This window comes from Brienomyrus brachyistius, chromosome 8, assembly GCF_023856365.1.
Source record: "Brienomyrus brachyistius isolate T26 chromosome 8, BBRACH_0.4, whole genome shotgun sequence".
NCBI classification, from domain to species: domain Eukaryota; kingdom Metazoa; phylum Chordata; class Actinopteri; order Osteoglossiformes; family Mormyridae; genus Brienomyrus; species Brienomyrus brachyistius.
In genome coordinates, this window is record NC_064540.1 from 11231400 (window position 1) to 11375578 (window position 144179).

General features: G+C 40.4%; 1 long non-coding RNA gene across 1 annotated transcript; it reads right to left on the reverse strand.

Annotated features, from left to right (window-relative positions):
• Positions 1-21765: 21765 nt before the first annotated feature.
• LOC125747076 (uncharacterized) lies at positions 21766-71104 on the reverse strand. Its single transcript, XR_007399168.1, has 3 exons — positions 70728-71104; positions 27901-27988; positions 21766-24550 (listed from the first exon to the last, which is right to left on the reverse strand). It is a non-coding gene; the product is annotated as an uncharacterized LOC125747076 (long non-coding RNA).
• Positions 71105-144179: the final 73075 nt, after the last annotated feature.

Sequence of the window (144179 nt, forward strand, 5' to 3'; positions counted from 1 at the left end):
AAGGCCTTGTAAACACAAATCCTATAAATGACAGAGGCCAGCTGGAACTGGCACTGATTGAAAAAAAAATGTGCAAAACAGGTCATTCAAACCCTGAAATGTGTGAGGCTGGATTGCATTACTTCACTCGAGCCAGAGTTCTGATTCTCAGTGCTGTTTCTCATTTTTCTTAATTGCCTAGCCTCCTTAAGAGGGCTAACGCTGAGCAATTACTGTCTAAAATAAATGCACAGTTACTGAGCACTCTCTTTTTCCCCTGCGTTTCCCTTAGTGCCTGCTTCTCATCTCGTCTGGTTCTGTGTATGTTCTTTCCCCGGTTCCTTGCCCAGTGAGTCTGTGTCTCGATCCCTATCTCAGTGCAATTGTGTGTCTCAGTGCTCCCCGTCTCTATGAGTGCCTGCATCGCCCTGCAGCTTTCACACCTCGGCTCGTTCTTTTGCCTTTGCCTTATTGCCTCATCTCTGATACCTGCTTCCACCATCACAGAATGAGTCCCTTCATATTTATTTATTTGTTCACGATTGGAATATGCAATGTGTGCAGAATTAGTAGGAAAATACTATTCCTGGAGATAATCTTAAGCAAAAGCTGGGCAGACTCATGAAAGTGAATTCAAATGTTTTCTTGTACCCCAAGTAAATTTACTTAGAGAGAAAATGTTATATTAGACTTTAAAAAACGAAGGAAAAACACTTGATTATCAGTGGGAAGAATTATTAGGCAATCAGAAACTAAGTGAATTTTATTTCTTCACCATAAACAGAAATAATAACAAGAAATATTTTTTGTTATTCAGTATATATAAGGAATAACAAACTATCAGCAGTTCTATACAGCCCACTTCACCCAGTTTAATCCCCAGTATAGCCAACTTTCTTTTCAATGACCATCATGAGCCTGTTGCCCACTGAACCAATCAGCTTTTTGATTCTATTTCAGCTAAGTTAGCTAGGTCCACCCCCCCTAGATGCTGCTCTGTGAAGTGTACTGTTTGCCACATTGGTAAATGTCATACCTTAGTCATACCTTAGTAAGACCCCGTAGCTCTTAATGGGGTTAAGGCAGGCGATGAAGATGGGGCTGGTCATAATTCAGTCATCTTTCAAGCATTTCTTGGCCAATCTATGGAATGGATGGAGTGGGGCATTATCCTGCATGAATATCATAACCTTTTTGAAACCTGCTGACTTCTTCTTGTGCCAATGTTTGAAGAAGGCATCTTCTAGAAATTGGCAGTAGACCTTGTGGTTAATTCATATACTATCTGCAGGTCAGAAAGGTCCAACACTAATCATTGCAGCCCATATAATCTCTCCTCCACCACCTTGTTGGTGCTTGAAGAGGATCTCCATTCACTGGACCATCCATCTGCTCCATCAAGAGTCACTTTCATCTCATCTGTACACAAAACCTTTGCACCATCAGTCTTGAGACATTCTTGATGCTTTACCTTGCATGCCTTATGGAGTGGAGGTCATGTTTCAGCCTTTGTGACCATAGCAATGTCAGGCAGCACACTGCGCCAAGAACTTAGGAATTTTATTTGTGTCATCTTGTGTCTCTACATGCTTCTTCAGTCCTCTTTGACTGTTGGCCACAAAACACTGGATTGTATAGTGGTCACATTTCAAAAGTCTGGCAGTTTAGATCGCTTTGCATCCCTCTCACTGGCACTTTTTTCTTCTCTCTGTAAGGTCCTCTTTCAGCCCATTTTAAAAGTAATAATAACTGGCTTAATAATTATGCCCGGGAAAGTATCTATGTTTTCCTTACTGTTTGTTGCAGTAGTTTTTTTCCCTATTTTTTGTATAGGGCCTATAGCAGTTGCTGGTTTCAGGTCCCAATATCCATCTACTTTCCAGCCTCTTACAGTACCTTCGTTGCAGAGGTACAACCCATACAGCATACATCTCAGTCTATAGCAAACACCACAGCCTATAGCATACATCCCAGTCTGTAGCAAACTCCACAACCTATAGTATACATCTCAGTCTGTAGCAAACACCACAGCCTATAGCATACATCTCAGTCTGTAGCAAACACCACAGCCTATAGCATACATCCCAGTCTATAGCATACATCCCAGTCTGTAGAATACATTCCAGTCTATAGCATACATCCCAGTCTATAGCATACATTCCAGTCTATAGCATACATGCCAGTCCATAGCAGACAATAGACCTTAGTCTATTGCATAAATCCCAGTCTAAAGTATACATCTCAGTCTATAGCATACATCCGAGTCTATACCATACACCCCAGCATTTCCTCCTTTGTACAGTGTGCATATGCATAGAATTGCAGCTCCTCTCCTTGGTTTCAGTTGGCAGCCACGGGGCACCCCTGAACACTGTGGACTTTCACCTGTAGGGTTGTTGGATCTATTCCCCAATTCCCTCTCCTAGGTGCATTCTTTCCATACTTTTCCTCCCATGGTCCAAAAACATGCAATTTATATGAACCAAAGTCTCTAAGTTGCCCATAGCATTTGGATGAATATAATGTACTAGTTCCCCTGCCCTATGCCTCCAGAGACAGGCTCTGCACTCACTACAGTTGGATTTGCAAGTAAATAAAAATAGTGGATAAATCAATATTTTGCTGGATTTTTCTATGTTATTTAACATTTAAATATTTGAAAAAATATTTAAATAGAGTTATTGATTGTGATAACTTCAGTATACTGTAACAGGAATCTAGATATATTTAAGCTTGAAGAAGATATTCATAGAAAATTGCTGCTGGCAGAAGTTGCATTGTATCTAAAATTTTAGAAACAAAATTTTCAGCTTAATGTGTCACATTGCTGCAATCATCAGCAGGTGTTGTAGCTTTCTAATGGAATCTGTTAAAAATGTATGCAGTGGAAATATTAATTTGAGCTTTGGTCATGTATGTACATAGATTCATTTTCGTCAAATGAACCTTGACTACGTTTAATTTCCTGGTTTTAATTTCCATAATAGTCTGGGATTACTCTATAGGGCTCACAAAAAGCTGTGACTCTTGCTTATTCTCCTCAAAGAGGATTTGGAAACGCCACCCAAATAATATTGAAAATTCCTCCCCCTTCTTTCCATATTCCCTAACACTGATAGAGCAAATCATTTCAAAATTAAATGAGTTTTTTGACGAGCGCCTGCATTAGCATTATAATTAAAGTGTAATTAGTCACACCTTTGATGAAAGACTGAGTTTAGCTATATTGTAATGTCTCATTTACGCCACTTCTGACTGAAGGAATTGTCATGTAGCTCTCAGTGCAGCTATGAATCAGTCGGTTCTGTTTTTCTGGAATTAAATAATGTAAGCCTGCTATCGGGCATGTGAACGCATAGGCATTATGGCTTCTTGAAGATGTTTAATTACATTTCATTGTGTCTTTCACTTTCATTTCAGATATATGTTTTGTATGTTTTATAAGCTTTTGTCCCTTGGGGGAAAAAAACACTTGTATGGTCCTCTCTTTGTACTGGGCTAGTCTTGCAAATGTCCAAATTCTTTTGATTTGAAATAAAGTACAAAATGGTATGGGAACTGTAAAATTAACTAGATGAAAGGGACTTTAAATTACATTAAAAAGGAATAAATGTTGGTCTGAGCATTTATTTTTTATATCAGATCATGGTATTTTTGCTATTGCTTGTATTTAGTGCAATCCTCTCTATCTCTTATTCTCCTGTTCTTTTATCCCCTGTAGGAGAGAACTTAAGGTTTTGTAAAAAATGAGTCTGCTTTTTAAAAATACGGAGCAGCTCAGCACTGACCTTTGGACCCGTACCGGACCATATCAGTTAGCAGAGCCATGTGCTAGGAACTCCCAGGCAGATTTTGTCAAGCAAAAGGCAGAGGTGGATGTTTTTTTTCTTCACAAGGGTCCTTTTCAGCTTTGGTCGACCCATTGCTCTTTTCCCGTAGCCTTGTGGATTTTATTAGGAAGTCACCACATTTCCTGCGGGGGCAGTAACAACACAGAGCATGTGCTACCCCAATATGCTAGTACCGACAGATGACGCATTATGGTTTTGGGAGTCTTCAGGGTTCCGCTAACTTTATACAGTGCAGAATAATATGCATAATCATCTGTCAAACTGAATTAAATCTAAAAGTAAATTCTGTCAAACCATATTTCTGCCATGACCAGGGTAGAATTTACTTTCTGTTGGATAGGAATGATAATACTTTTTTTTGCTGCAAGATTTACACCGGACTATGTATTCATAAACTATTTACAGGCATTGCTTATGGTTGCTACTGTCATAAATGTGAAGAGAATATTCTCAGCCATATATCTTTTGCACTTCAGGATAATAACATCTATAGGGTATTCCAAGGACCTGGTCCTTATTGGGGGCCTTTTTAGAGGCTCAGCTGAAGTGAACTGGGCTCCCATTTTATGCATAGAATGCATTTCTGATTTGTTCTGTTGGTAGTACTTTGGAAACAATTTACTTAAGGCCATTTTTTACTAATTTATAAACACTTTCATAATAAATAACAATGCATTCATAGAGCATTATAAACATGTCCCTAAAGATTTATCAAAAAGTATGACACATTATAGCCATGTGTGTTATCCATTATGAATGCTTTACGAAACTCTCATCTATAAACTTGGATGTCTTTGCATTGCAGTCATGCTGTGGTGATATAAGATATAAATTCTGCTTTGCAATAGTTACAGACGGCTGCATTTTCATTCAACTTTTCTTAAGTGCTTCCATAACACCGAGGGTTTCGCTCTTTCATCTGCTATGCGCTGTCTTCCATCCGTCATACTGCTGAGTCATCGAGAAGGAAAATTTTAAATGGATGCTTTTTTAACAAAGTAATTGAGTTTAATTGAGTAATAATGACAGCTCTATAAGTCACCAAACAAAATACAAGACTTGAAGCATTTTTAGTTTTTTTGATTGCGTTCACAGATTTTTATGAAATTGACTTTTCCCTTGTGGGGAGTGGAAAAACGTCCCCACGAGGTCAAAATAACAGGTCTCCACAATATAATAAACACACAACCACACACACACACACCCATTCAAATTCTAAGAGGAATTTACAGATATCGGTTTGCCCTTTCTGCAGGAGGAAATCAAAATCCCTAGGAGAAATACACACAACACACACTGCATCCACACACAAGGCAGAAGTTGGATCTGGAGCCCCAACCTTTTTATCTACCTGTCAGATAACTACACTTTGCAATTTATCCTGAAGCATTTGGTTCTAGTTCACCTGTAAGGGGCACCTCTCAGACACAGTAACCCAGCCCAAGGTGACCAAAGTGAATTCAGGCTTGAAGAATTGCATTACAGCCAGTCGGGCTACAAGACTGTCCAAATATCCATCCATTTTCAGTAACTGCTTGTCAGTGTTTTAATAGCCTGGAGACAATCATGGGAAAGACATGGTATAAGGTGGGGTACACCCTGGATGCTGGTCCACCAGGAAACAATCATATATTCATGCAATAAAAATGGATTCAAATCACACTGAGGCTGGAGATGACAACTCAACCCATTGAGCCACAGTGCTATGGAAATTGAATTATGTCTTTTTTCAGTAAAGATTACGCAAATACAGCAGTTTGGCATAAATACAAAATTGCCAACATAAAATTCTCTGCTTCAATTCCTAAGTAAAGCTAAATGACTCTATTTCACAGAATTACCTCATAAATACATCAGCTTTATGCACTAATTTTATTTTGGCTCCTAAATCTAATGCGTATTAAATAAGATGCTCATTATATACACAGTCCCAGTATATATTTGCTTCTTGCACAGGAAGTTAACAGACCTTAGCACAGGGGAAAAAAGCAATGGTAAAAGTTAACTCACAGTAAATTTGGAGTATTCACGCGTCATTAATTTTTATTAAAGTCTGATGTAAATGAGAAGGGAATTATTTTGTTTTGGCCAACAAAAATGGTGAAAAAAAAACATTTGAGCTGGGGGGGGGGGGGGGGAACCAGTCCATCAAAGGGCACTCACACACTTTGGGCAACTGAGAGATAGCAATTAGTCTAACTGCATGTCTTTGGACTGTCGGAGGAAACACACAACACAAGAAGAACATAGAAGCTTCACACCAACAGAGCAGCGGTGAGAGTCAAACCCTTAACCCTGGAGGTGTGAAGCAGCCATGCTACCCTCCTCTGAACCTTCAAAGTAAAAAAAGAAGTTCTTCCATTTATTTGGCTTGACTGAAGCATTATTATAGAAGCCTGTTCTTACAGACAGAGACTCCTGTAGTTTCTGCTCAATACCTGAAGCACGCAGACAAGGTCAAAGGGTTCAGTTACTGTTCAACAAAGCTTTCGAAAGGGCCCAACGCGTGATCTAAGAGATTCTGAATGTGTTATGATTGCTGCTGCCAGACATGATGGTCTCAGCATCACAGGAACAGCCACCATCCTGGGATTTTCACACAGTAGTCTCTAGATTTATAGATGATAGCACAATAAACAAACAAACAAAAAAAGGACCAAGCAGTGGCAGTTCTGAAGGCCAGTAGCAGGTCCTGGTAAGGACCAGATGGATTATTGACAAGGGGGAGTCGACTTGGCAAACCACCCACAACAATACCCCCCCACCATAACAAATTTTACCATAGCCTTGTATTTGTTCACTCACCCACTAGAACACTATGTTACCCAATGTATAAGGCATTGAATTATCTAACTAATTAAGCTAATTAAATGAACTGCTAGTGAAAGTCAATGAATACATGGAATGGTTGGGGTGTTCCTTAGAAGAAGTTTGGGAACCAAAATAGCGGGAAGCTACTGTTGAAAGTAATATATACCATACAGAATGCAATTTTGTGCATTTTCAATCATTGCCATGAAAACCTTAACCATAGTTTACACTGGCAAATACTTATAGAGTGCACAGTGACAACATGGCTAAGCATTTTGGCCATCTTGTTCATGAACAGTGACAAAGGGCTTGACAAGGGCATTGACATTTTGAGAGATAAACTAAGGATTTTGAGAAAATTTCAAGCTTTTGCAGGTGATCCATTATGTGGAGCTGTTTGTATGAATTGTTTTGAGAAATGCACTTACTGTTTTGCAAATTTTAACTCTCTTGGGACGAGCGCATTGTCGGCGATGCAGCGTATTTTTCACACCTATTTCAGTTTATATCTTGCTGAAATCATTATGTAGAATCATGAAAAAAATGCTGCCTTAATCCGTAGTCTGTCTTCTTTTCAAAACGCTCATTGTTGGAAGTATTAAAGCATACACATGAGAGCTGCTACATATTCAATGGAAGGAGCCCAGAAATAGTACCATGAGTTAAGTTTTTCTTATTCATTTATTCATCTTCATGTACCCAAGACTTTGGTGATCAGATATCTGGGATCAAAACAATCTTCCATCATTGCTTACTATGCACTCTTATAATGTTTCTGCAAGTGTTCCAACCTGCATTTTGCAATGTTTATACTTTGATGTCATATTACAAACTTAACATAAATCTGACATATTTACAATATACGTAAAAATTAAGATGAGTGTAATGCCAAAACAAATATATAAGAAATTATTTATTTGCCATGAATTAAGTTTATGATATTGAATGAAATGTGTGAGCATGCCCCAGTCAGTGAAAGTGTGTTCCCTACCCCTAGACCCCAGAGGGTTACGAATGATTCGATAAATGTACCAAAGCGACTGAGAAAACTAAACAATGCTCAGTTGGTGCTAAGGGGCCCAAAGTGAGCCAAGAAGATATCCAAATATCCCCCAAAACATTAAACCACTACTAATGCCTGAATTGTTGATATAAGGCAGGATGAAATCATGCTTTCATGTTCTTTATGCCAAATTCTGATCCTACCATCTGAATGCCAGATCAGAAACTGAGACGCATCTGACCAGGCAACATATTTCCCGTGTTAAATTGTCCAATTTTGATGAGCTCGTGTCTGTTGACTGCAATGGAACCCCGTGTGGTCTTCTGCTGCTATAGCCCATCTGCTTCAAGGTTCGACATGTTGTGTGTTCAGAGATGCTCTTCCGTGTACCTTGGTTGTAACGAGTGGTTGTTTGAGTTACTGTTGCCTTTGTATCGGCTTGAACCAGTTTGGCCATTCTTCTCTGACCTTTGCCATCAAAGGCATTTTTGCCCAAAGACCTTCCACTCACTGGATTATTTTTTTCTTTTTAGGTCCGTTCACTGTAAACTGTCGGAAAGCTAATAGGGTCAACCCTGTTGGGGATCGGAGCTGGTGTGGTGCTGAGGTGTCCCCCGCTGCATGGCAACACTTGGGTCCCAGTTTGAGGCAACCCATCTGGATAGGCACATGGAACGTCTTGTCTCTCCAGCAAGATGATCTTCCTCTGCTGTCGGGAGAACTTTGTAAACTCCGCATTTCAGTGGCGGCACTCTCAGTGGACAGATCCCTGTAGGTGTGTACACCTATTATATTGGTCTGGTCACTCTGGTGACGGCCGTACTCAGGGAGCAGCTGTTGCTGTGGCAAATCAGCTCCTCTCAATGGTGTCTGATGTCCCTCCTTTCAACGAGCACATTCTGAGGCTCAGGCTAAGGCTCTCTTTGGGTATCTTCTCTGTTGTTATTCTCTGACCGTGGTGAGTGATGAGGCAGACATTTTACTTGCAACTTTGCTCGGTGGTTTATGGATGCCCAAGTGGTGACACTCCTTTGGTCATGGGTGACTTCAATGCGACCACTGGCACTGACAGGCCTGGCTATGAGGATTGTACCGGTCCCCATGGGTCTGGTGACCGGGGTGAGAGTGGCTCCATATTCCTTGACTTTGTGGGTCACTGGACCCTCGTTCCAACACCCTGAGCTACATCGATAGACTTGGTACACCAATACTGGTGGTGCAGCAAAGGAAATGGATCACATCCTCGTGGGCAGACACTAGAGGCTCCTGCAGAATTTGTTTGTGAATTCTGACCACAGAATTTTTGTTGTTCCTCTGAAGATTCAGCTTAGATCCAGTAGGCTACCACTTACTAGGAGAATGAGGTTGGATGTAGCCAGACTCCAAGGTCAGATTGTTTCTGATGAGTTTGCATGCAGTTTGTTTGAAGAACTTGCAGATTTGGGTGAGACTTCTGACTCTAATGTGATGTGGGAGACCTTCCTTGATAAGGCCCTGAAGGTTGCTGAGGATTGTGTTGGTGTTGCTAATCTTCCCAGAAGGAGGTGTTTCATCTCAAAGGGCACTCTGGATATTATTGAGAGGAGTCGCAACGCACAACTTGATGGCACTTCTGGTCTGTACTGGGACCTGAGGAGGATGCCTGTAAGGGCTTTGAGGGTAGATAAGGCATTTGTTAGAGGAATCTGTGAGCAGGTGACACACTATCTGTGGTCTAGTGACCTATGTCCTGCTTACAGAGAAATTACAGAGGAAGCATTACGTACATCTGAATCTGTTCCTCGGACACTTGCAGTCAGGACAGATGATAGAACGGTCCTTACAGATGACACTGCAGTTGTGACCCACTCATCCAGCTATTCAGAGCAGCTGTTTAAAGCTGATCCTCCAGCTAGGATGTTGGACATCTCTGGGTCCAAGGGCCTTGAGGCTGATCTTCCGATCAGCTGTGAACCACCCACTCTCACTGAGATTGCTGGGGTCTGTGCTGTCTGTCTGTGGTGAACTTCTCCAGGCTGGTGGTAAGGCTGTCCTCTTGGCATTGCAGGCAATCTTTGCTTCCATTTGGGAGAGAGGTGTCATCCCAGCTGACTGGAAAATGGGACTTGTTGTCACTATCTGGAAAGAGAAGGACAATCGCCTAGATTGCGGAAATTACAGTGCAGGTGGATAACGCTGCTCTCAGTGCCGGGCATAGTCCTTGCTATAGTCAGCTTTAACAGGATCCGTGACCACTTGCTCGCCTACCAGCAACCGGAGCAGTCTGGTTTTATGCCTAAGAAGTCTACCATCGACCACATCCTGAGATTCTCATTGAACGCAAAGACAAATATCAGCAGGGGTTCTTTGCAGCTTTTGTAAATTTTCGCAAAGCATTCAACTTAGTTGACCAAGCTGCCCTGTGGGACATCTTGAGGTTTCACGAGATCTTTGCCTTATCATTTCGTAGATGCTCTGACCCACTCATTTGGCCATAATGATCTGACCCTATGGGATGATCTGATCAACTATGGGAACCAAATGCTAGTGTGGCATTGGCCCATATGAAGTTTGACTATGCCACCTTGGTAATATTACCCAAGGAAATATTTACCAAACCAAAAGGGCATTCAGACTCATACTACGAAGCAGAAAATGTGGTTCCATCCACTAATTATTTAATTAACGATGACCAAACAGAAAAACAAAATTACTAAAAATGCGAATCAAAACCATCAAATGCAATCCATACACCATCCTGAAGGATAACATTCAGAGCTGTGGCCAGAGAATCAGACTAGCTGGGATAAGGGAGGTCTCCCATGCAAAATCGCATGCATACACATCCACGCAATGACAACGAGCCAGAACCAGTGATGTAATGATGAAACCACCAAACAGAAAAGAATGCACGCACAATTAGTGGCGCAACACAGGCTAATGAACAGAACATCCTACTGCATCCTCATAAATACATAAACAGCTATGGAAACAGGACTGTTAGCAGTGGTGTAAAAGAAAAAAAAGTAAAACAGATGAAGCACCTATAGAATACACAAAATGATTATGTGAGGTGTCACACACATAAAAATAAAACTCATGTATACATACATCAATGTAAATCACACTCACAAAGCAAAAAGACTAACCAATGGAAAAAAAACTAATACAGCTAGCTCGGCACTATTCACTTGCTAGCAGGGATAGTAGGCAAACAGTCACGGTCTGGTATATAGGAAAAGCAGCAGCAGTACAGCAGGCAAGGCAGCATGACTAGAGTAGCAGCTGTAGCTGGAGGTCCTTCAGTAAAACACCAACCCAAGCTTGCAGTCCTGATTCACGCCCAACAAAGAATTCATGCTACAAGGACCTGCAGTGAACCAGAACCATGGGGCATGCACTCAGCATCAGGCATAACCTTCAACAACTGCAACAGGGCCTAATATAGGACGCCCACATATAATTAGCTGGTAATTATTCCCAACTGAAAAAATAAGCATGATAATCACGTAAATAGGTGGTCATGTTTTTTTGACCATTGATACCAATTGGTCAAATGTTCACAAACCGGTGGGGGAAGGGCTCCTTAGGTAGATTTTTGCCAACAAAAATCATGTGATTTTTTCTTCTGGGTAATACAATTGTCAATGTACAAAATACATTATTGAGTCAACTTTTAAACTGTTAATGGGTATTGTTTTCTACTTACTTTCATGTTGAGATCACAAGAAACTCGCAATAATGCAATAATACTTGCAATAATGGTATAACAACTTTGGTAATGATGTTGTGGGTCCTCTCTGGACTTCTGTACTTGCTCCACTATCTTGAAAAAAAAAAATCCTGAGTAAGTGATGTTCTTTGTCGCATCAGTGGCCTTGTGAAATATAGCATCCCTCAGCTGCACATTTCAAAATGTCACAGAATGTAGTATGTCATCCGGGTACTGTGTCATCCATACGCACGAGTAGAACATACTGCTCACTTCACATATTATATTTCAAGTACTACATAGCAAACAAGTATGCAATTTCAGATGCATCCAAGGCTTCATTCTGAGGTTAGCATGCAAATTGGAATATGGCACCTTTTGAGTCAGCATGCAAATCAAAATTGTTGATTAAAATGCATTTCTTTTATTTATTTAAATTTTAATATTGAGATCAGGACCATGTGACATCTTGTGTTCACCAGAATTGTGCAGATACAAGAAATGTGCTTAACTGGAGCGTGTTGGCATAGAAAACAACTAATTTGAAACGGCATCAGCTGCACACTGTGCAATAAAGCGTAGGGTGCTATTATGTGCAGTTATGCAGAATTGACCGTATATGTGCAGGCACCCCCAAGTTCAGAACTTGTACTTAAGAATGGACTACCGTAAAGCCTATTATATTAAAGATGCAGGTTAAATGCAATGGTACATAATAGTAAATGCACACACCGCTTCATGACATTGCGTTGCTTCAGTCATCGGCTCAAGGTGTAGTCTGTAGTTACTTTTATTATTACTGTATTATTATCATTATGTTCTGTATTATCGTTACGTACAACAACAACAACAACAAATTTATTTTTGTATAGCGCAGTTTCACGACATTACATCGTCTCAAAGCGCTTTACAGCATCCCCACCCAAAGCCCCCAGTGAGTAAGCCATGGGCGACAGTGGCAAGGAAAAACTCCCTAGGAGGAAGAAACCTTGGGAGGGACCAGACTCAAAGGGGGAGCTCAACCTCCAGGGGCCAGCAGGGAGAGTCAAATAGGAGAGATGGTTAAGTGCCAAGTCACACTGTCCAAATCATATTATATAGAAGATGACACAGGCAGTACGGTGAGCTAGATGCAGGGACGTCATTGGTAGTGGCGATGTCACATGTAGTATTTGTACGACACACGTACTGTATTTTATTATCGTTATGTTCTGTATTATTATTTTTTCTGATTTACCTACAAATTTGACTTAATCACCGACTTACAGAACAGATCACGTTTATAACCTGGGGACTGGCTTTACTTATATTCTACCATGTTTTTTCGTAAGTGAAAGTGGCCCTCACATAGTTCCCTTTGTGGGTTTGTGCTCTTGAGTCAGAGTTAACTGCAAAGTCTTATCAGGATTTACTTTGTTTATTCCCCTCAAGTTTTTCTATACTTGAATTATACATCCTGCTGTTGCCTTTGCTTGAGACTAAAGCGATTTAGTGCTGCTACCCTGTTTGTGGTAACCTTTTAAGTTGAGGAATCATTCCCATTGCTCTCTTTTTAAATTGCTCTAGAATGGCAGTATTCTTTTTCAAGCAGCATGAACAATGATGTACGTCGTATTTAAGACTAGGTTTTACTCCTGCACTGCACAGCCTCATCAAACTTCCTTGAACTTAAATTCACCTACTGATACATACACATCTTTTGCCTGTTTGACTGTGTCTTTGCAGTGATGAAAGACAGAAACAGAGGCATCTGTTTGTGTGTAAACGCTTAAATCTTTATAGTGACTGTTATTACTGTACCATCCATACAGTACTTGTAGTGAATTAATTTGCATTTATCCTTATTGAATGTAATTTGCCAGGTGTCTGCAAGCTTCATAATTGTGTCCCACTTGTTTTGCAATCCTGCATATTATTCATCAACTTCGTAATTTTATCCATCTATTCACCTTCCAGTTGATTATCCTGGTCAGAGTTGCAGGATATACAGTTTATATATTTTGAATATTTGACTAATACTACTCCTGAATATCAGGTTTTTTGTTCGTTTATTACTCAGCTATATTAGGGTAACCAGGGGGTGTTCCACAAGGAAATCCTGCTTTGTGGAACACCCCACAGATAATCAATGTCGCGGAGGACTCTTCATGATAGACAGGATTTGTAAACTAACTGGACCTTGATTTCATATAAGTACTGAGTTTTTGTTGCGTGCTGATTGGTCAGTCTCCTATAATCATGCATGTGTCACTAATGTTCATGTGAAACAGCTGGGTGAGTCTTTTAGTCAAGAAAATGAACCAGTCAAATCACAAGAAGAACTGAGCTATTCAGCCAAGCACAAGAGCCTTTCAGTTTTAAAGTTTCTAAAACTTGAAGTAACTTAATGTGTCCTAGATGACATGGATTATCTGGTCATCCTAAAGTGTATTTAATTCAGTGAATCTTTGAATTACATAAGGAAGATGCAGAGAAACAACATGTATGTTATTGTGGGGACGTACATAAGGAAGAGTCATCCATGATGAGGGGCAAGAGTGCTGAGGGAGTCACACGAGCAGGACATCAGAATTAGGAGGCTGAAGCTGGTAGTCAGTGAGGCTTCAGAGGTGGATGTCTGCTCTGCTTTGCACTCCTGCTTCCCTTTTCATACAGTTATGTGAGCTAAAATATAATGACGTTAATGGTAACCTTATTATACATAATTTATCTCTTTACACAGGGTGATTTTGTATGTGATGCCCACCCTCTGGGGGGAGAAAGAAAGCAGACATTTGCCATCAATACCCAACAACCAATGATGTTTTGCCATGTTGTTATATTGACCCACTGAGGAACTCTCTGAACCGTCTTGTAAAGTGTGTTTTGTTATTGCATTTTGCTTTTACAATGTTTTCTAAATTTTCTTGACTGGCAATTAATGCAGGGTGTGTGGCCTAATGTGGGCTTATACTTTAAAACAGTACTGGTGTGTATGTGTGTGTGTCTGTGTGTGTAACAGGGTAGCCTGCTCAGCGATTCTGTACAGGGGTGGGTCTGCCCCACCATTTGGCTTGCTGACTCCACTAACGCCTTTGCTGGTGGCAGACTGTAGTGGTACGAACACATAAGTGTGTCATGGTTGAGGGAGGGCACGTGTATGGAGCGAACTCCCACTCCTCTTTCTGTCTCCAACAGCTGGCTGCTTGAGGAGGTATGCAGGTGCAGACCTGATCTTTCGTTACTCTGAGGAGAGCTAACCTGCTATTCAGTCGTCCAACATTTTATACATTCTGTATTGTAATGAAAGTCATGCCTGCTTGTCATTATTCCTGCCTCATTTTCTGATTGTTCTTGCTTAGGGGAGACAAAGGTGGCCACTTTGGTTAAGGGGGTCCTTGGGGTTTCTCCCACCCCAGAGCAGGAGGTGGTGTACTCAGTGTCTGGGGAAGAGCTGGCTTTTCTAAAACTGCTGGTACTACATTATCAATTCAGGGATTGGGCTTTTAGGTTGCTTAGTATACAGTACTTCAAACAACGATTATACCCAGGAAAAGCAAACACGTTGATGAGGACAATCGGTTGCATACTTAAAATGAGAACAGACAAGGTGGTGGCACATGTCAGGCCACAACCCTAAAGAGCACAAAATGTTTTTGATGCAGCAGGGTGCGTGAGTCCCTGCCGGCCCCTGGAGGATGGGCTCCCCCTTTGAGTCTGGTCCCTACCAAGGACATGATGGCTCTTTTAAAATGGAATTTTACTCCTTTAAACCAACGACTATTGGTTTAAAACTAGCAGCAGTACAGACAGGAAAACCAAAAATTTAAGCAACACCGATGGATACATGCTAAGGAAACACACATTACACGGTTATGACATTTACCATAAAAATAAATGCAAGAATATATATTATGTAATATCTTACATAAAGATACCTGTGGTGCAAAGCATCCCTGGAAAAGCACAATTAGTCCCGCTGACAAACTCTGTGACATCACATTTATGTCAGCCAATCATGGACAGTGGGAGGAATCAGAACAAATGGAAACGTTTGTCTATGGGACCCAACACAGGCAGTGTGTCAAAGCAGTGATCACTGTGGTGAAAACCGGCCATACAATGTTGTATTGCGAAAATGACATGGATTCCATCGCTTTCATTTTGAAGTATGCGGCCACCTTAAAAAAGCATCACTCCTTGTTAAATTATAGCTGTAGTGTGACTCAGCGCAACAGCTTTAAAGTGAGAATTATTGCCTTTATGTGGAAATAAATAGCGGTCCAGCTTTAAATTTCCACGTCTGCATACCTTTAGAGGAACACTCTTCTTTGAGATTTCTACATGCTTTGAAGAACTGACTGCTATGCTGACCTTGTCATGATAAGACACTCATAGGCCCTTCAGTTGATGGCAAACTTCACAAAGGCACAGTTTGTAAAAAAAATAAATATATTGTATCGTGCACCAAGTAACAACAACACTGTTTTTTCCAGGGAAATATGTGCTCTAACAAATTTAGTGCAGAACGATCATCTCCTCCGCAAATCGCATCTCTACAGATGTAAGCATCTTTCATAGTGAACCTTCAGCAAGCGCAGCACAGATTATAGATGCACCAACACGGTGGAGAACCACAATCCCACAGGAAAAATTGGGCCTATTTTTCCGCCAGCTTATCAGACTACACCAGCTATTCCAGCAAAGATTTACAAGGAAGCGGATAAACTTCTCGAGGACCAGCACCATCATTTCCATTGGTTACCTAAATCACCATGAATCCGCAGATGCAGACTTCACTGAGTAAAATCAGGCATTTCTTGCAGAATGTTATACCTTAAAACATGCAGTTGGTGTTATTCTCAGAGAAATTAAGCTCAACATAGAAAATGTAATTATGTACATATCCTGACACATGGGCCGGGAATACAAAAACCTTTTAAACGCAATCAAGATGAGAATCTTCATGGTCAAACCCACTTTTTGACCTAAAAATGTTACTGATTGATCATCACTCAATCGGATCAATCAAACTTCAAGCCAGACAGTAGAACCACAATTTTGAAGTGAGATGTTTATTCTTTTCCTTATCACAACTTATCTAATAAAACTGGTATAATGTCCCATTAGAAATACTATGCCAAAGACTGAAATTCTTTATTCATTTGGGGGCAGAAATAATGTAGCAGTACACTCTTACTTAATGTACTATTCACCCAGAAAAATGTTACTTAGATACTGATCTCATTGTTCATCATTAATCAGTCATAACGGTTCATGTATTTCATGCACTAACTATATTTAGTCATAATTTGTACTTGAGTAGTACTGTAACTGAGTTACTCACTTACTTGTGTCCCCTCAAGTGTTACCATATATTTTAATACTACAGTATTATACAGGATTTCTCACAAGCTGTTGTGGTTTACCTGATAGACTTATTTGAAATATGTTGAGTGACTGTGAAGTGTATATATGAAAAGAAACAAAATGCCAGGCATGTTCATATGAGGTCCTATATTCGGTTTCTGATGATGGATCCTGAGAAGCGGGCAGGATGGCTGCACAGTGGTTAACACTGTTGCCTCACACCTCTGTGTGTATATAATTGGCATGGTATTCCCTTCAATTTTCTCGCCACGGTCCAAAAACCTGCTGAGGTTGTTAATAATTATTAGTTTTATCTATACGGTGCCTTTCATACACTCAAAGACACTTTACAATTCAAATATGAGGATAATATGAGTTGCCACATTGCCCAGAGGTGTGATTGTATGTTTGCCCTGTGACAGCCTGGCACCCCACACTGGGTTACTCTCTGCCGTGCGATAGTCTTCAGACCCCCATGTCCCTGCATTGGACAGACGCATATGAAAGATGGTTGGATGGTTTATATGAAGCTGGTGTTATATGTTAATGATTCACAGTGTTTTAATTACATGGCATTGCTGTAATTACCCATAACTGTAAGCAGGTGATAGATGGATGGATTTCCATAATAGGGGGGGGATGACTTTATACAAATTTTCAGCTGTGAAATTGTATCAAAAAATAAAAATGCTTTGTCTGAAAATTAGCAAATGTAATGAGATGAGAATCATCAACTGTGCTTCTTTTATTCTTTGTTTTTATATAATGATTTTTCAAAAGCCTCTAAATATGTATACACAATTATTATATAACACAAATAAATATAAAAGCGTCCTTAACATGTCAGATGACAACTAATACTATCGGTGAATCTTTTTCTCATTGCTAGTTGTTTACATGTAAGCATAATGCTACTCTGCTATATTTTATGTATGATGGTACAATAAATAAATGTAATGAGATCCCTGTCTTACAGAGGTGTTACATTTTTTTTCATTACAAGATTTATTGAGGGATAAAAATAGACCTAATTTATAAGAAGAGTACTCAGCCCAAATCTCTGAACAGAAACAATTAAGGAGATCATTCCTAAAATGGTTCCTTTGGCAGGAGCTAGTGTAACATTTCATCACAAACACAGTTGTTATGGTGGTCCAGACATTTTAGTTTAACTAGTTAGATTAATCCATGAACAAGCTTGCAGTAATGGGAACATGATTTAGGCTCCATAGCTAAATGCTCTATTTCTTGTTATACTGATATGGAGTTAGATCTGTTGAGTGTTTTAAGAGCTCAAGCCCTCTCATAAATACTACAACTTATGATTATTATTATTATTGATATTATTATTAATAATAATAATAATAATAATAATAATAATAACATGGCCACGACACTACATTTTCAAAATACTTTAAAAGGTTTTCCCAGTATTTTTGCTTCCTGCTTCCTAAAGGCATCCTGAGACTCTTTCAAATCTGATTTTCTATTTCTGTTTATCAGTAGGTGCCACCTGCACATCTTTTCGTAGCAGGTTTCATTTTACACTTGACCAAACATTCAAAATGAGCCCCGCGAACACAAACTTGGGGATATTTATGCTCCTGATTTCGTCTTTCATAAATGTAAGGGATGATACGAAGGCTGGAACCTGCTATTACTTTTGCTCGTCTTGTCTTCTTTGAGAGGTTCTGCGTCTCTCATTAGCTCTTGGAAGGATTAGGCTGTTTGCGGTGGCCGTTTCTTCCCACATGTGGCTACATTGCAATGGGCCCAGCTAGGCATGGCTAACCAGCTCCATCTTCCTTTAATCACGGCCGGGCTAAAGGCGAGCCAGCATCTCAGCGGATGAGAGCAAAACAAGAATTTGCAAGTTTTATGTTCTATGATGACATTTAATCTCTAGGCATGCAAGTAGTCCTCCTCCAAATGTTGATTGACATGCCCAGATTGCACAACAAAAGGAAAAAAGTGACAGTGTTTATGATGGTGTACGCATCATCTTCTCCTCTCAGTCTGCGGGCCCAAAATATGTGCATATTTGTGACAAAGAAGGTTGTCTGGCACACAGTTGTGTGATATGGAGTTCACATACCTACCAAATAAGTAGATCAGTGAATGCAGATTTACTCATTTGTTTAATCTTTTACCATCCAGATATTAAATTGTGGCCTAACCGTTACTTGAAAGTAATCATACATACAACAATGCAATTCTCATTTAACGGCAAAGTGAAAAGTTAAAAACTACGCATTTTGCATATATACTGTATGCGTGCGTGTGTGTGTGTGCGTGGTCCAGGTGCGTACTGTAGTTCAGGCTGTTCCATTTGCAAAATCAACTGTGCAGACCACTCCATGAACAGCTCTTTAAAAAAGATATAAGGTATAATACTAAAAGGAGAAGTTATATTCAAACATGCAGTAAATATGAGTGAATATGATTTATTGCCATTATAGTAAATGCCGCACGGCTCCTGTTTTTTCAGTATTTTACCAAAGCTGTTATTCTTGGGGAACTATAGCCTTGCAAATACTTCAGATTATGAACTGAAGTAATCATGCATCAATTATGTAGTGTTAAAGTACAAGATAAAATGATATACAGTAGTACATAATACTATCATAATAACACAACAAAAGCCATCTAAAAAGTAGGTTTGCTTACGAGGTTATTTTCTGAGGACAGGGACCACCACATGGGAAGCCAGTCAGGCATCACACTACTGTAAGTCACTAGGGGCTATATGGAGATGGCATTCCACTGAAGACACACCCGTTGGGGCCAGGAACACACAACCTGCTGAGGCCACCAAAGTATGTGAACACCTGCTTATCCAACATCTCCTTCCAGAACCAAGGGTATTGATATAAAGCTGGTCCACCTGTTGATATAATAACTTCTATTCTTCTGGGAAGACTTTCCACCAGTTCTTGGAACATTCCTGGTGGGATTTGTTGCCATTCAGTTTGGGTACTGATGCTGGGTGATCAGCTCCCTTTCTGTCAATTTGTGTGCCCTACCACTTCGCAGCTGAACTCACTGAACCCAAAAGTGCTGAGGATGTTAAGATTTGGGAAAGTAATACACAAAACTGACTTCAAATGCAAAATACCAAATGGCAAGATAATGAGACATACAGCAATATGCAACAGAATCTTATTCTTCTTCTTATCTTGTCAGCCTGTAGAAGCATAGCCCTTGCTCGATTTTGCGGGAGCCTGACTTTCACGCTGTATTTCATTGTGCTGATACATTTTCAGTGATGTGATATGATGTGATGTGATGTAATGGCCCCATAACTCCTCCTTCGGTGAGAAAATGTTTGAGGGGAATAATTCACCACACCATAAATATAACAGGTGGGAGAAATACAGCTGTTTTATTAGAATGCTAAATGATAAAGTGTAGTTAAAAATGCATTGCTTCACCTTGGTTTGACAGCCTTAAACTTGAAGCATGCAGGTTACTTGTTGCTGTTTTAGATTTGGATCAAATGCAGTTAGCGGTGCAGTGCTAATTAATGTGCTATGAGAATGAACACTGCCAGGCAGAGGATACAGTCATACGCTGCCATTAAACACCTTGTGCTCCATTGTCCGTTGCAGCACATGCTGTAGGCTAGAGCACATTCACATACATTTACTTAGTGGTCATTTTGCTAATCGCTGAAAAACAAAATAGGGTGGATAAGCAATATTACTCTTCAACTACTGTATATCAGTTCAAAACAAGAAGTAACACCTTTATTATTTCCGCTTTTATCATTTAATGGTCAACAAGAACGTTAGCCCCCCCCCCCCCCACACACACACACACACACTTCTTAACATATGCATGCATACAGAAATCTTTAGCTAGAAACTAGTATCAGGGTTACTATGCCTTGCTTAAAGTCTATAATTATAAGGGAAAATAATGAGCAAACACTTCAAATACAGGAATTTAATTTATTTATCCGTTACTTCATGCTGCTTATCCGGTACAGAGTATCAAACGGACTGGGACACAAAGGAGGGGAACATCTTGGACAAGATGCAATCCATTACACTAGAATGTTTAGAGAAGTCAGTCTGTTGTTGAGCTGCAGGGGGAAAAATCCACACTAACACAGGGAGAAGACAAAAACTCCAGACATCTCCATGGTTCTAGCTACTGTACCTAAGTGCTACAGTTTGTTGACACTATAGGGCATCCTCATAAATTTGTATTATAGTGCTTGATAATCATGATCCGCACAAGGATGTGAAAAATGGATGGGAACATTGATGGATAAATATTTCAGCTGCTACAGCTTCAGTGCATTTTACCTGTTTGAGCATTTCAGGTTAAGCACTTTGCATTATCTGTTAGGACTGACTACCATCAATTTTTCAGTTGCATTTTCAGTTTCTTAAAAACATGACTGCCTACTAACATAGAATGTCCTTCTTTTAACAATAACAAGAATCAGTCTACAGCAGATATCGCATCGGTGATGGATGTTACCAAATTTGTAACAATCTGGGGGAAAAACAAACAAAAATTTGTCACATAGGTTTTATTTACAAATTACACAATTAAAAGCGTATTAATTAATGGATTAATTAATTAATGGATTGTTGATTGATGAATTGATTGACTACTTAATTACTGATTAACTTTTAAATGGTTAGCTTATTAATTAATCAAACAAATTTTAAGTGGTAAGCTTATTATTTAATTAGTTCATTTTAAATGGTACACTAAATTAAATAAATGGTAGGCTTTATAAATGGCCAATGACCATATACTCCAAATTTGTTTTTATAAATACCTTTCCCTTAATTCCTTGTTAATGCATATTGGGATGCTGGCAAAGCCTCTAACAGCAGTCTAGCATGTATCCATAGCTTCAGGATTGTATATTTCAAGCCTAGTTCTAGTTAGATTATTATAGGTGCTCTGGTTACCTTTATTCATATGCTGTAGGTGTCATGCCCCCTCATTTACCCCGTGTGGATTCCCCATGTTTACCAGCTGTTTCTTGTTGCTATCATTAGACCAATGTATTTAAGTCTGCCTTAGGTATGCTTTCCCCAGTTCAGTCATTAATGTTGCTGTGTTACAACATGGTCCTGAGTTTGTGTGCTTTGATTAAACCCCGTATTCCCTGACTTTCCATCTCCATGCTCCTGCTTGACAGCAGAAGAAGAATTACCTCAGTGTGAGTGAATGAATTGCTGTATGTACTGTAGTAAGTGCCCTGAACTACTGTGGTATCTTGTTCTGGTTATACATTGTTGCACTTGTGTAGATGTAGCCCTGACAGCCTAAGCAGATACTGCATAGAAAAACAATGAGTGTGTCTCCGTCTGCAGTCTGATAATTCACAAGTATTTCCTGCATTTACACATTGATTCATATCACTAATACTATCCACTTTTGCTGGTGGGGAGAAAATGTGTATTATTATTGCCGCTGCTTTTTCAGAGTCCTTATGTAAAGCACCATCTGTTTAGGCAAATGTTTATATTTGCAAGTAATTTTCAAAAGGATTGAAAAATATTAATATTATATAATAGACAAGCAATTCCTGCTTACTTTTCATTAATATAGTTCCAATGTGTATTAATCAAACACATACGTTCTTCATGCATATTTCATACATACATATTTCTGTAAATTATTTTTTTCAGTGTTTCCAAGCCATAGTTTCGTGTGATGTTCCACTTTGTATTTTTTATTTAAAAGGGAAATATATATCATGATTTACACTCCAGTGGGGGGGACAACCAAAGCTGCATGTTGTGTGATTTGGGTTTGTCCCTTTTTATTGCCCAGGAGTGTATAGTAACCTTGTTTAATTTGGTACAAACACATTCCCTAATTTTATCTGTTCATTGATGTATTTTTTTTATATATTCTTGCAGTTTGTGAAATCATTGATATGCATAATCATAAATGAATGAATGTCTGAATTAATTAGTGGTGTATGTGCAATTGAAGTCTGTAGCTCTCTGTTTTAAAAATGGAATACTGTCTTCCATCCGTCCATTTTCCAAACCGCTTATCCTGCTGGATCGCGGGGGGTCCGGAGTCTATCCCGGAAGCTATGGGCATGAGGCAGGGAACAACCCAGGATGGGGGGCCAGCCCATCGCAGGGAATACTTTCTTGGCGTGTTGTTATGCCAGAGGAACAATCAAAGGAACACTAATAAAAGTTTAATATTTGAGATCATGAAAGCATTTTTAAAATGGAAAAAGTGAAGAGTCAAACACAATTAAATATGTCCATAAACGCAAACAAAACTGACTGGCGATTTTCCTGATACAAATTCATTCAGATCCCTTCAGTTGACCTTTACTGATAATTATATTTCACAAAGTCCTCTCTCCATTGAGACATAGTGGACTTAAGAGTGCAGTAAGAATGTGTTGACTTCCTTTTTTTTTGATGACGCTCCTCAGTGCAGCACTTCTCTACCACCGTCAGGTTCATTATACGGAAATCTCATCCTGCCACTTTCTAAGTGTATAAGGGACTCCACCAGCCCACATTTCAATCTGCATTATCTTTTGCAGAAATGTAACACCCCTCCACCTCTATACAGCTCACACTGTATTGTATATTATATTAGCCTGGCTATTAAAATCGTTTTAATACTGTTTTAGTCGGAAGACCTTGAGGCAACACTAATAGGGTATTTAGCAACAAGCAAGAGAAGCCATGTTATAGTTAAAATAAATCATGTTTTTGAATGATCTCCCTTGCTGGAAAGCGGGAATATCTCCTTGCCTAAAGCCACACAGCTCAGAACAACAGTGATTAGTGCATATGTATGTCCCTGCAGCTTTCTACCTTCTGAGCAGAACTGTAGTCATGTAGTGCATCACTATCGATCTGTGCTACTTTACGACTATACTGCATAAAGCCTGCTGTAAAAAAAAAAAAAAAACATCCTCTGTTTTACTACTTAGGATAAACAGAAGAGAAGATGGAGGATGTAACAAATATTCTTTAAGGAAGGGGTTGGGAAAAACAAAATAGCAGGTAGATTTGGTGGTGCACCCAAGTTAACCGTGCACTCTGTGGTGGAATGAGGTGACGGCTGTAGGTCTGCCCCATGGAGGAAATGCGCAGAACTCTTCACAATGTTGCTTTTGTTTCACAATGTTGATATTGCTTCCTTTATGTTGTTAGGTTGGGTGTTGTTCCATACCTCTCAGCATCACACGCTGAGAGTAATTTAGAGTTTTTGGGAACCCTCCATTCCTTTCTGTCCAAAGTGAATTATCAAACCACATTTTATGAACTTGCCCCCAGCTGGGCGTGGGTCTGTGGTAGATTTCTCCTCTTAAATGCCTTTTAAAAAACAGAAACCCAGGGCAGGTGCAATGGTTAGACATGGACTTATCTGAAAGCTTTGGTAATTCTAACAAAGACATCATGAAATTCTGAAATCAGACTCCAAGAGATTCCCAAAAGCAGGTAATTAATATAATGGTTTTGAGTGGCACAAAGACTCCTGCAGCTCAGTGTTGTATTTGACTTCGATGTTTGAGTCAAAACATCTCTTTGAAACTGAGCTGCAGATGGCTTGAAATCCAGAATTTTTCTTAAACCAATCATGGATACAAGTGACAGATAAATTAAGTTTTAACGTTGCTTAATGATTAATTGCTTTTTTCCCCATATGTGCATATTTTCATCAAAAATCAAAGTAAGGTCATAATTAGGATGTGGTACCTGTGTTTTACATGAGATTTGATTTTGTTCTGACAAACTGCTAAGCAGGGAACATATTCGAAGTATTTTAGTGTAGTGTTTTAGCCAACTTGGTTTCAGCACCAGAAATATCCATCCATCTTCCAACCATTTATCCTGGTCAGGGTCACTGGGGCACCTGGGAGAGAGAGAGAGAGATGACTAAACATGACTATTTGTATTGTTCAAGATAAACGGAACAAAATAGGCTATTACAATTCTGGGATTCCAGACATCTCTCTTCTATAGCCTTTAAAGAGTCTCTGCGGTTTCCAGTAAGTTCAGGATGAACTTTACAATTCTTAAAATCACTTAAAAAGGCATTAAAATGGCTGGTCCCTGCTTATCTAACTGAACAGATAAACGAGTGCAGGCTGGACTATGCGCTCCTATAATAGCATGTAATTCCTAGAATAAAATAACTGTTGGCAGTAATCCCTATACTGCAGCAGAGCTCCAGGGCATGAACTACCAGTCTTTCAGATGCTCCAAATTGCTTATGAAAGTTTTGCTCTGATCATAACGCTATCAGTTTGAATTGTATTTGTAATACATGAGTATATACTAACATCTCATATTCTCCAAAATGGACTTATATACATTTTGAACTGTAAAACTACAGAAACGATACAAAAAGCAAATAAATAAAGCAAGTAGCAGCTTAGAAAGCAGCATTAACAACTTTTAAAAAGTTCTGGTAAAAATGTATGTTATATGTATGTTAGAAATTGCTGGAAGACCTGCATTCTGTGACATCAGAGATAGGTAGGGATGCAAAGGGTGCGGCGTTGCGATAGAAAGAATGAGAGGATTATAAAGTCCATCCTAAATTAAATGGAAAGCCAGAACAGATGTGGGAGCAGGTCTTTTATAGCTGTGGGTATAAATCAGTTAGTCTTTACATTTTATCTTAGGCAGAGTTTTTTTTATTCCCTAAGATTAAGGAATTATAGTAACATAACTTTAATTTTTTTTGTGCCTTTCTTCATTTGTTTTTTAATTTTTTGTGCGTGTGTGTCAATTTTTTTAACAGAAAGACATTGCCTTATGTTGTCAAGAATATGGATTCAATTTCTCAGTGTTTGGTGTCTTTTTTTAATGGAGATTGAGATCCAGCAGTCACTATCTATTACAGAATGATTAGATATCTGCTAATCTGCAGTCTAATGTGTCCGATTCTAAATTTTTCACAATTTAAATGAGTCTGCAGTCAATAGTGCTTGTCTCTCGACTAACGCATCAATAAGGTTACTTATGGTTCTGCAAATGGAACTGGGATTGTTTTTCGTGTACTTGGAGTAAAGGGCACAACCTGTGGTAAACTCATACGTCTGACTTTACTGTATGATATGCTCAGGTTGTATGCTGCATGATTCTACATATGAGAATATATTAGAAACTGTAATGTAGCACTGAGGTCATTTTGTGATTGATGTTGTATGGAACAACCTTAATATAATGGACAGAAAAAGAAAAATGATCATGGTTTTATCTCTCTGTGCAACAATGGGTAGGCATGTAATATCTAGTACATACTGAAAATGTTGACTCTTTTCACCATTAAAACATTTTGGTGCATAATATTTTTGAAGGAGATGAATGAATGTCCTGTTTAAAAGAGATGTTTTCCCCTATTCAATGATGTTTTTATGAAGGTGCAGTAACCATACCCAGTTCTCTCAGTACTGTTTAAATAGAACTAAAAACAAATTAACAGTGCTGATGGATCGGTGTTTTTAAAATATGATTTAATCTAATAATAAAAATGAACCATCAAAATGTCGATCTTATGGTCAGATTATGTGGCACGAAGAGTAAAGCCAAATTTCACATACAGTACATATGTTTTTTGTTTTTTTACCATAAGGCGATTTAATGCCCTGGGCTACGTTTCTCGATAACGACTCTTAGCGTCTTACGAAGAGTCTAAAGAGAATTGATTATTCCATCCATCTGCTTGACTGCCACATGCGAGAAAGTGGAATATGGAACAGGAAGGGAACTGGAAGGGACTGTAACAAACGAAATCTTCTGTGCATGTATGAAGCAGGCTAAAACAAAACTGCCGATGTCCAGGAGCATGGTAGGTTCCAGCAGGGCTTTGGGTACAATGGACACCAGGGTGTACAGGCAGAAGAGGAATAATGTCCCTACTAGATAGCCTGAGTGTGTAAAAAATCTGCTACAAAGAGTTACTTAGAAGAGCACCGTTTTGATGGTGTGACAAAACACTACACTGCCTGGACTGCTTCTTCAATTCCATAAACCTGGGTAGGCAGGACTGGACCTGGGTCGTCTTTATCCTCGTTGTTCTGAAACTGTTGGGAATATGCTTTTAGCTTTTGAGTCATGGGTTTTGTGGTCTGTATAGATGAGCAATGGCTCCTTGGTGCCCTCTAATTAGTGTTGACACTCCTCTAAGCATTACTCAACAGCTTAGAACTTAGTTCATAATTCCCCATAGCATAGATCCTTTCAGCTAAGGTCAGCTTTCATACAGGAAGGCACAGGTGTGTCATTTTCCATCAAGTGGGGAGCACTGCAATAATACAGTCCTGGAGACATCTACCTGAATGACAAACAGTCTTGAAGGATAAGGTGATTGCAAGATGATGGACAACAAAAAGCAATGTCGCAGTTCAAAGAAGGTTCTCTGAACTGCTACAGTACATAGAAAACCTTTGGGGAGGTGAGTGCAGTGAGTGGTGTGATGCCTGAGCTATACACTCAAATGAATCATTGGTAAAAATTGGCATACTCAAGGAAGCATTGGTCTCTACACGTGTGAGGTTGAGGCCAGTTAGCGACTGCTTTAAGTTTGTCTAGATCCATCTGCATTGACCCCTTAGAGAGCAAGAAACCCCAAAAGGAGATGGAATTGCTTTTTCTGCTGCGAAAAGCAACTTGTTCTGGAGCAGATGCTGTAGCAGTGAATGGACATGTTACTCATGATCTTGCTCATCACAGGAGGGAAAAGTAAACATACGGTACCATAGAATATCCCCCCACCCAAAAGAAAAACTACCACTGAACAGCAAAAACAAAACTAATCAAAACAGCCAAAGAGGAGGAACCCCCACTTATTTTATGACTTAGCTTAGAGCCCGACTGTAAGGAGAGACATGTGGTAGACAATGCAATGATGTACATACTGTGGTTTTAGGGAGTTAGTGGAAAGACGAGTACTTCCAATATTTACAAACAATTTGCAACAGTAATAACAAATTAAACAATTAAACAGTTGCCCAAAAGGTACAAATATGGTTTAACAGCATGACATAAGTAGGCAGCTGGTCACTAAGATGGTTGACCCAATGATTGACAAAACATTCAGAAGTACATCAAGTTTGTGATATCCCACCTGAACTACAAGACAACAGATATGAACTGAACCAGGAAACGGAACTAACTGCACAAAAACCACTCAAAAAAGTGGTGCTACCAGTTGGTCCCCTATGGGCTTCAAATTTCCCAATGAAACAGCATCACCTTTTTGCGGGCACCAATCATCTGCTTTCCTGGCTCTTCCTGGTTCTGCCGGCGAGTCCTTCAGTGATGTCATATTGAGAGGGAGAGCCTGTCCATACAAAAGATATCAATGAAGATGCTACATCCAAGAAGCTTGCTCTGTCATTCCTGCTTTTAAAGACTCCAACTCTGATTGCCAACAGCTCTGATTGCCATTCCAGGACAGTACCTGCTTTCTCAGAGCTTCTATCAGATGCTAGATTCCAATGCAATCCACTGAGTCTATTTTCCAGGCAAGAACATCTGTGAGGATCGCAAATACAATCAAATGCAGTTGTGGATCCAGCAGAGGCACTTTTTACTGAAAGGCTAAACAAAGCCAACAGTCTGAGTCAAACCAGAGAGAGCAAACAGAATCCAAATTATCAGGCAGAAGCAGTGGCCAGTGAACAGTTGAAGGTCAGGCAATATGCAACAGGCGATCAGAAGGTTAGGGTGAAAACTCAGGCTCTGAAGATGGAAATGGGATCAGAAAACCAGACTGGCAGAGAGAGTCATAATCACAAGAATAAATGCTCAAACTCTCAGCAGCCAAATCTCATGTCTGTCTGACACACATTGAGGCATTGAAATAGAGGAGAAATCAGAGAGAACTGACTATAGCTGGGAGAAGGGGTGTGGCCAATAATCTGAGCCACTGGTGATCTATGGCACTGGCTGAACAGGGGATCCCTGACTGGGTGGGTCTTGCAGGTGAGAATCCCGCAGAGGGGCATGGCTGTTGTGAAGGATGATCCCTGAAATGACGTGAACAGGGTTCCACCGGGATGGTCCATGATAGTGTAAGTATCACACCATTACAATCCCGCCAGCACTCCCAATCCCTGCAGTTTCAGCTGGGTTTCCATTCTCTCCCAGTGTGTCTCCCCATTACGTCATCCATAATCCATCCTCATGTTGTATACCTGTGTAGCTCCCTATTTAAGTTGGAGTCTCCTCTTCGCCTTTGCTGCCGTTTGGTGTTCCTTAGCAAACCCCATTTGCTCCTTGCTCTTCTGACCAAAATTTTTAGCTCAGTTAGCTTCACAAATGTACCCTTTGGTTTATCAGAATAAGAATTTCTTTATTAATCCACGCGGGGAAATTCATTTACATTACAAAAACAAACTCCTGATGAAAATAAAGATTTAGGAAAGTTATGTACATTGTTATGTTGACTCTTTTCACTATTAAAACATACATTATACAGGTGATAAGAGATTTAGATAGAACTATAGAACAATAAACTAATTAAAATAAATATAATAAAATAACCAATAAAAATAAAACCTGTAGAAGCAATAATATTAACAGTGGAATGAGTAAAACCCTATCCCTGGGTTATTACATCAAACGTATACACCTTATACATGGTAATTTACAGTGATTTTGCTTATGTTTATGGTTTGAGTGATCAGATATGTGAGTCAAACAGTTTTATTTTGACCGGCAGGAATGATTTCCTGTGTCTGTTGTGCAGCGTAGATGTTTTAGCCTGTTGCAGAACGAGCTTCTGAGGCTGCTCAGCATATAATGGAGCAGGTGTGAAGGAAAGTCCAGTATTGTCCTTATTTTAGACAATGTTCTCCCCTCCCACACCTTATTGAAAGAGTCCAGTTCCACTCCCACAACTTGGCTGGCCTTCTTAATGATCTGGTTGAGTCTGTTAATGTCCATGACCCTCAGGCTGCAACAGCGTACACGATGGCACTGACCATGTGAGCTTGTGTTATGTGCTCTGTTTAGGGCACCTATGTACATACATCACGACAATAATAAAGCCGAATGATACAATGCACAATCCAAACAAGGGTACCAACAATGAAAAAATGATACAATTAAAACCATACGTTTCTCTTATATTATCCTGTTATTTATTTTCCCCCGACTATAATCATAAACTATTCATAGAAAATGTCTTTGAAGATGCAAGTATTTTAATATATCCTGACAGTGTTCTTCCCGTCAAGATATTTTTCTTCCATATAGATAATTAATTATGTTGCTTCAAAAAAAACATCTCATACAAGTTTTTCATTTAGACAAATGAATATTTATCTAAATCAGTTCTAGGTAATTACCTTTCCCAAAGGCACACTAGTCACCATCATAAGGTCCCTTTATGTCTTATAAAGAAAAAGAAGCACTATATTGCAACATATACTCAAATTAAGGTCTGAGTTATGAGGACATCAGGTCATATTCAACCAATTTAATTAAAACTGGATGGGAAAAAAACTACATTAATGGGGCGAAACCTCTCCAATTATCAGGGAGAATAGCCAGCACATGCAATTTATTTCCATAGTGTTGCAGTTGAACTTCTAATGTACATAAATATGATATTGCATATACTTGCTATCTGCAGGGCCTTTTTTCAGAAAAAAAACTGAAAGGTTAATTTCAAAATCAGACAGAACAAAACCAGTTTTACAATACTGCAAGCTAAAAGGTAAAACCTGACAGTCCCCAATAAAGCCATGGTCTTAAAGAAGATTATCCTCAGCTATATGTGATGTTAAAGATTAAGATGCATTCATATAATTAACAAAATAATGCTTTGATTGACACTGGGAATTAAATTATTATAATAGTAACACATTTGCATTTACCCTTTGGAGCATGAAACAGTGATGTAATGTGCTTAAGATTTGTTTTAATATGCACAGTCATGTTTAATATGTCTTCTTAATTTAATAAGCTTTTAATCTTCAGATCAGAGAAAAAAAAGTTGAGCCACAACAGTTTGTGAATATCTAGTATCATTCATGTTTATGCTGACATCTTTGCAATCTGTCTATTCTAATTAACTAAGGTATTTGTATTGTGAGGCCTGTGATAAGCAGTATCATTGCAAGACGAAGTTTATGAGAGTTCTAACTGCCTGTAGCTCAATCATGAGTGGGCTGCATTTTGCACTGGATAAAATGTTAATATGTGCCTCAGGCCATTTTGAATTGGAAAAAAGACCTGGGTTCATATTATTAATCTGATTACTTCTTCTGTTATTTCCCTGTCTCTTTTTCATTTTGTGTATGTTCCTCGGTTTCAAGTCTCTGCCTCAAGGTCATCTCACTTTATTTCCAATACATGATCTAGAGTTTGGCATTGGACCCATGAACTGATGAAATAATTTCAGCAACCACGTCCTGAGTATTTCCACCTGAAACTCTTTATTTAGTCATGTCATTACCAAATATCTGCATTCAAACAATGCACATTGCTCTGAATTCTGCCGGCAATAACTGTCACAAACAGGAAATGTTTCGTTTGTATGGAAAATATGTCCTAATTGGAAAAAGCTAGAAGTTTCCATTATGACTTCAACTACTGCTTTGCAATAGGAACCTAATGCTTAGAGTTTTGCTCTGAGGAAATTAAGTGTTAAATGATACAGTATTATTCTAATTGTCTAGCTAAATGTATAATAAATCTAGATCTGTATCATAAATTTACCTTGGGTAACTTTGCATGTTCTCATTTTTGTCATCTTTTTAATGACTGGCATATGTCCAAAAATCTCAAAACTGTTTATGATGCACTAACCTAGGTTAAATCTTAGTCTTAACTCCAGTCCTGATTCTGGCTGGCATGTTGCAGTGCATGATTAATTAAAAGAATAAAGATTAATATGTTACTTTTTGTATTTAGTTTATACAGCGAGTATAACTAATATGTAGCATTCGCCTCAATGGTATATACAAGGCCTAATTAACACAACACAGTGATAAAGGTCAAATTAACAATATATACTCTGGTTGCTTAAGTTAAAGTAACTTTGTCAAAGAGCTTTCTATTGGTCTGTCAGTATGTAAAGTTGGACACACATTATGGTGGCATAAAATCAGGCCTGTTTGCTCATTTCTGTATGAAACCTATAAGGCTATAAAGCTAATGTATCTAAGCCTTTAGCCGAAATCCACCAAAAGAAGGTGTATGCAATACAAAACATGTGTTTGAGTGCACGTGTGAGTATCTGCATTTAAAGGTTCTTAAAATGAATTGTCTCATTGATTCAGTATTCCGCAAGGTCTCATTGATTCAGTTTTCCTGAAGGATACCTCTGCAAAAAAAGTACTTTAGAAAAGCAGAGATGGTATCTGTATAGAGACAGAGACAATATCAAAAGAGATGAACAGCCTGACTAAAATATTACTTTTCTATTCAAGCAAATCCTTTGAGAAAGATCATTTATCTTGTATAGAAGAATTCCAGTATTAGTTTTATAATCTAGTGATTCCAGATGGAAATATTTAGTTTTTCTATAATATTGTCATTAAAAAGAAAATGTATAGAGTTATATTGATCAATCAACATAAACATTTGCATACATTGATTGTACAAAATATTTCTAATGCCTTGGTTACATTGCTTAATGTATTTTTGCCTGCAGAACTGAATCAGTTCACCAGGATGTGGACTCTACAAAATGTTGACAGTATTCCAAAGGGACACTGGCCCATGCATCTTACAGCTGGGTTGAACTGGCTGATAGTCAATCTCTATTCTGAACAGTTCTTTCCGTTACATCCCACAGATGTCCAGTTGGATTGTGGTTTGCTGAATTAGTCCTGTTCTTGGGTATTCTCAGCCTTGTGCATTATCCCTGCTGAAAAAAACACGAGAGGCATATTCTGCCACAGGAGGGATGTGCATAATTGGCAACAAGGTGCAAATATTGTGTGGTATTGCCCCACTTTCATCAACATTTTAACTGTGACAACAGCTCACACCATCACATAACCACCAACAGCCTGCTGTGCTGACATATTACTGGATGGACACATGGATGTAGGTGGTCTTCTGAGTACCCTAGTCTTCCAATCAGCATGCAGCGGCATGGAATGGGGATCATCAGTCCAGACAATGATTTCCTGTTCTCCAAAATTCAGCATTTTCTTATTTAGCCAATGCAGTCATGGTTTCTTTTATCATCTGAACAAATTAGAATTTGATGAGATCATGAGTTGCCTGGCTAGTGCTGTGCCAAGGTGCTATAATGTGCATTCTTTCATGGTTCATTTGGCCCTACTGTTATTCAACAAATTATTTGGAGACCAACTGTTGATCCACAGCATTTGTATCAGCCAGCTTTCATCTCTTTCATCAATGATCCATTTTGACCCCTGGCTTGCCATTGGCTAGATTTCTTTAGGTTGTCCAACCATTCCAGATGAACACAGCACTGTAGTTACATTCGAAGGCACTTGAATCTTTGTCTCTTTGTTTGTTTGGTACATTCTTATTCACATCTCAAATGTCTCAAATTTTATCAATCCTAAAAGCTGACTGTTCCTCTTCGTGTGTCGGCTTTATCATGACTGAACAGATAATTTAGGGGGGTTTCATCTGGATTAATTTGGTCAGTGTCTTTACAGAAAAAGTAGATATGGTCTCTGAATGTTTTTCCACCGCACCAGGTATTGTACTTTTGGTACTTCAAGGAAACACCAAAAGTATGGTACTTCAAGGTTTTCCATTGGTGTAAAATCCGGTACCAGCGTTGAATGACATCATAACTTGAGGTGGGGTATTTTATACTGAATTCGAAAAATGGCTGTTGTATATTATAAGGCAATGTGCAATATTACTGCCAACATCGCATTCCGATGCATTCCCGATCCTGATTCCCTGCTCCGTCATCTACCTGCTTGCCCTGTTATAACAGAACGACCGGACTTTCACAAGTGACACCTCCCCTGACCGAGAGCCAGCACCTTGGTCTGCTACAGGAGGCGATTTACTGGCTAAATCAGCCCAAGCTCCAGAGTGACCTCAGTACCTGGTGCGGTGGAAAAACACCTTACAACTGAGGTGCGCGAAAATCTCCGGCAGCTGTTGCAGAGAGTGACGGAGGTGAAGACCCAACTGGTCACGCTGCATAGCTTTAGTTTGGGGACTCCCTATTGGCCATAAACAACTAAAGATTAAATAAACAAGTTTCATATGTGTGAGATTCTGAAGTAGCATGTTCTGCTAACCAGCTAGCTAGCTATGAACTTATGACTTTACATACCTCAAGGTTCGACGTGTTGTGCGTTCGGAGATGCTCTTCTGCATACCTTGGTTGTAACGAGTGGTTATTTGAGTTACTGTTGCCTTTCTATCAGCTCAAACCACTCTGGCCATTCTCCTCTGACCTCTGGCATCAACAAGGCATTTTCGCCCACAGTACTGCCACTCACTGGATGTTTTCCCTTTTTCGGACCATTCTCTGTAAACCCTAGAGATGGTTGTGCGTGACAATCCCAGAAGATTAGCAGTTTCTGCAATACTCAGACCAGCCCGTCTGGCACCAACAACCATGCCACGTTCAAAGTCACTTAAATCTCCTTTCTTCCCCATTCTGAAGCTCGGTTTGAACTGCAACGGTTCGTCTTGACCATGTGAACATGCATAAATGCATTGAGTTGCCACCATGTGATTGGCTGATCAGTAATTTGCGTCAACGAGCAGTTGGACAGGTGTGCCTAATAAAGTGGCCGGTGAGTATATATATCCATCCATTTTCTGAAACTGCTTATCTTATTCAGGGTTGCGGGGGGTCCAGTCTTTTGGTGTTTCATTGCACAATACGATTACATGAAAGTACCAGATGTACAAAAAAAGTTAAGTAACCAGAAGTTATGTCTGATTTTGATGTAATTTGGTACATATACAGACCAGTGATGGGCATGTAAATGATTTGATTTGCAAGGAGCTGGCACCTCTTCGTCACAGTAGACATCATTACCAGTGCTTAGCCCTCCGGGGTCTAAGGGTAGGGAACACACTTTCACTGACTGGGGCATGGTCACACATTTCATTCAGTATAATAAACTTCAATTCAAAACTAAAATTCATGGCAAATAAATAATTTATTATATATTTGTTTTGGCATTACACTCATCTTAGTGTACTTTGTAAATATGTCAGATGTATGTGAAGTTTGTAATTTGTTATGAAAGTATAGACATTGCAAAATGCAGTTTGGAACACTTGCAGAAACATTATAAAAGTACATAGTAAGCAATGTTTGTTTTGATCCCAGATATCTGATCACCAAAGTCTTGGCTACATGAAGATGACTAAATGGTATAGTTGCAACATTCAGTTGTATAAATAAATAAAGTGTGTATGCATGAGCCATTCACCCCTAGCCACCCCCCCTTTTATGGTGCTGATGGGGATGTATCTGGATCGTGTTTCACCGTTGCGTCGTTCATCTAATTACCATGCGAATGCGATTTGAATATGTGGAACTGCGGCTATTTAGAATGCAAATAGCGATCTTCAGGTGAGGGCGGCACTACATGCCCCAATGCAGGTAAAACAAACAATGGTGACGTGGTTTACTTTTTACAGATTTAACAGATTATGGATTTCGTTTTTTATGTTTCTACAATAACATTTCAGCAAGTTTTGAACTGAAATACACAAGAAAGATATGCTGGATCGCCGACGATGCCGTTGACTTCAGAGGGTTAATGGAGTTTGATAGGGGTTGCATTGTGGGTTTGCATGAGGCCAAGTGGTCGTATCGTGCAATTTCCCGGCATGTGGGGCATGCAGATGTTAGTTGCTCGATGTCGGAACAAATGGGCACATGAGGGCACCCACACATGTGAAGGTTCTGGTCACCCAAGACAGACCACAACACGGGAGGATAGTCATATTGTGCGGCAAACATTACAGACCCACATGACATCTGCGCCTGCCATCCGGACACAGGTATTGGACTCTCTATAACACCCTATGTCATCCTGCACCGTGTCTCGACAGTTCACTGTCCCATGCGTAGGCTGCCGTTTACACCAGTGCAGAGACGACTGCATTTGGAGTTGTGCTGTAACGGGGAGGCATGGATAGATTACGAGTGGCATCATACCATGTTCAGCGATGAATCTCGTTTCTGCATTACCATGGATGTCTGTTGTGTGTGTGTGTGTGTGTGTGTGTCACGGCACTGAGGGGAGAGGACCGATCCTGTCAATGTAGTGTAGAGACACACCGCCGCTACTCCTGGCACCATGGTGTGGTGAGCCATAGGGTATGACATCATGGTGTGGGGAGCCATAGGGTATGACTTCATGGTGTGGGGGGCCATAGGGTATGACTTCATGGTGTGGGGGGCCATAGGGTATGACATCATGGTGTGGGGAGCCATAGGGTATGACATCATGGTGTGGGGAGCCATAGGGTATGACATCATGGTGTGGGGAGCCATAGGGTATGACTTCAGGTCATCTCTGGTAGTGATTCTGTGGATCCTGATGGCACAGTGGTATGTCAGTGACATCCTGCATCCGCATGTCTTACCCTACCTGAGACAGCACCTTGGTATAGTCTTTCAACAGGACAACACCTGTCCACACACAGCACGTGAGTCTATAGACTGCCTGCGTCATGTTGACATCATCCTGTGGCCAGCCAGGTCCCCCAAACATTTCCCAGTTGAACATCTGTAGCATCAGCTCGGACGTCAACTCAGACCCTGTGCCAATCTGTAGGATCTCGACGCCATTTACAACGACTGTGGACGACTTGCTGCAGGAGGGAATACAACTGGGCTATGTGACTCCTTTCCACACCGTATTCCCAGCATGTATCTAGGCTTGGGATGGTAGCACACCCTACTGACATGGGACGAGCAGTGTGCCCATAATGCCAATTCTGTTGTCGGTTTGATCTGATATTGTAATCATGCAAAAAACTGAACCTGACTCAAGTCAAGTCATGTGGCTCAAGTCACCAAACCGAAAACCGGATATGTTAACTAAGTTTTATTGAACTGTATTCCTGGAGCTATCCCTATAGGCTTGAGAAGCCATTGTAAACAATTGCTGTGTAACATCAAATGGCTATGGGTTTTAATTCTTTTTGGTTGACTTGTGCATGGCTTATTGCTCAATTGGATACAGGTTAATGCATCCCAGGTTTTGGCAACTCAGGTGAACTAGCTTTAGAGCCAGGTAGTGTGAGTACATTTATCTGTGGTTTTCTGATTCTTATCACACAGTCCCAAGTTATTCACCTCTAGAGTTGGCTTCAGGGTTAGGGTTTGAACCCAAAGCTCTCTTTGTGGAGTTTGCTTGTTTTCACCAATTTCCTGTCAGATTCCAAAGACATTTGTTTTAGTGAATTGGCTGTATTTTCAATTGTGATTGTGCACTGCACTGCCCTGGTACCTTGAGGTCTGGGCAGGCATCACCAGTCAGCACAAAACAGATTTGGTTATTGTCCATGGCTCAGGCACTGCACGTTCTTACCTCAGAGACATCATTGAACCCATCATCATCCCCCAATTGCACCAGCACACCCCCAACTTTCTGTTCATGGATGATAATGCTCCGCCACATCGTGGCAGAATTGTCACAGCACGACTTCAGAAAGTTGGAGTGCCTCATATGGTATGGCCATCAATATCCCCTGACCTGAACTCCATAGAGCACGTCTGGGACCAACTGAAGCAGAGACTAGATGATCGTACCCCACCCCCACGTGACCTGGCAGAACTACGTGTAGCACTTGTGGAAGAGTGGAACGCATCGCCTCAGGACAACATCATGAGGCTAGTGAGGAGCATGAGACGTCGCTGTCAAGCTGTCATTGTGGCAAATGGAGGAAACACCCGCTACTGACATTGCCAATTTTTGTTATTTGGGGCTGTCCCTGTTATTGTCTAAATTTTTGGGGTAATAAATATTAAGCTAATGACAATGGTGTTTCTTCTCTACATTATTAGTAATAATATCAAAGGGAACTTTTACATATTTCATTATTATTCAGAGAAAATTGGAGAAGCACTCATGTACATTACAATATCCCTAACTTATTGTGAGTAGTGTGTGTGTGTGTGTGTGTGTGTGTGTGTGTGATATATATATATATATATATATATATATAATGAAAGAACAAACCGCATCATTAAAAAACTCTTTCAAGTTCATTATCAGGTACAAGCACTTACTGTAATTGAAAGGACATTTGGATTGCAGAAAATGTGATTCAGATATTTAGATAAGTAAGGTCGAACACTACAATACAGCCCTCAGAAGGGCACAGCATTCTTAGTGGCATGATGTGTGTTGCATAACATTGCCAAGCGTGATGGATGTCTGCTGGACATAAACAAGGAACCATTAGAGGACTTTAGAAGGCGTGATGCTGAACTGCATGTGCTGATGCCCTCAAAAAAGTGCATGCCGGCAGCAGTGCGGGATCAGCTGGCAGAAGAGCTGAAAGGTCTGTAGTCTGGAAAGGAATCTAAAGATAACACCCCGATTGCCTTTTATCTGAACATTTTAAAGCACCTTAAAAACTGTAAGGATGTGCTTTGTTTGAACAATTAGCACTTTTATTTATATTTTGTGAACTGCAGACCCAAAATTAAAATAAAAAATATACAAACATAATTAAGTTCCCGTTCCCAGCCGCTGTGCTCGTTCAGCTTCTGGTTCCCCCGACTTCTGACATCATTATACCACTTCAGCACTGAGTAGACGATCGGGTTATGCCAGAGAAGGAGGACACACTCACTGCTCCCGTGCCTGCTTCACATTGTTAGGCGTAGGTGCACCAGTGGTGCTCCCGCATTTTCACCTCACGCACGAGCATGTCCATTTCAAAAAGCAGTCTTGTTTGCCGGTCAAATGTGCCATTGTAATAGCAATCTGCTGTAGATCATGCACTCCCGCCTTTTAAAGGTGAGGTGACGTGCCATTCCGATTGGTTCACTGCATGTAACACCTAAAACAAGGCTCTGAATAATTAAAAGAGTTAGGGCAACCTTTTTGCGCTTTGCACTGGTGCAAAGTCTGGGTTTTTCCGTCGTCAAAATAGCAAAATGGATTTGGGCACGCCCCTAAGTGTTAGCGATTTCAACTTTGTGCTGTGCATTAGATCATCAAAATAGAGCCCTTGGTGTTGCAAGTGTTCAACCTCAGAAGAAGTGCATCTACATCAATGGCGTCAGAAGCATACGTGCATGTCTGCATGTGCTGAAGCGTGAACTATTCTTTAGAAGCATAACCTGAGACTTGACTCAAAACTTGAAGGTTAGGATTGGTGCCTTAACTGAGTTCATCTGACTTTATCCCATGTCTGTCTATTACTAATACAACCGAAGGCACTTACTATGGGTGTTCCATAAACGTTAATCCAATATCAGTAACAATACCAGTACTACGATAGAGTTCTGCTGATTCAAAATAAAATACAAAATGGGAGAAAACCATTATTGCATCCAGTAGCCACCACAGCCACTGACAGCATCCACCTAAAAAGACAACAATTCGCCCTTAGGTGGATGGAACCAGAGCCTAATGCTCAAAACCCATGGAATAAAAATGGCAAAGCAAGTTACTCAACAGCATCCAATTTTCTTTGTCGACCTTTAGGTATCAGCTGTATATTAGTACCAGCAATTCTTCAACCAAAGATCTTAACTTTGTAAGAAGACTAATTAGCTTACTGCCATCCCAAATTATAAAACAACCCAAAATGGCCACTGCACACAAATAGCACATGTGATTGTTGAAAACCTTACTGGTAAAGATGGTTATCTGAATTTAACTGAAAGATTTTGACCTGTAACGGAAGGTGTTCTATAAGATTCTTCTTTGAAGAAAAGAAAAAAAAAATCAATATTTTTGATTATTGTCTCAACTCCAAAACCAAGTGACAATAATGATAATAAAGAGTGTGAATGGAATGGAAATGAACATGGCTGTGGAGGAATACAGTAGGACCTGACAGAAACCTCCTGCCACCCCACCCCCCAATATCTCCCATACAGCCAACCGCTATGGTGAAAAAACAATTGACTGGCCATCAGGGCTGACGAGTCTGACTGGATCACTGGGGAAAGCTGTGATGCACTGTCTGTTCACATATCATTTTGTCATAGCTAGCATGAACTTTTCAGCAACTTGTACCACAGTAGCTCTCCTGTGGGATCAGACCTAATGGGCACCCATGACCCCATCGCTGGCTCACTGTTTGTCCTTCTTTGGATCCAGGTCTGACCACTGCATACCAGGAACACCTCGCAAGACAGGTCCTGGCTGAGACCCAGTTGTCTAGTCGTCAAAGTTTGGCCCTTTTCAAAGTCGCTTAGGTCCTTAATCTTGCCTATTTTTCCTGCTTCCAAAACACCATCTTCAAGAACTGACTGTTCACTTGCCTAATAAATAATGGCACCCTTGACAGGTGTCATTGTAATAACATAATCATTATAATTCACTCTACTTGTCAGTGGTTTTAATGTAATGGCTGATCAGTGTGTTTTTAGGCATCGTCTCCGAAACACACACATATCATCAAGGTAAATGACAACATATCTGTTCAGCACATCATTAATGTATGCCTTGACCACAGACAGCTCATTACCAAACCCAGAGAGCAGAACTAAATATTCATAGTGTCCGGTACTGGTATGAAGTTAATCTTCCATTTATCACCCTACAATATCCTAATGAGGTTATATGAACTGTGAAGATCAAGTTTGGTAGATGCAGCACCAATGGACTGTCTCAACAAATGATTGAATTAACAAGTAACGTTTTTTTATTGTGACCTAATTCAAGCCTTTGTCCTTGATTCCTGCAAATTGAATTAACCCAGCTTCAAGGGTATTGGAATGGGTAGTGGATAAACATTACCTCTTTGAGGCATCGCTCATAGTAAGGAAATCTCCTGGGGATCTCAATATAAGATTGGAATGGTCCTTTTCTGTGGATGGTCTGTCTGCCCTGGTGCTCTCTAGTGTGAGCAGCTTCAGGCACCACTACAGGCTATTTTCTTCCTAATAGTTCTCAAGAAACTAGGGTCATGCGTGAAGGCAGGTTCAGTGGGACCAAAGTAGTGGTGCCTATTACCTGCATTTGCTTGACACATGAGATTCCCACTCTTAACTGCAACAGGATTTTTATTTTTGTACCTGTCTAGGAACCATCAGCACACAAATGACATTTTGGAGGACAGTATCCTATCGTTCCATTGCCCACTGTTCAATAATATTACATGAAGAACCAGAATCCTGCCAGACAGGGGTATATCCACCTGTCCTCCCTGGAGATTTGTACTGAAAGGCAGCCTGGAGCAAAGGAAGTAAAGAGGAGAGCAGTCTCTCATGAAAACCTCTGGCTTAGCATGGCAAACTTCACAGCGGAGAGCAGATACACCACAATCAAGCATTGTAGGCCAAAAATGGAAACGGGAGTCCAAGGCAGAGCCAGGCACCAAGTATTATACTCAGGCTAAGACTGGCTGTTCAAATTCAAGGGCTGCATCCGTCTCAGGCTGCATTTGAAAATCAAATGCATCATGGCAGTTTGACAAGTCTGTCCTATTGCAAAGGCTCCTTTAAATGCAGTCTAGATATGCATGCTTCTTTTCCCGCTCTGTGAAGGTGGCACACCTCTGAACACCACTGAGGCAATGAAGAAGGCACAGCAATGCCTTTTCGACCTCAGGAGGCTGCTAAGGTTTGGTCTGAGCCTCCGCATCCTTAGGACATTCTAAAGGACATTCCGTTGCACTGCCCTCAACTGCAAGGAACTGTAGAGGGTGGTGCGTTCTGCCAAACAGGTCAATGGAGATGCACTACCACCCAGAGAAAACCCCAGCCACTCCAGCCACGCTTTGCCCACCCTGCTACCATCAGGCAGACAGTACCACAGCATCAAGAGCTGGACCAGCAGGCTCCGAAGCAGTTTCTTCCACCAATTCACCAGGATCCGGAACTCCAACTGATATCAGCCGGAACAGCACCCCCAACTCCCTGCTCCACTAGTGAATGCTTCTGCTTCACTAACTGTACTATATTACACCAACGGTCTGTCTGCCCTATGACATACTGCATGCATACTGTATGTATGTTGCATTGTACTATGTGTTACACTGTTGCATTCGTAGCAGTACACCATTTCACAGATATTTTATTCGTAAATTCGTGTTCATTTATTTAATGTACTGCACTGTGAATAACCCAACACTTCACTCACTAGTTTACTCATTCTAGTGATGTGACAATAAACACGATTTAATTTGATTTTGATTTGTTCATCCAATTCTCATTATAGTAATACTATCCATCCATCCATCCATCCATCTTCCAAACCGCTTATCCTACTGGGTCGCGGGGGGTCCGGAGCCTGTCCCGGAAGCAATGGGCACGAGGCAGGGAACAACCCAGGATGGGGGGCCAGCCCATCGCAGGGCACACTCACACACCATTCACTCACACATGCATTCCTACGGGCAATTTAGGAACTCCAATTAGCCTCAGCATGTTTTTGGACTGTGGGGGGAACCCGGAGTTCCCAGAGAAAACCCCACGACGACATGGGGAGAACATGCAAACTCCGCACACATGTGACCCAGGTGGAGACTCAAACCGGTCCCAGAGGTGTGAGGCAACAGTGCTAACCACTGCATCACCATGCCGCCCCTGTAGTAATACTAGTCATACAATAATATTTATTGATGGAGTACAGCTTACTTTAAGATCCTTTAGCTGTGTTAGATAGTTAATTGATGTAGGCACCCAGGGACTAGTAGAAGAATGGATACTCTGGAAAGTTCAAGGGGGCATTGAATATGAAAAATTGTTACATTTTGTTGGATGGGGGGGGCCCAAGGTGACATTTTGTCAGGGGGAGTCCAGAATTTCTACCTTTGCCCCTGTCTGCACCTGTAATAATTATTTATGAGTCTCTTGTTTGGATGCTGAATAGATTGTGGCCGACCATAATGAAGACGGAGCAGCTCGCATTTCCAGCTGCATTTCAAGGTGGAAGGCACTCATGATTATCCCCAGATTATCACTGCCTACAGCCAAGCCAGATGAAATGCTGTGCAAACTGCAAAAACAGTCAAGTTACAGTCTCCTGGCAATAAAATAAGAAATGCATGAAAAACCAGGATGATCGGGAAGGATTACAGCGAATACTGAAATACGGACTCACCTCTGTTGTAATTGCATTTGCATAATGCTGTATAAGTGGTAAAAATGTGAGTAATCATACTTAAGGTACAATGTCTGCAATTTATCAGTTAATTGGACCTTTGCGGGATTACAGTAAGTCCACACATTTTCCTATATCCCACTAAGTGAGATCCTAGCAATGTCCAATACATCCATCCATCCATCCATCAGATAGAGGATTATGAGTCTAAGCCCTATACCACAGACATAGACTGTAACTAGATTAACAGTACACTGCCTTATCCAGTTTCAAACTTTAATGCTTGCAGTCCCAGGCTAGGAGTCCATCCAATGCAGCATGGGGCACAGGACGACAGTCTATCAGAGGTCAGACACACAGACATGCACATGACACGCAGAGAATATGCAAACTCCACACAAACAAAACAGGGGCAGGGTTCATACCCCAGCGCTGGAGGAAAAATGCCACCCGCTGTGACACAATTCCACCATTTTTAAAATGCATTTTCTCATTATTACACATGGAAAATCCATTTTCTAGTATATATCATGAGACACATTGCAAAATGCTGAGGTAACCAAAAAGTAAAACACACTACAAAATATACATTTTACCTGAATAAAAATAGAGGCATCATTCACCCTTTCAATGCAACTTGCATCAGTCAAGGTCGATTGGCAATTTCATTTGTCGAGGCCAGTGTTCACCCACAGCTTCCCCATGCTATTTACAGGGAGGATTCCCAGTTTGACTTGTGTGTAATGCAGCTGTAAGGGCTATTTTCAAGCAGAGACCCTTTGTGGGTTCAGCCTGTGATTGTCTGAAATCTGTTCTTCCCATAAGCAGTGGTTGGTACTGTAGTGCATAGCCAGAAACTACGCCTGCTGAAAAGTTTCACTGCAGGTACTTATATTATATCAGGTGCATATGAACTGTCACAATAGGAAACCCCTTTATATCTGTCTTCCTACTAGAGTCCATTTATGTATGCCATGGGAAAATGACACACAAATGTAAATTGAGGCACATTTAAATGGATTTATAAGGCAACACATTCACCGAGAACGTATAACATCTTCCAACCATTGATCCAGTAAAGGGTTGCAAGAGGCTGCAGTTTATTCCAAGTAGCACCAGGCATGAGATAGTGAAACATTCTCGATGAGATATACGTCTATCCTGGGGCACGTGCTGTAGGCAATTTAGCTACACAAATATTACCAAACCACATGCTTTGGGAGCAACAGAAGAAACCAGAGAAGCAGAAAAAAACAACATGGAACTTACAGACTCCACACATGCAGATTGGAGGTAGAATTTAAATCCCACGATGATGTGAGATATACATACTACTAACTCAGTCACTGTCCTGCCCAAGCACACATAACCTTTGAGTATGCAGTACAGTATACGGCATCTTTTTGTAACATATTTCAATCGATCAACTTACCTTCACCTGATACAGATTATTAAAATTTTCATATGATTATCATGAAATTAAATTTGTCTGGCAAGATAGTGAGTTCACAAGAGCAGCGGAATAGTTACACAACCATCTCCCTCACTAGTAAATATTGATATAATAAAATATTATTTTCACTAGCTGAAAATGTTTAAAGTAATTATTCACTGTGCTTTCCCGTTGACTGACTTAATAAAAGGGAATGATATGGCCATTTATAATGGGTTCGATTAAACAAAGAAACATGCATGGTCTTCAGGGAAAGATAGGACACAACACTGGGATCACTCAAGTGCATTGGACTGGCATGAGCTGCTTATATATAACCACTGATTTAAAAAGCTAATGAAAAGAGATTTAGCATTTCTTCAATGTGCTTGAATTGTTCAGAGAAACAAATTCCATATTTAAACAGAATGATTAAGATTAAAGAGGGATTCATTTAATTTATGGTTTTAAGGTCTAAAGCTTAGACCAGGGGTGTCAAACTTCAATCTTCACAGGCCACAGGGTATACTGGAGTCTTCATTTCAGCTCAGCTCTTAATTAACATTGTTACTTTGTTTCAGGTAATGCCTGACAGGATTGCACATATTATCAGTAATATAAATGCAATAATAAATCAATTGCATCATCTGAGGACAATCTATCTTCTTGCATACAAGTAAATTTATTTCTTATTTGAAAAATGTAAAATACTATTATTATACTTTATAAAACTGTGTTAACAAAAGCAAAAAACACTATTGTGGGATCTAAACTAGATTAATCCCTAATATGGCTCTGATGAATCACGCCTGCTTGTTACCCCTCGTTAGTCTTTGTATTTAAGTACCTGCTTGTCACGTCAGCCTCAGTCTGATCACTGATGTCATTCTTCTTGCCTGTGTCCTTCCAGGTTGTCATTCCCTCATATTATGATCCTTTGCGATCCTGTTTGTTTCCAGTCTCTACCCAATTAGATCAATAAGCCCCCTTTTGTTTGCCCACCATGCCTTTCTTTCATTCATCATGTCACCATACCCATTTGTTTGTGAGAATAATTAAGTAATGGTTAATTAGTACCAGTGGTCTCCATTTAATGAATTCCGTACATTTTTATCATTCCAGAATGGTTGGTTATAATGTGAAAATGCTACTTCTCTTGTAATATGTTTGGTGTAATTTGATTTGGAATGTTTGATTCAGTTAATCAAATACCTAAATCAAAGTAGAAAAGGTTAATTAATTAGAAACTCCGCTGGAATAGGAACCAGTGTGCCCTGCAGTAGGAATTGAGTTTGAGAGCTCTGTGCTAGACTCATTTAAATGATAAAAACAGTAACATTTCCCAGAGAACATATAATATTAATAATATTAATCTATTTTTTGTAAAAAACTAAATTAAACAAATTATCAGATGGCACATGGTTACGATTTGCTTAGGACCTGTAACTGTACCTGAATAGGAGTTTCAGAATTTAGAACAAATTCATAAGTATAAAAAACACATACAAATACACATATATATATATATATATATATATATATATATATATATATATATATATATATATATATATATATATATATATATATATATATATATATATGAGAGAGAGAGAGAGAGAGAGAGAGAGAGAGAGAAATACGTATTCATATTTATATAGAAATGTATTGTGATTTCAGTACAACACTAGCAAAAGTGGGCACAGTATTTATTGTTAGTAATACTGTAGCTGAGTGTAAATGAACTGCAGAAGTATATGAAGAAAAAATTATAAAAACTCCATGATAATTTTAGGAGAGAAAACTTGTGAGGGCCCAAGGCCATCTGGCTGTGTAACTCCCTGAGCATGCTAAACTTACAATAAAAATTCAATAATAAAAAAACAAAACATTGTAGCTTTTACAGTGGAGAAAGAGTGCTAATGATGTGTCATGTAACTCACCCTAGCTTAATTTAGCCAAGTGTAGGGGAATATAGTTATAGCAGATTATTGAGGGTAAAAAATACTAAGATATTATTTCCTCTATGAGGAACATTTTCATCTTGTACTGATTGAAAAGCCGTTTCCATATTTGGATGTGTGTAATGTGCTATTTGCCTCATTTTAACATCGCTTTGGACGACAGCATTTACGTACACTGGCACCCTTGGTAAAAAGGCATGTCCACAACTCGACTACTGTACCCGAGCATGCTCAGGAAGTTCAGGCTGGTTCCCAAGCTCCTGAAGGCATTCTGTACCTGCACCATGGAGAGCATCCTGACTGGGAGCATCACCACCTGGTTTGCAGGGACAGAGCAGTGAAAATAATAAAAGATCCTGCCCACCCCAACAATGGCCTCTTCTCACTGCTGCTGTGAGGCCAAAAGGGAGAGACTGAGGAGAAGTTTCTTCCTTCGGTCTGTTCGTATTCTGATCGAAGACAGACCATAATTAACAGGTCAATTTATGCAGTTTTATCAGCCCGCTTTCAGTTGCACATCTTCTTCAATTGTTGATATATTGCTCCATGGTTTTGTCTTTTTTGCAGTCATTTTTTATCTTTATTGGTATTTTTATTGTTATGTTACTGTTATTTTATTCCTGTTTATTCTTATTTTGTTAAACGGTTTCGATTTTTCCAATTCTATTGTGTATTTTGTTAAACACAATCCAGAAGGCAGGGGGGAAAGCCATTTCACTGCACACTGTATGATTGTGTACGTGAAAAATAGTTGAAACCTGAAACTAAATAAAAAAAAGAACTATATCCTCTCAAAGAACAATTAAGCTTATTATGGAAAGTGTATAATCAGAACAAAGTGATATACAGTAACATAGAATTTTATTCATGGCTTATGATGCCCTCATTTTCCACCTTATCCATGGATATGGATTTGTATCTGCCTGTGTGTAAATGAATATGCTGGCCGTGATTTGTCTGTCCTTCTTTGTGGACCATTATTAATGTCCAGGCGGCTGCGTGCTCTTCAAGGCAAAGTCAAGAATCTCTACTCGCCCCTCTCTGTCATCGTCTGCCGGGGCCAAGCCACAGGGAGATTACCCCCATGCCGATTCCTCAAAAAGTCTCTCTCTAGCTCAACTAAACATGCTCTTCTTTTGTTCAGTGCTCTCACAGTCATTATTGTAATTGTAATTTTGTCTTGTTTGTTTGCCTAATTATTTATTTCTTCATTGTTTTCAAAGTTTATAGCATCTCTATTCTTCAGGACAAGAGTATCTGTTCCCTACTGTAGAGAGGGAATATATCTACATTCCCTATACACTTCTTGAAAGACCTCCACTACATTGTTCTTCATGAGTTTCCAAAAGTCTTATTGCATTCTGAATTGGATGCATTTTTCTTATTTAAAGCATCTCCAGCTCAAGTTAGCTCCTTGGTGCCCTAACCTGAAAGTCCACGGTCCATGCAAGAGTACATGAGAACATTATCAGTCTTGGTGGAACATTACTTGGGGCAGAAAGGGAAGCACCTCAGCAGCATACATCTAGCTACATCTGAGCTGTATGTTAATTTGCCATGATCGCAAATGGAAAATGACTCATGCATTTCTAACCTTCTTCAGTGTCCCTAAGTTGATCTCTGATATTATGATAATGGATGTTGTCGTCCAATCGGTTATAGCTAACTTTCTTATCCCAGCTACCTTAATGCCATTATAATACAGCTAAACACAGTTCACCCTTGTGCAGCCTGCCATCCTTAGTGTTGTAATGCATTCCACAAACAGAATGAAATGTTATAATTAACATGAACTTAGATTCTTGAAGATAACTGGATTGAGGTTAAACAAAAAGTACAGATAATTCTATAACAGTAAAAACAATATATTTTATTTATATTATGAATGTTTTTTGAATAACCCCATAATCTTCTCATGTTATTACAGGACTGTCACCCAGTTCTACAGCTACTGTTCTCAGACAGGCATAGAACCAATGCGTGGCTCCACTTAATGGTTTCTTGCATGAGGCGGGCCCCCGGGTTATCCCCTGGCAGCTCCTAGTTTATTTTCCTGGTGAAAATCAGATTTACATGGAAAATATCCTAAGCTATGTCAAACATACAGTGTAATACTCAAAAGCCAGTTATGTCCTGATTTTTAAAGCAGAAAACATAACACAGAATAGAAATCAACATCAAATATACGCTAAAAACTCAAAAAGAATAAAAAACTAAAGTGAAATCTGAATTAGACAAAAAAAAATTAACTAATTATTGTGATAATACACAAGGAAATCCGGATCAATTATCCATCAACAGCTCAATCAGCATCAGTAATTAAGTGCTTCATTGAAATGAATTTAAGACAATAGGTCTTTCAAACCAGACTTGAGCATCGAGACTGAAAAGTAGTATAACTGGATCGTGTTGAGATTCAATAATCTGCTTAGTTATGTTACATTTTCTTGCTTAGATATGTTGTTTTTCTTTTCCTTTTTGTCCTAAGGAATGCACATTCCATGTCTTTTTTCAGGCTTACAGAGGCAGATAATCTCAGAAGGAAAATGTGTTAAGCACATGCTTGGTGTGAATCCCAAAATGGGAAATACATCATTTTCTATTCAAAAATATAAATTATATTAATATGATTACTGGAAGACTAACAAATATGACAATACTTGTCAATTTATTACACAGTATGCACTATTCACAATATTAATTTTCTATGATATTTGCATTCATTTTTCTGCTGGTATAGGTTAAATACTGAACGTAAGCAAATAAATTGCCTTAATCAGAGTATAAATTAGCTAGTGTGCATCTGTTTCTTTTTGGTATTTTAGCCAGTTGACTGAAAAGGATTTAAAACCCTTAGTGGAATCCACAAATTATCCTTTCAAACAGAAGCCACTAACCCTTCCAGTTTTGCTTGCCTCCCACTATTGATTCGATTTACCTCTATTCCCGAAGTCCCCAGCCCCATTGATGCTGCTGTTGTTATTTAATGATGTAAAAATTGTTTGATGGAGGAACTTAATATAGGTACCCAACAGGGCGTTCAGGAGAACATAATTCAATTAAACCGGGAGGGACAAGCTCACGTAAGGCTTGCACGCTTTGAGGAAAAAAATCACTGCAAATAGTTGCCTCAATGTTTAAAAAAAACAGACATTTCGGTGAAAACAAATGTCTGAAAACATATATAGTATGATGAAAAAAACACCTTTGATATGCTTGAGTTCCACAAGTTCTCTAACACCACACAATATTATAGCATGCTACAAGGAGCCATTTGCTACGAGTAATTCATAGTTATGTCATTTTAATGAGTGATATATTATAGTTTTTCATTTTTTTTCTTAGGTCCAACTTACTACAGATTGCCTCATTTAAGGCAATTGCTCTACAGGACTTAATTGCTTTGCATAACTAAGTAGTCATCAATCATTGCACTTACTGCCTGCTTATAAAACTGTACAGACATGGAAGAACGAGCTTGCAGATGTACTGTACTAATGTGGGCTGCTACCTATGAATTATTATTATATTTTTATACTATGTTGTTTTTCTTATTATGTATTGCTTATTTCCTTCAAGCACAATCCAGAAGGCAGACTGAAACACATTTCACAACACAGCAGTACATTGTATGATTGTACATATGACAAATAAAACACATGGTTTGCTGAGCACCCTGAGCTGGACCATGCCAAGCGTACTGCCCAAGTCAGCTGGACAGGAAACTACAGGAAGCAGGTGAGAGCCAGGATTTGGGCCCTCTGATTGGACAGGCGGCTCTGGAAAGAGGCGTGCTGGAAAAGGACTCGTGTATGGACGGTTAGTGGAGCTGAGTGGGGACCAAAACCAGCACACGATATAAAAACATAAATGGACAGATGACAAAATCACAACCTTAGCACTGAAACGAAACAGAACAGATGGACGCCCAAAGTCATTTGCTCTGGGAGCAGTAAGACTGAGCCCCAAGCAAAATTCGCTATGCTGGCACTTCCGGTTTTAATTAATTCCTTAAGGACCAGTCCCAATCATCCCAGGTGACACGGGCATGAAACAGCTAAGGCACTACCCCTGCATTATTATGTCGTAATTCACTGAAACCCTAGATAAACAGCTAATATTTTATTATTTTTATGTACTCTTTTTGTTGAGCATTTTAAAACATACATCATTTAAAGCTGACTAGCTAGAGCCAGTTGAGCTTTTCCTTTTAATAAAATGTTTACATTTAAACAGATTGCATTAAGAACCATGAAAAACCAAGGAGAGTCACTTTATGTAAATGTGGTATCACTGAATATTGAGTGAGAGCTTCTGTGGGGAATATCCTCAACTATGAACATGAGCCCAAATAATGGGGTGATATAAGTGTTGAAAATGAGGGATTCTAGGGCAAAACAGTTTTAATTGCTTGTTTTTATTCCTATCTGGCAAACAAGTAATTTTTTTGCTTCTTAATTAAGACAAATGTATAGTTTAGAAAAGACTGTACACCTCACTGATACATTTTGCAAGGCAGACACAGACAATTTAGCATTGTTGATTGTGCAGGGGCTACACTAGCATAATAACATTAATCCAGGGGAAAGGCATCTGCAAGGCTGCACACTGCAAAACAAAGTATATTCATTTACTGCCGGTTCACCCAAATACATTTTATTGACATGCTAGGGATAACAGAGAATTTCGGAAAGGTAATAAAAAAAGGTTGTACAGCTGAATTGTGTTGTTTGAGCTTAACTGAAGGCCTTTGAGATATATTGTATACAGGTACAGAGATCTAGGTGGCAAGGTCAGTGCGGAAAGCAAAAGCAAAACTGTATGTAATATATATGCGCATCTAAATACGTTTTTAAAAGCCCCCAGATGTAATCACACTATATCAACTGATTGTGCCTATGTACTCCTGCAACTAGCATTTCTCCAACAACTGAAAGTAGGTTGGATTTACTAAAATGTGACTGTGAATAGGTAATTTTTAAATATGGTGTCATTTTTAAAAACTTGTATAAACTATAAAAAATCTTAGATAGTATAAATGCTTTCTAGTTTATGGGAATTAAACGTAAATGTGACACAAGTTTCCATGTGGTAATAAAGGATTACTTGCCAATGAGAGGAGGGGCATTTGCAGAGGCCTGGAGTGACTGGTACAGTCATTTTCAATGTGCCTCCAAATGTATTAATGAAACCAATATATAAATGAAGTTTATCTAATTAAAAATGTAACTCCTTTATCCTTTTACAATCTTGTTTTTGCCGGTTATTGTTTTGTTTTGCTTTTTCTCCCTAAGACTGGACACCCAAGCAGGAATTACGCACGGCCTGACTACCTGTGCACTGTGTGTTTTATTTTCTAGTCTTCAGTAAAACAGTATTTTTCATTCATCTTAGGATATTATTTTGCTTCCTGGTTCTGTCCTCGAGCCAAGCCATCTCTTTCACAGCACCATGGTACATTAACTACAAGGTACAAGGTGTTTTACTCACAGAAGCTCCATATTTCACTACTTCTGCGTGCTCTATAGCCATAACAGACATTACCTGATAGCAAAATAAATATTATATATATATATATATATATATATATATATATATATATAGGTATTTTCAAATTAATTTTAGGTAACCACAACACTTTTTAAAAATTGAAGGCAGCCTTTTTTTTCGAATGACCCTGGAATACTCAGACTGGTATCAAGAATACTCAGGTCAGTATCAAGTAGTTTTAAATATTTTATCTTTCAAATGAGTCATTTTAATAGCTTTGATAAGCTTTGCATTCTTTGACTGATGTGTTGGTATAATAGAGAGTAATTGTGTTAGTATGGCACAGGGGGACCTAGTGCCTAGCACGCAAATCCAGACATGTGAGGGACTTAGTGATGGAATAAAGGCCCACGGCATTGCCTTGCCCTGTAAATGCACCGCGATTCCCTTTTTCTGCGCTTGGTGAGCCTACCCTACAAGGATTAGCCATCCGCGGTCAGAAGGCAGAGCACCGGCAGTGACAAAATGTAAGGGAGGGCAGAGTAGCGGGCAACTTTCCATAATAGCTTCGTAATAGGAAACCAGTAAGCATACAAAATGTCCAAATGTACTGGACAAATGGATGAAAGAGATTTAAGAGTTTTAAGTTTCAGGAAAAATTGAAAGATTTAAATTTGGTTCTGAAGGCATGCATGGGGGGGGGATTCAGATTTATGACCTTATCCAAGGTAAAAATGAATTGTGGGACCAGTGGCAGAGCGACACGAGCTGGCAGAACCCTGCCAGTGTGATACAGGCTTGCCTGACACTCGAAAGGAAAAGGTTGTTTGCAGGCTGCAAAATGAAGGCATAAAGTAGCTGCTCCTCAGAAAGAGAGACCTGCCATTGGCACGCTCCTTGAAAATCACCATATCTATGAAAACAGCCAGAAAAAATGCACTAGAATTGCAAAAGAATGTAACTGCTGAATGCACTGTTAACAAAGTTGTAACAAAACATCTGGATGAAGTGCTATCATACTTTTGATGTGGAAAGAGATCTCATGGTCTGATACGGTGCTGATTTATAAATGCCCAGAGGACCAACATGCATCTCAGAGCCAGGCCTGTTCCTGACATTTCTACACTTTACAATGTCTAGAATAGTGCAATAACTCATCTCTAGAGGGAACCAATGGGAATTAACAGAGGTCTACCCACTCAACAATCTACTGTCAATTCTAAAAGACAAGATCTGTTACATTCATATGCTAATGTTCAGAATACTAATATTCCCTGTCTGCAAATAAATGTTTCACTATAGAAAGTTATAAGGCTTGAATGGGAGACTGGAGATTTTGTCTAGAAGTGGCCCAGTCACGTCTCTGACCATTTCATTCACCTCAGGAAAGCATATTGACCCATGATCTGCCACTATTCATATCCTAATAGTAGCAATGGATCTACTCTCTCATTAGTCCATGCATATTCCATAGAGTGAACAGCAGCATCTTAGCAGAGGGAAGTGGTTACTCCAAACTGGAATCTGTAGTACAAAGAATCTAGCTATGGCATTTTCCTGCGGTATTATGCAGTTGTGTGCATCTATTTTGTGCTGTGTGGAAGAGCTGGAAAGTTCAGGTGCAAAAAGTACCAATCCAGACCAAGGTTTTATTTCGACCAATCAGTTGCGCATACACTAAAGAGTCACAGTCGCAGAGTGCTCAGCTGGTTGGTTGAAACAAATCCCAGGTATGGATACTTTCTGCACTTGAATTTTCCACCTCCATGTACTTGGATAATACAGGTCTCTTAGAATATGACCAGTTGTGATTTATAACATGAATAACAAAATATCATGGCTACAGTATCACATTACTTGCTGAATCCAGATTGATCCAATGGTAGATATTACTTGGTTACAGGAAGATAAACAAATTATTTGTAAGCTGTTTTCTAAAACTTTACATAGAAATTATCATAAATAAGGATGTATTTAACACCTATCTTGTAATTTTCAGAAAGATTCTATAAATTTTGTGGATATGATATTAATGGTTAGTTTATCATTTATAACCGATATGGTCAGTTCACACATTTAATTTACATTTACTGTCACTTGATTTTTTTTTTTAACTTTGTTTTCTTTCAGGTGGGGGGTGGCACTACAGTATTCATCAATTTCAGTTTATGTTGCTTGCTGAGACATTAAAATGGGATCTTTTTTATTCAAGGAGAATCCATTAGAATTTGTGCCTGTAAATCTTCAGACCGCAGAGGCAAACAAAAAAAATGAATCCTCTCTTTTTATTTGTTTTTTTTATTATTATTATTTCACCAGTTATCACTCCCTTGCAGTAAGAAAGTTACCCGACGTTATTTTTGAGTAGTAAAGAAGCATTATGCACGTCAAACAATATAAATGTGTTCATTTGTTCTTGTGATTTCAGCTCCTCAGATACAGGAATAACACACTGTTCCAGCATTATAAAACCTTAACCCCATCATCATAGATAGCTATAGATCACCTTTAAATTTGTTTATGTCGATACTCGATCCAAATGTTCAGTACTGGATACAGTTTTTACTCATTAAGGAGTAATCAGAATACTTGCCAAGGAAATTAATCAGGTTGGCCTCCATTTACAGTCAGCTTCACTCTGAACTTGAAGATATAATTTTGGTTAATATACTACCACATATTGCTGCCTCAACTTAAATTTGAGATGAGATTGTCAAGCATTTAATTAGGATGGTAAAAATTTGCACTGATTCACAGAACTTTATAAGAAGACTCCATGTCATATTCAGAAAATTGTCATTAACTTGAAAGTAAGTATAACATAATTTAATTTTCATTAAAGTGAGCTTATGGCTCTTGTCTGCCTTACTGGGACCCTGCACTTTAGCATATTCCTCCATTTTGTGTTCTGCTCCCTGACGGGTCTTTGTCAGGTGACAGTAGTTGCAAAAAAAAAAAAAATAAAAAAAAAAAAATCAGATATTAATCCATGCAAATTTTAGCAAATTTATATATACTTCAGCTCTCTTCACAAAAACACCAATTTTGTCACAGACAGAATGACTGGGATGCATCACTCTTAATAAAAAATAGAATTATGATAAATGGCAAGGGTAACCTGTTATCTATATGAGGCAACCTGAAAATGGGAATGTGAGTTACAGCACTTTCGCTTTTTGACCTATGAGCGTAATGAATCTGGCTGCAGGACCAAAGAGATACTGTACTGCTAGGTCTTTTTAACGCTGTTGCAGTCCCTATAGAGCTCTCCTCCTGCCAACTGAGACAGAAACACACCCTTGGGCTGTGTCACCATACATCTCCCCAGCCTCTCCTATTAGGTTTACCGCAGCCATTCCTAATCACAAATGACAAACGGCACATTCGATTGGTTGATGGCGATGTTCACACATCAGCTAACAGTCTATAAAACTTATTGATCTCATGCAGGTCCAAACAATAAAATAACAATACACCTGAGACAAAAAAAGTATTAAAGTGTCTTTTTTTTAGAAGGGGTGAGGGGTTGAGTATAAAACTGCCATTTTGTCATGTTGAAAAACATTTAGCATTATTTTTGACTATTGTTAATAAAATAGCATTGTGCAGATAAACCATCTTAAAGACATAGTCTATGGTGAGTGGGCACTGAATGTACAGTACATACCCCATATGCACAATAGCCATTTTGCACTGTATTTACAATGTCGTACATTTTTTAGTCTATAAATTTATTACTTTTATATTTATATATCATATCTGCCTTGGGAAGGGGGGGGGGAGACAAATACATTTTAGCCAATGTGGTTGTTTTTTTAAAGAATCTATGCTGTCTCATGACATATTGTAGAGTAGCTTTCAGTTTACACTGGCTCACCACACACTAGCTAAAGAATTAATGTACTGCTGGTCTCTAAATAAAACATTTCTCCTTTTAGCCGGCTGGCCTTTCACTCACAGTGCATAACGTATATAATGCACAGTAGATACATTTGTTGAATTATTAATAGGGGGCATTCACTATTTGGGAGGTGCTATTATCAATGTATATCTTGTATATGAAAAAGAAATCCAAAGCCTTAGGCCACCAAAGAAAATTATGTTTAATGCTATTTATCTGGGCAGTACTGGTGTATTTGATCCGGAAAAAGAGAGAATGGATGACTAGAAGAAAAGAGCTTTGGTTCCCAAACCTCTCTTCAGGTGCAGCCAAGCCATTTTTTTGAATTTCTAACATTTTTCCATTATCCATCCATTTTCCAAACCGCTTATCCTACTGGGTTGCGGGGGGTCCGGAGCCTATCCCGGAAGCAATGGGCACGAGGCAGGGAACAACCCAGGATGGGGGGCCAGCCCATCGCAGGGCACACTCACACACCATTCACTCACACATGCACACCTATGGGCAATTTAGCAACTCCAATTAGCCTCAGCATGTCTTTGGACTGTGGGGGGAAACCGGAGTACCCGGAGGAAACCCCACGACGACATGGGGAGAACATGCAAACTCTGCACACATGTGACCCAGGCGGAGACTTGAACCCGGGTCCCAGAGGTGTGAGGCGACAGCGCTAACCACTGCACCACCATGCACCCCACATTTTTCCATTAGCTCACTCAATTATTAACTTGATTTGTCAATTAAATTTATAACATATCGATTAGGCAAAGAAAAAGTGCTTTGGTTATATAACTGGATATACATTTAAAATATTCTGATCATTAAAAAAATGGTGAAAGTTAGTAAATTTCCAATCATTTCCAAGATAAAATGCAAGGGCGCCAAAACTATAGATCTAGAATTATAGGTTGTTAAGCATTGGATTGTTTATCTCCAATTCAGTTCTGAATCTGTGTGACGTCCGAGTTTCTTTATGAGGTTTTTTTGAGTAGATAAATTTAAATGGAGCACACCAGTGTTAGGATGTCACAACAGAGAAGTAAACCTCTTAAACATATAGCTCAGAGTGATCAGGAGACATCGATTTGAATTTATTTTTCAAAACGCTGTCAACAGTCATATCAATCAGGTTCTTTTTCAAGCAATGGCTTGTCATCTGAGAATGGTCTCAAACCCAGAACAATTCTTGATAAATTTCTTTACAATGCAGATTTAGGATTGTGTGGTCAGTTATGATGTGCTTGACTGCCAATGCTTTGATGCTGGTGAAGGCATACTGGTAACTTTAAGGTAGATTAAGATAAGATAATATAAGACAAACAGTCAGCCATCTTGTTTTCTGATGGTGCATGCTATTTTTCACCAGTTATTCAGTTTGCAGTGTAGTGTCAATCACAGTAATGTTAGAGATAATCAATCTGCTGTTTATTCAACTTCAATCAAAATAAGGTAATATATGCATTGCAATAAATTATATGTATTGCAATGAATTAAATGCTTTGTTTTCATGTGTTCATATTGCATTATTGCAGCAAGTAAGTAGCCTGTTTTACTACAGGGCTATGGGCTAAGACACAAAAAACCAAGTTAAATAAGCTGGAGAATGGAGAGAGGAACTTCCTAGTCTCCTAGTTTTCATCAGTCTTAACTGTAAATACTAAATTTAAAATGTTAGATTTTCAATATTTCAAATTTTTACATTACATTAATTTTCACTTTCCATGACATACTGACCTGTAATCTGCATGCATTGATAGTCTGTTTATTGTTTAAGTTTTAAGTTCATTCTAGATCAGTTTGTGACCAGCAACTCCATAAATCTGTTTCATTGCCTCAAGTTGCCAACTGACTTCCTGACCACTGATCCAGATACCTGGGCATCACAGGAAGGATACATTTGTGCAAAACGTCGCCTATCGACACTCAAAGTTGTCAATGATACTTCAGAGAGGGGAGTGGCACTGATCCAGGGATACAACAAGACACACACTAAGGATGAAGATGACCTGCAGTTTCTCTTGCAGGTTGTTTCTGATCATCGTCAGCTACATCTACATGCCAAGTTTATTTTCCATTGAAGTACAGAGACTCAAGCTCTGTCCAGCCTCTTATTGACTGCCTTGCTGAAATTAGGTGTTGGATGGCGGAGTTTTAATGAGAAAAATGCAGAGGTTATGTTATTTAAATCCAGTAGCACTATTAGTTCCCCCTCTATTGACTTGTCTTCTCTTGCACATCTTGAGAAATCAGTTATATCAAATCTGGGTGTGAAAAATGGATCCTGCCCTCGAATTAGATGGTTGCCAAAAATCAAGCCCTTTTTATCGAAAAGAAAACTTGAAACTGTGTATAACATCATCCATCTTGTGATATAAACTAAAATGTAGATGGGTGAAACATTACACAATTATGGAATACTTTGGATGGTGAGAGTAATTTATGATTATGAAGTGCCACCCTAATATATATATATATTATGCTTATAAGCTGGCCAAAGGAGGAGATGGAAGCCACTGACATCAAGACAAGGAAGCTCCTCACAATGCATGGCGGGTTTCACCCCAAATCCAGCACACTGAGACTATACACTAAGCGGAAAGAAGGAGGCAGAGGACTAGTGAGCGTCAAAGCCACTATCCAGGATGAAACATCGAAGATCCATGATTACATCAGGAAGATGGCCCCGACTGATGACGTGCTCAGTGAATACCTCAGGCAACAGAAACCCAAGAAGGAAGAGGAGCAAGAACAGGAACCATCATGGAAAGATAAACCCCTGCACGGCATGTACCACCGGCAGATAGAGGAAGTGGCTGACATTGAAAAATCCTACCAGTGGCTGGACAAAGCTGGACTGAAAGACAGCACAGAGGCATTAATCATGGCAGCACAGGAACAAGCTCTAAGTACAAGATCAATAGAGGCTGGGGTCTACCACACCAGGCAGGACCCCAGGTGCAGGCTGTGCAAAGATGCCCCCGAGACGATCCAGCACATAACAGCAGGGTGCAAGATGCTAGCAGGCAAGGCGTACATGGAACGCCATAACCAAGTGGCTGGCATAGTGTACAGGAACATCTGCGGGGAGTATGGGCTGGAAGTCCCAGGGTCAAGATGGGAGACACCTCCAAAGGTGGCTGAGAATGATAAGGCTAAGATCCTGTGGGACTTCCAGATACAGACTGACAAACTGGTAATGGCTAACCAACCGGACATAGTAGTGGTGGACAAGCAGAGGAAGAAGGCCGTAGTGATAGACGTAGCAATCCCAAGCGATGGTAACATCAGGAAGAAGGAACATGAGAAGCTCGAGAAATACCAAGGACTGAGAGAAGAGCTAGAAAAGATGTGGAAGGTGAAGGTAACAGTGGTCCCAGTAGTAATTGGAACACTCGGGGCAGTAACGCCCAAACTGGGAGAGTGGCTCCAACAGATTCCAGGAATGACATCTGAGATCTCTGTCCAGAAGAGCGCAATCCTAGGAACAGCTAAGATACTGCGCAGGACCCTCAAGCTCCCAGGCCTCTGGTAGAGGACCCGAGCTTGAAGGACAAAAGACCGCCCACAGGAGGGCGAGTGGGGAATTATTATATATATATATATAATTATTCCACAAGCAGAAGTCCTCCACTGTGGTCCTCCATTTCTGTGCCCCTCCATTTCATTACATTTTCTCCTGTTTTTGATGGCCTGTTATGTTGAGAAGAAGTTGTACCCAATCTCCCGTCTTCCTCAGAAACCCTGCTAATGATGCTTCCAGCCCCTTCTCTTCTCCTCCTGTTAGCTTTGCTGCTGCTAACAACTAGTTGAAGTCAGTTGAACAAAATAGACATTTAATATATATATATATATATATATATCTCAAATATTTTGTTTTAGAGACAGAAAAAGATGCATAATTTCTCGAGGACAAGATCAGCTTCATTACTACAAGAGGTAAGGCACTAACACTCTGTCAGATAAAATCGGCCTAATTCTGATATAATGAACTGAACAGTAATCCGACTGACAAGTGGCCATTATAGCAAAACCATTGACAGGTATTTCTGCTTTACCAGTGGACTGATATTAAGCATCTCTGCACAAAAAGAGCAAAAGTCTGAAAGGTAAGTAAATTTAGTAACTAAAAACACTGTAAGAGTTAGAGAACCATAAAATTATGTAAATAAACTAACACTACTTAGTAATGCAGCTTTCTGTAATGCAAACCATGGTATTTGTGCAGATGCCTTATTTCAGCTCTCAAAGGTAATCAACAGAATGCATTTAAACAGACAGCTGCCTGACAGACATGATAGTATTTGCCGCAGCAGAAGCATGTGACTAGAATAGTCAAAATGTAATCTTAGCAAAAGCTCTGATTCAACAGAGAAGGGCTATTTAAAAATGACAAGAAATTACCAAGGAACAAAGTATGACTGTAAAGATTTGTCTTGCATATGGAATACTCAAAGTGACCCCTTCAAATGTATTTTTACAGTTTGATTATTAAATATATTCAGTTATTTGAATTCATTAATTGCACCTTCATCTATTTTTTTTCCTTTCTCATTCGACGCCCACATTTCTTTCTTTACCATATTCATCAAAGATTTATGAAAGTAATTGCATGGTGATTTGGCCATTATATTGTCACTTGTTCTTTCTGTATTCTTTCTAAAACAGTTCTCAAGACAAAAAAAAGCCATGGACGTTTCTAATCTGGTGACCTTTGGACCCCTGCTGTACTTATTTGTGCAGAAATAGAGGCTTTGGAAACTTAAAAGCATATGTAGCTACACGAGTCCAATTAAGCAATGGCCACACTCCATAGGGATGTCATTTGAAGGTTTATTTGCATCTCACTCTCCCTCTCTCTTCAGCAGACACCAGGAAAGCTATAACAAAATTAAGACACATATTTATATCAATTACTCAGCCCAATTAAGTCTCTTCCTTAGCACTCCCCATCACAAACACACATATTTGTCCAAAGTACATCATACTCACAATTAGCCAAAAACAAGGTTCCATGGTACATGTAAATGCATACTAATTACATCACATACAACTCAACAAAGGTTAACAATTACCGTTTGCACCTCTTTGAGCACATGCAGAATCAGATTCCTTTCAGTGCGGCATAACTTCTATAACAATGTTGGCCTTTTCCCACAGTGCAAAAGCGTCAACTCTAGTCACAGTGCCTAACTCTAGTCATGTGACCAATTACGCTTCGGTTTGGGCAAATTTACTTAAAGTTATAAATCATTCAATAAACATTATTTCACCACAGTTTTTAAACAGTTTCACATTTTGTTTTACATACTTTGCTAACCCTAATTTGGAGCCTTAGGGTGATACATCAGGTTGTTGGATATGCTACTAAAGTATGTTTATTTCTGGTTTCCTACCCTATGGGGGAGTAGAATTGTCGTCACACACACATTTTTATGTCTGAAAATGCCATAGTTTTTCTAACCCTAACCCTAGCCTCAGTTTGCTAACCCTAATTTAGGGCATTAAGGTGAAGCAACAGGCTGTTGGAAAGTAGGAAATATGCTACTAAAGTATGCTAATCTGTGGTTTCCTATCCTATGGGAGACAAGACCAGTCATAAAAACCCAAGTTCATGCCTGAAAATGGCATATTTTTTCTAACCATAACCCTAGCCTCAGTTAGCTAACCCTAATTTGGAGGCTTAGGTTGATACATCAGGTTTATGGAAAGTAGGAAATATGCTACTATTCATAAAAACCCAAGTTGATGCCTGAAAATAAAAAAATTTTTCTAACCATAACCCTAGCCTCAGTTCGCTAACCCTAATTTGGGGCCTTAGGGTGATACATCAGGTTGTTTGACAGTAGAAAATACAGTATGCTGCTAAAGTATGCTTATTTCTGGTTTCCTATCCTATAGGGGAGTATAATTGTTATAAAAAAACATTTTGATATCTGAAAATGCCATAGTTTTTCTAACCCTAACCCTAGCCTCAGTTCGCTAACCCTAACCCTAATTTGTGGCCTTAGGGTAAAACAACCGGCTGTTGGAAAGTAGGAAATATGCTACTAAAGTATGCTAATCCGTGGTTTCCTATCCTATGGGGGACAAGACCAGTCATAAAAACCCAAGTTCATGCTTGAAAATGACACATTTTTTCTAACCATAACCCTAGCCTTCGCTGTCTAACCCTAATTTGGGGCCTCAGGGTGATACATCAGGTTGTTGGACAGTAGAAAATATGGTACTAAAGTATGCTTATTTTCTGGTTTTCTAACCTATAATGGAGTAGAATTGTCATAAAAACACATTTTGATGTCTGAAAATGCCACAGGTTTTCTCACCCTAAACCTAGCCTCAGTTTGCTAACCCTAACCCTAATGTGGGGCCATAGGGTGATAGAAAAGGCTGATAGAAAGTAGGTAATATGCTACTATAGCATGCTAAACTGTGGCTTCCTATCTTACGGGGGAGCAGAACTGTCATCCATCCATCCATCCATTTTCCAAACCGCTTATCCTACTGGGTTGCGTGAGGTCCAGAGCCTATCCCGGAAGCAATGGGCATGAGGCAGGGAACAACCCAGGATGGGGGGCCAGCTCATCACAGGGCACACTCACACACCAGTCACTCACACATGCACTCCTACGGGCAATTTCAATTACAAATCCAATTAGCCTCAGCATGTTTTTGGACTGTGGGGGGAAATCGGAGAACCCGGAGGAAACCCCATGACGACATGGGGAGAACATGCAAACTCCACACACATGTAACTCCACCGGAGACTCGAACCTGTGTCCCAGAGGTGTGAGGCAACAGTGCTAATGCAAGGCTAACCACTGCACCACCATGCCGCCCTCAGAACTGTCATAAAAACAGATTTTTTGTCTCAGTTTAACTGAGTCCCTTGAGCCATTTTTCGGCCAGTTGTTCAGCCTTTCTCTAAATGCATGCTGAATTACAAAGGGGTGAGGATACCGAGCATTTAAAATCTTCCAAGCTTGTTCATAGGCTTCATCATCATTTCGATAGAAGCATCCTTCCAGTACAGATTGTCCTTAGCCAGTGATGTATCTCTGTAGGTAGAATAACCTGTCAGCTGAATTTGTGAACCGCTGTCCAATCAATGCCTCGAAACTTGTACTCCACTCTAAGAATTTAAGGGGGTGACCTGAGAAGACTGGGGGTCAGGTGAAGGAAGTCTGGTAAGTACCATTGTGTTATGCAGGGCTTGTATTAAAGATCCTACATTGTTAGTATTGTTTGCTCACCTTTACTTTCTTTACATGCTGACGGAGGGAAGTTAACTACCTCAAGTGCTATTCTATGTTCATCACTGGCTTCAGCGGAGTCTGCTTCAGAGTAAGCTTTGAGCTTTGCAGCTATTAGATGAAGATCTCTCTGATCTTCCAGTCTCTTCAGTTTTTGCCTCCGTGTAGCAACAGCTTCCTCCATCTCCATTTCAGCTTGTTATGCAGCCAACTGTGCAGCACACTCTGCTCTGTTTGCTGCAATGCTTTGCTGCTCTGAAAAACAGCTTGAGCGATGTAGATCAGACCTGTAGATCTGTGGACTGGAGTATGCCCAGTCAATATGCCCAAATATTGACTGGGCATACTCTCTGTTGAGAACCATATTAAGTGTTGTGTTTTCTGCCTTAGCATTGAACTCTTCTAGCTTCACTTCACTCATAAATACTTTCATTATAACAACAAGGTTCCATCGTACATGTAAATGCATACTAATTATATCACAAACAACACAACAAAGGTTACCAATTACCGTGTGCGCCTCTTGGACCACATGCAGAATCAGATTCCTTTCAGTGCGGCATAACTTCCACAACAAAGTTAGCCTTTTTCCACAGTGCAACAGCACCAAACCGTGCCTAACTCTAGTCATGTGACCCGTTACACTTCATGTTGGGCAAATTTACTTAAGTTTGTAAATTATTCAATAAACATTTTGTTTTGCATTTTATCAGCATTAACCCTTTTAATATTTTTATTAAGATATTTAAATCAATTTTAAAGATCACAATGAACTTAGGTAAACTCAATTTATAACTAAAATCAGCTTTTAGAATAAACTGTCATTGGGACAGTTACACCATATATTTTTGAATATTGCAAGATTCACTTATTTCCTAAACTTTCAAAATGAAACCTTAATATTAGTATAATATTTGTGCTCCCTATTACTAATTAATTAGTCCCTGTCAAATATATTCCTATTATAATCAATATATTGGTATCAGCCGCTTTATCCAAAGTGTTTTTTTTTTCTTGACTATCTTAAGAATCCTGTTCACTTGGTAAACAATCAGAACTGGATTCAGAATCGCAATGATGTATTCTTGAAGTGTGGAATAGGCTTTTTTGGGGAGCAAATTTCCCTTTTCTGGGTTCACTAAGAATAGGCATCAACACAACTCAGTGATGGAGACACAGCAATGAAAAACACCTCTCTAAAGAGATAGAAAATTTTAATTTGGATGTGTGCATCGGGAAAGAATATAAACTGCACTGGGAATCAGAGAAACATCAGAGTTTGGTTTACTGGAAGTGAAGAAAGACCTGAACATATCACTTTATATATGCAGTTATAAACAAAGGACTGGCTGAGTGATTCAGCATCAGACCCACATTCATTTTTCCCTCCAGACACTGCCATGTCCCTGACTTATCACACTGTCCTATAAAATATAAGTCTAAGAAAACATTTTAATTTCCCAGCCACATTTCAGAGAAGCATGGAGGAGATGTTTTAAACTCCCTTTAAACCAGGTAACTATGAATTAAACCAGACAGTCTGTATTTTCCGTTCAATTTCAAAAGATATGTAGGTTGTTTTGAAAAATTAAAAATGTTATTTGTCATCTGACTGTGGCCTAACCACAGTGTCTAAGGACTGCTGATTTCTCTTCAGAGGAGCCATGTCCATGCAAACATTGTTGATAATGTCATACATCTAAATACACACCTTCCGAATGCTTCCTTAGGGAGAGCCTGGTAGTTCCAGAAATATCTTGGATTAAATTATCTGCTCCAATAGTGCTTGTCTCCGGAAAAGATGACATATTGCAAGTGTATACGGATTTAGGAAACATTATCGCTTCATGGTGCTTATCTGATGTCCTGCATTGATAAATTGCACGAATGGTCAGAAAAACCCAGCGTTATCAGCATTTTCTTTTTGTAAAGTTTATTGGCAGGTTCCTGTTAAAGAAAAAGAGTTTTGCAGCTACTGCACATCTTCCCCTTAAGCATCATTCCCTTTGAATTGTGAAATGTCCTTGTCACATGCTGGCTGGTGACGAAAAACAGCCACATGCATCAAAATAATTGAGCACCACCTTAGCCAAGTATGCACAGCCTAGCTAGAAAACTTGTTAATTTACACTGCTCTTTATAATGTTAATATATATAAACTGAACTACAATAGCGCACTGATTCATCGGCCAGGACTGACATTGAGCCCATTCAGTATACAGGAAACTCGCTGAGGCAAGGAGAGACATGAAATTAGACGGAAGTGGAAAAACAGCTGGGTAATTTATGGATCTTCTAGATCAGACAGCTGGTACACTTTTTCACCCCCTGCATTCATATTGAATGTTATTAAAGCAGATACCATTGTATCTGATCTGTGTAGCATTGTATGCATTCACAGACAAACATAAATAACATTTCTAATTCACAATCTATTCTTGTCTATCTTTGTCTGAAAATATTACAGTTCATTCACTGGAAATGACAGACTAGTGAAGTATGAATGGTTCTTACCTATATGTGCCTAAAAGTTTTTTCCCAGGGAAAGTTTTATACAAACTTAGAAGTAACCTTTGTGGATATTCTGCTCAGACAGGATATTTAATTGATTGTTAAATTAAAAAGGAAATGCCATACCTGTCACACATCAAACTCTTACACAAAACATGGACACTTTTTCTATCTCTCAATACTTATCTTTTTTTCTTAGTTTTAATTATCTGCCAGCTACTTGTCAATCTATCAGCTTATCTCCACAAACATGTTTTGTCATGTCAAGAGTCCTTTTCAGCACCTAATTAAATTCCAAAACAACAGCCTTCAGCACTCTGCTTATATAATTAACTAATATGCAAAAATGTAATTATAAATGTTTATATATTTTGTACCATTGTCACGTTTTGCCTGCCATATCCCTGTGACCCTCTTGTCACCTAGTGTGACCCTAACAAACCATACCCGCTACTTGTTGGTCTTACCATCCATTTCTAACCTGCATGTTAATCATTCCCAGCTGCCTCTCATTAGATCCTTCATTAGTCTTGTATATATGTGCTTCCCAGTGCTGTGCTCACCAGTCCAGTCATTAACATTGCTTCTCCTGTCAGCCTGTGCCTGATCTAACTCTCTTGTTTTGATCTCTTGTGATCTAGTTGATTTCCAATCATTGTTTGTTTACGTTCAATAAAACTCTATTTGTTTCACTGACTATCTGTCCTCAAGTCATTAGCCTTGCATGTTGTGACAACTGCCTTGTTATGAATTATATCCATCCATCCATTTTCCAAACCGCTTATCCTATTGGGTCGCGGGGGGTCCGGAGCCTATCCCGGAAGCAATGGGCACGAGGCAGGGAACAACCCAGGATGGGGGGCCAGCCCATCGCAGTATGAATTATATGATAATGAATAATCATATAATTCAGTGGTGGCTTAATGCTTGGGGAAGCGCACTTATAATTCAAGGATTGCTGATTCGACTGCCCGACCAGCTCCCTGGTTGCTGAATTATATTCCGACTGCTATGTCACATATGGGTTAAATGCAGAGGACACATTTCATTGTTGTCTGCTGTGGTGTGTCAACAATGCCAACTGATCTCTAAATTTGAATTATAACATGGATGCAAATAGTAGTATATGAATATTAAGCAGGGGCGGCATGGTGGTGCAATGGGTCGCACTGTTGCCTCACACCTCTGGGACCCGGGTTCAAATCTCTGCCTGGGTCACATGTGTGTGAAGTTTGCAGGTTCTCCACACGTCGTCGTGGGGTTTCCTCCGGGTACTCCAGTTTCCCCCCCACAGTCCAAAAACATGCAGAGGCTAATTGGACTTGCTAAATTGCCCGTAGGTGTGAATGTGTGAGTCAATGGTGTGTGAGTGTGCCCTGCGATGGGCTGGCCCCCCATCCTGGGTTGTTCCCTGCCTCGTGCCCATTGCTTCCAGAATAGGCTCTGGACCCCCCACAACCCGTAAGGATAAGCGGTTTGGAAAATGGATAGATGAATATTAAGCAAACAGAAATGTCTCACAAATAATGCTATTATTACTAATGTTTACTTCGAAAAAAACAAAATTAATGTAGTTAATGCCTTTGCACTTGTCTGGATGCAACCCTGGCCAGAGGACATCGGTATATGCTTACTGTACGTACATATCATTACATGAATTTCATATGCCCATACAGACAACAATGCAACCATGGAGTTTTATAACCAATATCGCAGCTTAGTTGCGCTGATCTACCAGAAATGTCTCATGGTGAAATGTTTTGCTGTAAGAGCTAGTTAACTCTACGCATACGTGTTCTCCCATCCATGCATGTACATTAATTGTGTTGTATGAGCTATTGTTCATGTTTACTGGTTAGCTCAGTACACACATTTTCGCCCACCAACTAAAACTATTGATGCCTTGTGAGTTTATATGGAAACGCAGTGGTTGATATGTTAATGAGATATTTGAAGTTGTAAGTCTGTAGAATTATTATTCCTCAGCATTCTTTGAAGAATAGTGTTGAATTAATTCTGATAAACTTACAGTGTGTGAGGTTTACCTGTAAAATCAGATAGTCAATGTCTGTTACCAATGGCAGAATGTAGAACGTATTCGAAACAAGAATTGGTAAATTATACCATGGTTTTTTTTAGGATATATGACAGATAGCGTAGAATGGACCATAGAAAGAAAGTATGTATGTTATGTAAAATAAACCTTGTGTTATGCATTTCTATTAACCTGGGAACGAGATGTTATTCTGATGTTTAAAGACATTGAATATGTCTTGGCTGAGAAGCAACCCCACACATGAATGGTCTCAGGATGCTTTACTGTTGGCATGACATGGGACTGATGGTAGCGCTAACCTTTTCTTCTCTGGACAATCTTTTTGCCGGATGCCCCAAAACAATCAGAAAGGGGATTCATCAGAGAAAATGACTTTACCCCAGTCCTCAGCAGTCCAAACCCTGTACCTTTTGCAGAATATCAGTCTGTCCCTGATGTTTTGTTTTGAAATGGCTTCTCTGCTGCCCTTCATGACACCAGACCATCCTCCAGAAGCCTTTGCCTCACTGTGCATGCAGATGCACTCACACCAACCTGCTGCCATTGCTGAGCTCTGCACTGGTGATACACCGATCCAGCAGTTGAATCAAATTTAGGAGATAGTCCTGGTGCTTGTGGATTTTTTTTGGGCGCCCTGAAGCCTTCTTCACAACAACTGAACTTCTCTCCTTGAAGCTCTTGAAGATCTGATAAATGCTTGATTTAGGTGCCATCTAACTAGCAGCAATATCCTTGCCTGTGAAGCCTTTATTGTGCAAAGCAATGATAACTGCACATGTTTCCTTACAGGTAACCATGGTTAACAGAGGAAGAGCAATGACTTCAAGCACCACCCTCCTTTTAAAACATTCATTCTGCTATTCTAACTCAATCAGCATTACAGAGCGATCATGGCAAAGTGGGACTTCCCAATTAATTGCAATTCATCTGATCAGTCTTCATAGAATTCGGGAGTATATGCCAGTTGGCATCATAAACACTGAGGTAGCAGACTTTGTGAAAATTAATATGTGTGTCATTCTCAAACCTTTTGGCCATGGCTGTAAAACCTGTCTCTAGTCATTTGATGCAACTAACAAGTCAATTACTGAATAAAATACTGTTATGATCAACTGTGTTTGAACACATGGTGTTCATTTTGGAGAATTTATAGATTGCACAGAATAACCAATAACAGTTAAAAACTTGGGTTTATTTCCAGAAAGCTATTCTTTCCAAACCATCCTTCCAGATATTCATTGAAGTACGGTGGTCGAGAAAGCCCAATGAAGTTCAACATAAAAAACACACGTCTAATAGAAAAACATATTACTAAGCAACAAAGCACATTCTTGAAGTTCATAACGCATTTGCAAGCACACTGTAAATTCATAGACACTCCACAAATTCAGAAAACAGAGGCAAACAACATCTTACACGCGTACTGCACATTCACAGACACGCCGCAAATACAGAAAACTGCAACTTCGGAAACACGCTGCAAATAGCAACAACACAGTGGAAGTGTTTCCAGAGGACACTGGTGATAATTCACAGGTGAAAAATAAGTAACAGTGGAAACTGCTTATAGTGATCGTGGTTATAATGATCAACCACTTGTATGTAACAAAAAGCTTGAGACAGAATCATTTTTGTACAAATACTGTTTAAATAAATCATTTTTAGTACTCAAGTAGTCTGCTTACAATATCTAAGCATGACAACATATGGAAAAAATTAAAACTATGTTTTTTTTTTACTTTTCTTTGATGGCCATACTTTACCTTGCTGTAGTCCTTCAGCTTCTGTCTAGCTACATGAGCCTAATGCTGTGTGCACATAAAGCATGACGGAAAAAGAAAGTCATTTTCTCTCAATGACAAATGATAAACTGCTAAAAAAGAGCCACAGAGATGCGGCACCGAAACTACAATAAGCTATTTTTCATGTACAGTACTGTATTATAACGTATTTGAATTATACACCGTTCAGTAATTTTATTTGTACAGTACTGTAATTTCAAAAGCGTTTGACAAGGTTGTACTGTATTTTGAAGTCAAAATTAAGTAAATAAATGCTGTCCGTTTTATTACCTTATATTCAAGGAAGAAATATACACGTCAGTTAGATGGTAATCTACCTGAGGCATAAGGAAGAGAAAAAATGGGTTATCATGATCATCCGCTTATAGTCAATTTCACCCAGACAGACGTGATCACTGTAAGCCGTTTCCCTAAAGCCCTAAAGCCTAGTTCATACTTAACTTTTTCCACATGTGCATTCATACTGCAGAAGGTCGTGCACATAGAAAACTGTGTTCATACTACATTTGTCCATGGATGCAGTTGATCATGGTTAATGCATACATGCAGCAGTGATACTGTATTCCAGCAGATCAGGAGAAGGCAAGACACAAATACCAGCAGTATAGTGAAACGGTAATGGCTTTTTATGACCAGTTTTACGTCTTGTCTACAAGCACACGGGCATTTTTATAAATGTTACTTTACCTATGCATTTTGGCCTTTTGTCCACACGCAACCGGTGTTTTACGTCACTGAAAATGGAGCTTTTGTAAAACCCCGTCCAGGGTGAAGATTTTCAGAAACTCTTGTAGCGCTCCCTAACCTCCCCGGTCTAACTAAACCCGAGTTTACCTGGGCAGAGCACTGCGTTCATAATCTGTATGTATATAACTGACCAAAATACAGGATATGTTATTACCGCTTTGTTTCTTTGTCAAGTTCCCTTCTATAATATAAACACCCAGAATTACCCTCCAGTAAAACCTTCCCCAACACAAAATTAACACAAGGAAACCCCAATACACCTGTTAGGTGTTCCAAATATAAAAGGAAATACCACAGTTAGGGGAAAAGAAACGTATTTTTACTTTTAAAAATAAATGGTGGATCCTTTTAAATGGTGGATTCCCCAGCCAGGATTCGCACAGGACTTAACATACCAGAAGCACTAATGTCAAACTTAAATGTCTTCAGTACAAACCACTTTCCTAGCATACAAAATTAGTATTAAACACATTAATCATGAAACTTAATAGCTCCGGCTGCACCAAATTAAATCAACCAAACGTTTCAGAACTCTTATTTAAATTCCATGGATCGAACACTTAATACGCAATATTTCTGAATTCAGTCTCAAAATTCCCACCCCGTTGCAGGCCTGAATCGTGGGTTGCGTACGTTGAGGCCTCAAAACTAAAACACACTGGCCGCCTCGCTCTCACGAGCACTATAAAATTAAATAAATAAAATTACCTTATACCACGTCACCAACCGATTTAATTCCGCGATGTCCTCGTCGTGATGTGGTCGTGTTGGTCACAATCCTCCTCTTCCACGTTGGTAACAGGCAAATTGCGTAGATTTGGGATGGTGCGATACCATACAGATCCGATCCGGAATGAGCTCACGCACTCACTCGGAAGCTCCCAGTTACAACGTGCCTTAGTTTGCGGACAATGAGAACTCCACCTAAAGCGATCTCTTTTTGTTTTTCTCAAGCTTCCATCTCCCACTTCCTTCTTCCCCCGTTCCAGTTTAACAGTCATATGGCCAACAGACAGACATCAAACTAAAACAACCAATCATAATTTAACATCAACTGAACCACAGTATAAGCTTCCCAACATGCCTCACGCACACTAGCTGTCTATGTAATATTCTTAAAGAGACCTTACGATTTAAACCCTAACATCCATCCATCCATCCATCCATTTTCCAAACCGCTTATCCTTACGGGTTGTGGGGGGTCCGGAACCTATTCTGGAAGCAATGGGCACGAGGCAGGGAACAACCCAGGATAGGGGGCCAGCCCATCGCAGGGCACACTCACACACCATTGACTCACACATTCACACCTACGGGCAATTTAGCAACTCCAATTAGCCTCAGCATGTTTTTGGACTGTGGGGGGGGGGGGGGGGGGGGGGAACTGGAGTACCCGGAGGAAACCCCATGAGGACATGGGGAGAACCTGCAAATTCCACACACATGTAACCCAGGCGGAGACTCAAACCCGGGACCCAGAGGTGTGAGGCAACAGTGCGAACCACTGCACCACCATGCCACCCCTGCTTAATATTCATATACTACTATTTGCATCCATGTTATAATTCAAATTTAGAGATCAGTTGGCATTGTTGACACAACACAGCAGACAACAGTGAAATGTGTCCTCTGCATTTAACCCATATGTGACATAGCAGTCGGAAGATAATTCAGCAACCAGGGAGCTGGTCGGGCAGTCGAACCAGCAATCCTTGAATTATAATTGCGCTTCCCTAAGCATTAAGCCCCCACTGAATTATATGATAATTCATTATCATATAATTCATAACAAGGCAGTTGTCACAACATGCAAGGCTAATGACTTGAGGACAGATAGTCAGTGAAACAAATAGAGTTTTATTGAACATAAACAATGATTGGAAATCAACTAGATCACAAGAGATCAAAACAAGAGAGTTAGATCAGGCACAGGCTGACAGGAGAAGCAATGTTAATGAGTGGACTGGTGAGCACAGCACTGGGAAGCACATATATACAAGACTAATGAAGGATCTAATGAGAGGCAGCTGGGAATGATTAACACGCAGGTTAGAAATGGGTGGTAAGACCAACAAGTAGCGGGTATGGTTTGTTAGGGTCACACTAGATGACAAGAGGGTCACAGGGATATGGCAGGCAAAACGTGACAATGGTACAAAATATATAAACATTTATAATTACATTTTTACATATTAGTTAGATGTAAAGACACTAACCCTACATATTATTTATCCGGGTTACACTCTGTTTTCTTGTCAATGTGTAGAGAAGGAAAACAGAGTTTTTGATTTGTAACATCAGATTGCGATCCATTGTCCATTTTGCTTAACGTCAGAGTGTGTGGCATTCGCGATTTACATTAGCTGTTTTTAGCCTAGTAGAACTGGTAATAAGGCTTCTGATTGGTCAACATGGCTTTACAGTTAGAGTTATATTACTGCCTGTTCGTTTAGCAAACTGTTCACAGCGCGTCTTAGCATTTATATGTGGACAGAATTTTTTTTTTCATAACGGAGGAGAGAAAATACCCATGTACGTGTGGGCAAGGCCTTAAAGCTGTTAGTGTAGGCTTGGGTGATATTAAAGTAATTAAGCATACCGTCGAACTTTCAAATCCCAAATCCATACGACATCAGCTCAGAAAATTTTATCATCAAGTTTTCAAAATGCCAAAAGTAGCGTTGCTTTTAAAACTGCCATACTCCGCGGTGTAATGTTTGTACTGCATAGATCATCTGTACAGTCAAAATTATACATGCTGATACCTCCGCATCTCCTACAAAACCAATTATTCTTCTTATACTTTTTCATGGTTGACCTCTGCTTTGTGAAGGTCAGTGCTGCCACATACTGGAAACACCTAGTCAATTTCCTTGTAAATGCGCAGTCAATGTGCACAGACACACATGTCTGCCAAACAAAAGAATCTAGGTTGCACAGGCACTATCCACAGCTGTCTGGCGCAGACCCCTGATGACGAAATTTATGTCACTTCACCCCTTGCCTGACCGAAACTGTACGTGGAACCGTGAAGTATGAATTGGCCATAACACAAGCAAGGTACTCTGGTATTTGTTGGATCATGCTTTGTATGGCCTGTTTTATTTATTTGAATTCTGTTTGTTGTCTTAGTAACAGAGGAACACAGCTAAAAGGGTTCAAAGGTTTCAAAAGTTTTACCATCATGAGTATTAAGTACATTGAAATTATTACTTGTGTGTTAACCTGACAACTCATGACAAAAGATATTCTCAGAAGAATAAATAACAACATTGCAGTAGGCAGTTGACACTAAATAGAGCCTTAGAATATGTGCAACATTACAGCATGAGGTGAGATAAAATGGTGAGTGCTGCAGTTATATTTTGTAACAGGGACAGTGTAGCAGTATTAGTATTAAAGTGTGATATAAATCAGGGACTGTTCAGTAGTCTTATGATGTTGGGATAAAAACCGTCCCTGAATCTTAATGCCTGGCCGTTTATGATCCTGAACGACTTGCCGGGGAGGGGGGGGATGACTGAAGTCTTTCAAGATGCGATATGCCTCTCTGAGGCAGTATGTGGTGTAAATCTTCTGGACTGCTGAGAGTGATGCGGCATGGATGTTTGGTGCCACTTTCAGTACCCTTTGTGGTCCCTTGATGTCCGGGGCTGAGCAGTTACCTTGCTGGGGTGGGTTGGTCATAATGCAGATTGTGAAGACGTTCATCACGACACACCTGAAGAAGGGTGTGAGGGCTGTAGATGACGTCCAAGCCATCCTCAGACAGAAGTAAAGACACTGGTGGATTATATTGACAGCGGCAGTGACTTTTTGTAGCGTGTCCCTCAGGAATTTAAAGCTTCTGACTCTCTGCACCTGCTTCCTGCATTTGATGACCCCTTGTCCTGTCACCACTCTCCTATCCCTATAGGCTGTCCGTTGCTGTTGGTGATCATGCCTATGATACTGTAATCAGCAAACGTGATAATGGAGTTGGACCTGCGTCTGGCCACACAATCGTGGGCGAGCATGAAGCACAGCAGGGGCCTCAGTGCACTGCGTTGCAGATTGCTGCAGATGACCAGGGAGGAAATCTTTTCTGCCAGCCCGCCCATGCAGGGGTCTGCCAATGAGGAAGTCCTTATGTAGCTGGAGGGTGGTGCCAGACCCAGGTTCAGAACACTTGGCGGTCGGGATCAAAACTCTGCATCACAACTTATTTATTTTGTGATTTCAGCATAGCCAAAGCTATTTTCTCAAAATCTATCCATCCATTTTCTGAAACCACTTATTCCGTTCAGGGTCCCAGGGAGTCTGTAGCCTTTCTCAGAGGCTACAGACACAAATTGGGTAACAATCCAGGATGGGGCGCCAACCCATCGCAGTGCAGACTCACACACCAATCACTCACACACATGAGCAATTTGGAAAACTTCAATAACCTCAGCATGTTTGTGGACTGGGGGGGGGGCACTGGAGTACCCAGAGGGAACCCCACAACAACCCAGGAAGAACATGCAAACTCCATACACCTGAAACTTTGGCAGAGACTCAAACCCAGGCCCCAGAGGTGTGAAGCAACAGTGCTAACCACTTAACCACCCCCATTTTCTCAAAATCACAAAATAAAACAAAATTTCTAAGTAATCGCACAAATAGCATTCTCCCCTCTTGTGAGACATGATTTCAACATTTACTTTTAAAAGGTGACAGCAGCAGTAAAACAGTATTTCACAGTATCATGGTTAAACTTTTTAGTTAAATCCACGGTTCACATCATGCGTAATAAACCGAGGGGATCCTTTCTGATCACGGATCAGTTACAGTCTGCTTACACCACTAGGATGTTTATCAAATTTCTAGTGGTAAAGTTAGACATTTATTGTAGGTGCTTGACAGTCGATCTTCTATATGATATGCTCAAGCTCAAAAAATACAAACAGGGTTCACTCAAACCAAAAGGCAAGGCAACGAAATTTTTTAGCTTGCTAGCTAACATTAGCTGAGTAGACTAAGGTTGCCCTATGAAGTGAAGTGATTCACATTTGTGCCATTTTCACCACTTTTTAACTTTTTTTATTACAATGGACCTTACAAAAAAGGATGTGTAAAATTTATGTTGAAAGTATTTGTTTCTTTTTAGTAGTAAACTGAAACGTAGGGGCACTTTATGCCCACTGTAGGCTAAGGTCAAATTTAGACTTAGTTGGTGAAGCCCACTGCAGAAAACTTGTAAATCTCTGTATCCATGCAGAAAGAGTGTTTTCATTTCCTACTACCCAAATCCTGGTTCCTGCATTCTACATGAGAACGTCATAAAGCATTCATATTGCATTATAAACACAGCTATAATGTGTGCCTTTTTATATTTACATGGCCTTAAGTAAAGTGTTAGCATCCTTTTTTATGCTATGTTATGTAATTCTAGGTATTTGTAAGTTTTTTTTTCTAATTAATGTTAAATAAAAATGTATGTATTTCACCTGCATTGTACCTTTATATTCAGATAAAAAACACTTACTGACCACTTTATTAGGAACCAGTACAGAGCCCAGATAGGAGCCCCCATTTGTCTCAAGAAACACGCCAAGGGATGACACGAGGTCACAGATGCCTTTCTGCACACCACTGCCATTCTGAGCTGTTAATTTTGCATTTGTGGCCTTCTTTTCAGTTTTAATGAGTATGCTAATTCTCCTCTGACTCATTAACAAGGTGTTTTCCCCAACAGCCACTGCCACTGATAGAATGTTTTTTTTTTTTTTTTAATCACACTTTTCTCTGCAAACTATAGGCAGTGTACTGTGTGAAAAGCCCAAGCGGGTGGCTGTCCCTGAGATTCTGCAACCGCCCCATCAGGTAGCAACAAACAAAAGAACTCATTCTGGCAAAAAAACGTATAATCGGAAAACTCCAAAATATGCATTTTCACCACCTCTACCAATCTGAGGGAAAAATCTGGATGAATAAATGGGCTTTTTATGCCATAGCTAGATGTTTTGTTTTTTGAATAGTTCGCTAGCTAGGGTCTCCTGGAACACTGGCGTCCCTGCAAAAAAGCTTATCCAACTGTTTTTGCCGTCTGTGATCTAATTATGCATTTTAGCACTTTGGAGTTATACACCACTTATGAACAGTCATGCGTTTTCTGTAAACTTACTCTGTTAGCCCTATTGCTGTTGAAAGCCTGTTATGCCTGGGAGAATGCAGAGTGAGGAGAGATGCTCATCAGACTAACATGTACTTGTACACGTTAAGGGCAGTTCTGCAGTTCCCTTCCGGGAAAGCCATGTGAAGGACAACATGCAAACCCTTTTCAGCACGAGCTGAAGCCTACAGCTCCGCACCTCTGCAGAGTCAGTGTTACTATCCAGCCAACAAGAACCCCTCATTTAAAAATATCGACACTGTGATGGCTTATTATAATAATAATTATTTGCTTAATTTTCCTGTTCACAATTCATTTATAACTAATTTGAAACCGTTTGTGTAAACTGATCGGCCACTATGGCAGGTGACAGATTGTTAGATTGGCAACAGGCCATAATTGGTACTTCAAATACTAATTGAACATCGTAGCAGGCTGCGCATTGTCAATGAGTGCAAAATATTGTTTTCCTGTTTTCCCTAATTGGTGTGTTGTTCACGATCAAAAAAGCATGAACCAGAGTAGGCCGGGTCAGCTGACTCGCTTAGGCGTGAAGAAGGTCCATGCGCTCCCAGCTATGCTAATAGTATATGTCGGTTACTCCAAAACAAATATGTGACATTGAATTCTGTATGGTAAGGAAATAACCTGCTAAATAATTATGCTTGAAACCAAAGTGTACTTTGTACTTTAAAGCCCATACAGAAAGTGCTCTGTTACCTTCTGTATAGCCATTATTTTTTTCTAGCATTTCATAGGGATCAGCTTGAGCTTGCTTATCCCACAATCTCTATCTTCATCATCACAGCACCCAAATAGTTGGGTAACTCGGCCACCTGTGAACTCTGTCAGGTTTATGTTTTTATTTCCTACTCCCTATATCCTGGTTTCTGCAGTTGTCTACATCTGAGTCCACCTATTGCACACCTCCTCCTGCAGCCTGCCATCCAGTCGGCAGTCTGGGGCTCCCACAGTTAACTACAGTGTCCAGTGGTCTTGGGAAGAAGGCCTGGCATTGTGGACAGCACAAGCTGAAGGTTTGGGTTTTGTTTTTTGAGGAGGTTAAATATTTTGAGATGCATATCACAACAGTTCCTTCCTGAAACTAGACAATAATTTTACCAACTTATTTACATCAGAAAAAATACTTTTGACAACTTGCAGATATTATTAATATTAGTGTTACTATTATTGTTATTATTATTCGTAGTAATATTGTGTAGAAAGTTTATACTAACATTCTGATACTATGATATCTAAGATGATCTTTTGATTTAATAAAACATTTAATTTGATCTTTCCTTTGCATTTGTTGAAGACAATACTATATCTTTCCATTTTTTTGTGTCATATCAAAATGAGTCATACAACGACAGCCTTCTTTAAACAGCTATTTGCATGAATTGAAATGCAAAAGGAGTTAAATATCATGTCGTGGGTAAATATCTAGCAAACTGTTATTTTGCTCTCTTATGTGCTCTTTGTTAATCGTGAATTTGTCACAGTGGGTGACTCAATGGGCCTGGAAAGCAGTGCTCTTTATCTTGGGAAAGGGGTGCAAAGTGAAGGAGATGTACCCGTTTGGAGATGTGGGCTCTTGGTCGAAGGAGTCCAACGCTGGATTGTTCCCTTTCTTGAGTAGCCAGGCACGTTTCTTGGTTGCTCTCTCTCTCTCTCTCTCACCACAATGTCAGTTTTAAGCCCTGCTGAGGAAGACAATCTCATCCCCTTTCTGCAGTGACTAGCAGCCACCAACTACATCTGGTTCCTCATAGGCAGCTCCACAGTCATCCATGGGTAGATTACTGTCTGGCGGATTCCTTTATAGTTGCAGTGTCACACGGGCCTTTGAGCAGTTAAGCGTGAGAAACAAAATGAACCATTAGATACATTTCATACTCATTGCAGCATCCTTCTAACACAATGCAGTACTTCTATTTATGTCAATTCCAACACTATGTCCCATTTCCAATAATAATCACTTTGCGTCAAGATAATGTGATACTATTTGCTATAGTACACAGTGCAAGAATACCGTATCAAGTTGTTGGTTTTCCCCTGGTGTAAAAACTGGTGCTGAATGACATCATAATGTAAGGGGGGTGCGTGTGTGTGTGTTTTGTACTGAATTTGAAAAATGGCTAAATTACCAACGCTGCATGTTATGCACATGCAATTCTTTGCATCACAAGGGCCGTGATGGCTGGGTTAAATAAGGTTTTGTCATACCTTCATATTGTCCAGACGCTATAGCATTTTCACTCCGTCATAGGATGCAAAACTTAGCAAGCATTGTAATTTTGATGATTGTTACTTTTCAAGATTTATCTAGTATATGTTTAGAAAAATCATTTTAAAGTTGACCTCCTCTGCTTTTGTATGAGTGCTGCATGCAAATTGATAACTTTTATCAAGATTGAATGAATGTTGATTGAATTGTTTCAGAAGCAGGTATTTGTGTAACCAATTAACTTAGGAAGTTTTACCACAAAAGTACTTCAGCTACTGGAACTTTTGGTGCTGGTGCTCGACCAGAAGTCAATGGAAAAAGGAAAGTATTGAAAGTACTGTATGAAAAGTATGGTGGAAAAGCGCCCTAAATCTAAAGCAGCAGCCCTACATCTCAAATCACATCTCAATTCATTCAGCTAATGGCTTGGATTATGATAATTAATCCAAGTAATCCTATCAAGTCACCAATTCTGGTCAAACCTGAGCTGGATTCAGACCAGGGATCCCCAGTTCTGGATCTGGAGGGCCAGTCTGCAACACAATTTGCAGATTCCACCGCTCAGACATACCTTATTCAGCTCACCAGGCAATTGCCAGGTGTAGTACGGTAGGTGCGTCTGAGCAAGGAAACCCTGATTTACAGTAGACTAACTTAATGACCCCCAATAAACCTGACATGACTGTAACTGTTAGAACTAATAAAAACACAATAGGTAACACAAAAGTCATCATCACCAACACACAAATCAGAGGTTTTTTCACTGGTACTTTATGTATTTTAGAAGACTTAAATTGTAGGTCTATACTGTAAGTCTGGAATGCTGGGGGATTTAGAAAGGAAGAGATCTCCAGTAGATCCTACCCATCATTATGGATCAACTTTCCAAAACTTCCAGCCCCAGCAGAACATTAATCACAGCCCACATACAGGTACAATAGCTCTGATGTCTTCATCCCTGGTCACTGATGCAAGACCAACGCTTTCCTCATTAAAATAACAGCCACCCAACCTGAAAAGCCTTGTTAAGCTCTCTGTGTTTATCTTGAAAAAGAACAACCGTGTTTTTGCTTTAGCCGTATTCTGTCTTATTAGTTGACTGGTCAGTACATTAGCTTGGAGTCACGTGAATAGCATATATGTATATTATATATTACGGAGACAGACAATTTGATGATGTAATCTGTATTAAAAAAGGAAACAGCAAAAAAAATAATGCTATGGACAACTTCATCTGCTTCCATCAATTTCTTTGTTCCTGGCATCTGATCCTGCTTGGTCACATTACACTACAAGTGATCAATAACATGTATTACTGAAAGCTTCATTTAGATTAGAGTATGTGAATGCTCACAAACCTTCATACAGTCTATAAATACATGCGTGTCTGCTACAGTTAGTTGCTACTGCCCTGACAACTAAGCAATATAACCATATTAAATATTAAATATTGAAAGTGAACTGAAATTAAACAAAAATTAAAAGACATTTAAAAGTTTTGCAGATTTGTCCACCGACATGGAATTATGACTTGCAAGAAAACATACTTCTTGGAATCACTTGATACTAATTAATATAATAAAAACAACTTAATCATCAGAGTGATGTAAATACATTTGCCAAGGGTCAGCGGTTCAGTCTTCACCTCCCATTAAGAAGTTAGTTGCATGTGAATCAGGAGAGCTCACTACATTTCACTCTGGTGCTGTAGTTAACATCAACACTAACGATGGCTGTGTTCTGTGTTTGCATGGGTGTTTGCAGGGTATTCCGGTTTCCTCCCACAGCTCTAGTACACTTAGTTTTGAAATCATCAGCTTTTAGTGTCTTTAGTGCATGAGTGCCCTGCAATTAACTAGCATCTCATTAATTATGTAGTTGAGACCATTATGACATTTGCAGACCAGTAGGGGGTGGTGGCTTAGAGAAAGGGTCCACATTTAATTGCATAAAGGGTTGTTAAAAATGCATGAACAGATATTGCATTATTCACTTAAATATTGACAGAGCTCAGTAATCTGTATCTGTTTGTTCGTAAGTAACAGTTGAGCATCTGCCAAAATAGTCCTGCATTCAGGGACCTTTTCAAAAGACAGGCCATTAATAATTCAAAAATAGTCCATACCTTTTATAGATAACCCACATGAATAGAAGCAGCACTTTTGCATGTTTTACAATGATATAGCATTATCTTTTACAGTAAGATCAGTCATCAGTATACCTTTTTTTCCTTGCACAAACTACATGAACCACTTCCATGACCATAAAAATGGCTGTCTGATTCAAAAGTTTTCCCAGTTACAGAAGTTTTCATATTAAATAAGCAAACTTTCCTGTGCATAACCTATATCTTAAAAAGGATTCCAGCCAGTTCATTTACATCTCTGTGCTATGAAAAGATTCTATCTTAAATTGATAAGAAATGAGCATCATCCCTACTTCTACTAAGTTTTTTAAATAATGAGCTCATCATTCATAATGACAGTGATCATTTATTATGAACTCAAGTGGGATGACGAAGCCCCCTCCCTTTGTGAATAAACCTTGTTCTCCCATTCTGATTTCTGCTTAACCTTGGCTCATGCCTGATAATAACCTACCTCCTTTTTTGAAATAGAGGGCCTTTAAGAAAGATATATTGCTTGGACATTGCAGACGAAACTTTAGCTGTACTGACTTACACTCCTATTAATTGTCATTTATCCCACAACAGGCCCAATTGGAATGACTTGGAACTGTAGTTATAGAAACGATTTGGTCATGAAGATATTGTGCCATCTGGGGTGTCACTGATCAACCCCTAACCACATCACATCATCATCCACAGGTTACCATTTGCTTTTAATATACTATCTTAAAATACTTCATTCATTTAAGTTTTGTTAATCTTACACCCTTAGATGCTTCGGTTTCACCTGCACGCAATCTTTAGTGCTGCCAGAATATTCATCAGACTGTTTCACCTGTGTCATGAGATCCATTTGGGCATTTTGACCTCTATGCCTTCCCTTGAGTCAGGATCCCTGTTTCCAAGCATCAAACTCGTTCTGGTTTCTAGTTTCCCACGTACAATTTTTTTCCCCTTGCAGTGTGTTTATCTAAGATTCTAGATTGTTCTTCATTGTTCTGGATGAGCCAGATAGAATCTAATGTATAATACAAAACTGTAATATGAAGTATTACAGTAAGTATACAATATTACAGTACACATTGTTGGATTACATACCAGTTGTCTCTAGGAAACGTTGGAATGATTAAGGACAAGGTTGTTCTGCCAACAGTCAGTTGTATCTTGCAACCAGCCTTGGCCATTGTAAGGCCATGATTGAGGACAGTTCACAACTGCGGCCCTTATTTAATCAGGAACGCGCCTCTGTGACTGGCCTCTCCTACCTCCTCTTCTGTTTTGTCTGCCTACCCTTCCACCACGCAGCCAAACTCTTCTTCTTACTGACGTTTGAGCCTGTTAATTTTCTGGTTGTTCTTCCATTGCCAAATTGTAACACTAAGTGGTGCTCTGTCAATATATGTTTGCCAACTAAAGGTTCATGAGATGCACCTCTCAGCTGTTTTTAGAGAATTGGTTTATACAACTCTTTAAGCCAGTGGTTAAATACACTGGGTAAAACTACAATAAAAAGGACCATGAAGGGCCAGAACTAAACAGGGGTCAAACACCACTAACAGAACTATAAATGACCTACAAAGGGAAACTGGTAATGCAGAGAACAGGCAGAATAACAAACACATAAACATCTAACACAATGACCAACTGAAGAACAGAACTAAGGCAGGAACATACATACACAACCCAAACCAAGTAACGAAGCAGCAGGAGTGAGACACAGAACAATTAACCAATTAGAGAGAGTGCAGGACAACAAGCAATCAGGTGGAATAATCATGACTCACAGGGAAACAGGTGGGTCAAATAAACTTAATCGTGGAACAAAGAGACCAACAGGGAAATAAGAAACAGAATTGCATACTAAGAACATAACAAAGACAAGTAATACATAATCACAAATACAGGCACCTAGCAAAACCCAAACCAGAACGCAAACAAAATGTAAAAATTGTAGAGAACTGGTTGATCACTGATCGATCAAATACTTTCAACATTCCTTTCTCTATTGGTAAATGTCAAGATTCAAATGACAGCAATTCATCAACTCAGGACACATTTATAAAAAAAAAAAAATAATAGAAAAACTATTACAGAGCTGAATAGAGCATATGCTTCACAAATTATGACAACTAGTTCACCAATTTTGCCTGTAATGACTTATACAATGAACTAATGCCTAGGTGTTTTGGGAGATAAAACTATTCAGCAGACAACCAGTACTGTATAATTCATTTTGAGCAACATGACATAAACAATTGATAATGTAGGAATCACCAGATGATTGTACATAATCATTTCCCGGGCTGTGCCAATTTGACCAAATGAATGAGACTTTGCGTTTATGATGTGCACAAGTGGCACGGTGATATGGTGGGACAAGTAGTTATGAAAATTTCATTCCTGATCTGAGAAATGTGGCAAAGTGACTGAGGAAAACTGTAAGGCACTAAGCTTTATTCCTTCCGGTATTTATTTCAGAATTGGGTCATTAAATGCTCTTCTAATCTGATCCTTTGTCTCAAATGGGTATTACAAAACAGAAATCTGAAGAAATCTGCAGAGAAACTAATGGAACAAAAATCTTATTCGGCCATAAAAATAATATAATGCGAATAAAAATCTGTTAAATGCTTAGTCTTCTCTCAGATACCTACCTCAAGAAACGTTCTTTATTTATACGCAACGTACTCATAATTAGTACACAGCTTGTTAACTATGTCAGTTTTTGTTCTAAGCTTTCCCATATTGCATCTCAGTATGACCATTTTAGCTGTAACACACAAAAATCAGGGTAAGATACCACTCATCTTCAGAACAAGAATTGGTAACATTTCATCTACTGTATGATATCCCATGCAAATGGCAATAATCTTTTGTCTAAAAGATTTTACTGTGTGGTTTATTAAACATATTTAAGTTTAGTTCATCATCAGAGTTTCACTTTGATTACGACAAAATGACGTTATCTTTATTTAAAATGAGCCATGCAATCTGTCATCCTTCAATATGATGAAACTGGCACCATTCTCTCAAGTGAATTTTATTCTTTAGAATTAACCATCACTGAACATCAATAGGGGCTTTCTATTGCTAGACTAGGCCAGGGCATACATGTGCTTAGATGTCTCATTGCTTTCCTACTACTACTTCCACACTGGGACATGCCAGAAGCAGACTTTGAACTTTAGGCCTGCACTTCTGGACTCGGCAAATTCTCTGATCCTCTAAACTGCTCAAAAACGCCAAAAGGAACAATGAAGGCGAAGGGCATCGTGAATTATACATTCACAGCGTCCTTATGTAGTCAACCTTCAGAAAATGGAACCGGTTCTAAAAAAAAGTCACAGCCATCTCATGTGGTAATACAATGTAGTTAAGTCGTTTGAAAAGGTCACGGCTACAGCCCTGAGGGACTGACCAGCTGCAGTTGGGAAGGAAAGTTTCCATCAGCACTCAAACACTCAGACGTGTGCCCTGCAAGCACGGCATATTCAATAGGGCCTCTACCAGGAAAATAATAAGCACACAAAAAATGCAATGCATTCTTTATACATTTTATATGGAAAGCCAAAAGGGAAAACTGTAAGATAGTCAGTAAGCCAACTATAGACGTATTGTAACAATTTCAATTTTGTTGAATAAGGGTTAGTGTTGCGGTTGATGTTTGGGTGGGCGTTGGGTTAGGCTTGAGGTTTTGGGTGGGGATTGGGTTGAGGTTTGAGTGGGGGTTGGGCTTGGGGTTTGGGTGGGGGTTGGGTTTGTGGTTAGAGTTGAGGTTTGCGAGGGTGTTGAGTTTGGGGTTGAGATTTGGGGTTAGAGTTGAGGATTGATTGGGGGTGAGATCCTGGCTTCCCGGTGACTGTGATCAGGATAAGTGGCTAGAAAAAACTCACTACAGAAAAACTTTGACTACTGACATATGAAGACAAATGGGGAAGTAAAAGGAACAATGGTGAGCCAAGACCCACCTATTAAGATAAAATCCCTGTTACTACTAATATAAACACTGAGTGTATCATCTGTAGGGGCGGCATGGTGGTGCAGTGGTTAGCACTGGTGCCTCCCACCTCTGGGACCCGGGTTCAAGTCTCCGCCTGGGTCACATGTGTGCGGAGTTTGCATGTTCTCTCCATGTCGTCATGGGGTTTCCTCTGGGTACTCCGGTTTCCCCCCACAGTCCAAAAACATGCTGAGGCTAATTGGACTTGCTAAATTGCCCGTAGGTGTGAATGTGTGAGTCAATGGTGTGTATGTGCCCTGCGATGGGCTGGTACCCCATCCTGGGTTGTTCCCTGCCTTGTGCCCATTGCTTCTGGGATAAGCTCCGGACCCCCCCCAACCCAGTAGGATAAGCGGTTTGGAAAATGGATGGATGTATTATCTGTTATTCAAGCTATTAAAATGGCTTTTGCAGCACATTTCCCAGTATGTTTAGTAATCAGAAAATTAAAAACAAATAGTAATAAGGTTGTAACATGAAATCTTTTCACCTATTTGAGTTTATAGAAATGACATTACAGTATATTGACATATATGAACACATTCACAAAATGGTATAATGGTGTGTTGACATAATGAGTGAATTATTAAGACAACCTTCTGAGATTTCTCCAGAAACAGAAGTCATTTACAATTCATATATAAAACATGTTTGACATCAGGTTGACTCTATCATCAATGACTCTACGATCCACTTAACAAGGATTAAATTCACAAGATTAATGGCTGTGTTATTTGTTATTATATGGCTCCACTGATTTTTCTATATGGTGCAACAAAAATAATGTAACAAAACATACGCAGTATATTTTGTATTCCATTTAATTATCATACCTGAAGAATTAGTTTCAAAATTACTCTATTTCTGACTGCTTGTTGTCATCCCTTTTCAAAGACATCTTCTATTTCTGCATGTTTTCAGTCTCTCCTATACTCGTGTTTTTTATCACTTGAAGAAAAACACTTCTGTTCTGACAGCTAAACTGTCCATTAAACTGTGTGTGTCATGTATCCATTCACTTGTAGACTGACAACAGAGGGCACAAGCAATTCTTGAGTAGTTGGTGGAAATGCTTCTGTTGGAAGCACTCTGGTCTTTCTTCAGAAACACTCAGAAATCTTATACAAATGAAAGTCTAGATAGGCAATGGAAAAGCGGGGACATTTTTTTTTTCTTCGAAAAAATAATTGGAGAAAACATCAGTGAAAATTATTAGCATCTGCAACAAAGCCATGAGTCATGAAACAAAACAAGACTACGAATTTACCAAAGCAAGGAAAGGAGACTTTGACTCAATATTGTACACTGATAAATATTCACAAACAAAATGCTGCTTAGTATTATTTATAGTATGATTTATTTTTTTTTTATGAACAATGAGCTGTAATCCAGTTTAAAGTTTTGCTGGAATTCTCAGCTTTTGTTCATTTTGTTAAAAGAAAAAAAAAAACGCAAATTTCTGCCTTCAAAGCTATCAGAAAAGGAGGTTGGGAGTTGGGGGCATCAGTCTCATGCTGGAGTGACTGAGAACTCAGAACATTTGAGCTCCCAGCTGAGAAGGTGTTAAAAACAATGCTACCCACAGAGCCACATATACAGTAACAGGCCAGGTCTTTTATGGTCAGATTCACAAATACCATACAGTATATGTTCATATTTCTGCTTGCACATTATGTGCAAACATTCCAGAACTGGTTGTGGTTCTGTGCCAAACCCAGCACAGGACAGTATAACAGGACATTTAGCAATTTATACAGAACTAAAAAAAAACACAACAAAAATGACACATTAACAGGAAAACATCGTGCAATGTCATCGTAAAACAAATAAGTTTGCCTAACAGTACTAAGTGCATGACTGCAAAATGCCAGGGAGACCAATGCGTAGATTTCAAAGATGTTGATGCACACACTCACATATATATTTAATCACTGTCAGCAATAAGTACAGTATTTTCTTTAATCATTTTAACTTTATTAAGGCTGACTGAATTGGTTTGATTTCATTGGAATCTTGGCTGCTGTCACAGTGTTTAATTACAGCCGCTACCCTCCTGTAACATCTATGATGTCTGTCAGTGAGTATTAAATGCAAAAAGACATGCAGCACCAGAAAATTTAATCTCCTCTATCCTCATTACATTCCTCATTATGGGAATGATCCAGTACAAATTACATATGTCAATAAAAATCTATTATTTTTGCATTTTGTTTGGCTGATTTTGTCCTTTGCTATTTTCAGGCATCAATGCTAAAATTAATTTATATATATATACACACACACACACACATACACATATATTTTTCCTTTTTTTCAAAGTGAAATGCAACTGGTGCATGTTAAATCCAACAGAAAATTGCGTATTTTTCCACTGCTCATTATTGATTGACAGCCATAGTTCTGTGACTCCTCATTCATTTCTCCCTATCAAATTATAAAGCACAATAGTAAATTTCACCTCTGCTGACTGCATCAGAGTTACTAGAATTAAAAAATAGATAAGATTTTAACTGCAGTCTACAGGTCAATTTCAATCATCACAAGTCACCCAGAAACTAAGCTCCTACAGTACATATCATATTCACATTTTCTTTGTGCTTTAAAAGTAATGTAATATGTGATTCACCAAGTTTAAGTGGCGTATTCAGAATGACCACTTCATCCTGAATACCTTACTCACAGATATTCATCTTGAGAGATGCACTGAATCCTCGTAATTAGAAGGACCTCAAACTAGTTTCAGACATGAAGTATTTTTAATCACTTAATTTGACCTTGACATTCTTAGGACTTTCACTTTAGAGAAACAGAATCTTTATGCTATTATATATTATATTATATTATAATAGACTGATAAACACATACAGTTTTATCTCTTTATTGTAGTCTTTTTCATTCCAATCCATCTACGGTTTAGTGTATGCGAAACCAGTGCAAGGTGACAGCAGACCTGCGATCTGAGGGCACAGGACACAGTGCAGATGGACTGTCAACCCCCAGCAGGCCAGGCACACTCCCACACACGGCGAGCAAATTCAGCAGTTCCCCTAACTGCATGCTTTTAAATTGCAGGGGAAGGCATATTCCCCAGAAGGCACCTGCACAAACAAGGGGGACACTGCACACACACTGAACTGGGTGCAGGAGCTGAACCCCACAGGGAACAGGCTGCACCCTGCATGCTCATCATTTTTTCTAATAAGCTCTGAAGATGCTATGTATTCATAATTAAAACTGAAAACGAGTATTACAAGTATCCAATAACATTCAGAACCCCGGTGATCATTGTCCATTTAAGAATAGCAAACCACATCACAAACAGAAAGCTCTAAATAACTGTTTTCACCCTACTTTTATTTCTCATTATACATTTAATTCTTTTGTTAAAGTAAATTTTTGTTATTAACTGCATATTCATTTATATAATGATAAAACCTCAATAGATTCCCTGGTGAAAAAAATAACTTCTTTCCCTGATGCTGAAGTGACAGCATTAGTGAAGCAGCTCTCATCCTTTCTTTCACATTTGCAGTCTTCTCAACTGGGTGTAGGCAGTCTCCAGTTAGAACCACAGACAAGGACCAGCAAACCTCACTGGCTAAACTCAACACATAACTTATACTTTTGTCTACATGAACAACCAATAGGAATAAGCTTGGGGTCTATGTAGCCAATAAAAGTCGTATCACACAATGACGATTCATGTTAGAAACCTGATGTAAGTGAAACACACATCAGTTCTTGTCCTGTTGGGGTGGGATGAATGATTCTGTCTTCTCATTGCTCTACTGTATCCACCATTGGCTGGCCCCTCTGGCCACTCCCCCAAAGCACATAACAAACCTCAGCATGTAGGATGGTGGCACACGGCACATAGAAGATGCATGTATCTTTTTCACAAGGTGGTCATTAAAAATAGAGATTGTGAAAATAAATAAGTTTAGTAAAGTCGACCAGGGGTGGTGCAGTGGTTAGCACTGTTGCCTCACACCTCTGGGACCCGGGTTTGAGTCTCCGCCTGAGTCACATGTGTGTGGAGTTTGCATGTTCTCCCCATGTCATCGTGGGGTTTCCTCCGGGTACTCCGGTTTCCCCCCACAGTCCAAAAACATGCTGAGGCTAATTGGAGTTACTAAATTACCCGTAGGTGTGTTTGTGTGAGTGAATGGTGTGTGAGTGTGCCCTGCGATGGGCTGGCCCCCCATCCTGGGTTGTTCCCTGCCTTGTGCCCATTGCTTCTGGGATAGGCTCCGGAGCCCCCGCAACCCAGTAGGATAAGCGGTTTGGAAAATGGATGGATGGATGGGTTATATGTCATAACCAAACCTCATTCCTAAATGAGCAAATTAATTCCAGTACATTTTCCAGTTAACATCCTTTTATTGGTCAGAAAAGGGCATCTGCAAATGGAAGATGTAATGATCATCACAGTTTACATCTTAATCTGTCACAGTTAACAATACCCTGATATATATGGTGAAAATGTGAGTTGTTCCTTATAAATATTAAAATATATGGTATTTGAGTAAGATTAAGCCAGTTATGTTATGTCTGTCATATCATGTCATGTCATGTCACTCATTTGGGCAGTAGTGTGGTTCTGTGGGGGGGTGTTGTTTCCTAACACCGCCTGTGTCGGGGACCTGGAATCCTGCTTCATAGATGCAGCGTTTTCATCCCCATTCATATGTTTCCTTTCTCCAGGACCCCCCACCACCACCACCACCACCACCATCCCTCGACCCCATACACATATGACAATGGAAAAGGGATGGATATCGTTCTTCTCTTCCCTGCTCGTGTGCAGGCATACATATTATGCCAACTTACCAGGCATACTAACATCTATACTCTAAAAATGTTATTAAAACAAGACCACAAGTGATATCTAACAAAGGATCTGAACCTTTGATCCTAACAAATATAAATATCGCACATAGAAGTTGTACACTGATTTTTCTTTCATGCAAAATTTCCAGATATCACAGCAACAATAGTGATTGTATTTAAGCAAAGCACCGTTTGCCCCCCCCCCAAATAAAATAAATATTAATAATAATAATAATAATAATAATAATAATAAAGACACAGATGATGAGAGCAGGAGCAGCTCAGTGTTCGTGGGCGTAGCTTATGTTGTCTGGTGCAAACAGTGAATGTGACCTGCAAGAAACTCAATGCTGCACCCAAGGCTTATCTGAAGAGCTCTGGAGGCAAAGCATGATTACAGTCAGGTGGCAAGTCAGCCACAGCATCCACCCTCCTTTGTGGTGCCCAGGATTTGGAGGAAATGTCATCCTCATCCCATAACCTTCCATCCTGTTCTCCTCGGGCTGAACACCACCGATAAGAGATGTTGCTCATCAAACCAGGCGCAGTGCACTGCCCTGGGAGTCGTTTGACCTGGTTGTCCAACCTCTCTGAGGCAGCTGGACAGCGTGAAACTGATTATGGAAGCAGAGGCCAAATTTCACCAAAGAAAATACCGAACTTTTTAAGATTCGCTTCCGAGCTTCAATCCACGCAATACTGATAAATATCACTGAGAATATTGTAACAGATAGGTCTTGACATAACTGTCCAGGCTATACACTGAAATTTTATTTTCAAACCAACAGTTACTGATCACAAGTAATCAGAAAATCCCACGACGACACGGGGAGAACATGCAAACTCCACACACATGTGACCCAGGCGGAGACTCGAACCCGGGTCCCAGAGGTGTGAGGCAACAGTGCTAACTACTGCACCACCATGCCATCCCTTGTGTGTGTGTGTGTGTGTGTGTGTGTGTGTGTGCGTGTGTGTGTGTGTGTGCGTGTGTGTGTGTGTGTGTGTGTGTGTGTGTGTGTGTGTGTGTGTGTGTGTGTGTAATATATATTAATGTAATATATTATCTTGTATCTGTTTTGTTCTGTTAATTTATCAGCATTAGTTAGTGCAGCCAAAAGGAATGTTACCTTTGTTCAATCTTTTAAAATAAAGACATCAGTACATCAGAACACTAAATAATTGTATACATTGGAAGTAAATATACTGTACTGGGCACATATTTTCTTGCATAACGGTAAAATACATAATCAAAAGCATTAAGTTAACTCATAAAAGATAAATCATGAATTTCCACATTTTTATATGTATCAGTATGTAGTCATACACGGTCCATGTATATATTGTACTATACTTGAAAATGGCACTAGTTTCCCATATATGGATATGTATTATTTAATATAGTGCATGAAATTTTCATTACATTGCCATATGTTTTTTTTCCCCCCATGTCACCATAGCGTTTCCTTGGGTGCCCCCCCCCCCAACACACACACACACACACACACACACAATATTTTAAGGTTTTCATTGCATTTTCAGAACTTTGTGGGGACTTGAACACAGACATAGTCAAAAATTATGGATTGATAATAGGCCTTAAACATGTACTTCAGGATGTTTTCTTACTTTTATCACATGTATATTTTTATTTGTATCCTGTGAAGGTTGATAGTACTTTTACTTGCAGACATATTGTAATAGCTTTAGTAGTCATTAATTGAGTATCTTCTGAATGTGTCGTATTCTTATAGCTGGTCTTATAGAGAAACTATGGGTGCCATTTTAACTCATGTTGTACAAGAATAAATGCACTGTACTAGATGCCTTTTGGTGAGGAAAGACAAAAACATTTAAATATGAGATGGAAAGGAGCAGAAGAGAGATATCAGCAGTTTCCAAGTGGCCGCATCAAAAAGGATCAGTCTGGTTCACTGGAGTTGATTCCTCCTGGTTTACCTGTCAAGTTGAATATTCATAGGCTATTCCTGCCAGAGGGTTTGAAGCTGAAATATATTAATTTGAGTCTCTCCGAGTTATGTATTAGGGGCATTAAGCCTCCTAGAATGAGCACGCTTTTCAGGGTGGAGCTCTCAGGGGTCACGGCTGTTGACTCATGGACGTTTCCCAGCTGTCAGCACATTATGTAGTCCAGTCATGTATGTGGAGAAAGCTCGCTTCACCCACACCCAATCTGTGCCATAACTGTACCTGAACTGTACCTTTGGCCTTGGATTTAAATGTGCATTTCAGTCTCACTTCGCTACCCATAATTGTAGCATGCAAAAAAGCAAGATTTAAACAGTATAAAGTGTATTAAGCACAAGTAACATATAAATATGATTCTGTCACGTTCTCTGTCTGGAAGGAACCAGAACCTCTGGTGAGCTTCTAGCCTCCCGAGGCAATGATGCTGACTAAACCCATGTTCTAAAAAGCCTGGTGTGTTTAAAAAGCCTGGTCCTGACCCAACTAACCTTTTCAGCTACTGCCCGATTTGTAATCTTCTTTTCAAAAACATTAGAACATATAGTCTACTCCCAGTTTCTTACTTATCTTCAAAATAATAGCCTCCTTGGACCATTTCAGTCCAGTTCTCACTGTACAGAAACTGCTTTAGTTAAAGTCTTAAATGACCTACTTGCTGCTGCAGACACTGGTGCCATAAGCCATCTACTGCATGATTGATTTGTAGCCTTTGACAATGTCTCTCACCCTATTTTAATACAAAGACTCCACAACCTAGGACTTGTGGGGCAGCAGTTTGGTTTATTTCATATCTCACTGACAGAAAACATTTCATTACCCTATCAGGTCATAAATCTGACACATCAGTTATCATGCTTGGTGTCCCCCAGGGCTCTGTCCTGGGGCCAATGCTCTTAAATATTCAATCCTTAGGTCAGACTATTCGCCACTTTAATCCCAATTTCTATCTCTATGCTGATGACACCCACATCTATTTCAATTCCTGCCACTTGCATACATTCAAACATGCTTCTAAAATCAAACAATGGATGAACGAAAATCTCCTAAAACTCAACAGTGATATGAATAAATGAATGAATGAATAAATAGAGAAATAAATAAATAAATTCTTTGAAACACAATCCACATTCAATAAAATCAGGCTGATTACCCTCCAGTTGGATCGCACCACCATCTCCACCTTTCCTCTGGTTAGTAACCTTGGTGCTACCTTTAACCCAACCCTCTCATTTGACACACACGTATGTTCCACAGTAAAAACAGCTTACTTCCATCTTCATAACATCGCCCGGTTTAGGGTCTTCCTTTCCAACTTTCTTGCTGAGTCCCTTATTCATGCCTTTGTCTCTAGCTGTCTAGATTATTGCAACTAATTATTCACTGGTATTACTGGTAAATCAATCCATAAATTCGAAATAGTTCAGAGCCTGCCTCCTCATCCACACTCGTTCCAACCAACACATCACTCCCATACCTCAGAGCCTTCACTGGCTCCCCATAAAAGAACATACCCACTACAAAATACTTCTCCTGAGAATCAAAGCTCTTAACAACCAAGCCCCATCTTATCTTTCTGAACTGTTTCTCCCCTACCAGCCTCCCCACACTCTTAGGCTACGTTCACACTGCCAGCCACATCGTTCGATTCCGATTTTTTGCTAAGATGCAATGTGGATGCATCGGTCCTCCAAAACATCACACACGCGCACATTCATACGTTCTTACATGGGTCAACTGCGCTACCAACAACAAAAAAACGTCATATCTGTGGGACGACTTATGGCATTAAAAACGGAGACGTTAGTAACTCACACATGTATCGCACTTTGCTCTGGAGGATGACAAACAGTGAATCAGCTGTACAAGAGCAGGTCGAAAAGGAGAAAAAAAGTCAGGGGGCTAGCTTTTTCTGTTATTGCTGGAACTGCTGCACCAACAGATGTGTGGGTACGAGCCTGCCGGTGCAGGCTGATGATGTCAGCGCATACGAATAAGCAAAAAGCCACATGAATTCCGATCTGAGCGTTCACATTCAGGTTGCATGGCCACGAATTGCATAAGTATCTGATTTAATACCACATATGAAAGTGACACAAATCCGATTTGAAAAGATCAGATTTGCGTGTCCACACAGCCCTGAAAAGATCAGATCTGTGTCACATTAAGGCAAAAAATCCGATTTGAGTCACTTCAGCAAGGCAGTGTGAACGTAGCCTTAGATCCTCCTCCTCCGGATCACTCCTCATCCCCCCATCCAAACTCCATGGCCATGGTGACCACGCATTTTCCCGCTTAGCTCTGTGACTTTTTAACTCTGTCCTCAGAGACATTCATGTATCGGTCTCTATCGCAGTTCTCAAAGACACGTTAAAAACCTTTTTCTTTACTCAAGCATTTGATGTTTCTTATCCATAATGTGCATTGTTGTTTTATCTGTGTACTTTATTCTGTTTAAGTGTCTGTGACGCCCACATCGCAATGACAGCTGACACCACCTACCACCATTTAACAGGCAGTACTTAAACCTTGCACAGGCAACAGCACAGTGTGAGGTATTGTTGCCATGTGTGTGCTGAGCGGTTTAACTCTGTGTTTCCTCCCCAGATGCGGTCTGTCCTCCTTGCCCTTCCTGAACCTCCCACGCCTCCTACCTCCCCTTCCCGTGAAGCCCCTCGTGTACTTCCCTGTGTTCGTCTCGTACATCCCAGGATTGATCTACCAGCTTCTTGACCTTCAGCTTCCTCTCTCCCGACCACGGCTTTGGATTGTGCTTTGGCTTTTGGCAATACTATCGGACGGCTATCGGCATCGACTTGGACCCGGCTCTCAACTACCACTTGTGTACTCCCTAATAAACTTGGTTGCCTGGATCCCCTTGTTCTTGTCTTGTTTGGCAGGACGGAATACCTCGCCTCTAGCATGGATCCTCAACAAGTGCAGTATCAACTCCAACAGGCGCAGGCCCAGATCTCATGTCTGATGGACATCGTGAGGCAACTCCAGCTTTACAGAGTTGCCTCACGCTACATCACCCCCCCGCCGGACATACGAATTGTTTACAATCTGATCAGAATAAAGGAAGAGGACAAGTGTAAAATCACCTTCATTAGCACTATGGGGCAATATGAGTATCTAGTTATGCCTTATGGTCTTTCTAACAGCCCCTCTGTCTTCCAGTCATTTATTGTAACTCTGTTCTTTTTGGTCTCCCCAACAAGTCCCTCCATAAACTCCAACTCCTTCAGAACGCTGATGGGCACCAGTCCAACACTGTTGATTGCTGCACCAGTTCCATGCTCAAACTCACCCAGACGCAGAACCCTGCTCAAGTCCCAGTTTTCCCTGTCCCAGAGTAACCTCTGGGATGGCTTTGGGGAGGATCGGGACTGTTCTCCATATCCATGAGAAGGTGTTGGGGAAATAGGTGCCGTTCGTGCTGCTTGGACTTCAGTCTGGCTTGTCTACATTTACCAATTCATCCATGACCACCACAGCTCCTGTCCCTTCAGTTTTCCCCAATACCAAGTCAAATCAAGTCACCATTATTTATATCGCACTTTAACCTCAGCACTTGCTGACTAAAGTGCTTTATGTAGATCATAAAATCACAGCATGATATCAAGGCATAAGACCAACATAAAACACAGATCTGGGGTCTGATTTATAAAACTTCGCATACAACTCATACTAAAAGTGTACGAGCACTTAAAAGACGAAAATGACGCACGCAAAGAAAAAGTCTGATTTATAAAAACGTGCGCACACACACCTATACCACGCAATATATGCTTTTTATAAATCGCACTCTACCTGGGATTGTGCGCACATGGATTTGCCACATATTCCGCCCTCTACATGCTCCCTACACGCCCCCGTTCAACTATACATGGTCAAGGCAAATCACCTCATGCATATTTAATCCTCCGATATAAAGCTGAAAAACTCATGGCAACTGAGGGGAAAAGTAAAAAGAGAAAGAGATCGCAACGTTTGTGTAGAAAGAGGCGTACGCATCTTTTAGGTCCTGTTTTGTGCGTACGCAGCGGTTATAAATGAGACCCCTGGTCTGTAATACATTTAAGTCTTCTCAAATGCTAATGAAAACAAATGAGTTTTAAGTGGAGATTTAAAAACTAAAACTGAAGGAGAACATCTAATGCGCAGTGGTAAGGTATTTAAAAGCTTTGGTGCTACTACAGCTACATCTCTGCACCCGGGTCCTAGACAGTCCTGGCCATTCGGCATCGACCCGTGCTACCTGGCTATCACCTCACCCTCCAATGCACTATGGACAGATTATTACAGTTCTCCCTGTGCTACCCAGGCCTCCCTGTCATTTTCCATGTGTGTACCCATCCATCCCTATCCTATGTCAGTCTTGACTTCATTCTGTGTCCCAGTTGGCCTCTTTCAGTGATGTCCCTTTTTGTCAGCCCTATTGTGGTGTCTGATGTTCCACTTGCTTCCCTTTTTGGTTCAGGTTCTGTCCTCCTCTTTTTTCCCCCTTCTGTGTCACTAGGGGTTATCCCCTCTTTTTTCATGTCCCCAATCCCATGTGCCTCGTCCAGTTCTGTCTTGTTTCACTGAGTCCCGGTCCTGTGTATCTGTCCTAGTCCTGGCTGTACCTCCTGTGCCCGGAGTGATTGTGTTGGGGTGGGGTACTGTCATGTTCTGTTTGTCTGCCCTGTAGCATTCCTGTCTAATCCTCATGGTCTTGTGTGTTTCTCTCCTATTTTCATTGCTGCTCTCCATAAATCTCCCTGAGTGCACCCGAAGACTGCATTTTTAATTGCTCGTGCCCTCCGACATGACAGATTCAATATCTATGAAAAAGAGTTTTATAAGATATGTTACTGTGTTTGGCACTGATTTTGCTTCTCTTAATGTTACACCTGTATAGGTTATTTTTCATCTCTGTTGGTTGTAATTTTATAGTATTTATTAAGCGGAATACATGGTGACATAGGTTCTAGGAAAAGTATATTCATTTTTTTTTTTTTAATTTTCAAAAAAATAGGAAATGTACTTGGGATATGCTGACCGCATCTGCACCTCTAGTCTTGTTTGAAGAAACGCTGTCCATGTTCATTGAAAACAACATATTTTTAATATGTTGAAAACAATCATTTTTAATGGCATGATTTAATATGAGATTATGCAAAGCTGCCATATCAGACTATTTAACATGCAGTGATGCAAATAAAACAATGACATTACATTCTGAGTCTCTTAAATTGCGGAAACCACATTTGGACTGATTTTCCATGGATGCAGTCATGACCTTCAAACAGGTCATATAACATCACAAAACAGACTGTCCTGATCAGCTGCAGAGATATTACCTAATTGGTATATGAATCCATTAATTCCCCATACTGCTTATCCAGCACCAGGTCGTGCTTAGCCAAGAGCCTACCTCAGCAAATGCAAAGCACAAGGCTGGATGGGATACCTATTCCTTGCAGGGCACACATTCACACACTGCAGCCAATTTAGAGACACAAATTCACTGAAATGCATGTTTTTGAATAGTAAAACGAAACTAGAGTGCCCAGAGGAAACTCACATAGACTCAGGGAGACTTCAAACACAGAGCCAGGGTTAAAATGCACATACAAAGTAAATTTGTATTTCTGTGGAGAAACATTTATCGTCCGAGGCTCAGTGTTAACAAGCCAAGGAGATGTCATAAGTACTTAATGGCATAATGCATAATGCATGGATGAGGGTCACGAGAAATCAGTGCTACTTTATAAATCTGCAATCCAGCTAAAGTAGAGTTGATTTCCAATATGTAAAACTGACAGAAGAGTAGAGGAGATTCTGGGGATATATTTCTGTGAGGGCTCTATCCCTCACTGCTCTTCAAAGATTAAAACACTCCTATGCCTTATCACTGAACAGAAAAGGAAGGTAAGGAGGGCCAAAATAATTAATAATTCAACATGTGATTTGACTGTCCTTTCTCTTAACGATGAGTTGAACTGTGAGACTCTTTGGCATCCATTTATTTTGTCAATCAAAGTTTCATTAAATGGGCTTGAAGCACAGCTTTCTCAAATAACACAGGAAGATAGGATATAATATAAGATCGTAAATGACTCCCAGAGACAGCTCATTAATGAAAACCTTGTAGTTCTTCTCCTTAAATTGGAGCATTTTTGAAAAATTAAGTCACTCCCAGGAAAAAAATATGCGGTGATAGTTCACAGTTACACTGAGTTAACCCTTAAAAATTCATAATTCAGCTATAAAGTTTACAGTTCAAACATGAGTGTTTCATAGTATAACTGTGTACTGTTGTTTCAGGAAAAAAATGTACTGTGAATGTTCACAGTAAAACAGTGAACAGTTTACAGTTAACCCACAATTATTTATACTTCTACTATAAAGTTTACAGTTTCTGCAGCCATCTTAGTCATGATGTACACAGTGTAGTTAGGTTTTGATAAGGCATGAAGCTAGTTTACAATCAACTATGAGTATTTCTATGTGCCATGAACTTTCACCATTTCCACCATGGAAGAGTTGATGGTAATATTGTCCAGTCAGTTTGAAGTCATGATACGGGAGGGTATGATGTTAGAATCGCATATTCTGCAACACTGCTGTCTCATAAGAATTTAGTTAGTTAAGCATATGGTTGATGTTATGATGCAGCATCAAGCATATATGTTGTTCTCAGGGATGGATTACGGACCGGGCCAGCGGGGCCGCTGCCCAGGGGCCCTTGGGGTGCAGCCCAAAACAATTTGCAACGCTTATCAACGATGTATTTTCGTTTGTCTATTTTAGAGGGCCTACATTCTTTCATCCTCTGCCTACAAGGGCCCCTGACCCTATAGGGAGGGCATTTGGCTGCCAAGGGCCCTTGAATTGTGGTGGTGGTGGCGGTGGTGGTGGGGGGGGGCCCTTGCGAACGTTTTGCCCAGGGGCCCACACAACCCATAATCCGTCCCTGGTTGTTCTACATAGATTTAACAGCTGCTACTTGTTTTATGTTCCCATGGGATATGCAGTATATTATATATAATACTGAGTGACTCCAAATCCTGTAGATGTGAGAAGTGTCAGGGCTACATGCAATGAGAGCGTAAGACACAGGATGTGGCGAGACCTGAGGAAGGAAAAAGCACTGAGGACGTCACGGGTAAGTAAATTTTATATCTTTTATATTTTTAGTACTAAAGACCCAAGGTTAGTGATACTCTTTTCTGAACGTGTGTCCTCAATTTCAAATTTGCTGACCATCTCGCATTCAGTCAAAATCCAAAACTAACGTAGATGTCGACGTGACTACGCAGTGACATCTCACGTCGAACTGACGTTATGAAATCAAATATAATATTACACTTGTTTTTCTGTTAAGTAAATTACAGTGAAGTACTCCTAAAGTAGCGATTCATTTCCCACATCAGTCGGTTTAAATCGTCATACATTTTCATCGATTTTTAACCGATTTGCGATTCATCATTACATGCCTACTCCTGAGTAAGGGAAAATCCTCAGGGTATATATAGAGTTTATAGAACTGAAGCTGAGGGATGTTACTGTACCTAGCTTTGAGCTCATTGTTGCTTTGCAGCTCAATGATTTCATGTTGCGCGTTTTCAGGTACATCAGCTGGTTCCACATTAAATTGCATAGAAAATATGTCCAGTTCCTTTTGTTTACTCTTTATGTCCAGAAACCTCTCACCAAATGCCCAAAGGAGTTTGGCACACTCACCGGCATATTCAGATGTCTTAGAAGGCTTTTGTTCTTACAGAGTAGGAAAATGCAGTGTTACCCTTTTCCAGCTGCTCTGGCCACAGCTTTAATTTTGCGTCAAATGATTTCACATTTGAAAACAGAGAGCTGAGAAGCTGGCTGGGACCTTGGAGCTTGACATTCAGCTCTGAGAGGTAGCTGGTAATGTCAACCATTACGGCCAAATCACACAGCCACGTTCTATCACTGAGTTCCATGACAGGTTTTCCCTTCATCTCCATGAATTCTTTTACTTCTTCCCTCAGTTTATAAAACTGTGTGAGCATATCTGCACGACTCTGCACAATCGTAGACCAGATCTCCATACTCCAACTTGAACTGGTGGCTATTTAGACCTCTGCTTTTGATGAAATTTATGCTGGAAACGACAATTGTCATTACATTGTTGAGCTTCGGGGAATGTGCACAAAAGCTTTCTTGATGTATGATACAGTGGCATAAAACTAATTCACTTGGATCAAGACTGAGACGACTCATTTCTTATTTAACCAATGATGTTAATTACTCCCTTTTGCTGACCAACCAGGGCAGGGGCTCCATCTAAGGTAAGGCCACATAACTTTTCAAATGGCAGTTGAAATTTGTTCATAGCTAAAATAACTTGCTCAAACAAATCCTCACCTTTTGTAGTGCCATGCATGGCTTGCAAACACAGCAATTCCTCCTTCGTATCAAACTCTGCAGTGATCCCTCGCACAAAAATGGCTAATTGGGCAGTATTTATGTCTGTTTTTTCGTTGCAGGCTAGAGAAAAAAGAAAATCTCTGGCGCTGTCTTTCTCTCTGTTTTTAATATCTTGTGCCATATCAGTAATACGCTCTGTGACGGTTCTTCGAGATAAGCTGACACTTTGGAACAATTTAATGTTGTACGGTGCTAGCAGCTCTACGGCAGCAACAACACACTCTCTTTACAAATTCTCCCTCTGAAAGAGGTTTCAGCTTTTTAGCAATTAGTTCACTCACCACAAAACTTCAACGCGGCTTTGTGAACGCAGCTTGTTGGGCATCCAAACTCCACTGGAGAGAGTTTCATCCAAGTGCACCTGTCCTTTGACGTCATCCAGATTTGCATGTTTCGAGCTGTAACGACGCTCAATATTGGCCTTTTTCATCACTGCGATAGCATCTCCACAAACAAGGCACACCGGCTTGCCTTTAAATTCAACAAAAAAGTAATTGTTTGTCCATTTCTCACGTTTACTCTTACCGTGACGGAAACTGGAATATGCCGGAATGTATTACCCAGAAACCCCTCGTTACTTTTATTTTATTTTATATTATTTTATTTCAGGAAAATACATAACTGCCGTATCTATATATAGACGTATTTGTTCCCCCGAATACTGGTGTGCTGGAATTAATTAATTTTTTTTATCATTTTATTAATTGACTGATAGGTTGGATCAAATGGTCTTGTGGGTCGTTTGTGGCCCGGAGGCCAGAGGTTCCCCACCCCTGTTTTAGAGCATGTATGCAGTGATCTGAAACACAGCACATTATCAAAGTAATCTTCCCAGCACTGGCAAGGACACCTGTATTTTGTGACTGAAATTTCAAGAGCTTATTTTGCAAACACTGGACCCATATATGTCAAGGTAGAAATTTTTTTTTATCTCATAGCAATTCATTCTCTGGAACTACTAATTCATGCTTTCGAGTAATTTGTGTACTTGAGTTAGTAATTCATTCCCTTAAATTAATTACCAATTTGAGAGCACAAATTACTACGAGGTAATATTTTTTCTCCCATGACACCTAAGGGGCTCCGTAGGATTGGGAGTTACTGAATATGAAAGAAAATAAAAAATATGTCCATATCATCCAAACAGACTGTCCTCCCCCATTGCTTACTCCTCACCCTGAGCTCCAACAAGCACATTTCAGAAGCTAGAATACGTAGACATGAGAATGCAGCTGCATGATTGGGATTTTAAAAAATAAAAAATCTAATAAAATGGGAAATGAAATGTTAAGAAACAACACTTTGGGTGATTATGGTGCTGGTTGTGAGGTTGTGGGGTCGTGCCGGGATGCACATGGGTGTGAAGGGGGAAGAGTGGGGGGAATCAGCACAGTATACCCACTACTTCAGACTAGGCTACAACACTGACGAGCCCATAATCAGGAATTCGGTTTTATTTTATTAAGTCGAAAGGTTGAAACTGATCGGGTTTTTAATTTTAAAGATATTCAAAGCTGTAGCTTATTCACTAGCATGACTAACTGACCTGCTAACAACAAAAATGCAACGAGCAATGTATTATTGACGAGCAATTTGCACATGTAGCTAGTTCACTGTTGCTTGAAACAGGGGACGGTTTCGGGGATGCCAGGATGCACTGGGAGCTTTGAAGGATGAGCCGGAATCTTCACAGCTGAAAAAGCTTTCCTTTTTCCTCTCGGTTGAGCCATCTATGTCAGCTAATTAGAAGTGCCACTCCTGACAGAGGAGTCGTCAAAACCCCTCCCCCGAAATGGCACTAGGCTGCTGTGTGTCACATCTATTTCTGAAGGTGTGAAAACAAGAGAGGTGGCATCCTCCATTGGTGCCTCTCTGTTTCTCTGTTTACGTGTGAGGCGGTGCGTGTACAACTGTCTGCTCGACTAACCTTCACTGTTTCATTTTGCTTTTGGCGAAGTTCTGCAGATTCGCAATGCTATTGCTATATTTCCCCGCTTGCTTTTACTTCTTCTACCATGGATGTAAGTGATGTCAATAACCTTGACCCTCTTTTTCTGAGCCATTTGTTCAGCTAAAGTTACTGTTTAGCATATGCAAAATCCTGCATAATAAGGAGTTCAAGTGGCTTAGCTTGTGAAAGCCCCTGTTTTGTTCTGCCATTGGATTAAGGTGGGAGATAATTGTATGCATGCATATTTTCAGCGATGTGTTGTATAGCCTGTCTTGTCTCATAGTGTGGGTAATCACAAAGGCAGCACACAGAGAGCGTTTTTGCACCCAGTTAAGGCAGTTAAGACAGTTCTGAAATGGTGCATGTTTCATCCTTTTTTTCCAAAGTGCTTTCCTAGCACTTTTTGTGACTGTAATATATGGTATGCATATTTGATGTGGTTTCAAAGTACACCAGCATACCACTTTAGCTGAATGCCATGGTATACGTGCAGTTTATGAAGAATATTATTTTATACGGCATAGTTATTTAAGATAATCCTGTTTGCATTACATTGTGTGACATGACTTTCTCCTTAAAATCACTGACATTCCATGAGATATGTCCAGTACTTGCTTCTTGCGTGGTTCACATAAAATACTTACTAACATCATAAAATGTTGCACTAAAAATGGCAACCATGGAATACAGTATGGCACAAATAAAGCTACAATTATTTACAGTACTATTAATAATGACGTGAGAACGAAGTGGGAACTAAAATGTGAAAAAATGTAGACGTCATTATTTATCGTTAACAATTTTACTCAACAGGATGAGAAAAATGTCTAAGCATAATCAAGACTTAAAATTTGCCAGAGATATTTAAATTATGCATCTGGGTGAAATTTCAGACTACATCTGAAGTAGCTACATCATCAATACTTGATTTCTCTGTTTCTCATTTTAGCTAACATTCCCCAGTTAACAATCACTCAAACAGTCAAATAGGACACTTGTTATCTTATATGTATGTATCAAGATAGCACTACAGTATTAGCTTGCAAAATGGCTACTCCCATACCGTGTTTAAATAATTACTTGATAGTGGAGGGGGATGGTAATCAATGATAGCGATAAACCGATCATGGTAAACTCATTGAGCCTGAAGTTTATCATGTAATCCTGAGCCTAAAAAAGAAACACATGCAAAAATAATACTCATGGTGAAAACCAGCTTTTTCCCTAAAATGATTAAACAAACGAATGAATGAATGCAAGCATGAATAAGGGACCATTGTAAGTCTGGTGGGAGCAGGCAGGTGTGATTCGATTGTGGAATGAGCTGGTGGTTTTGGGTGCTCGAAGAGAGCGCCCTGTGGAGATGGTCGGCAGAACTGTTCGTGATATTCTCCAATTTTGCTGTGATCCTTTTCTGTGCGGCTGCCTCCAGTAGGTATGGGGTCAGTCCACTGGTGGAACTCACTTTCTCGATTAGTTTATTCAGGCATTTGGTATCACCTGAGCTGATCTTGCTTCCCCAGCAGGGCACAGCATAGGAAAGTACAGTGTCGAATTTGGACAGGCAAAACATCCTCAGCTGCTTGCAGCAGACATCAAAAGACCTGAGCTTCCTGTGAAAGTAGAGTCTGCTCTGGCCTTTCTTGTACAGCGCTGCTGTGTTGTCTGCCTGGTCCAGTCTGCTGTTAAGGTGCCCTCCCCCAGGTACCTGGAGCACAGTACCATCTCCATTTCCTCCCCCTGGATGACGGCCGGTCACACTGGCTCCTTTTCACACTTGAAATCCACCACCAGCTCTTGTTTTTCTAACGTTCTCCCTGCACCTCAAAAAAAAAAAAAAAACCTCAGTGTCCTTCCTGTAAGGATCGCTGGTCGGCGAATAGGCAGGACGTGGGGAAGGACGAGGCCGGCAGGCGAGGATGCAGGATACGGGGTTTTGTTAGGGGAAACGAGGGAAGACAGCGACGAACTAACATTAATGACGGATCTGGGGGGGACTCAGACGCGGACTAAATACACAGAACACAGCAGACTGATGGAAAACAGCTGGGCACAATCGGGGGAGCACACGTGGTGGATCAGGGGGCGTGGCTCACACGAGGACCGGACGCGCAGGTCATGACACCTCCCTACCATGACTCATTTTCAGTACCGAGGCACTCTGCAATGGAGGAGTCACCTGAGAACTTATACAGGGGGCAGAAGCTGGTGTTGCTGGCGATTCCACATGTTAATGATGTGTGATGTAAAAAGCTACCAACTTCCTGGTATTTAGCTTTAAGAATTGAAGCCTAGGCATTTGCCATGTTTGTTTGTGGCATAAACGGCCTGCAGAGACCTGGTGATAAGGCTCCTCAGAAATGGCAATGCTGCAGGTGTGGTGTTACAGGGATCCCTGGGGATCTGCAAACCTGTTGGTCTCTGCGAGGCCTGATTTTAAAATTACTGTTTGGCTTTAGGGAATTAAATAATTTGTGGATTATAAATTGCCTGAATTCTCTGTTTGTGTTCTCCATCATCTGGCACCATAAGGAATGGAAAATGGCTTCGGCGCTCATTTTAGGCTGAACTGGTAATGAAGTGGAAGAATGAGAAGAGCACTTTCGTTCACTTTTAACTTTTAGTCTCTTTAAAACTGTTGACCTGCTTTTATAGGAGACATTGCATGCCTTCTTTGAAGTATTTTTGCCTAGGAATTTTAAAATGTTACATGGTAGGATCACATCTTATAATCTGATTCTTTGTTTTGTAACAAAAAGACCCAGACAAGGATGAAATGGAATTTTTAAAGTGTGACTGGGAGTGTTTCATTTAATAAATGATTAAATTCTGATTGTGGTTTTAGACTTACCCATTACTTATTGCACTTCTTATGTCTTTCCATAATGGTTTTACTGATTATAACATTTTTTGTCTGGCCCGTGAACCATCTTGTGCATTAAAAATGCTGGGCTAAAGTGCCATGTTTACTCACTGTTACTATCGCTATTAGATTATTACTGCAATATTCTGTATGGTGCCTGGTATATGTTTGATCTCGCAAAAATTATTATTTTTTATTTTTATACATTATTGTGGTGTCCCTGCAATTCTACAATACTGAAAAGGCATTTTCTGTTCATCCATCCATCCATCTTCCAATTGCTTATCCCTGTCAGAGCTGTGGGGTCAGGGGTCTAGACTCCAGCCCAGATTTTATGACCCAGTTGCAGCCACGCCCCTGGAAGGGATCAACTAATTTGTTTCTGGATAAATGCCTTTATTAAAAAATAAAATTGGCCTCTGATAGGTATCGTAAAACATCACATAGTAGTATGTAGTTACAGTTGCAACAACGCTGTTTGTATGCACATGTGTTACATCTGCTTAGCTGTGGGTTCACCACTCACCCATGAAAAACTTTTACAGTCACCCAGGGCTGGGGAGTGTATTGAAGTTTCACAGCGTATCGATATGCAGCTCTAGAAAAACTATATATATATTTTTTAAATCTGCATTTTTAAACCTTGGTTTCATCTTGGTTCTCCTGGCAGACGGCTACACAGCAGGTTGCTTCCAGGCTCAAAGTTTCTATGATCACAGTATACAAGCTTACGGTGAAGCAGGAGACACTGGGAACGACCGGAAACCAGCCAGGTAAGAGGCGGAAGTGACTCTCTAATGCCAGAGATGACCATCAACTTCTGTAAAATCCTAAAAATGTTCAGAATTAGAAATAAAATGTTTTCCTCTTTTTTTTTACTCTTAAATATACCCATGTATTCATAACTAGGAAATACACAGCTCTGGAAATAATTAGGAGACCACAGCAAAATGTTCATTTTCACTGATTTCTCAGATTATGGGTATGTACTGTGTAATTATATATTTTTTGGCAAAAAGACTGCTTCTCATTGACAAAGGGCTTCTTCCTTGCTTTATGGCTCTTCAGTCCTGCCTCTCGGAGCCTGTTATGAACTGTCCCAGCAATGCACTTCACACCACTTAATGTGTCCCACTCATTTTGAAGGCCACTTGAGATCATCCTCTGATTTATGAGGTACCACCGGATAAGTTAATGGTCATATCAGGCATTAGAAAGTCGCTCACGCTCTTTACCTGCCTGGTTTCTGGTCACTCCTTGTGTCCCCCTCGTCACCTTGTTCTTGTGTCCTGCTGTCTTACAAACTTTGAAAATGGAAGCAGCCTGCCTCACAGTGTAGCCTTCTGCCAGCAGAACTAGGATTAAACCAGGACTTAGAAATGCAGACTTTTAGAATGGCCTAATTTTTTTTTTCTCGGAGATGTATAGTATCAGTATAGCCTAAGAACGGTGTCACTGAAAAACCATAGCTGAGAGCAAAATTCTGAGTGCATTTCTTACGTAAATGAGCAATATATAAAAGACACACCTTATTCTGTGAAAAATTCTTTGTTGAGCAGTGTCATGCAAAATTTTACCATTTTACAATAATTATAACAAAATTGGCCATTTCTCAAAAGCCTGTGTGATGTGAAATATTCTGTGATCATGAAAACATAAATAAAACAAAAAACTTGTAAAGCAATTTAATTGATATTTTTGAATTTTGTTTAAAACATTGCCAAATGGCTCATAGGTTAAAGATATCGTAATTTGCAATATTTGTTTTATTTTGTTGAAGGTCCTGGTTTGCATTTACAGTTGTAAAACATTCCATTTCATTTTCCCAAACATTTGTAATAGACCCTCAACAGTTTCTAAAGAGGATGTTCAAAAAGGGCTGTAAAACTAGTTCATTTCAAAGACTGTGATGAAGTTTTCATTTTATCTATAAAGTGATGCATTACACATTTCTGTGAACTACTCATTATGGACAAAAGGTATGGGACACACCTCTTAATCACTGAATTCAGATGTTTCATTCAGACCCATTGCCACAGGTGTATAAAATCAAGCACTTAGCCATTCAGTTAGGTTTACAAATGCTTGTGAAAGAATTGGTTGTTCTGAAGAGCTCAGTGAATTCAAGCATGATACTCTCATAGGCCGCCACTTTTGCAATAAGTCAGTTAATGAAATTTCAACCCTGCAATACAGGGTCATAGGCAGTATTTTTTAAATACCAAGGTCCAAAGTGTACGTCCTTCCTAGGTCTGTAATGGATCATGGTTATTGTAGTTGCAGAAAAAATACTGAGGACTTGACCTGGTCTCCTCAATGGTAGGTACGGACATGCTAATAGATATTTCACGGTCAAGTGTAAGTGGCATTCTTGCAAACAGAAGCATTTAAGAACAAAAAAAACTCAGCCATGGAGTGACAGACCACATAAAGTAACACAGTTAGCCAACGCTCTTCTGGCTCAGTAACTGCACAGTTCCAAATTCCTCTGGTATTAATCCAAACACAATAACTGTGCACTGAGAGCTTCAAGGAATGGGTCTCCATGGCTGAGCAGCTGCTTGCGAGCCTCATATCACCAAGCGCAATGCCAAGCGTGAGATGGAGTGGTGTAAAGCACACTGCCACTGGACTCTGGAGCAGTGGAAACATGTTCTGTGGCATCTAGCAGTGTGATGGATGAGTCTGGCTTTGGCAGATGCCAGGAGAACGTTACCTATCTGACTGCATTGTGCCAGCTGTAAGGTTTGGTGAAGGAGGGCTAATGGTATGGGGATGATTTTCAGCAATTGGGTTACACCCCTTAGTTCCAGTGAAGGGAACTCTTAATGCTTCAGCATACCAAGACATTTTGGACAATTCTAGGAACCTAGGAAGGACGTACACTTTGGAACTCGGTATTTAAAAAATACTGCCTATGACCCTGTCTAGCAGGGATGAAATATCATGAACTGACTTATTGCAAAAGTGGCAGCCTATGAGAGTATCATGCTTGAATTCACTGAGCTCTTCAGAACCCATTCTTTCACAAATATTTGTAAACCTAACTGAATGGCTAGGTGCTTGTTTTATACATCTTTGTAGTCACCTCTGTAAAGTTGTGGGAACAGTTTAGGGAATGTCTTTTCCTTTTCTGTTCCAGCATGGCTGTGCACAAAGCAAGGTCCATAAAAACATGGTTGGATGGGTGTGGAAGAACTTGACTGGCCCACACAGAACCCTGACCTCAACCATGTTACCAACGGTCAATTTAGTAACTTCAATTAGCCTCAGCATGTTTTTGGACTGTAGGGGGAAACCGGAGTACTCAGAGGAAAGCCTACAACGACATGGGGAGAACATGCAAACTCCACACACGTGTGACCCAGGCGGAGACTCGAACCCGGGTCCCAGAGGTGTGAGGTAACAGTGCTAACCACCGCACCACCAGGCCACCCCATGCCATCTTTGGTACCACAACCGACCATAAGGCTCAAGGCCCCCCTTGTACAAAGTACAGTCATATTGCCCCCCGCCAAGGTGACATTATCTACATTAGCGTAACGTGGGGGGAGCTGCAGTGTTAAGTCACTGTTACAAATGTCTCGCCAGGTGGCCAGTCAATTTGAAACCTCTCCTGGTTCGAGCAACAACCACAGAGCTTCTCTACTGAAGTGATGAAGAGGAAAAATGAGAAGCACAGTGCTGAGTCATAGCTTTATATGCACTATGAAATTGGTTGAGATTCTTTTTATTTGTTTTGCAGCCACAGCAGGTACATGATCACCAAAAAATCTGTGCTCTGCCACTTAGCAGAGTGCCTGGAGGAAACCCCATAACGTCATGGAGAGAGCATGCAAATTCCACACACGCGGAACCCAGGTGTCAGACGTGTGAGGCAACAGTGCTAATCAGTGCACCAGCATGCCGCCCTTCTCTTAGAATGCCTAGCATGCAACTAGGTTCAGTTGAGTTTTTTTTAGCTTATTTGTTTTAAAAAAATAACAGCAGATATCATATTAATCAAGTAATTAGACTTGTGAAAAATCCATTTTGAACCATTTCAATAATGTCAGAGTGCGCGGTGAGCGGGTGGCAGGCAAGCGGGCAGGAAGCAGGCAAGGAGGCGAAATGCGGGGATCTATTAAAGGGAAGGTCAGGGACACAGCGAGGAAACATCTACTCACGTTAACTAACATCAATGACGGACAAAAACCAGGGCATGACGTGGACTGAAATAGACAAGACACAGCCTGGCAAGATCGGGGAAGCACACGTGGATAATGAGGGGGCGTGTCAGGGGGCGTGGCACACCGGGCAGGGCCGGGCATGACACATAACACGTGCTACTATATTTACTGATATATCAATACATATATAGATGGCTCAGGATAAAAGTATATAACAAGGAAAATGTATAATTAATTTTAAAAAGCTATCAGTTTGGCACTGATTGGTTTCAACCCCCCCTCTGGTCTGTGAGCGCGTCTCCTCCCCGTGTGATACGGCTTGCCTCTATGCCTCCTACTGCCCAGATAAATGCAATTCAACTTCTTGGCATCTATAAATTGCCTGTCGTGTGTGTGTGTGCCCTATGACAGACTGGCATCCCCCCCCAGGGTGTGTCTCAGCCTCGTGCCCTGTGCTGCCTGGGACAGCCTTCTGACCCCCATGACACTCACCAGGATAAGCAGTAAGAAGACAAACAGCCAAAAGTGTCTAAACGATGTTAACCCACTGGTTTGTTAACATCTTTAAGTCTATCATAAATAAAACATTTGTGCCGAACTTATTCTTCTGTAATCATTCTGATCTACTCCATTAAACAGTACACACCCTACTTATTGTGTTTACCATTACTTCACAGAAAGCATAAACTGCATTTCCAAATACCTTTGACAAATCTCTAATCCATTAGGTTTTTATATATTTTTGATATGGAATCATAAATAAATATTTATTTTATCAGGTATGAACCTGAGACTTACATTTAACTCACTTACAAAAAAAAGAAGTTGATAGTCGACAAAATCCCAGGCTTGGCTGCCATCTTATCTAGTCGTCTGGGTGATTTTAAATTATATTTAAACAGTGAGTGGTTCTATGATATAAAACATCCATCTGAAATCCCCAGCTTTCAGAAGACTGCATTAGTATTTCCAAGGAACAACCGTCTGGTGCGTTCAGGCCTGCTTAGTGTGACTAAAGTCTGAAGATGGAGGCTTTTTGTTACCCCCATGCATGACCTTCAGCTTGAAGGAAAATATCTGGTATCCTAGGAACACTGAGTAGCATAAACAAGCGATTGTGTTGGTCTTTATGAGAAAGTTCTGAATCGTTCACTAAATTTAAGCACTATGGTAGGTTTTGGGTTTAATGTGGCTTTTATTGAAGTGCTCAGGTTTCATCCCATAGTCCAAATAGTGACTTACAATCTGTGTGTGTATCTGTCTGTGTGTGTGTGGTTATCTGTGTATTACATTATGGGGACCAAATGAGATCAAAAACATAAAAAATGCCAAAAGTCTTGAATTTTGTTTAGCTACTTATGGTTAAGGTTAGGGCTGGGTAGGGGTAAAGGTTGCCATAGCCCATAGAAATGAATGGAGAGTCAACATAAAGATAGGAATACGTGGACACTATGTGTGTCTGTGTGTGTGGATTAGGTTTAAATTACATTGTGGGGACAAACAAAAACTGTTTTTTTGACGTGATCATTTTTCAGGTCCCCACAAAAATCAGTGGATGCAATCAAAAAACTAAAAATGGCAACAGTCTTGTATTTTGTTTAGTTACTTAGCGTTAAGGTTAGGGCTGGGTAGGGATTAAGGTCGTTATGTTGTGATTAGAATTTTCCCCATTTAAGTGAATGAAGAGTCACCACAAAGATATAATTACAAACCTGTGTGTGTGTGTGTCTGACTGTGTTTGTTTGTGTGTCTGTGAATTAATTTTGCTGTCTTACTGGGTATAATTCTGCCAGTAAGATAAAACCCAACCAGCATGTTTCACAGCTAGGGATCACTGTTTACATTAAAATAAGTGACTGTGTCTCACTAATGTGTGTGTGTGTGTGTGTGTGTCCAGCAGTATTTTGTTCTTGCAATGATGATGCTTTCAAATCCCAGGCTGAGCACTATGCTGTGGGATTGTCCCAGTAAACAAGCAACTTTCCTGTATTCAAGCTGCAAATCCCATGGTTAGCCAAGCAATGCCACTATTGGGCACTTAGGTGAGGCCATTAAGCCCAGTTTCTCCAGAAACTGGCTGACTCTGCTCTCCCAATTGTATTTCATTTTGGATAAATGCATAGGATTAAACGAATAATTGCAAATGTATGCACTATTCATCAACTTGAAGGGGCCAACTTTCTCAGAAAAACTTGCCATGCTGCTCTGAAGGACACGTCTGTGATCCTACTGAATGACTTCAACATACACATACGGAATGATGGAGACTCACTGTCACCATCAAACGGTTCGTTCTTTATGAATTACTGCAATACCTGTCAAGAGCCACCAAGAGTAATGATGTGTGTCTATACTCATATATGTCTGTCATATGAATGAAGCATGACTCATTATGAATTAACAGCTATACCATCAGCACTAAGAGCATCTATATTGGTACTGCTGTTAGGTCTTTAGAAGGTAGGACCAAATATTGCAATAACCACGTCATTTGCATATGTATTCACATAATGGAAAGAAATGCTCACAAAGCCTGCCAAATGCATTTGGACAGGGTAGGATGCTTTGTGATGGAATTTTATGAAGACAAATTATCACTGTTTGTTCTGTTTAAATAATACAGTACCTTGTGTGCGACACATGGCGCGACTATGAAGCATAGTCAATAAAACAATACACCTGACATGAACTGGTGTTAATAGCTAGACTACATAAAAGAATGTTGCTAAATGAAACACAATAGACTGTTTTGAACACCGTCAAACAATTTTTAATCTACGCATCAACCGTAGTATACTGTTTGCTTCTGCAGCAGAATTTTTGCAGCATGAAATCATTAACTCTATTCTGCAGCATATCGCATGTTGCCTTAAATAGTGAAGTAAGCTGGCCTCAATTACAGTGTAAGAAAAATGACATATAACACCTTTCTATATATTACTGTATACAACTGAATGTTTATAGCAATGACAAAACAATGATGAATGAAAAATGTTACTTTTCCTGTAATTACTATATTGTTTTCTTCCCCCCCTACAGACACACTATTAAATGTTATAAGCAACTGTAGCAGACACATGAGCAGAAATAATTGAATCCTAAGGGGGAAAAGCAACAGAATACAACCCAAATGTTTGCAGTTGATAAGACGTGTTAAAGTCAAGATGAAATAATCTGAGAACATTACTTTGATGCAAGTTTTTTCATTTTCAGGGCTTTTCTCTTGACTTATGCATTGACGGGTGAATCATTGCTTCATATTTAATTCCATAATGCTGGTGTAATCAATCAAATCCATTTTCAAAGCCTTTGCTCCAAAAGAGGGTTACAGTGGATCATTGTCAACTGCCTCTGCCCCCCGAAGATGCTGGGAAAAGATTAGCCTGTTAGCATGTATCCCTAGGGGCATGGCTATAGGTCACCCCAACCCCCCCCCCCCCCGCCGGTGTGCAGTGGACTGGTGGTTAGCATTGTAGACTCAGACCTCTAGGATTCTGCCTGCATCTGATGCCTGCCACTGGCTTTGTGCAGTTTGGTTTTCTCCAGGAACGCTAGCTTCTCCTCACTCATCTGAAAAATGTGGCTAAATTAATCAGTGTCTTTACATTAGCTGGAGCATGAGTGATTTTATATAAATATGCCTGTTCATAACATCAGCATCCACATACCTTGGACCACAGAATATACGAGGGGAAACCAAACATGTCCGAAGTGGGTAATGTATGATTGGTTGTGTGCTGGAAAAGTAGTGGGGATGGATGGATGATTTTTTTTTTTACATGCTGCTTTATAAATTTTGCATATTGCTACTGAAGTCTTTAAATACTGCTAAAACCAAAAGGTTTATGAAAAGGAGAATATATGATAGGTCAATAATGGTCTTACATATAGCAAATGAGAATGTGCTTGAATAAGCAACCCATAGGGTTACATCAGAGTGTATGCAAGAGAGACACAGAAAAAGATGAACCGTTTCAACACATGCCTTTGCTAACATAAAACAAATCAACACAAGACATTCGCTACGCCACAGCACCTCACTGGATATGCAGATTTTAATCATCATTTCGTAAAGAAACATATTTTGCATTTCAAGCTGCATGAACAATTGCTTATTCACTGCCGTTGCATTCCTCACATGGAACTCACACCATGCATACATACATTGCATTTGTAAAGTATGCAATAAAATTAGCTTTTTATTTTGTAGCTTGTGTTGACAGTGACAGACATTATATTGCAGGTGGCCTTCGCTTTACTACACGTACACAGCTTTACAAGACTCGATGCTTCTTCCTTCATAAAAGGACGCTGGTCAAACAATTTTCAAACATTATGTTAGTTAATGGTTCATCTACAATGTGGTATTTCAATATAAAACATTTTATTCTGAAGTTTTAGGTGAGCGTCATGCTGGGTAGACGTTAATATTAAGGCGACAAAAAATGACCAGAATTTAAAGAATGTCTCAGTGAACCCATATTCATACCTGTAACGTCTGCATATAGCATTTTTTAATATCATTGAAGAGGCTTCATAAATAAAGCTTCTCACACCTTGTTGATTCATTCCTTGGGAAATCCAGGCTGTTGTGTAGCAGGGCGTTGCTCGGATCTTTTGAAACCCAGGGCTTTTCCCAGAGACTTAATTAATCTGTCTGACGGTTCTCAGACTGAGCACATGGTTGTTAAATCGTCTGAGTGAAACAAAATCATGCTTCAGATATTGTGACTGGTTCTAAGGACTCTATGAGCCTTAGCAGCTGTTTTGTTTGATTATATGTATTTATGATTTTTATGGTTGATATGTGTTCATGCTATTAAATGGAAATTTATATTGTTTTAATGTAGCTCGGTTTTCCATGGTAGTTACTGTTAGTGTTACTATATAGGGGTATGACCAGTGAAGGCAGGTGACTGTCTGCTTCCACAGAAAAGACACTGAGTCCTGCTTGCCATAATACTCTCTTTCGAATGGCTCAAAGAGCAACAGTTACAGTTATTGTGATATTCAGTCACAGTCAACTTGGTTAAAAAAAAGTTTACCTGTAGAGATTATGACAATGCTGTACATCTATACCTTTAATTCATGGTATTCAGTGGTTTTAAAGGTGTGATTCAGTCTTTATATCTCGACTGATCTGTTCCAGAGATTAGAAAGACTTATTATATAGGATTGGTCATGGAGTAAAAGGATTGATTCATTATCTGAAGATTTTTTTGCACTCCCCGACGTTTCAGATATTCACTTAAAATACATGACCAATGCTCAAATATGATTTTGAAATATTTCAAATATTCAAGTATGTAACTAAAACAGTCTATGTCGATGAGAACTTCCATATAACATGTGATGCAGATATGGAAAGTCATGAAATAACACAGCTGAGTGATCATGCATGATAATTGCCCACCAGTTTGAATAAATCAATTAAATGTACATCCACCAATCAAGTTAACTTTATGGTGTAACCTACATTTTAACTGTACGATCAAAAACAATGAAAACAAAAGTGATCCACTGGATAACAACAATAATAACATCATGTCACACTGGAAATACTCAGTTTGTGGTCACCTCCCATAGAAATATTGCAATGTTCTTAAAAAAATAAATAGATAACTAAATAACATATTTCTCCTATTTAACACACAAAAAACACTAATAATGTCCAACATTTTAAAGTGCATTACTCTCCTCCAAGACAAGAAAAAAACAAACACAAAAACAACATCCAGGAAAATGAATAAATAAATAAATAAATAATAATAAAAAAACACCTTACAGTGTTTAGAAGCGACTGGCCTTTGCATGAGCCTCCGCAGGGGGAATGCCTTGGCACTCCAAACCCCCTCTCCTGCCTATGCCCATGTCCTCCCACTGTTATCCAGAAAAGCCCCCAAAAAATATCTCCGCTGTGTCACAGTTGACATTGAAAGCTTTTGGTCCTCATAGGAACATTTCAAGTCAAGTGTAACAGCATTCAGCGTACCTCAGCTTGTGCAGTTACACATCTACAGTTAGACAAATATTTCATCCTACCGATGTTTATTAATCTTCAGTCTGTCGCATTTATGGCCTATACTTATAGAATAATATGTCACTCCATTATGGCAGAACGCCAGTTTAACCTGGAGTGTCAGTTCTGAGAGTCTGACTGCACCTTGTTCACACAAAGCTCTCTCTGTCATTGTCTCTGAAGGGTTGACATTAGGAAATCATAATGACTCTCATCTATGCTCCTGTGCCTCAGATTGAGCTGATTATTCTCCCTCTGCCTCCAGACAAATGCTACCCTAATTTCACTGCCTCACAATTAACTAAATGGCTTTATGTTAGATGGTGGAAATTTCATTTGGTTCCCTGGGATGGAAATGAATCCTACAGGAGCAGAATAAATGAATCACACCCTTAGCAGGGAAGTCATTAAACATTGAATGTTTGCTTCAGAGTGGAGTGGACAGGGGTGGTTTATTCTGATGAAAGGGCCTGTCCAATTGCAAAAACAGTTTGTTCCACCTCCATTTAATTCAACTTCTAGAAACCAAGTTTAAATGGGGCATAAAATGTAGTCACTAATTGATATTGTATAGGGGCAAGTATCAGAGAGCAATACCTGGAAATTTTACACACTCTTTCAAGCCTCTTAGGATCCTGCCATGATATCTATCCTAAATTGAAATGTTGTTTCAGGGTGCTAAATGATCCCCATGTAAACACGTAGAGGCATACAAAGTAACAGCTGTTTTAATTAATTAACAATACAGTTTTTTTCATCATAGGTAATGACATAAATTATACCCAAATCTGTCACCTGCAAATCACTCAAAAAGACTGACAGAATGAAATGTGTCAAATCATAGCCATGGTTACCATTAACCCTAAACAAATAATAAAGCAAACAAATATCAAGGTTTCACCTTGAACAAGAGCTTTTTTTCTCCTATTTTTTTCAGTGTCTAAGTGTTACAATGTTCCATAGATCCATGGGGATAATGATCATTTCACAGCTGTTTGTTTCTTTCCTACTTTGGCATTTTACGTATGAAAATTCCTGTCCAGTCCCATAATTCTCTCTCACAGTCCAAAGGCAAGTTCATCATGTGTCTTCAAAACTAAGGGTGGACTGATACCTGTTAGGAAATACCCTAGACTCAGTGTGACCCTGCACTGCAAACGGAATAGATGGACTGAACACTCAATTTCTTATGGAAATATAAATCCCTGCTCCAACATTAAAAGGAGAGGAGTCTAGATTAATGTATAATTTGGATCAGTTCAGATGCTAGAATATTTACTGACTGAAAGAAGGAAATTATCACTGATTTATTATTTAATTCATAGTTCAGACAAAATGTTCTTAATGAGTTAGCATATTTGAACATCATAGCATTTGTTGTGACACAACTGGGTCTAATTCACGTGTTTAATTGCTTTGTACAGAACATTTCTGCTCAAGTGACATCTGGAATTTAATTAATTGCATTCAGTCCTAAAATGTGCTGTTAAAATGTCAACCTAATAAAAGATACTTACTTTGTTGGTGAAGTGATTATGAAGAACAGCAAAAAAAGAGAGGATTTCTAGTTAGCCTTAAAATGCTTAGGCAGACGTGCTGAATCAGGAGAAAGGATTTTTTCAGCAGCATTTATTCTGCGCTTGTTCAACACCTTGTTGCCACCTGCCATGCTTCTGAATTTCAATATGGCTGCTCTTTACGAACTTCCAGTTGCTCACTGAGGTGTTAAAATTCTGATATGAGAAAAGTAATTGCTTGTGTTTTTGTAATATTAATGTCTTTCGAATATAATGCTTGCCATTTTGGAAGGGGAAATTGATATGGGTCACATTTTCATGCATTTATAATTATGTCTTGGTCCTGTTATACACAGTATGCAAACAAAAAAGAAGCTAAAGTAGAATGCATTTTACAGGCCCTATTTCTTTTATACAGTACTTTCTGAAAATGTGGTCTTAAATTGACTTTTTTATTATCTGTCTTGCCAGATTTTCCGCACTTGCAGATTTTATGTTGACTTATACGCAAACATACGCACACTTACAAAGATAGCTTAATTAATTTACACGTACGGATTTGTTACACTGCCAGGTATGGAAACCGCACTGCCTACAACTGCAAAGCTTTGCAGAACAAAGTACGGCATTTGAGAAAAGTAGTGGGGATAAGGTTCCCTCCCTCCAGGATGCATATGCAGTCTGAAGAAAGCCAGGAAATGTATACTTTACCAATATTATACATATTTACCACCATTTGCACCACTCGCCTATATTCTATATATAGATGTCAAGTGATGTGACAAAAAAAAGCCTCCTATGATTTATTGACAAGTTGGTCAATTTAAGATTTCACAGCAAACAGCATTATCTGAAGCAGTATCATAAGGAACATCCATCCATTTTCCAAACCGGCGGGTCTGGAGCCTATCCCGGAAGCAATGGGCACGAAGCAGGGAACAACCCAGGATGGGGGGCCAGCCCATCGCAGGGCACACTCACACACCATTCACTCACACATGCACTCCTACGGGCAATTTAGCAAGTCCAATTAGCCTCAGCATGTTTTTGGACTGTGGGTGGAAACCGGAGTACCCGGAGGAAACCCCATGACGACATGGGGAGAACATGCAAACTCCACACACATGTGACCCAGGCGGAGAGTCGAACCCGGGTCCCAGAGGTGTGAGGCAACAGTGCTAACCACTGCACCACCATGCTGCCACAATCATAAGGAACAATGTCAGGAAAAAGAAATAAGCACAAAATTATTCCAAGTTGTCAAATACAATGACAATGAACGCTGCATGTGACGAATGTATGTTCTGCAACATTTTTTTTCTGCACTGACAGGTAAAGGAAGGAAAACAAGGGAAAAAAAAATCAGTATAAAAATACTGTTTAAAAATGTTTGTAATTTCATCTGTGGCGAATCAATATGAATCACATTTTAGTAATAACACTGTGAGATAAACCTGAAACCCCATCAAACCTTCAGATCGTCTGAACAAGGGGTCTCTAAAATCATGGAGGACCTATTAAACATTAAAGCTTTATAGACATCGTCTACTCCTTAATGTAATGATAATTATTGCTGTTATTGTTATCATCTAAATAAAGAAATGATAGATAGGTAGATCATCGAGAGTGTTTTAACATACTGCCTGACATCATGGTATCCAAATTGCGCAGAATCAGATCGGAAAAGACTCCAGTGGGTTCTAAGAACCTCGGAAAGGATCGTCGGACTCACCCTGCCCTCCCTGAGGTCATTTTCAGAACCCGATGCCTCTGTAGAGCTATTAACATCGCAAAAGATGCAACCCACCCCTGTCATCATGTTTACTCTCTTACCTTCTGGTGAGGGGCTAGAGAGCCCTCAATGTCCGCACCTCCAGATTTAAGGACAGCTTTTTTCCAAGGCCATGACTGAGCTGAATAAATCCAAACACTGCCCCCCTCCTCACTGTGTTACATTCAGCTGCAGCAAATATGCAATAAAGGGACAATTTGTGCAATATGATATGATTTAGAAGACGCTTTTAATCGAATTATTGTCTTAGATGTTGGTTTTTATGTATGTTTTAGTGTATTTATTACGTGTGTAGGTTTGTATGTCTGTACATTATTCTTTATTCAGGCTTGCAATAGAAAAAAAAATTGATGGACTTCAATACAATGACAATAAAAGTCTATCTGTCTGTCTATCTATCAAAGGGATTTACAGGTAGACTGACAGGAGGGACAGGATGGCCAGCGATGCCTGCTGGTGAAACAGAGAAGGGACACAAAAGACTGAGAGAACAGGAGCCGACACTGACTGACTAACTGACTGACTGACAGACAGACACAGACAGATAGCTTATCTATCTATTCATGCTGTGACTAGAACTCATTCAGATAAAAACACATTTACTTCTTGCTAGTTGGGCACCTGCTTTGGCCATCTGTAGGACTGACCAGCCCTGGGGATTTTTGCTAAATTGTTTGACTATAAAACACATATACAGTTCATAACTGTATTTATTATACATTTAGTAAATGATTAATTTCTTGATGAAAGGTTAATAAACTCAACAGACTGAATGTGGAACTTCTGAAAGAGCAGGAATCCAATATTGCCTATAGTTTATACTGTAGTTTTTACATTAATGGGTATTTGTTTTTAAATGTTGGCACAGTTGGGGGCAGCATGGTGGTGCAGTGGTTAGCACTGTTGCCTCACACCTCTGGGACCCGGGTTCGAGTCTCCACCTGGGTCGCATGTGTGTGGAGTTTGCATGTTCTCCCCATGTCGTCGTGGGGTTTCCTGCGGGTACTCCAGTTTCCCCCCACAGTCCAAAGACATGCTGAGGCTAATTGGAGTTACTAAATTGTGTATGTGTGAGTGAATGGTGTGTGAGTGCGCCCTGCGATGGGCTGGCTCCCCATCCTGGGTTGTTCCCTGCCTTGTGCCCATTGCTTCCGGGATAGGCTCCGGATCCCCCGCTACCCAGTAGGATAAGCGGTTTAGAAAATGGATGGATGGATGTTGGCACAGTTGTGAAGTGGATAGGATTGTGTGCTCATACCTCCAGGTATTTGGGAAGTATGTGTCCCCTCAGAGTTAGCTGGACAGTCATGTCTCTGCAGAGCCTGTGGTGGAATGGCATTGCTTCTGGAGAATTCTCTGCCTTGCACCCAATGCTTACTGATCTATTAAACCATAATTACAAGCTAGAAAGCTGAGTCATATTTAATTGACTGCCATTTGGCAGAATATGTTACCTGTAAAATAGGTCAATATGTAAGGTTTTAAAGCAACATAAGGTAATATTCACATGGCCAAATTACAGGTTCACAGGTCAAAAGACTGCAAAATTATTTAATATGTAAAAGGGGAACAATCTAAGAAAATCAGTGAAATTTATTCCAAGCAAATAGAAACTGCACTGGCAAACAGCAAGTGTATTTGCAAGCTGAAGGTAGTGAGCCCTTACTGACGGACAAAGCAAAAATCAAAGAATATTTTCAACTAGCAGTTATTAGGTCTGAAGATTGCTCTGCATGGTCACATAATGGGCAAGAAAGATGACCCGTTTTACAGGACCGGCTGCACCATATTGTGCAAACATTTTTGCTTCATTATATCCCCATATTCCAAAATAACGCCCCATACAAACCAATAAAAAAATATTAGGATGAAGTCAAACGCCTTTCATCGCATCTCCAATAAAGTGTAACTATCATTGAACCCCTACAGGAATTTCTGGAGGCTCTTCTTCTTAAAAATGAACCAAAATTCCCCTACGCTCAAGTCAGAATTGGTATAACTATCACACAAATCTAGCTATTATGAAGGCAAAGGGTGGTCTGCTAAGGATTAGGTCCTTGATGTTGTTTGGTGTTTCCAATGTTTTTCCACTTCCTGTAAATACACCTTCTGAAAGTAATCAGACCCTGCAAACATATTCAGTTACTGCTGGATTATAAATGATGGGCACATATTTGTCCTATTTGTTATGGATGGGCATGGTGAAGAGCGGATGATCCAAGTTGAGCTCATAAAACAGGACTCTATTAAACTCAAAAAGAACACAAGAAACCGCAAAAAAAGGTAAAAAACAAGGCACGTAAATGACAAAAATGAAGGCAGGGAGGAACAACCACAACAGAACAGTAGCAAACGCTCAATGACCAAATGAGAAACACGGCAAAGGGTAGGCACATCCATTCACAAATAAAGAGGGCAAGATGAGATCAAGGTATGGACCAATACAATTACTAGGAACAAGCACAAGTGCAGGCAATCAACAGATAAAGAATCAAACATCAGATTAGATAAGGATAACTCAACATTACTACAATCAAGGAACAGGGAGAAAAAACAAGGATTTGTAACCGGAACACACAACAACATTATAACAAAATTAGCCAAGAATGCAGGAAATAACATACATGTTAAATTATGGCCAGCTGAGGCTGGCCTCTAGCAAGTCTGAAATCGACAAAGGAAGGGAAGCACAAACGGAATAGCCAGCAGCCAAACGGGGAACCGACATACAGAAGGTGGGGGCAATCCTGTCACATTATTTACCAATTAAATAAAGCTTATTGTCACGATCGCCGATGATTAAAGCGGTGATCACTCGGGCAGGCAACAGGCAGAAGCAGGCGGAATCGGGGGAAAACAGGGATTTATTTGGGAAACGGGCCGGGCAGGACGGAGACTGGCACTGACATTCACAAACATCAATGACGGACAAGGGACACAGGCAAGACTTGGACTGATATAGACAGGACTGATCAAAATAACTAGACACAGCTGGGTACGATCAGGGAAGCACACGTGGATAATCAGGGGGCGTGGCACACACGAGGATCGTACGAGCTGGGCGTGACACACACGAGGATCGTACGAGCTGGGCGTGACACACACGAGGATCGTACGAGCTGGGCATGACACACATGAAGATGGTAACCCAGAACACAGACTCATCAGTTTCCTTGGCCACATAATATAATAAATAATAATACTATAATATTATGTTTAGGAAAGTAATACCTGTTTCACCAAAATTATAATGGCTACATTCTATGTAATAGAATAGAATTCTATGTATTCTATACAAGCCTTTTCCAAGCAAGTAAATAAATAATCAAAAATGATGAAGTATTTACTCCAATGGCATTAGCCTATTTAAGGAATTTTACTAAGTACTGCTAGCTGCAGATTTTAAACATGCGTAACTATAAATATTTTTGTTTTTGTTATGAATATTAATTGCCATTTAGGAACAGAAAAGTCAATCTGCAAATCTACAAATCATGTGGCTGAAAATTAATAGAAGGGGCACACAGACAGGGTCAAAAGGGTCAGTTGCTTTTTGAATAAGCATTAGAAGGAGTAAGACGCATTATCTAAGCAATTTTAAATGTGCTGTGATTGTTGATGTGGTGATTCCAGCATCTCCCGAACAGCCACCTTTCACCATTCACACACTGTAGTGTCTAGCAGATGCATCGAGAGCCCGGGGTATTCAGAGCTGAAGCCCCAAATCAATCCTAAAAAACTATTTGTCTAGCCAATTTTGTCAGACAAGCTTTCAGTTTGAGAATTATATACATTACAACAATCCTAGTACACAGCTAGGATTCTTCAAAACTTTCAACGTGCTACTGTCATTGTTCCCTGCTTTGTACCTGTAGCTTCCAGGATAAGTTCTGGACCCCCCGCGACCCTGAACAGGATAAGCGGTTTCAGAAAATGGATGGATGGGTGGATGAATCTCTCTACCATGTAATGATGATACTGATACAAGGTTATACGGTAGGAAACGCAGCCCAGATTCTGTCCTGTGACTTTCCACTACCAGGCTTCTTCTGCCAGACCCCTCCTGACCTACTTTACCCAGAACAATGTGTGTGCACTGGTGTTGAGTCCCATTTGAAAGTAACAGGGGTGAGATAGCAAGAGAAGCAATGGATGTACAAGCCTTTTTTTTCAAAAGTGGATGCTGGTAGTGATAATATGTGCAACTTGACTGATACTTCAGTGGCTTACTTCAGTTTTGTGGTGTTACTTCAGGATTGTGAGGGGCAGGGCAAACAAGCAGAGAAACTAGCAGGCTAGTAAGATGGGAAATAATGTTGTCAGGTACACAGCAGGTGGGAGGAAAGTGAAGTTTTGGCAGCAGTACAGTAAGCAAAATAAGTCAAAATACAAAAACATGGGACAGAAATCAAGGTATCAAGGAATATCTCATCCACTCGAGAAATGAGAGACTAATTAACATAATTATTATTTGTCGCTCAAAAATTAACATTAAAGCTGATGGAAAAAACTGATAACTACAAAATAACTACATGTCAAATATCAACCATAGTTGAAGCTGGCCACAAAGCAAGGAAAGCTCAGATGACACAACTGCCCATCCATCCATCCATCATCTGCTGCTTTTCAGGGTCGGGTCGCGGGGGCAGCAGTCTAAGCAGGGATGCCCAGACCTCCCTCTCCCCAGCCACCTCCTCCTGCCCCTGGAGTCGTTCCCAATCCCAGGTTTTTTTTCATTATATGCTGATACATAACACCTTGGGGCAGCATGGTGGTGCAGTGGTTAGCACTGTTGCCTCACACCTCTGGGACCCAGGTTTGAGTCTCTGCCTGGGTCACATGTGTGCGGAGTTTGCATGTTCTCCCCATGTCCTCATGGGGTTTCCTCCGGGTACTCTGGTTTCCCCCCACAGTACAAAAACATACTGAGGCTGATTGGAGTTGCTAAATTGCCCATAGGTGTTCATGTGTGAGTGAATAGTGTGTGAGTGTGGCCTGCCATGGGCTGCCCCCCCATCCTGGGTTGTTCCCTGCCTCGTGCCCATTGCTTCCGGGATAGGCTCCGGATCCCCCGCGACCCAGTAGGATAAGCGGTTTGGAAAATGGATGGATGGATGGACGGACGGACATCACACCTTAGTATCGAAGGAGGGTGTACTTTCTTTTTCATATGTCTATATAGCAGGATTTTGGTCATTCTAAAATTATGTATTTATCAGTAGAAATGAATTTAATCTTTTGCACAGGGGGTTATAGGATTATACACACCAAGTCTTAGTGTGCTGAATATCACACAGTGGGTGGCTTTTCTCATTTGATTATCTTTTTTTTATCAAATAGGTTTTATCTCACACTTCTTTTACTTTCTCCATTTATCCAGTGAATAGTGATTTAACTAAAGCTTAGACTACTGATATCTCATAACTCATAACTAATAGTGGAAGGTTACTGATGTTAAACTAATATTTATCAGATAAAAATGTATTTTGGAGAGTGGATTCTCACCAAAATTGCTATATTATATCTTTTTTTAAACTATAAATACATTTATAATTTTAAAAACCTATTAAACAATATATCCATCCATTTTCCAAACTGCCTATCCGTCAGAGTCGCGGGGAGTACGGAGCCTGTCCGGGACCAGCCCATCACAGGGCACACGCACTCCTACAGGCATTTTAGTAATTCCAATTAGCCTCAGCATGTCTTTGGACCAGAGTACCTGGAGGAAACCCCATGACGACATGGGGAGAACATGCAAACTCCACACACGTAATCGAGGTGGAGATTTGAACCTGGGTCCCAGAGGTGTGAGGCAACAGTGCTAACCACTGCACCACCATGCCGTATTAAACAATATACAGTATAAATATTTAAATGTTGCTGCTGTAATACATATGCTATCATTCGTACAGTACATGGTTGCACATTACTTTCTTACAAATAACATAAAATAAAGAGCCAACCAACCACAGGGTATCGTGCATTGTTGAAAAGATTGAATATGAAGCCTGATAAATGCATTTCCAGTTAGCTACCTGATCAAACCAGTGCTTTCTACCAGAAATAGCTGTAAAATTATACATAGCCTTTGATGGCCTAGAAAACACTACATAATGTTCCCAATTAAAATATGCCATGACTAGAATGCAAAGTGCGGTCACTATACCAAAACTTTTAAGCTGAAGAAAATGGTAAGTTCTGGAAGGAGAGGCTGATTTCACTTTGTGTGACTTTTAATATTTCACCTGCCAAAGTGACCCTTAACTATCCAGCTGATTCTCAGATTGACTCCAGAAAGTCCAAATGTTGGAAAGAACACGGTGTGCTGGCCAGAAATAACTCAAAATCATCTTCAGCCTGAGAAGCTGAAATAATAGGAATCAGGAAAGAGGCTGAATAATGTGCCCAGGCTGCGACTCCTCTCCAGAGGCTGCTCCGCCATCGGCTGCAACAGGCCAGCTAATATTGGTCAAATCGGCAGGGTCCCCAGCTTGTTCCTCTTGTGTCACTGGGAGCGATACTGTAAGGCTTTGATTGTTGATTCTGGGTTCATTATAACTTTGATTCACTTGAGGGCCTCCTCTCATCCATCAGTGTACTTGGATCTAGACACTTTTAGCCTCACACTGAGGAAAAAGACGGTGGGCCACAAAACCAGATATCATGGATAAATCATGGACCTATATTTTCTGAAAAGCTCGAGCACTGTTCTAGGCCTTACTAATTGCAGTATCAATATCTCTGAGGGCATCAGCTAGACAGACTCTGGAAATTCTTGCTGGACTAGAACCATAAAAATTGCTTATGTAAGGCATTTTCATAGTCCAAAGGGATGAACCATCCTGGAACGAACCTGTAATGCACTTTTTGTCCGCTGTTGCTGTGTGAACAATGTGAGGGGCTCCTTTCAGGTATCCCTATTGCAAGTGAGAAGAACAGAAGAAGAACACAGAGAACACAGTCAAATGACAGCGAGACCAAAAATTAGAAACAAATCATACTGTTGCCATTTTCAGGTGTTGCACTATGGGAGAACTTTTTTTGTAGTAAACTTTAACAAAATAAGATATGAAAGAATTAAAAACTACAAAAAAAAAAAAAAAATAGAAATATATATTTTAAAAGAAAAACGAATAAAACTACACTGAAAACTAAAAGTAAACCAGATTTCAAATGAAAATTGAAAAGAATATAAAAAGAGAAATTTTATGCTGACAAGTCTTTAGTCTTTCATATTCTAAAGGTGAATTCTAAAGGAATTTTAAGCTAAATGGAATATTGAAGTAAAGAAATAATGACTTGAATTATATCAGAATTATCAATAACTCACATGAAAAAAAAAATTATTGAAATGAAATATTTTGCCATATCGCTCAGCCCTACTACCAGGTTTGTGAAGCTTCACATGAGGGTCCTCTATAATAATTATTTATTTTTACTTCTGGGACGTCCCCATATCTCCCATGTCAGGCAAAATAATAATAATAATAATAATAATCATTATTATTTGTCACGATCCGGAAATACTGGGGACGGCGATCGTGCGGGAAACAGGCAAGGGAAACCAGGTACGGGGAATAACGGGGTTTTATTAGAGTAACGGGGACTAGGGAGCATCGGACAGGGACTAACAAACATCCACAATGACGGACAAGGGTAACAGGCAAGACCAGGACTTAAAACAGGACAAGACTAAGCAAAGTAATCAGACAAGGCTGGAGACAATCAGGGACGCACACGCGGGTAATCAGGGGGCGTGGCACACACGAGGAGCCGACGAGCCGGGTCATGACAGAACCCCCCCCCAAAGGCGCGCTTCACCGGGCGCGCCAGGGAGGAGGCGACGAACGGGACACAGGAACCGGGACCGAGAAAAGAACAAAACTAACGAGAGACCGGAAACAGGACAGAGGCACAAAACATAGCGAGAGACAGAACGTAAGACACGACTCGACACAGGACCGGGAAAGCGGAGAGACAGACCAGGAAGGGAGAGATAGGAGGGACAGGCGGGACACTAGGAGCGGGAGTGCAAGGAGGGAACATCGGGAAACGAGGAGCAGGAAAGGGCGGAACAGACGGGCGAGGAACAAAAGCAGACGGGGCAAAGACATGAGGTACGAAGGCAGAGGCATAGGGCGAGAAGGAGGGGGTACCAAGGGGAGCCCGAGGGAGCCCCAGCGGGCGACGGGAGGCAGCCGGAGGGGCCGCAGGCGGCCGGGAGGCCGGAGCCGGAGGGGACCCCGGAGGGGCCGAGGAGACAGGGCGAGGGACCCGCGGAGGGGCCAGGGAGGGAGCACCGGGGAAGGGGACGAGGGAGTAGGAAGGGGCCAGGGCGAAGGCCCGGAGGAGGGGGGAGCCGCAGCAGGCGGCGACGTCCGGGAAAGGGCCGGAGGTAAGGGCCCCGCAGGCGACCGAGGAGCCGCCGTCGGGGAACCCCCAGGCGACCGACCAGGACCCGGAGGGGGGAGCGAGGCAGGGCGACGAGGCACCGGAGAGGGACCTGCAGGCGACAGCCGACGCGGAGGGCCAGGACCCGCAGGCGCCAACCGAGCCCCAGCGCAGGCGAGGGAGGGCGAGCCAGGGGGCAGGGCGGGCGGGACCCCAGCCCTGCGTCTGTGTCCCCTTCCCCTGCGGGACACAGACAAGCCGACCCTAGTTCGGGGTCGATCTCGCCGGGGCGAGGGACAAGGGGCCACGAGTTCTGTCCCCGAGGGGTCCCATTCCAGCTCCTCCACCTCCGAAGAGGGAGGAGCCAAGATGGAGTTGTCCAGGACCACCTCGGGGACTAGGACAGGGACTGGAGCTGCTGCAGGCGGAGGGGGCGCCTCTGGAGCTGCTGCAGGCGGAGGGGGCGCCTCTGGAGCTGCTGCAGGCGGAGGGGGCGCCTCTGGAGCTGCTGCAGGCGGAGGGGGCGCCTCTGGAGCTGCTGCAGGCGGAGGGGGCGCCTCTGGAGCTGCTGCAGGCGGAGGGGGCGCCTCTGGAGCTGCTGCATGCCGCCGGGGCGCCGGGACAGGAACACGGTCAGGTCGCCGGGGCGCCGGGACAGGAACACGGTCAGGCCGCGGGGGGGGGCGCCTGCCTGGGAACTGGAGCGCGGTCAGGAACTGGAGCGCGGTCAGGAACTGGAGCGCGGTCAGGAACTGGAGCGCGGTCAGGAACTGGAGCGCGGTCAGGAACTGGAGCGCGGTCAGGAACTGGAGGTGGCTGCAGTGGGGGCGCCGGCCCGGGAGCTGCAGCAGGCGGCTGCAGAGGGGGCGCCTGCCCTGGAGCTGCAGGTGGCTGCAGTGGGGGCACCTGCCCTGGAGCTGCAGCAGGTGGCTGCAGTGGGGGCGCCTGCCCGGGAGCTGCAGCAGGCGGCTGCAGAGGGGGTGCCTCTGCAGGAACTGGAGCACGGTCAGGAACTGGAGCGCGGTCAGGAACTGGAGCGCGGTCAGGAACTGGAGCGCGGTCAGGAACTGGAGCGCGGTCAGGAACTGGAGCGCGGTCAGGAACTGGAGCGCGGTCAGGAACTGGAGCGCGGTCAGGAACTGGAGGTGGCTGCAGTGGGGGCGCCGGCCCGGGAGCTGCAGCAGGCGGCTGCAGAGGGGGCGCCTGCCCTGGAGCTGCAGGTGGCTGCAGTGGGGGCACCTGCCCTGGAGCTGCAGCAGGTGGCTGCAGTGGGGGCGCCTGCCCGGGAGCTGCAGCAGGCGGCTGCAGAGGGGGTGCCTCTGCAGGAACTGGAGCACGGTCAGGAACTGGAGGTGGCTGCAGTGGGGGCGCCGGCCCGGGAGCTGCAGCAGGCGGCTGCAGAGGGGGCGCCTGCCCTGGAGCTGCAGGTGGCTGCAGTGGGGGCACCTGCCCTGGAGCTGCAGCAGGTGGCTGCAGTGGGGGCGCCTGCCCTGGAGCTGCAGGCGGAGGGGGCGCTTCCGGAGCTCTCCGGAGCTTGATCAGCCTCCGGAGGTCTTCAGCCATCCTCTCCAGATCTGAATACGGGGATTCTGGAGTGAAAGAGGCGAAATCCTGCCCCAGTTGCACTGCGAGCTTTTCCCCCTCCGGAGGGCCCTGTGGGGCCGGTTCTCCCATCACCCTCCAATACAGTCCTTGGAGGGTGAAGTACCTGTCAGCGAGGATCATGGGTGGCGGCGGCAGCGAAGACGGCTGCGCAGGCGGCGGCGGCCGCACGGGAACGGGGTCCGCCGGCAATGGCGGCCGCACGGGAGCGGTGTCCGCCGGCAATGGCGGCCGCACGGGAGCGGGGTCCGCCGGCAATGACGGAGGGAGGTCCTCCGTACGGGCGATCGCCGTTCTCCTCCGTCTCCCTCGCAGGCGCCTGGCGGTTGCGGGAGGCGGCGCGATGTCCGTGAAAACGGACGGTGGAAGAGAGGCTTCTGGCTCCGGGTAGTGGAAGGGCTCCTCGTCCTCGTCCTCACTTGAGAGCCAGTACTTCCACGCAGGATCGGGGACGCGTGTGGTCGGCCCCCGGGCTGGAGGTAGGGCAGGTACCTCCCTCTCGTCCTCCGCCGGAAGCCAAAGCCTGGAGAGCGAGCAGGCGCCGAGAGAGATCGGCTCTTGAGGGAGCCTCTTCCTCTCTTTCCGCTTCTTCTTTGGGTCCGTCATTCTGTCACGATCCGGAAATACTGGGGACGGCGATCGTGCGGGAAACAGGCAAGGGAAACCAGGTACGGGGAATAACGGGGTTTTATTAGAGTAACGGGGACTAGGGAGCATCGGACAGGGACTAACAAACATCCACAATGACGGACAAGGGTAACAGGCAAGACCAGGACTTAAAACAGGACAAGACTAAGCAAAGTAATCAGACAAGGCTGGAGACAATCAGGGACGCACACGCGGGTAATCAGGGGGCGTGGCACACACGAGGAGCCGACGAGCCGGGTCATGACAATTATTATTGTTGTTGTTATTCATAAAAGTAATTTTACATCCATATACAAGTCTAAACTTTGCCAGAAAGAAGAACAAAGTAGAATCACATTGGTCAGCAAAGATTTTGTCAGCAAGTAAGTGGTGGCTTATATGCTGATTTCAGAAATGCACTCAGAATTTAACTATCACCCATAGTTTTTGACTGACATAAGTTTTAGTATGTATTGATAGTATTTTATTCCATATGAAGAATGTAATTTAGGAAAAATTATTTAATTTATATTTGTGAAAATTGTTAGATTAAGATGAAGAGCACAAACTATTGTAAGTTTTGCCAGAGTTTACAGGCTGTAACGTTTGGACATGGTCAGGGTCCATCTCTCTCTATGATACGGAAAAGTTATATCAAGGTAAGTGGAGTCCCAGTGTGCTTACTGACGTCTGCTGGACCCTTAAGTGGGATATTCCTGAGGCTAAATACAGTAGAAAATCATATACTTCTACCTTTTCGATAAGTTATGTCCCCTATGCATAAATACTGTAAATATACTTATAGCATACAGTCTACTTTTACATCACTCCAAATTTTTGCATGATAGGGAAATTCCAATTATACATTTGAATTCAGCACAAATAAATTTGCATGAGTTTGTGTGACAAAAGAATTTGTGTAACAAAAAGTGTAAACATTTGTTGACCAGTGAAATTTTTGCCTTAGTAGTCTTTAGTTAGCAAATTAAAGTAAAAGAGTGACTGAAGAATTTCTGAATGAGTTCAGTTACTGACGATTTATTGCAATGAATCAAGGGTCAGTTCGCACAAGAACAATCTGCATGGACTTCGGAATATAAAGGCATTTATAATTTGATTAAGGGACAGAAGTGACTGAACACAGCAGTTTCACATATCACATAGGAGACTAAATTGTTGAAGTGAGCTGTCAGTAACGTTGCTCAAAGAATAATTTCAATTTAAATAAGTAAAGCAGGCATAAACATACAAAGATAATTTTATGACATTATAAGGTAACGGTTTACATTCCCTGCACCTTTATAATGCCTTTATCATGCATTTGTAGAATATTCAGTGTGCCTTCATAATGCATTCATAGAACATTCATAAGCAGCATGCAAGTATACCTTAAAATCCCCAAATACCTTTATCAACCTGTAATATATATAAATAACAAACATGGTAACATTTAAGGCCATGTTTTTCAGTAATTTATAAACATATTCAAAAGGAATAATAATCCATTCATGATGAAATATAAACATGACTGTAAATATTTATCAAAAGGCATAATACATCGTAGCCATGTGCTATGAATGCTGTATGAAGCTCTCATCTATAGTATAATGCACGATAGATTCCTTTAAAATGCATTATAATGCTTGGTACAAGTATTAACGGTGCTTTTATATTGCATTATAAAGGTATCTATAATGCATTATAAGCAAGCTTCATAAGGCACTCATGATGCATAACATGGCTATAATGAATTATGCCTTTTTATAAATATTTATAGCCATGTTTATAAAACTTCATGATGCATTATGAATGTGTTTATAAATTACTAAAAATATAGACTTAAGTGTTATCACAAATGTTATATGATTATATAATTTTATTGTTTGTTACTAATGTATATTACATTGGTCAGGTTTATTCATTGAAAGTATTATGAATACAATATTTTCAGTCGTACTGTATTATGGTACACTTACATGCTTCTTATGAATGTTCTATGAATGCATTATAAAGGCATTATGAAGGTGCAGTTAAAGTGTTACCCATTATAATGCTGGATATTTGGCAGTTCATATAAATTTAGCAAACAAACCAAATAATAATAAAACACTTTTAAAAATCACACTAGCACATAAATTGTTGAATCTTTTTTGAATTATTCATCATAGTGCATAAAGGGTTATGGATTTTATGGTTATCACTGATTGGTTATGAAACTGACTTTCCATGACAAGCTATATGTCAGTGAGCCCCAAAGCTCTTCTTGCAATTGCTGTTGACGGAATATCCTTAAGCCCAGTGACGGCCAAAACCGCACCACATGAACCATCTGCTTTATTTTTTGACCCCACTAGATGGTGCTCATGGTTTTCTCTGGACCATGCTTTGAGTCCTTTTTTTAAAAGAGGGCACCGTATAGTGGGGTCAAAAATATAGCAAATGGTTAATGAATTGTTTTAGCCATCATTACTTATGCAATCTGTAACATAATGGTATGGTTCACATGAGTCCAACTATGCACTATACATTTAAGGTGCATTAACTTACTCATTGTTTAAGTAACCCAGCATTAAAAACAAAGAATGCCAATCCAGGTCTTTTTGTTTACATGTCAATTCAGTTGTTCAAGTTTCTTTCTCCTATTAAATTAGGGATGCTTTGTGATGTCAAAGCAAGTAAAATTACCATTTAAAAATATTTCTCTTCTATATCTCCTCTATAACTGATTTTACTATTTATCCATCCATCCAACTTCTAACTGCATACCACGGTCAGGGTCATGGGATGTTGTTACTGATAATGTGGCTGAAAACTATTTGATTTTTCAAAATGCTTTTAAATGTATTCTTTTCCATGCTGTTTCAAAGACTTGAAAATGAAAATTGAGGAAAACAGACATTACCCAAAGTGTGCATTGATGAGGTTTCGGCTTTAGTGTCATATTCAGTGGGATCTAATATACAGCTGGTGACCATAGCTGAGTTGGCAGGCAAGCAAATGAATGCCCCATATACATAATTTAAATTTTATATGTGATTTTAATGTTATTTAGATTCTTGATAACATTTGGAGTTTATATAAAAATTTGAAAGATAATCATATAATACAAACTTAAAAGCATATCAAGTCTCATACCCACAGAAGGCATTTAGTGTTTGTCATTCTTTGGTTCTGATGTGTCAGGAGTTGGAAGGGATCAAAAATGTAGACTGTGTGGGGCTCCTCGTGGACTGATTTAGAGGATCATCACAAATATGATGTTTTTTCTATGCTGAATAAATAATATAAATGGAAAATATCAAAGACCAAATTTCTGCACTGTCATACCAGATTTGTACTCCTGTATTTCAAAAGCTGACAATATTCATACTTGGAGATTTCAGTCGATAGGCGTAGGCAACCCTGACCCTCGAGTGCCGGTATCCAGCAGGTTTTCTATTCCTCTCTGTCTGATATCAGGTGTGGATCATCAGAAACCAGGCAGCTTAGAAAACCTACTAGATACCAGCACTCCAAGATTAGGGTTTGCCTACTCCTGAAGCAAAATAAATTTGCATGCTTGATTTACATTGTTCTGCTGTAACATTAACATGTGCTGTGGCTTTCATGAGGCAAGCATGTTTGCATATATGAATGTTAATAACTATCATTCCATTTCCATGTTTAAAAATACTAGAGGAAGTGGACAGATGCTTCAGAGTACAGGCAGCTAAATGTATCGCTTTCAGTAATTCAAGCCTGTACCATTGCAGCACAGTGGGAGCCAGCCCCACCTGATTACATATGTGACATTTCAGAAGCTTGGGAAAACATCTAAAAAAAATGCTTACAGAGATTTAAAGCTCAGGCAGCCTCCTGTATCCCAAAACATCTTCATCCGATATGGCAGCACACACAGTTAACTAACCTGTTAACTTCCTGAAAATAAGTTTGTGCAGTAGAGTAATGCAAATTGCAACAAGCATGATTGTCACCAAGGTGCATTTTTACCAGAAATTGCATTTGGCCATTATTGATCTCATATCAGAGCACCTTGAACTAGACAATGGTGTGTCGAAATTGGTTTGTGGCATATTTTTGTTTCTATTTAGCGTTTATTAGTTCCTGATGGAGGTCAAGAAGGTTCCCGCCTATACTTACATGATTTTGCCCAATGAATTTTCAACCCCTTCCTTGAGATTTGGAAAGGTTAAGGTTGATGTATCATGGTCTACTTAGAATGCATAGTAAAGATATAACCCTACTATATACAGTGGTATAGCAAGCCACCCATCCATCCATCTATCCATCCATCTTCCGTACCCACTTGTCCTACTCACAGTCAGAGGGGTTCAGAGCCAATCCCGGCAGCTACAGGCACAGGAGACACACACCATTCACACAATATGGCAACTCCAGTTCACCTTAGCATGTTTTTGGACTGTAAGGGGAAAGCCCACTATAACAGACATGTGCAGAGACTCAAACCCAGGAGTCCAGAAGTATGAGGCAACTGTGGTATCCATGGTAATATTAGGTTTGTAATACTGTTAGCATTCATACTGTGGATACACTGGTCTCAAACTAGACGTATTTCATAGAAAACTCCCAAAACGTTTCACAGATCTCTTTTAAAAATAGAGGATTGACTTTTTCAATTTACCTATTTCATTTTATTTATGTATGCATATTTCTGTGAAATACTGCATTTCACAACATGTCATCTTAATTCATTCAGCTGAAACTCATTTCTTGCCCTGACAAGGTAATCGGTAGCTATTTCTTGTTGCTTTGTCAGAATGCGGCGGTGACCACTAGCAGTCTCTCTGTTTACTGTCAGTTTTGAAAACAGAGCACACACATAGTAATGAAATGCTAATTTAGCATATGACGAACCCCTCTCTGTTAGCAGGGACCCCAAAGAATAGCATTTACCATTTCAACCTTAACATTTCCTTTCACAGAATCTCAAGAGGCCCACAATTTAAAAAAAATGCTTAAAATAGTAAGAATATTCAGCATTTAGAGAAAATAATTATTCTCCAGATATCACAAGCATAATATATTTCATAGATATGTTATTAAATTTTAATAGTGAACAATAAATATTCATGGAAAATGATTTTCCCTATATATCACTGGCATAACTAATAAATATTTTGGTTATAATAATAACACGTTATAATAATGTTCAATTAAACCACATATATAAGCCTTTAGTTATAGATTAACTAAACATTTACAAAACCTCAATAATATATTTCAAAACCTGTACTTAACGATGAACAAATCATTTGAAAACTCTTAATAAGACACATAATGATGTAGTTAAGGGCTACCTAATCATTTACAAAACTTTAATAAACATTTATAAATGATTAGGAGGAGAAATTATCATAAACAAATCATTACTAAATGATTTAAAAGCCTGTAGTTAATGATGAACAAATCATTTACAAATTCTAAACATTTATTTGTAATAAACATGCAATTAAAGGTTAAATGCTGCTGGTTAATAAGTTCCGTTGTGTTGTCTGACACAAAATATGTAAATCATTGAGTAGTCACTATACTATACATAGTATAGTATAATACACTATACTATAATGATCCCCCGTAGGGCTCTTTGTGGAGTAAGTTAACTGGGAGTCAAGGGAGTTATGGGTCTTATGGGAGCATACCACTGAAGGCGCAGACGTGCTGAGGCTGGGTTCGTACCTACAACCTTCTGATTACAAGCCCATAGGCTTAGCCCACTGAGCCACACGCTGCCCCCCTTATAGTCCGTATATAGGACTGTAATTAAAAAGCAGGGTTTACTCCAACAAGAAAGTTTTCTTGTCCTTCGATGTTCTCGCTATGTTTCAGTCCGCACGGCGCTATATTGTTTAGTATATTAATGACAGCTAAAAATCTGATGTTTCATGAGCATACCACTGAAAGCGCTTGAATGTCAACGTTCAGAACTATTCAGTCTCCTGACCCGGAAGTTTTACGTAAATAAATCCGGTATATAAAAAATATAAAGCAGTGACAGTCTAAGATAAAAAAACAATATCAGAACACCACCAACCTTTTGTTAGCAAATGTAGAAAAGGAGTTGCATGTGTTATTATTCACTTTACACACACGGATCAATTTGCAAAACACGTGAGTAATTCTCGGAAATAAAACTCCATAAATTTATCCTCACTGTAATAACAGAAAGAAACACATTAATCGCATTGGCAGCATATAGCAGTAAAGAAACATATTAATCTTTAAAGTGTTACACCTTTTTAAATTTGCCCTAAAATACAATGGGGGAAACTGACCTGCAAGTTAGTAAGGGACCCTCAAGCAATAACCGACACAAACCTGCTAACCCATAGCAACACCTTTGGTACTGTACAAACATAGCTGTAACCCAGGACTTATTCTGAGCACAACTGCATATAAATATTACATGGATATGCATGTTACACCGAATCACATTCCTTTCAATGCAGTCTAAAAATGGCGCTTACATGGCCATGAGTTCACAGTGCGTTTACCGCACGTAACTTACGGTGATGACGTCACCCGTTCCTCTTAAAGGCACAAACACTGCTACCAGAATGTTTTGCAAATAATTAGTTAGCCCTTAAACATATGCTTCCAAATGTATTATTAAGAATTTGTAAATGATCTGTTCATCATTAACTACAGGCTTCCCAATGTCTTATAAATGTCTTATAAATGATTATAGTTAATCTGTGACTAAAGGCTAACACCTATTATGAAGTGTTACTTATTTTTTCTCGATTCTAGGGATCAGTGTCAACATCCAGTGAAATGAAGTTCATTATACGTGAGACGTATAGTCAAATGCAGCCCTAACATTTTGACAGCAGATTTTAAAGCCTAAGCCCATTTTCAGTTTAATCTGTCCGTTGTATTATTTTGGTTCAATAAATGTTGCCCAGCTTTTGTGTTGGGTGCATCCATAACCAATTGACATTTTTTATTAATAATTTATACCATCTGAAAAAGGCGCATTTACACAATCATGCCCATGCAGGCAATTTAAAGTTGGCGGTTGTGCCAACAACATGTTGTTCAACTGTGAAGAAACTGACATGATAAAGGGAGAACATGCAAACTCCATACAAACTGAGCAGTGCTATTACCTCACACCCTGCTGACCTTACTCCTTTTTAGGTTATTGATATTAATATTTTTAATTGTTTTGTCTTCTACATATGTCTCTGGGTGCTTTTCAGAAGTTTATGTTACGGCAGCCACACTGCGCTTCTGTGGGCCGTATCTGCGCCTACCTTTGTTTCTATTCAGAGCAATGGCCTGTAAACTGTCAGACGCAGAACGCATAATTCGATTGTGAGCAATGCTGTGGGTTATGAGTCTCTCTATGTTTCAATTACTGGGCTTAACCTTGTCAGACGTAAAGAAAGAGCTTGATCAATAAGTATGTTCTATCTGCAGTAACCAACCACACTTCAGTACCCAGAGTAATGGCTTGGCAACCACTCTATATTCCTGATTTAAACAGTGAAAAAATCCTTAAAAACGGCATGGTTACTACATCGCCGCTTGTGCCTCTTTCTAAGGTTCGACCATGAGTAAACCCCACCCCCAAAAGATTTCCAGCACAGGCTTATGCTATGCATCCAATAAGTCTTAGCTTTTAGGTATTTAGTTGTTTAGCAAACACATCCACAGCTGCTTTCACAGCTTAGCTTTTTACAGACCATCCAATTATAAAGCATAACAACATTTTAGTGCATGGCTTAGTGAGTTAAAGCACCAGCATAGTAAGCAGGAGTTTCTGGCTTTGAATCCCAGCAGTGCCTATTGTTAATCCCCCCATGGGATTACCAAAGTTGGTTGAACAGATTCTTATAAACAAACCTGTCCAGGGAAAAAAGAAGCTGTGCTCCTTTGGGAATTTCTATGCTCCCCCTCCCCCCACTCTTTAACCATTAGGTTAATGAAGAGAAAATTCCATGTACATGTTCCCACTGGCCACGCTGGCCAAAGTCAAGCATAGTTGGAACGGTTCATTTGTCACCACCAATTAACCCTAGATGAAGTGGCTCTGAAGCCCCATGGATCGCTGGCAGTGTGCTGGCCTTGGTGACACCGGTAACTAGGCGCCCCGCCAGGCATGTGAGCCAGCTTTGTTCAATCTGTCCTGGCGCATTAGTTCCACAGGACCATGAAACGAGCTCACAATCTTTATCACTCCAGCACACGTATGTAGGCCATAAGGCTGGCGAAGGAAACCAAAAGGCTCTGTGCTGATGGGTTACAGGTATACAGCCAAGCTACATGCACATTTTAATTTATGTACAGGAAAGCCCCTGATATGTTGATGACGTATGACTGCGTATACAATACCTTTTGCTGTTATGGGAAAGTACATGGAACCTGGCTGAATTTGTTCAGAACAGTCTTCTGTGACATTCTTAAAAGCAACATTAAGTATCATACTCCAAACTTCAGAATTCAATTTCTAGGAAAAGAAAAAAATCATCAGTGTATCAATGTAAGGTGATCAATTCATACTATACACCATCCTATACAGATGTATTCATTACAGCTTTCAGCCATGTCCCGCAATGCGTATGAGCCAGGCCCAGGAATGGAATTCACTGTTCAGTAATCTGTGCAGAAGCGAACTCTGCCACCACTCTTAGGTACTAAAATGTATGATGAACTCCAGGGACTACAGCTTGGTTGAGCTAACCTGTAGTGCTGAGTGAATAGTTTACTTGATAAGCTTGCTAGTTGATCCCATTCACATCGAGGTCATGTTCCAGTAGGGTTGTTGATGTTGATACATCTTTAAATATGAATGACCATTCCTTTGCTAACTGCATCACATCTAGCTGCTGCAGGGGATCTAGGTACATAAGATGGTGGGGAACCACCAGAATGGAAGCCTTTGGTAATATGGCATGTTCTTCAGAAGGATTTCAAAGGCCATCCTCCTCTTTGTCTATAATCGCCACATGAATCATAACGAAGGGAGACAGACTTTCGCATCCAGAGACGGAGTTTTCAGTTCCTGCTCATGTGTAAAATAAGATTTAAGTATATTAACGTGACACACGCTACAACACAGGGACCTTAGAAATCAGAGCAACTAGAGAAATAAGGCTGCAAAGCTGAATCAGAAATTAGTAACAGCGAAAGGATCATCAGGGCTAAAGCAAGACCACTGTCATTTCATCACTCTGAGCCTTTATTGCTACCAGTGAGGTTGTGAAGGCTTCGTTAGCATAAGCACAGGCAAAGTGATGCTGTTCCCTAAGCTCATTCACATAATGCAGTATATTGGGCTTGTTGTATCACATTACAACAATTACTTGGGTAGCTTGAGAGTGTCTGATGTGTCTGGTAGAGGTGTAACAATTCTACAAATCCATGGTTCGGTTCAGATTTCAGTTCTTGAGCCATGGTATGGTTCATACCTTCTTTTTTTTGGGGGGGATGGAAAAAGATTCTGTGTTTTACTAATTACCAACAATTTAAAACACTAAAAAGGGCTATTATCTACCTTGAACTAATTAAACTAGTCTAGCTTTTACCGCAGGAATGTTCACTCAATTATGATTGGACCAAAATAGTCATGAAACACACACAAGGAAGACAATAAAATAGTTGGGTTGGGTGGGATATCACAGACAGAAGATCTTGAATGCGTAAAAACTGTCACACCATTAGTGCCTGTGCAGTACACTAGTTCACTGGGATTGAACCCCATGGATTCCTGGGCAGTCTCATGAACTGCAAGCAAAACAAAAGGTATCTCAATATGCCAGTCATTGGCATGTTCCTTCACAGTAGGCCCTCAATGTATATGTTAGCATCTGATGGGAAATCTCTAGAATGCTTAGCAATTTGAGGTGATAAGCTCTGGATGAACGATACAGGAAAATATGCGAGTTACAGACTGCTCTCCCCAATGGCTTCTTCATCATTGCAGGTGACTTCAACGCATTGCTAAAGTCAGTACTCCCCAAATTTCATCAGCACATAGACTTTGCCACACATGGAGAAAACATGCTAGACCCTGTTTACACAAACATTTCCTGTGCATACAAGGCTGCTCCTCAGCCCCACCTTTGGATCAGATTAGATCACATCTCAATCCTTCTCACCCAAGCCTACAGACCCATCCAGAAACAAATCAGATCAGTCCTGAAAGAGGTGAGAACTTGGCCTCAAGGATCCATCTCTGCACTGCAGGACTGTTTTGAATGTACAAACTGGGCCATTTATAAGGAAGCTGCCACTTACAACGGCTCACTGAACCTGGAAGAGTATACAGCCTCAGTGTCTGGCTACATTAGCAGGTGCATTGAGGATGTTTCTGCCTCCAAAAGCATCACAAATCAGGCTAATCACAAGCCCTGGTTCACTGCAGAAGTGTGCACTCGGGTGAAGACCAGAAATGCTGCCTTTAAGTCTTGTGTCAAGGAGGCTTTCAGTACAACCAGAGCTAAACTGTCACAGGCCATCAATGCAGCAAATCGTGCTCATGTACAAAAATCCACGGCCATTTCATGAACTCTAGAGACACACAGCACATGTGGCAGGAAACTCAATCCATCGTGAACTATAAGCCAACTCCTCAGGCATGTAGCAGTGATGCCTCCCTGCCGGATGCATTAAAATGACTTCTATGCAAGTTTTGAGGCACAGAACAAGGAACCAGCGCGGAAAGCCATCCCTCCTCCCAACGCGTGGGTTCACTGTTTGCCCAGGGATGATGTCAGGAAAACTCTAAGCAGAGTTAACCAATGAAAAGCAGCTTCCTGTCTGCCTCAAGACAACTAGGATCATCCCAGTGCCTAAGAAGTCAACTGTGCCCTGTCTGAATGACTACCGGACTGGACTCTACCACTCATCCTATCATGACCAAGTACTTCGAGAGGCTAGTACTGGGACACATGAAGACCCACTTCCCAGAACAACTTGATCCACTGCAGTTTGCATATCGCGCTAAGCAGACAACAGATGATGCCATCTCAACTGCCCTCCACCTCATCCTCTCTCACCTGGACAAAAAAGAGAGCTACGTCAGAATGATGTTCATAGACTCCAGCTCAGCATTTAATACAATCATTCCACAGAGACTGATAGAGAAACTTTGCCTACTGGGCATGAACACCTCACACCGTAACTGAATACTGGGCTTCCTAACTAAGGTCTCCGGTTGTCAGTATAGGTTTCAACACCTCCAGGACCATCAGCCTGAGCACTGGGTCCCCCCAGGAGATCTGACTGTGTTGCTTAGTAGAGCTCAAACCACATCATTAAGTTTGCATATGACAAAACAGTGGAGGGACTCAAAAGTAGCAACAATGAGTCTGCATACAGAGGAAGTCAAGCAACTGGTGGACTGGTGCCGAGACAACAACTCAACCCTGAACGTTGATAAGACAAAGGAGATGGTTAGTGACGTCAGGAGGAACCCTGCCCCGCACCCTCCACTTCACATAAACAACTCAGCTGTTGGGAGAGTCAGCAGTGTGAAGTTCCTGTGTGTGCAGATGACAGCTGGACTCTCAACACCACCACCATCAAATTCAGCAGCACCTCCCCTTCCTGCAGAGGCTGTGAAAGACCAGCCTTCCCCCTCCCATCCGCACCAGCTTGTACCAGGGCAGCATGGAGAGCATCCTCTGCAGCTCTATCATTTCCCGGTTCGGAAATCACAACAGTGCTGACCGGAAGTTTCTGCAGCACAGAGTGAGGACAGATGACAAGATCATCTGTGTCCCCCCCCCCCCCCCCCCCCCCCACTCACAGAACTGTATGAGAAATGCTGCATCCGTCATGCAGTCAATATTGTTGCAAATCCCACACACCCCTCACACAGGCTGTTCTCCCCCCTGTTGAAAAGGTTCAGAAGCATCAGAACCACCACTGCCGGACATCACAAAAGCTTCTTCCCGTCAGACTGCTAAACAATTTGGAGACCCCACCTCACACCAGAGGCCTGAATAGAGACTAATACACTACCATACTCACCTCACTGCTGACTTCAAATGGACTACCTCAATCACACTGCACTGACACTTTAAACTGGTCTCATACTGCCCTAGACTTTTTAAACTAGTTTTTATACTGTATTTTATACTATCACACCCTTAAACTGTTTTTACTGTAATCATCAAACAGGTTTATACGGCCTTTTTTATCTTACCTACACTTATCGTCTTTACTCTGCTCCGCACTGTATTTCACGCTGCTACTGCGTTTATACTATGTTTCAGTTTTTTATTTGCTGCTATAATTCCGACTCAAATTATCTACCCCCTACCCGTTCACTGCAATATTTGCTGCCTGTATTTTGTTGTTGCTCTACAGTGTTGCAATAGGGTTAGGGTTAGGGTTAGGTCTGTTTAGGGTTAGGTCTAGGTGTCTGGTTGTTTTATCGGACCTTTGCACTGCCATGTCAAAACTGCACTTTATGTCTGTCCCACATGTTTAATTGTCACACCATTTGCTCCTAGAAACACACAATTTCAGCCCTCTGTGTACTTGTATATCTCTGGCTGACAATAAACATTCTTGACTTGACTTGATATTTTGTGATTCACGGAAAGTGTTTCTATAACCTGTTGGAACAGTTTAAGTATAAAATTCATGCTGATCTCAGACTGCAAGCCAAATATCATGAAAAGCTGTGTTAGTGTTCGCACTGAAACAGGAGCCATATGCTTGAGCAGGGGGAAGGATTCGGAGTAGCAGCCCACATTACGGTCAGTAAAAACTGATTGTGTGACTTTGTTTTAGGAAGAAGGCCCAAAAAATCAATTAACATTCACTCAAAAAGTTCTCCTATAACTGTCTTTCAACAGCTGAATATTATGCTTTGGCCCTTTACACCGTTATTTTTCTTTTTAACATAAATAAAACTGAAGTGCCTATAGTAGATTTCATTCTTGGAAGCAAGAATGTAAAGTTTACCGATTCCCTGATCAAGTTCAAGTTTTATTATCACATGTGTTAGGAGGACCAATCCTATGTCACCGTTTCAACATAGGGGACAGATGCATGGGTGGACAGGGCAGACAGTAGGGTGATACAAGGCAAACGCAAGACAAACTAGTGCATTACAAGACAACACAAGGCAAAACAGTGCAAAATAAGAACAGGTCAACAGTTAATTAGCAATAAATAAGTACATTGGGGATAAGGATGCAAATTACCTTCAGTATAGTAAAATTAATCATTAATTAATCATTGGCAAAGTGAGGAAAGTGGAATTTCACTAATTTGCCATTCGGTGCAATGGGGAGGGCAGATGCAGGTCACTGGTGAAGCAATGAAGAGATTTGGTTTGCTATGATTTGGAGAGTATCACTAAACTTTCCATTTGTTTACATGCTCTGATGATCAGAAGGAAATAACAGGATAATCTTTGCGGTTGCACTGGTCACAAGGTGGAGAAACATTGCTATCCGCAGAGACAGAGACAGCACTCTAATGGTGTGAAACTGCTGTATTACAGAGAGAATCTGTACAGTGAGCATCAGGTCACTGGCATCCGCTCTGCTAACTCTGGCTGGCAATTCCCCATTATTAATTCGGGGTCAGATGGCTTCTTTATTGACAGTGACCTGGTGCAGCATCTTTGGATTTTCATGTAAAGGTGCAAGTCTCCTGTACACTTTGAAATCCCAGACAGGAGGATAATGGGGTCAGGGAGGGTCACATTAACTACTTGTGTCTCGACAGTCAGATTGGGAGGAGATTTATTTTTGAATTGTGCATTCACCATTCAGCCCTGTTGCATTGGCTCTGCCTACTATAGAAGATATCTGCTGTATCAGACTTCAGAATGGTTAGCAACTGCTAGTCTTTAGATCAACAGTGTCTTAAGTGGACAGAAAGAAAGAAAGAAAGAAAATAAATAAATAAAACTCCCATTCCTTATCCCATCCCATGTCTCAGGAATCTGTCATGTCAACCAAAGCCTGTTCCAGTGACTGACTAACATGATATAGAGAGAGAGGTAAGGAGTGCGCGCTGATTACTGCACATTGCTGCACCCACCACACGACAGGCCACCTCAGGGATGAGACCCAAGGGCAGCCGTGCAATGGGTGATAGCTCAGCACCACACTAGTCTGATTTTTTTCCGGTGACTGGAGTGCCAATCCTGCCGCCAACCCCCAAAATTTCCCTCTAAGTTGGAGGAGCTGCTTGCAGGGGTGGATGTACTGTCGATTAACATCAGACCCAGGACGAAGAAAATGCAGGTTAAGGGTTTTGTTCAAGGGCCTATTGGAGTAGGATCACTCCTAGCATTCAAGAGATTCAAATCAGGAACCTTCCGATTGCTGGTATAGATCCCTAGCCTCACAGCCACCACTCTGCCCACGCAATATAAATATCCTATTTATTTTCATTAAAGTATCATCATGTTGAGTGTGTGTGACTTTGTGCATTAGGACTCTGTGCCTATGATCAGGAGGTCACCAGTTAAAATCCCAGGGTCAGCAGAATGACCCTTCACCATTGGTTCCTTGAGGAAGGAAGGCCCTTGACCCCAATTGCTCCAGAGACAATCTGACACACTTTTTCAGTTGAATGTCACTTTTGTTAAAAGTGTCTGCCAAACAGTCAAATAACATGTCAAGATTTGGAAACTAAAAATAGCAAGGCTTTAAAATCTGGGAAAACATGTCCAAATAGATTTTCAAATATATTACCAGCAGCACACTTAGGATAGATACCCATAATCCTAATTCATGCCACCACTGAACAGTTTTGGTCAGCTACAACAATGACATATTTTTCAAGTATTTTTCAAATCTCCTCCAACTGAGAGACATATATTTTTCAACCACAGAAACGGCCATTTTGAATATGCTCTTATGCCACTTGGCATATCCGGTGCCCACTTGGTTCTTCAGGGTTTTGTAAGTGATTTTCTCAGTTTGACAGGTTGCAACAGCTCATTTATCTGTATGAAATCCTCATTTGACTTAAACCTGTTCTTTAAAAATGTCCTGTATGTCAAATTCAAAAAATAAACATCCCTTGAGTACATCCTCTATTCTTTTCATATCAGATTTGAGCCCAAAGAAGCTGCAGGTTGTTCCCATGGGGTTTACATTGGAAGTCTTCTAAGGATAAATACTTTTGTACATTTCTTATATCTCAATGGTAGCCTCATCATTTTTCACAGCTGTTGGAATCTGGAAGACTGGAATTTTTTTTTAACTTGTTTTTGTGTGATTGATTTATTATTTGAACAAACAAAAGAAAAAGTCCAATTTAAAGATTCAATTTACATATTCCATGCTAATTTTGCTGTTATATACAGTATGCATCTGTACTCGCTAATACCTTTTTAACCACATATCCTGCAGGGAAGAAATAGTCCCTATGGCAAAAAGCGCAAAGTTCGCACACATAACAGGGAGCAACACCACCACTCAGTGAGCCAGAGAACGTGCAGCTAATATGGAATTACACCAACAC